The 144,179-nt window shown below is 39.4% G+C and overlaps 3 protein-coding genes, 2 non-coding genes and 1 pseudogene across 9 annotated transcripts; 3 read left to right on the forward strand and 3 right to left on the reverse strand.

The window, feature by feature from the left end:
* Nucleotides 1-32,426: 32,426 nt before the first annotated feature.
* On the forward strand, nucleotides 32,427-32,902 carry LOC705594 (succinate dehydrogenase [ubiquinone] cytochrome b small subunit, mitochondrial pseudogene; annotated as a pseudogene).
* Nucleotides 32,903-41,079: 8,177 nt separating this feature from the next.
* GZMA (granzyme A) lies at nucleotides 41,080-48,337 on the forward strand. Its single transcript, XM_001097639.5, has 5 exons — nucleotides 41,080-41,209; nucleotides 43,919-44,063; nucleotides 45,872-46,013; nucleotides 46,203-46,472; nucleotides 48,108-48,337. Exons 1-5 carry the CDS (start codon nucleotides 41,140-41,142, stop codon nucleotides 48,267-48,269), a joined length of 789 nt encoding a protein of 262 aa, XP_001097639.3. The 5' UTR covers nucleotides 41,080-41,139; the 3' UTR covers nucleotides 48,270-48,337.
* Nucleotides 48,338-49,767: 1,430 nt separating this feature from the next.
* CDC20B (cell division cycle 20B) lies at nucleotides 49,768-110,252 on the reverse strand. 3 transcript variants are annotated; one of them, XM_078004738.1, is made up of 12 exons: nucleotides 110,190-110,252; nucleotides 109,850-109,912; nucleotides 84,168-84,396; nucleotides 81,091-81,221; nucleotides 77,510-77,603; nucleotides 70,372-70,488; nucleotides 65,384-65,580; nucleotides 64,222-64,316; nucleotides 62,027-62,252; nucleotides 57,672-57,797; nucleotides 57,062-57,167; nucleotides 49,768-52,439 (listed from the first exon to the last, which is right to left on the reverse strand). In XM_078004738.1, the coding sequence occupies exons 1-12, from the start codon at nucleotides 110,250-110,252 to the stop codon at nucleotides 52,339-52,341; spliced, it is 1,548 nt and encodes a 515-aa protein (XP_077860864.1). In that variant the 3' UTR covers nucleotides 49,768-52,338. The 3 variants fall into 3 exon arrangements, with proteins under 3 accessions (XP_077860864.1, XP_001097747.3, XP_077860865.1); XM_001097747.4 differs by having other exon boundaries at nucleotides 57,050-57,167; XM_078004739.1 differs by lacking the exon at nucleotides 57,672-57,797 and having other exon boundaries at nucleotides 57,050-57,167.
* Nucleotides 97,401-102,143, forward strand: GPX8 (glutathione peroxidase 8 (putative)). 3 transcript variants are annotated; one of them, XM_001098032.5, is made up of 3 exons: nucleotides 97,401-97,628; nucleotides 98,224-98,485; nucleotides 101,285-101,985. In XM_001098032.5, the coding sequence occupies exons 1-3, from the start codon at nucleotides 97,425-97,427 to the stop codon at nucleotides 101,446-101,448; spliced, it is 630 nt and encodes a 209-aa protein (XP_001098032.2). In that variant the 5' UTR covers nucleotides 97,401-97,424; the 3' UTR covers nucleotides 101,449-101,985. The 3 variants fall into 3 exon arrangements, with proteins under 3 accessions (XP_001098032.2, XP_077860866.1, XP_014995562.1); XM_078004740.1 differs by having other exon boundaries at nucleotides 97,401-97,475; XM_015140076.3 differs by lacking the exon at nucleotides 98,224-98,485 and having other exon boundaries at nucleotides 101,285-102,143.
* On the reverse strand, nucleotides 107,485-107,575 carry MIR449A (microRNA mir-449a). The gene has a single exon (NR_032525.1). It is a non-coding gene; the product is annotated as a microRNA mir-449a (primary transcript).
* On the reverse strand, nucleotides 107,599-107,695 carry MIR449B (microRNA mir-449b). Its single transcript, NR_032526.1, has one exon. It is a non-coding gene; the product is annotated as a microRNA mir-449b (primary transcript).
* Nucleotides 110,253-144,179: the final 33,927 nt, after the last annotated feature.

The following is a 144,179-nucleotide window of genomic DNA, read 5'->3' on the forward strand; positions in this document are numbered from 1 at the left end:
TCTCCTGCCTGATTGCTGGAGCCAGAACTTCCAACACTATGTTGAAAAGGAGTGGTGAGAGAGGGCATCCCTGTCTTGTGCCAGTTTTCAAAGGGAATTTTTCCAGTTTTTGCCCATTCAGTATGATATTGGCTGTGGGTTTGTCATAAATAGCTCTTATTGTTTTGAGGTACGTTCCATCAATACCAAATTTATTGAGAGTTTTTAGCATGAAGGGCTGTTGAATTTTGTCAAAGGCCTTTTCTGCATCTATCGAGATAATCATGTGGTTTTTGTCTTTGATTCTGTTTATATGCTGGATTACGTTTATTGATTTGCATATGTTGAACCAGCCTTGAATCCCAGGGATGAAGCCCACTTGATCATGGTGGATAAGCTTTTTGATGTGCTGCTGGATTCGGTTTGCCAGTATTTTATTGATGATTTTTGCATCGATATTCATCAGGGATATTGGTCTAAAATTGTCTTTTTTTGTTATGTCTCTGCCAGGCTTTGGTATTAGGATGATATTGGCCTCATAAAATGGGTTAGGGAGGATTCTCTCTTTTTCTATTGATTGGAATACTTTCAAAAGGAATGGTACCAGCTCCTCCTTATACCTTGGTAGAATTCGGCTGTCAATCCATCTGGTCCTGGACTTTTTTTGGTTTGTAGACTATTAATTATTGCCTCAATTTCAGAGCCTGCTATATTGGTCAATTCAGGGATTCCACTTCTTCCTGGTTTAGTCTTGGGAGAGTGTAAGTGTCCAGGAAATTATTCATTTCTTCTAGATTTTCTAGTTTATTTGCATAGAGGTATTTATAGTATTCTCTGATGGTAGTTTGTATTTCTGTGAGGTCGGTGGTGATATCCCCTTTATCTTTTTTTATTGCGTCTATTTGATTCTTCTCTCTTTTCCACTTTGTTAGTCTTGCTAGCGGTCTATCATTTTTGTTGACCTATTCAAAAAACCAGCTCCTGGATTCATTGATGTTTTGAGGGATTTTTGTGTCTCTATCTTTCAGTTCTGCTCTGATCTTAGTCATTTCTTGCCTTCTGCTAGCTTTTGAATGTGTTTGCTCTTGCTTCTCTAGTTCTTTTAATTGTGATGCTAGGGTGTTGATTTTAGATCTTTCCAGCTTTCTCTTGTGGGCATTGAATGCTATAAATTTCCCTCTACACACTGCTTTAAATGTGTCCCCGAGATTCTGGTACATTGTATCTTTGTTCTCATTGGTTTCAAAGAACATCTTTATTTCTGCCTTCATTTTGTTATGTACCCAGTAGTCATTCAGGAGCAGGTTGTTCAGTTTCCATGTAGTTGAGCAGTTTTGATTGAGTTTCTTAGTCCTGAGTTCTAGTTTGATTGCACTGTGGTCTGAGAGACAGTTTGTTATAATTTCTGTTCTTTACATTTGCTGAGGAGTGCTTTACTTCCAATTATGTGGTCAATTTTGGAATAAGTGTGATGTGGTGCTGAGAAGAATGTCTATTCTGTTGATTTGGGGTGGAGAGTTCTGTAGATGTCTATTAGGTCTGCTTGGTGCAGAGTTGAGTTCAACTCCTGGATATCCTTGTTAACTTTCTGTCTCGTTGATCTGTCTAATGTTGACAGCGGGGTGTTAAAGTCTCCCATTATTATTGTATGGGAGTCTAAGTCTCTTTGTAAATCTCTAAGGACTTGCTTTATGAATCTGGGTGCTCCTGTATTAGGTGCATATATATTTAGGATAGTTAGCTCTTCCTGATGAATTGATCCCTTTACCATTATGTAATGGCCTTCTTTGTTTCTTTTGATCTTTGATGGTTTAAAGTCTGTTTTATCAGAGACTAGGATTGCAACCCCTGCTTTTTTTTGTTTTCCATTTGTTTGGTAGATCTTCCTCCATCCCTTTATTTTGACCCTATGTGTGTCTCTGCATGTGAGAAGGGTCTCCTGAATACAGCAAACTGATGGGTCTTGACTCTTTATCCAATTTGCCAGTCTGTGTCTTTTAATTGGACCATTTAATCCATTTACATTTAAGGTTAATATTGTTATGTGTGAACTTGATCCTGTCATTATGATATTAGCTGGTTATTTTGCTTGTTAGTTGATGCAGTTTCTTCCCAGCATTGATGGTCTTTACATTTTGGCATGTTTTTGCAATGGCTGGTACCGGTTGTTCCTTTCCATGTTTAGTGCTTCCTTCAGGGCCTCTTGTAGGGGAGGCCTGGTGGTGACAAAATCTCTAAGCATTTACTTGTCTGTAAAGAATTTTATTTCTCTTTCACTTTTGAAACTTAGTTTGCCTGGATATGAAATTTTGGGTTGAAAATTCTTTTCTTTAAGAATGTTGAATATTGGCTCCCACTCTCTTCTGGCTTGTGGAGTTTCTGCCGAGAGATCTTCTGTTAGTCTGATGGGCTTCCCTTTGTGGGTAACCCGACCTTTCTCTCTGGCTGCCCTTAACATTTTTTCTTTCATTTCAACTTTGGTGAATCTGACAATTATGTGTCTTGGAGTTGCTCTTCTCGAGGAGTATCTTTGTGGCATTCTCTGTATTTCCTGAATCTGAATGTTGGCCTACCTTACTAGGTTGGGGAAGTTCTCCTGGATGATATCGTGCAGAGAGTTTTCCAACTTGATTCCATTTTCCCCGTCACTTTCAGGCACACTAATCAGACGTAGATTTGGTCTTTTCACATAATCCCATATTTCTTGGAGGCTTTGTTCATTTCTTTTTACTCTTTTTTCTCTACACTTCTCTTCTCGCTTCATTTCATTCATTTGATCTTCAATCACTCATACTCTTTCTTCCAGTTGATCGAGTCAGTTACTGAAGCTTGTGCATTTGTCACGTAGTTCTCGTGTCACGGTTTTCATGTCTATCGGTTCTTTTATAGTCTTCTCTGCATTGATTATTCTGGTTATCCATTCATCCATTCTTTTTTCAAGGTTTTTAGTTTCTTTGTGCTGGTTATGTAGTTCCTCCTTTAGCTCTGAGAAGTCTGATGGACTGAAGCCTTCTTCTCTCATCTCGTCAAAGTCATTCTCTGTCCAGCTTTGTTCCATTGCTGGCAATGAGCTGTGTTCCTTTGGAGGAGGAGATGCACTCTGATTTTTTGAATTTCCAGCTTTTCTGCACTGCTTTTTCACCATCTTTGTGGTTTTATCTGCCTTTGGTCTTTGGTGATGGTGACATACTGATGGGGTTTGGGTGTGGGTGTCCTTTCTGTTTGTTAGTTTTCCTTCTAACGGTCAGGACCCTCAGTTGCAGGTCTGTTGGAGTTTGCTTGAGGTCCACTCCAGACCCTGTTTGCCTGGGTATCAGCAGTGGAGGCTGCAGAAGATAGAATATTGCTGAACAGCAAGTGTTGCTGTCTGATTCTTGCTCTGGAAGCTTCATCTCAGAGGTGTACCCAGCCATGTGAGTTGTGAGGTGTCAGTCTACACCTAGTGGGGGATGTCTCCCAGTTAGGCAACTCAGGGGTCAGGGACCCACTTGAGCAGGCAGTCTGTCTGTTCTCAGATCTCAGCCTCATGCTGGGAGAACCACTGCTCTCTTCAAAGCTGTCAGACAGGGACATTTACATCTGCAGAGGTTTCTGCTGCTTTTTGTTAACTATGCCTTGTCCCCAGAGGTGGAGTCTACAGAGACAGGCAGGCCTCCTTGAGCTGCGGTGGGCTCCACCCAGTTCGAGCTTCCCTGCGGCTTTGTTTACCTACTTAAGCCTCAGCAATGGTGGGCGCCCCTCCCCCAGCCTCACTGTTGCCTTGCAGTTAGATCTCAGACTGCTGTGCTAGCAATGAGGGAGGCTCCGTGGGTGTGGGACCCTCTGGGCCAGGTGTGGGATATAATCTCCTGGCGTGCCATTTGCTAAGACCCTTGGTAAAGTGCAGTATTAGGGTGGGAGTTACCCAATTTTCCAGGTGTTGTGTGTCTCAGTTTCCCTTGGCTAGGAAAAGGGATTCCCTTCCCCCTTGTGCTTCCCAGGTGAGGCGATGCCTCGCCCTGCTTCAGCTCTCGCTGATCGGGCTGCACCCGCTGACCAGCACCAGCTGTCTGACATGCCCCAGTGAGATGAACCCAGTACCTCAGTTGAAAATGTAGAAATCACCCATCTTCTGTTTTGCTCACACTGGGAGTTGGAGGCTGGAACTGTTCCTTTTCGGCCATCTTGGGTGCCACCCCACCCCGACTGCTGAGTTATTAAAAGGTACAACACAGGTGAACAGTTCTATAGGGAAGTTAGAAGAAAGGCTATGTATACACTCATGCTAGAGAAATGAAAGGGGAAGCATTAGCTGAGGAGTTGGTGGGGGGAGGAAGGAGGGGCATCCAGAGCTATAGACACAGTGGCCTGTGGCTGAGCAGGAAGAGGCAGTCCACATCTAAGTGACTTCAAAGGCTTAGATGCAGTGGGAACTGATGAGGCAACATCTGCCAGACCATTGCCCAGAACAGCTGGGGAGAACCTTGCAAAGAGGGAGGGGGTCTTGCTGTCACTGAGTGGGAACATTTGCATAGCAGCAGATTTTGAGTTTACCTGCTAATGTAATCCCCTTTATAAACTCAAACAAGTGAGAATGTAATCCCCTTTATATACTCAAATAAGTGAGACTTAAGGGCTATTTGCTTCACACCTATTACATAGACAAGTAATATTAGCCCACAGGTGGTAACAGTAATAGCAACCAGTAAATAACAGAGCTGGCATTTGCACCAAGTTGGACTGACCTCAGAATCTATGCTGTGTTTACTAAGGGAGAGGGGAAGTTCTGAAAAACAAATGCATGCAGGACTAGGCAGATTTAATTAAACTCTATGAACAGTATGAGAGGAACCTTTAGAAAGTGGACACTCTAATGATGCTACCTAGGAAAAAGACACTAGAAGCCTGGAGAAGCCTTGGAGACCAAGAAGATTAGAAGAGATAGAAATGTTTCTAGCCAGGGAGTGAATGGCCAACCAATCCAGACAGAGCTAAGTCCTATGATTACAGAATGAAGTCACGTATGTTGCTTCAAAAACAATGATAGTCTATTAGGCATCATCCATTGAACGCAGGCAGAGTTCATGACGTTAGAGGAAAAACATAGAAAATGAAAAGCACACTGTACAGATGTTACCTGTGGAGGGTGTCCAGATTCTTGGCATTTTAAACAAAGAATTGGGAAAAAACTCACAAAGCAAGACAAGAAAAGCAGAATTTATTGAAACGAAAATATACTCCACAGACCGGCACTGGGCTTCAGCAAGTGGCTCATGAACACTGGTTACAGAATTTTCTGCAATTTAAATACCCTCTAGAGATTTCCCATTGGTTACTTGGTGTACACCCTACGTAAATTAAGTAGAGGCCCTCAATCAGTCTGATTGGTTGTGAAAAGCAACCAATCGGAGTCTGAAGTGAAATTACAAAGTTATACTCCTATGCAAATGAAGACTTGGCCCTGACCAGCCTGATTGGTTGCAAGAGGGGACCAATCAGAGGTACTTTCAATTTTTCATCTGCCACCCAGAAAAGGGGCGTGAGTGTTGTAAAGGGAGTAGCCTCTGGTACTTTTGTCACATGGCCATGGAATGCTGGGGTTTTCCTGTTATTTAGTTCTAGGAAGTCAGCATGAATCAGCCTTAGGTTCCCTGCCTCCAGACCCTAGTCTCCTGTCTCACAGAGAGGTCACACAAAGCAGGTAGACCCACAAGAATCACCATGGCCAAGGATCTCAGTCTGACCTACTGGTTATGACTGCAGCCCTTTTGTCATTCCTGACCACATCTTCAATGTGGAGAGGAAACCTCTCTGAGCCAGCCAGTCAGCACCAGACAGACTATGCCAGTGACCCAGAAGCAAAACCTCTGTGTGTCTTGGTGTCCTGAGATCCCAGTATGCTGAGGTTGGCTGCCAGTGTGCTGGGATCCCAGAATGCTGAGGTTTGCTGCTTTGACCTTCACGATGACCCCCAGATCTCAGTGAAGGTGAGATGGAAGTGCAGTGCCCTTGAAAGCACAGCAGTCAGTGGTGGGCTGGTAAAATGGTTAGCAACCAGCTCTTGGAAGAAAAAGCTCTGATTTGTATTGTTTGCTAATTTCCGTTGTGTAAATATTCCCACCATAGTCAGTTTCAGGCTACTAATGTGACATCACTAAATGTGATGCTGGGAAGAGATGCTCAGTAACACACCACTATATAGTGCAGACACAACAGACATAAGTGATGTCAACAGTATAGGTATTAGGAAAATGTGATAAAATAATTAAGAAGTATAACACCAACCCTCTTCAGAGTCAAAAATCTGTGTATAAATTTCAACTCCCTAAAACCTTAACTACTAATAGCCCACTGTTGACGGGAAGCATCACAGATAACACAAACAGCCAATTAACACATATTTTGTATAATACACTTATTATGTACTGTATTCTTACAATAAAGTAAACTTGAGAAGAGAAAATATTACTAAGAAAATCATAAGGGAGGCCGGGCATGGTGGCTCATGCCTGTGATCCTAGCACTTTGGAAGGCCGAGGTGGGTGAATCACTTGAGGTCAGGAGTTCAAAATCAGCCTGGCCAACATGGTACCCCATCTCTACTAAAAGTACAAAAAATTTAGCTGGATGTGGTAGCGGGTACCTGTAATTCCAGCTACTTAGGAGTCTGAGGCAGGAGAATTGCTTGAACCTGGGAGGTAGAGGTTGCAGTGAGCTGAGATCATGCCATCATGTCATTGCACTCCATCCTGGGCGACAGAGTGAGACTCCATCTCAAAAAGAAAAAGAAAGAAAGAAAAAAAGAAAAAGAAAATCATAAGGGAAAAGAAACACAGCCCTGCACTGTATTTCTCAATACTGTAAGTTTATGTTGTCTGCTTATAAGATGAATTATGTAACTGAAATGGTGAGCAAACACAGCTACAGATCTCATCTATGGTACATATTAAGCAATTTAACTTTTTCTTGTAATGAAATGACTTTTCTTTGCTACTTGGGGGCACTTCCATCATCATTGGTGACACTTTCTATGGGTCTCATGGTGTTATTCAAGGTTTGCAGTATGACATTAAACACATTGAAAAATACAAGAGAACAACAAAAGATCACTTCTTACTGCGATTTGTAATTTACTAGAGAGATGAACTGCTCACAAAAAGATGATGAGTGGCATATGCATTTTATTATTTATTTATTTATTTATTTATTTATTTATTTATTTATTTTGAGATGGAGTCTCACTCTGTTGCCCAGCTTGGAGTGCAGTGACACGATCTTGGCTCGCTGCAACCTCTGCCTCCCTGGTTCAAGCAATTCTCCTGCCTCAACCTCCCAAGTAGCTGGGATTACAGGCACCCACTACCACGCCAAGCTAATTTGTGTATTTTTAGTAGAGACAGGGTTTCACCGTGTGGGCCATGGCTGGTCTTGAACTCATGACATCAAGTGATCCGCCCACCTCAGCCTCCCAAAGTGCTGGGATTACGGGCATGAGCCACCACACCCAGCCACCACATGCATTTTAAATGGATACTCACAACAATTGAAATCACTGCAATTGCAACAGGTGGTGACTACGAAATTATTACAGCAGTACACTGTATAATACAGTCAATTTTATGTAGTTATTATTTAATACTGCATCTTTATGTTTGGTGAAATTTCTGTCAACTGCAAATGGCAGCATAAACACTCTGTATTTGCATGCATACATTTTGATAAATTTTAACTTTTTATAATATATTTGTAAAAATATATTTTATAGTAGTGAGTGATAAAATAAAGTAGTGTCTACATATCTTTTATGAATTCCTGACTTTTTAAAAACTTTTCAACATTTCTAGGCTATGCAGTTCATCTTTGGATTTTTTCCAAATTGTTGCAAATCTCCAAAAAATTGTCCAATATATTTATTGACAAAAATATGTGTATAACCGGACCTGCAAAGTTCAAATGCATGTTTTTCAAGGGTCAACTGTTGTTTTTATATGATTTATTTAATTGTAAGTTTATCTAACTTAATTTTCAATATTGGCTAAGTAAACAACTGGCTTTCAAATCCCTAAAAATTTAACAGTTGGCTCTTATGAGCTAGGACAAGCCAGCTCCAGCATACCTCTGAGCCAGTGTTTTACTTTATGAAGAATTATTGACTGAAACGTGAACTAGCAAAGGAATGGGATTTTTACAAAGGGGCAAGTCATCCAAGGAGGTAACACAAAAAAGTAAAGAAGTTTTAAAGCAATCTTAGAGGGCTTTTTCACTTCCACCATATCAGTGTAGGTTTGCAAATTTTTACCAAAACTTGCCATCTATTGGTGTCTTCATTGTTAATAATTTGCTGAATTGCAACTTCTCTTGTATAGTCACCCCTCTATAGAATATATTAAAGGCCTAACTCAGTCTTCTACAAGTTTCCCTGTAATAAAATATAATAGGTATCATTTTTATAGTTGTATCTTCTCAAAAATAAATTTAGTGGGAGACAGAGGGTGGACGGGGAAAGATTGAAGATGAAGAAGATAAATTGGTGATTTAGCACCACTTCACTCTCCACAAACTCATATTACATTTAATACTGCTCCCCAAGATCAAAGAAGCAAATGGATAGGTGAAAATCAGCAGGATGCACTTGAGCATTAAAGATCAAAGATACAGATAATCCCTGCTCTTGAAGATTTTGTTCATCAGGGTGTCCCCAGAGCCCACCATGGTATTTGGTATATGCACAATAGATATCAGGCCCTTATTTATTGACTATTGGTTCCCCCAACCTTCAGAAGCAAGCTAAATGTCCTCGAATGCAGTAAGACCTATCTAAAGAAGGGATTATTAAACAAAATGAATTAACCCTTTCAGAAAATTCAGCTCACCTGCCCAGAGTTCTAAGGAAGAGCCTGTTAGGAATGTTTGTCCTGTTGGAAGATTTACAAGGAGATTTAAGTTGTACACCTCACTTCTAAACAGCCTTGAATTATTAGAGAAGATCAATTTGCTATCATCTATTTTGTAACAACTAAGTGAACAATGACAGCGAGGTCAGTTTCCCTTAGAAAAATAATGGTGTCACCTATGATGGGTTTAGTTTCTCTGAGGAAACTTTCATGTTGGTTTATAGGATTGTTGGCCACCAACTGAGGCTGCCCAGTGCCTGACCCCAAAGTTTTGAGGGAAACTGTATTTTCCCAACAGAAGTTACCTCTTTGGGGTCTAACATTTCTCCCTCAGTAAGATCTCCTTCCCTAAGCTCCTGGCTATACATTTCATCTGATGTAAATATTTGTATTGAATCTTCTGTGAAATGTTTAGACTGCCAACAACACTAAAAACTCAAAAACAACTCTCCTTGCCCACATACTTTTCATATTCCACATAAATCCTCACTTAAGAGATACAGAGTATGCAACATATGGTGAGTCCTGTTCTCACATAACCAGAAGCAACATGAATAGGATCATTAAACTACATTCCTTCCAGACACTAATGAAAGTAACATTTGGTAATAGGAAATTCAAAAGAATGGTCTATCACAAGAAAACTAAAAATATTGCCTGTTACAGTGGCATACATTTGATTGGTGAGATTTCCTGAAATTTTGCAAATGAGATCTATTGGCACAAAAGGAAAAGGAAATAAATATTTGTCTACATTTGTAAAGCTAAGAGAGTAGAACTTCAACCCCTATTTAGCTTTTAAAATTAAGCATAGCTGGAAATAATAATAAACCCAGGAGCGAACAGGAAGCCATCTTTCCACAGTAAGGTACTGTATGAACCAGAAACATGCCATGTAATTTGGGCCATCTGGGAAGAACATGGGTTGTACTCTAAGGATAACAGAGACATAACATTTTCAAATGTATATATGAGGATGATCAAAGCCTTGAAATGCTCAAGGAAACTCATTTCTGTTATAATATGTAAATAACTTCACCAGGAAAACACACATAAAATGCCTCCACTAAAAATAAAACCAGTTTACATAAATGTAGAGTCAGTTCTGAAGCTTATTTTCACATAACCGTACTTTTAATCTAGATGTAGTCTATTTTTTAATTTAGCATTCTTTTATAAACTCCTTACTTTGTAATAAAAAAGTCCACATAGTCATCATCATAACAACTGTCTTGGGTTGGGTCTCTCCAAAAAGCAGGTGCTGAGACATGGATGTGAGTACAAATAGCTCTTTTAGGAGGCAATTCCAAGAAACACTTGCAGAAAATTGGAAAAATGAGGAAACCAGTGAAGGATGCATTATTGAGCAAGTTACCACTGTGAGTCACCAGGGCTCAATCCCCACCGGGGATCCCTGGGATACAGTGTGGAACACACCTTAGAGTTAACCCAACCAAGGGGTGAAGCAGCTGAGGTATTTATTCACTAACTCTCATCGGCGAATGGCTGAGAGTTGCTTCCAGGGGGTGTTAATCCTCAGCACTTTAAGGCTGCCCTGCTAAGGGGCTCAGAGGGCTTCAGCACTCAGTGAAAGCTCACTGGCAAAGATTTGCAGGTGCTTACAGTTGGAAGTGACTGGATAGCAAGCATATGAATGGGAAGTCCTGAGGTTGTGTGGTCATGGCACAAGAGAATCAGGTGAAATAACTGTATAATATTTCATCACATTACTATACTACTGTTTTTCTACTTGCTTTGAGAACAGACTTTAATTGTCCAAGTTTTAGAAAGAAGTCAGTTAGTATAACACTCATGTGAAACTTAGAATAAGTACCTAAGAGATGTGTTAAATTATTTTATAGTCAACATTGTAGAAAGATGAATGCATTGTTTTTGTTCAAAAGGTGTTCATTCACTCTACACCCATTAAGATAGCTATAATGAAAAGAAAGAAAGTGACAAGTATCGGGGAAGATGTAGACAAATCGGAACGCTTTCCCATTGTTGAGTGGGAATATAAATTGTGCAGCCACTGTGGAAAACAGTATGGTAGTTCAGCAAAAAATTTTAAATTGAATTAGCATATGATTCAGCAATTCCACTCCTTGAGTGGAATTGAGTATGTACTCAAGAGAATTAAAAGCAGGGACTTGAACAGATAAATATTCGTATTCCCCTGCTAAGAGTAGCTTCATGCACAGTAAACAAAAGATGGAAGCAACCCAAATGTCCATCAATGCATGAATGGATAAAGTGTGGTATGTACATACAATGGAATATTATTCAGCCATAAAAAGGAAATATGACATATTCTATTACATAGGTGAGCCTTAAGGATATTATGCTAAGTGAAATAAGCCAGTCTCAAAAGAACAAATACTGTCTGTATGATTCTACTTATATGAGATACCTAGAGTAGTCAAATGTATAGAGACAGAAAGAAGAAGGGTAGTTGCCAGGGGCAGAGAGAGTGGGGAATGGAGATTTATTGTTTAATGAGTATAGAGTTTCAATTTTGGAAGATGAAAAAAGCTCTGGAGATGGATGGTAGCAATGGTTACCCAACAATGTAAATGGACTTAATGCCATTAACTGTGCACTTAAAAATGGTTAAAATTGTAAATTCCATGTTGTATATGTCTTACTTTAATATAAAGAATCCTGCAAAAAATTTAAAAATAAAAATAAGCAAATGAACTATTACAGGCCACAACATGAAGTTTTTTAAGTAAAAAAGAAGATATACATTAATTTCCTCAATATCTGCCATGCTATACATACTTCGCTTTTTGAAATAGCATCTAGAGCCTGTGAAAATAGCAATAGCCATTCTGGGGCTCTCTGATGTTCTTGCCGTCCTTACTCTAAATTCATTCACACCCAAAGTCTTCCTCATGCTAGAATAAATCCAGCATTTGATCCAAAAATACAACAGTTTGACCTGAGCTCTTCCTCCAAGATACAGTTCACTTGCAGCTGTATGTTTCTAGTGTTGGTGAAGAGGAGCCAGGAGCCTTCAATGTCCAGAAAGAGTTGGCAACACGGGTTGGCCAGTGGTGTCTATGTTGAGAGCTGGTTCACCTGCCCTCTTCAGAATGGTTGTCAAAGTCTGTTCAGGAAGCCCTCAAGGAAGGCAGTTTTCAGGCTGATCTATTGGTCCCCTCCCCCAGAGTATGTGAGTTCAGCATCTTTCTCATAACAAGAACTCAGTAAATATCTCACAAATGAGTGAATAAATAATTAAACCAATGAATGAATAAATGAAATTCTACAAGAAAAGTCCAGCAAGCCTGGAAAAAGCTGTGCCACCATTAGTTACTCAGGTACCCCTGCAGAAGTCAGTCATGCCCTGCTCCCCCATCACTGAAGGAAATAGATGCTGCACTGGGAGGACATGTCATCTTCATCAAACCCCTGCCTGGTGGAAACAGCAGGCAGGCAATAAGACCCACAGAGCCCTCTCTCTGCACACTCCCATCCCTGTGCCTCACAGTCCCTTCCAACATGGGAGCCTGAGGATAGACCACAAACTTCCCAGCTGTTCCCTGGAGCCCTGTCATCCAAGAAGGAGAAGGAGCTGTGAGGAGTAGGCTGGGGTGGCAAGGCTTGGGACCCCCACACGTATACACACACGCTCAGTCAGAGCATCTCTGACTTTCGTCTATTTTATATTTTAGTTTTCCACAGAAGATTCAATGAGGGGGGCAAGTTTCCCCTCTAAAAAAAAAAAGATATTTGAAAAACACTGGTCTAGCCACATGTTACATGACTGTAATCTCCCAGAGGGCAAGAGACTGGAATTACACCACCATCCCCTAATACCTGGTACAATGCCATGAACTTGATCGGGAAGTGTCTTGGGGCATCAGGCAAGAAGTGCCAATTACCTGGGTCCTAGTCCCAGCTCCAACATAAACCAGCCGGGCAAGCTACATCATAAAAGTTGTTCCATCTTTACTCTTTAAAATAGTGCCACTCTGGAGATTTTTCTACACTAACATTCCCTCATGAACTACCTTATTCATGATTTTATCAGCTTAGTTGAAATGTTGTATTTCAGCTGAAGACATCTGAATCGAGCCTTCGCTTTCACATTGGGTCAGCATCCTGCACACATGCACACGCACATGCTCTTACCCACCCCATTCCCCAACACCGCACCCCACATCCCACCACAGCCCAGGGCACCCTTGGACACCAATGCATCCCTCTCTAGATGCCAATTAAGAAAATAAATAGTTCTTATTATCCACTTACCCTTAAATACCTTCCTTCAGAAGTACTTACATCTTTTTTAATAAAGTGATCTGGTGGACAAAGCAAAAACTATAACCCAAATTGACAAATGCCCCCAGAAGTCCCAATAATTAGTTCTATTCTATTCTCCCACAATGTAAGATATGGTTTTAATCCTCTAAATATTTACTATTTATTGTAGTAATATGTGGTGTATCTAACTCAAATAGCTAGGCAGCTACCACTCTGCCCAACAGCTGTGCTTTCAAGTGGTTCAGTACATAACCACACACACTGTGACTGTATTGCTCTCTGTAAACACTATAAAAAGTCAAATATGCCTATATGTTTCTCAAGTTCACTCAGACCAAAAAAAAAAAAAAAAAATCACCTATCCCATAGACTATCAATAAAATAACCCCAAAAAGTCCAAATAAATACAGAATAAACATTTAAAATACTCTATGCTGGATTTCTTTTTGCATTGTAATTCACCGTAATTAGTCAAATCCTGTGGGAACATTGATATGGGATATTTGCTGAACTGGTCAAGTTTAATCATCTCTCTAAATATGAATGCCAAGAATATATTAATATATTACAAGGTCACTCTCCTGTCAAAGGTACAATTAATATAGACAGCACAGGTAAACCACCAAGGACTCAGTTTTTTAACATCCAAAAGTACAGAGAATAATGTAGAAACCTTTCCGTATCTATCAGCCCCATCACCAGTTAACTATCAAATTTTGCCAATTCAACTACTTTTGAAAGGTCAATTTATAAATGTCTTATACCATAATCTTTTGTATGTGTGTTCACAAAAAAATCCAACAAACATGTGGCTGTCTAGGGGCAGAGAAATTAGAAGAGAGCACTATCCCCTCTGACAGGGCCGGGACTGCCTCGTATGTTGCCTTGGGCTAAAGCCCTGGGTCTCTAGGTGCTGAGAGAAGCTAGAAGGAAGGATGACAAAGTCTTAAGCCCCTGTAATTCCTGGTAAATGAGACAGGCCCCCTGTAATCCCTGGTAAATGAGACAGGCAGCATAGCCCATCCAGGTTCTGACTCACTTGGAGACCTTCTCTCTTCTGACTCCATCCATCCCCCACATCAATCATAACAAAGAGGAAATCAGCTTTGCCCTCGTGGATGCATCTGGCAATGATTAGGATTTGGGGGTGAGTCCAGGTTTAGTTAGGGTATAGGAGGTGCACTGACATTTGCTGAGTGCCAACTATGTGCCATGCAACACTTTACATTAGTACTTCTTTACCCTGACAACCAGTTCATCATCACCTGAAAAATAGGAAGGAAACCTGGGAAGGCCTGGGACCACTCCAAACCAAGTATTTCACAGTAAGAACAATTACTTTACTGTAATCCTCTCAACAGCCTAGTAAACTAGGTACTGCTGTGCTCAGATATGATCTAGACATTAAATGGCAGGGCCAGAATTTAGACCCATGGCTTTCTTCTTTCCAAAGTCCTGCTCTTTTCCCTGACCACAGAACTAGAGACTAGCTACTCTGGTCTCCATTTAGACCATAAAATCAATCCAGAAAGTAACTCCCAGTTCCAGCCCACAGTAGATACTTCATAGGTATTTTAAACGGAATAAATGAATACATCACATTCTAAAACTTGAATTAGAAAGGTAAGTTTGTCCAAGTAGATCAGATTAATGAAACAAAGAATCAGACTGCAAATGTAGGCCCAGGCTGACAAAGAAAAGTGCAAAGCCTTTCATTCCTTCACTAGGGATAGAATGTTCACTCTATTCATCATCTCTTCAAATATTCTTCAGTCTCCTTGCCTGTTTTCTGACTGGGCTTCCAATTATATAACTATTAGTTTGATATTGTCCCACAGCTCTTGGATAGTATGCTCTGAGTTTATTTTTGTTTTGTCTTGGTTTTCACTTTTTTTTCCTTTGTGCTTCAGTTGGGGCAATTTCTACTGACTTGTGTTCAAGAACCCTATTTCCTCAGCACAGTCACATCTACTACTGAGAATAACAAAGTTATTAGTCTTTCATTGTGTTCTTCATCTCCAGTATTTCCTTTTGTTCCCTTTTTATGGTCTCGATCTCTCTGCCAATACCCTTATATCTTCATCCATGCTATCCCCCTTTTCCACTGGATACTTTAATATATTAATCATTACTAGTTAAATTTTCTTTCTGATAATTCTAACATCAGAGTCATATCTGAGTCTGACTCTGTTGGTGCAGGACAGGGGCAAACCTACCCCCTGCATCTGGTAAAGGACATGTAGGAACAGGATTTCCCCGAAGTGGGGTGGGTAGGAGAAAGGTAATTGCAACTTGCTCGATTTTCTGACCTGTGGACTTAGAATGAACTTTGTCATAAGAACAGACTTTTATGGGGTTCCCACCAAATCTTTCCGGTTGCAATTTGGTCCGTTAGATGTGGTCTAGGGCTGGAGGTTTCTATGTGATAGGTTTTCTACATAATGAAGCTGCTAGACCATTCTGCCCACCCCTGCTCCCCAACCCAATGGAAGGTCTGCATCACATGTCACCCCACAAGGCCACTCACTGCCTCTCACTGTTCTGCGCCTCTCATGATCATTTGCACAGTCCCCTCATTTCACTTCTTTTTTATTAACCACTTTATTGAGATATAATTTCCATACCATAGAATTTACCGTTTAAAATGTACAGTTCAATGATTTGGGGTATATTGCATTATTAATTTGAAAAATTGTCGTAAATGTAGGCAGCGAACTTTGCCATTTTAACCATTTTTAATTGTATAATTCAGTGGCATTAATTATATTCACAATGTTGTGCAATCACAACAGAAACTCTATAATCATTAAGCAACAACTCCTCATTCCCCTCTCTCTCTAGCCCCTGGTAACTTCTAATCTACTTTCTGTCTCCATGGATTTGCCTATTCTATGTATATTATGTAACTAAAATCATACGATATTTGTCATTTGATCTGGCTTATTTCACTTAGCACAATGTCTTCAAGGTTTATCACATTGTGGTGTAAGGTTTGTCACACTGTAGTATGGATCCACCCTTTGGTTATTGAGGATAATGCTGTACAAGAGTCTGTTCTAGTCCTGGCTTTCAATATCTTTGGGTATGTTCCTAGGAGTGAAATTGCTGGGTCATATGGTAATTCTATGCTTAGTTTTTTGAGGAACACTCTCATTTCTTGATAATTTAAACCCTAGCTTATTGTTACGTTTCACTATTTTTGTCTTAATAATTGGTGATTTCAATATCCTTGTAGCCTCTCAATTCCTTAAACTCTTCTCCTTCACCTCAATAGTTTGTCCTTCACACTACTTCACTCATCTCCTACTCCCCTCCACCCACCGTGGTCATTCCCTAGACCTGTCATCAGCATTAGGGGCATCTCCTTCATAATCTCCATTTCAGTCGTCTCTCCAGACCCTGTAGTACAAATCCTTCAACTCTGCAGGAACTCCAATTCTTTGACCCTACCACCTTTTCACACTTCCTTGGTCTTTTCATGCCTTAACTTCCCCCCACTCACCAAGCTTGAATTCCATAATCATTTATTTTCTTATTTACTTATTTATTTATTTATTTATTTATTTATTTATTTATTTATTTAGAGATGTCAACCAGGCTGGAGTGCAGTGGCGCAATCTTGGCGCACCGCAACCTCCACCTTCTGGGTTCAAGCAATTCTCCTGCCTCAGTGTCCCAAGTAGCTGGGATTACAGGCGCCTGGCACCACACCCAGCTAATTTTTGTACATAATCACTTATTTTCAATCACTGCTGTGCCTACACTTTCAACTCCAGTGTCCCTTTATCACTTGGTTATGTTTGCTCAGCAAAACTACCACCCTAGTTAAAATAAAGTCTTCACCTGTAACTCATCATAGGCATCTAAGAAAAATCACACAACTCCTTGTCCTTAATTCATGACCATAAACCTCAAATGGGTCTTGAATGCCTCCTGGCAATCAGTATTACATTTCCTTAGTTCTTTCATTTTCCCTGTTCTCCTAAATGACTATTTCATACTTTCTTCTCTTTCCACAAACCTGCAATACCCACTCCACATTCTCACTTTGAGCTGATGACCTGGCTCCCTATGCACTGAGGAAATTGAAGTAATCAGAATGGGACTTTTGCAGACTCCCACCACCACATCCACCCACCTACCACATCTGCACTTGCACACTCCACCTCCCATCTACAACTGTAGACAGACTCTCTGCACTCCCATCCAGGACCCACTCCTCCACTTTGCACAAGACCCATCCCCCTCACTTACTTAAGAACATTATACCACCAATTCTTCCTTTTTGTAAACCTACCTCAGTCAAATTTCCCATTCTACAGAATCAGTCCCTCTAGCATCAAATATGCTGTTATTCCTCTTACCTTAAAAATAGCCTCCCCTTGCACTCCAGCCTGGCCAACAGAGCGAGACTCCATCTCAAAAAAAAAAAAAAAAAAAAAAAACAAAGCCTCCCTTGGCCTCACTTTTCTTTCCAATCACTTCCTGCACCATGAGGCAAGACAAGTAGAGAAGCCCATTGCCAGCCCCACACTCCAATCCAGCCCACTCTTTCCTGGCCCTGCCTCCAAATTCCTCTTGTCTCTTTGTGGAAACTCATTATCACTGAACAAACTAATTTTAACCCCTCTTATCTGTTACTTCCCTTCCATCTCTACAGCCTCTCTTAATTCAGACCTGTTCTATAATTTCCTAACTAATCACCCTGCTCTAGCCTCACTTCCTCCTCCATCACTGGAAGCTTTCAGCCTCCCCCTGCTAATATGAGTTTCTGTCATTCCCTCCCATTAAACACTTCCATCCCTAATAAGCATTCACTATAGGTTAGAATTGGGTATTGCTATGAAAACACTGCTCCAAGATAATTTCCAAATTCCCCCTTCCAACAGATTGCTGCTCCTTAAACCTGCTAGATACAGACATTCCAGAGCTGCCACTGCCTCCACATTGGTGCCGGAGTGGTCTCTCTAATGAAGACAGAATCCTGTACCTGCTTCAAACTCTTCTCTGGATCCCCATTGTCCTGTGAGAGTCTATCTACCTTATTTACCACAGTGCTGAAAGTTCTCCATAATGTTCCTCTCTCTCTAACCTCATCTGTTACTTCTTCCACACATAGGCTCCTCAAACACTGAGCTAGGTATAGTTCCCAGGTCCTATATATAATCCAGGTCCTTAGGCCCAGATTTATCTATTCATCCAGCACCGTACCAGCACATAGGAAGCACCTGAGCAAACACACGCTGAGTGAATACACTTACTGAAATCATATTCTATACAAACTCCATATGTTAGGAAAATTATTCCACATCAACTTCAAGTGCCCAAGATTCATTTTGATAAGGCAACATCTACTTTTCATGCCTTTTGCAGTTTCTGGAACACAATAGACCATCATTAAAGACTGAGTGAGTGGGTGGGTGGGTGGGTGGGTGGATGGATGGATGGATGGATGGATGGAGAACTGTGAGAGAAGATAACTAACATTAAGAGAACTTCCCCTCTCAATGGTGAGTTCTTGAGTACAGAGAACATGTCTTAATTCTTTGCATTTTCAATGCTCAAAACACAGTCTAACACAAAAAGTTATTAACGAATATGAGAAGAATACATGAATGTGCAATTGCATGAATTAAATACATATTATTTCAATTGTAAACCTTGATTTAACAGATATAGCATTCGATTAACTATCTTATGTGAACTCATGTTTCAGATATAAAAAGTCCAAATATAGAAATTTCTACTAACTAGAAAAAAGTTTCCATCATTAAAAGAAGTCTTCACATCTGAAACAACATGTAAAAATTATAACTGCTACTGTCACCTATCTTTAGGGGTCCCAATATTCTTTAAAAAATGGCAAAATAAAGTATATTATAGATCATATGTAGGAAAAAGTTTCATCATTCATATTTCTTAGAAACAAAGTTCTATTATTTTATTAATAATTTTTGTCCTTTAACATTCATTGTAAAATGTTAAAGCTATAGAACTATAATTAAATAAAAGGAAGAAAATAAACAATCACCAGGAATAGCTCCTGTTAACATTTAGTGTTAAAATGTGTTCTAGCATGGACACAGGGAAGGGAAGAAAACACATTGGGGCCTGTCGGCGGGGGCAAGGGGAGGGAGAGCATCAGGATAAAGAGCTAATGCATGCGGGGCTTAGTACCTAGGTGATGGGTTGATAGGTGCAGCAAACCACCATAGCACGCGTTTACCTATGTAACAAACCTGCACATCCTGCACATTGCACATGTATCCCAGAACTTAAAATAAAACAGATTTTTTTAAAAAAGAAAACAAATGTTCTAGTATTCTTCTTCCTGTGTGTTTAAATGTATATGTGCATGTACACAATATAAACAAAATGATAATATTGTATAACCTGCTTTTTTTTAGCAATTGTTTCTGAAAAGCAAAGTCTGCAGAACAAGCTGAGATGCTACTATTTTATTAGGCACTATGATACCAGAGAAGCAGGGGAAAGGAGGAGAGAGGCAGGGAAGAAGTCTCTAAAGGGTGCACTGCCATGATGGCCGCCTCTGGTATGAGGTGCAGTGGATGCCTGAACTCATGGAACCACCCTCTGAACTGTACTGCCATGTCTCAGTCTAGTCCACCCAGGCAGGCAAAGGAGAATGTTTACACTAGCTTCTGTCTCTCGTTGGTCAGCTTTTACCCTGTCCCATCTCCACTTCTGAATTATGTGTGGGCACTAGGAAGACCTTTGGCATCTGACACTCCAGTGGCCATGAGGAAGAGAAGAGGTGGAATATGAGAGATACGTTGTGAGGGTATAAGCTAAGGCGACATTGGGTGGTGTCTATGCGAAGTTGGTTGTAGCCCATGCAGCTCAAGGATTAAGTGGCCTAAGAACAAATGAGGCAGAGATCATCTGAGGTATACTGAAATATATGGGACATAGATTCATTAGTGCTCTCCCATTGCAACTGGCCTCTATAGTAAAATATGATATCTCCATTTTCATGAGAATAGCCCTGTCCTCACATATTCCCCACAGAGCTTAGGTTGGGGGTGGAGTCAGCATCACCTCCAAGTTGGTGGCCAGGCACAATTTCTAAAAAAGCTTAAGGCAAAAGAGTGAACGAAAAAAGGCTACAGTCTCTTCTGCCACAGTTATTCCCACATGGAAATATGTCATCTCCCTTCTCTGCCACTCATTCCAGAATTTTCTCAACTTTGGCCAGGAATTTGACTGCTCTTGGTTTCTCTCCTGGTACAGTCACCCATACTTTCATCCCCAGGGAGCCCAAGTCTCTCACTGCCTTGCCTTTATCAGGTCATGATTGCTGCGACTGCTCACTTACCATTGTCCTTGGGCACAGGAAGTCCAGGCGATACCCAGTGAATCCTCTGGGTTCCATATATACTCCTCCCTGTTCACATTGTATAACAACACCCCAGCTATCCTCTGCTTTCCTTTTGGTAAATAAGGTCAGTTATAATCACCCCATCCCAGTATAATAAGTCTGTTCTTTGCTTTCTGGTCCACTGACATGAGGAATCTAAATTGGCCATATTATTCCCATCTTCCGGTTGGATGGAGCTCTTACTGTCTTACTTTCTCCTGGGAAGAAGCAGTTCCCCACCCTCCCTGATCCTGAACCAAGGCCTCTGTACCCATCAGAACCTAACATTACAGAGATGAAAAGGACATATTGTACAAAAGAGTCACAGGGGATCTTTGTAAGAGGGACCATTCCTGCTCCTTCACCCCTGTAGATTCTCATATTCTGGTTTCGGGAGACACAGTCTCATAATATTGGCCATTGCTTCAACATCTCAAACTACCAGAAGTTTTTTTTCAACTGCCACCTTTCCTAAGCCTCTGTTAGGCTACTCTGCCCTTCCATTAGGTTGGCTATTTTCGGATAATGGACCCAATGGTCATTGCCCCTGGTTTCACTTCCTCTGGGATAAAATATATCCCTTGGTCTGAAGCTATGTTGTGTAAACATCATATCAATGGATCAATCAATGTGTTCCTAGATGCACTGCTAGTAAGGAAGGTAAATCCACATCTGGAGTAGAAATCAATTATAAGAAATGAGGCCTAGTGTGGTGGCTCATGCCTGTAATCCTAGCCCTTTGGGAGGCCGAGGCAGGAGGATCACTTGCAGCCAGGAGTTAGAGACCAGACAGGGCAACATAGTAAGACTCTATCTCTACAAAAAATAAATTTTTAAAAAATTAGCTGGGCACAGTGACACGTGCCTGTAGTACCAGCTACTCAGGAGGCTGAGGTGGGAGGATCGCCAGAGCCCAGGAGTTGGAGGCTGCAGTGAGCTATCATCACACCACTGGAGCTCAGCCTGAGCTACAGAGCAAGACCCCATCTCTAAAATATATATATATTTAATTTTTAATTTTAGAAAAAAATAATTGTTGCCCCTGTCAGGGTGTAATTGAAATGGTGCCATACTAAGAGCTGAGCATGAATCTCTGCTGCTGGTAAGGGGGCACTCAGCAGTGGTGGTAGCTGGATTGCTTTGGTGACAAGGAGCCCCTAATACCAGGCACCTTGGTCTGAGGCCGGATTGTGTAAATACCATTTCAATAGATCAATCCCTCTCTCGAGGCCTCCAGCCCTACTACATGGTCACTTTGGTCATGGGTTCATTGTGTCAGCACCAGAATGCCAAGGAAAGTCTGAATGATACCCACTTTATGAGTTTCTCTGTCCATACATTGGACAGTGGAGTTTTAAGTTGTGTAAATAGAGGAGAGAGTGAGAAAGAGTGAAAGGGAGGTATGAGCAATGGTTTGGGTGTCCTGGTGGGATCAAAGGATCAGTAGTCGAGGCTACTAAAGAGAGTGAACTGGAAATAGGGACAGTAATATAGAAGGATCCATGAAAGTGAGATGAGGGAGGGGTCGCAAATGCTGGAGCTATCAAGGTCTGGGATATGACCACAGGAATGAGTGGCTGAGGGAGGTTGGAGCACCTTGGTCCCCAAGGCTAGCACCCTCACGACACAATTGCACATGTGTTCTCTCAGTTTGGGCTGGTACAAACCCTCCAGTTTCTGTGATTCCTTTGGCATATCAGCTACTTTCTCCCAGAGCAAAAACCATAATTCTCCACTCAGGGTATGCTGAAATTTGACTCCAGTTGTCAGTCTGAGTCAATAGGGGTGGCAAGGGCAGAGCCTTTCAAAAAGAAAACTCCTCCTGCAGATGCATTCACTGCATTGTTTCCAAGCCAAGGAATGTATACAGCCTCTGGGAGCTGGAAAGGGCAAGGAAATGGATTCTCCCCAGAGCCCCTAGGAAGGAACACAGCCTTGCCAAGACCTTCATTTTAGCCCAGTGACACCCATATCAGAGTCCTGACCTACTGAACTGTAAAATAATAAATTTGTGTTGTTTTAAACCACTAAGTTTGTGGTGATTAACAACGGCAGCCATAGGAAACTAATACTCTTAACCAATTCCTTGTTTGGGGGCATTTTGATTATTTTCAACTTTTTTCTCATTATGAACAATAATACAATGAAACTTCTTATAGCTTAATTCTTTCGCATGTCCACAATTTTTCTTAGTTCATAGATATAACTTGTTGGGTCAAAGACTCTCTAAAATTTAATAGCCTTTTATATGTATTTCCTTCCAGAAACACAATAGCAGTCTGAAATACCATCAGCACATAGAATTTCCAACAACAGAAAGTATCCATTTTTGTTTTGTTTTGTTTTTTTCTTAACAATTTGACAGGCAAAAATAGTACCTAAGTGTTTTGAATTGCATTTTCATTACTGGTAAGCTTGTGCTACATGTTTAATCATTCTTCTGTAGAACAGGCACATAGCACCCATTTTAATTTCTTCTTTTATAAATTATTTCAAATCCTCCACTCATCTTCTTTTCAGGTGTTCATCTTTTCTTACTGCTTTGTAAAATTATCCATTTATGTCACACATTGAAAATGGCTGCAATTTGATTTTAATGTTTGATATTTTAAGATACAGAAGTTTTGACTTTTTATAATCGAATCTATCAATCTTTTCCTTTATAATTTCTGCTTTTAATATCACATTTAGAAGTACTTGTCTCATTTTTACATTTGTATAAATACTCATCCGTATCTTCATTTAGTGCTTTTATGGTTGAATGTTGTGAGTTAAGAATCTAATTTCAGGTTTTCCTCAATAATTACCACTCTCAATAAAGAATGCATCAAATGTCTATCCTTTCTCCACTATAATAGATTTGAAGATGATGTTTCAAAACAAATTGATACAGACTTGAATTCTCAGCTTTTAAATAAACTCCTACTTGAAAGTAAAAAAGCTGTCAAGGAAGAGAAATTTTTTTAATGTTTTAGATTATCAGTCTCACAACATCACATTTACGTTTATGTAGCAGACCTCTAACCCCTAAGGAAATGATCTCACTTGTGAAACAAGTAACCACACCATAGACAAAATAGAGTTATATTTTCCAGTAATAAAACACCCAAATCTTCAGCAGCCCAGCAGAGAAAGAAAAATCCCACATCCTTTGTGTTTAATTATACATTACTAATGTCATACCTGACACCGAAAGGTCTCCATATGCGGATCACAGAAGCCAGGAAAATCCTTTTTCCCTTCTCTTTCCCTACTACCATGCTTCTTCTAATTGCTGGAGATAAGATATGTTTTCATAAGCTCTTCAGTATTGCTCATGAGAAAGTAGAATTTTATATTGGCTTAAATAATGTTTCACATCATGTAAAAAGGAAAAAGTAATCATAACTTAATTTCCAATCATTTTTAATGTTACCATTTGTTTTTCTAAAAGGAACATTGGCTTTTTAAGAAGAAAATATGCCCTATGTGTCTACAGCAAAAATATGAAAGCATCAACTGTATCTAGTGGCTCTCATATATTCATGTCAGATCTACAGAGCAAAACCTTTAACTGAAAAACTGACAAAGCCATTAAATCCGGGATGTATAAATTACTCACTAACTAGACCTTCCAGTTATACAAATCCAACTGAATGGTCATAGTCCTCTATAAATCTTTCAACTTTTGGTTTCATGGCTGGGTGTGATGGTTCACACCTGTAATCCCAGTACTTTGGGAGGCCGAGGAAGGTGGATCACTTGAGGCCAGGAGTTCAAGACCAGCGTGGCCAACATGGTGAAACCCCATCTCTACTAAAAATACAAAAGTTAGCCAGGCATGGTAGCACACACCTGTAATCCCAACTGCTCGGGAGGCTGAGGCAGGACAATCGCTTGAACTCAGGAGACAGAGGTTGCGAGTGTGCCGAGATCACACCACTGCACTCCAGCCTGGGTGACAGAGATTCTGTCTATAAAAAAAAAAAAAAAAATTTTGGTTTCAGAATTTGTTTTTGACTATTTCCAGTAGTAAATATGATAAAGAAAATAATATCAATGTAAAATAATCTAATTAACTATATTAACTGTATACCTATATATATTTGCCAACACTTAATAAAACCTTAAAATAGAAGTATTCTAAGTACTTCGTATATATTAATTCATTTAATCTTCTTAAGTATCATTGTTATCAGCCCCGCCCCATTTCACATGTGAGGAAACCAAGACACAGAGAAGTTAAGTAAATGTAATAAGGTTTAATATCCAGTAAGTAGCAGGATTGGGATTTGAGCCCAGAGCTCATATTCTTAACCACACACTATGATATAATTCAATGATACCTTCAGAGCCAGGGCTCTTCACCTGAGATCCACGAGCTAATTCACAGCCATGGGTGGGCATCAGGAAGTCTGTGAATCTCCCAAAACTGTATGTAAATATTTACATGCACATGTATATCTATACTTCATCAGATTCTCAAATGACTCTGTAATTTAAAAAAAATAAAGGTAAAGAGCTACTACTTTAGGAGTCAGTGCTTCATAATGGAAACAGTAGGGGTTTCGCCTGATATGAAACTGGTTAGAACACCACTTTGCCATTTATTAGCTGTGTGAACTTGGACAAGTTAATTGCCTGGTCTAAACTTCATCTTCCTTATCTCTACATGGAAATAATAACACCTACCTTGCATTGTAATAATTATTAGAGCCAGTGTCTGACACTAACAGGTGCCTGGTAAGTCATAAATGCTTTCATCAGTGTTGTTCCTGTAGTTGTTGATTTTTTTCCTTTGATTTTAATATAGCTTACTAAACTATCATCCCACATAGTACTCTTGCCCTGAAATGTTATGAGTTTCTTTGTTTGTTTGTTTGTTTGTTTTGAGACGAAGTCTCACTCTGTCGCCAGGGTGGAGTGTAGTGGCACACTCTCAGCTCACTGCAACCTCCGCCTCCCAGGTTTGAGCTATTCTCCCACCTCAGCCTCCCGAGTAGCTGGGATTACAGGTACACACAACCATGCTCGTCTCTACTAAAAATACAAATATTATAAGATTTTTAAGGCCCATAACATAGTATCCAATTGAGACTGAGACAATCCAGTCTAAAGTAGGAAGTGAATGGCAAGGAGTTAGGAGGAGGGGTCCCTTCCCACTATGCCCTGTGATGGTGGGTCTCTAATCTTTTTCTTTCTTCAGCTTTAAGAAATTTCCTGACATTCCCTAATTCCCAAAGGATAAGAAGGAGATATATATTACCTTAAAGGTGCTTTGAACTCATAGGGAAGAGAAGTACCGTTTAAATTCAAGATACTATTATCCACAGAGATTATGGAAAATTGTAGAAGCTAGAATAAACTTAATCTGAACAATTAAAGAATGACAGCAAGTCAAGTTGGAGCTTAAAAAAAATCACTTTGCTAACAGTTAAACGTTATGAACTGGCTGTAAGTTATATGTGAAGTCTGCACTTTGAAAGCTTTAAACATAATGAATCATTAAGCTCAATTTAATATTCCTCTGTGGGTGATCCGTTTCATTCTCATAACCCTTGACCATGTTGCTTTTACTTATACCTAAACTTGAAATTTCCTCTAGCCTCACCTGTTGAAATCTTACACACCCTTCAATCATTTTCAGGAAAAAAAAGAAATGCCTTCTACATGAGACTTCACGACCTCCCTGCCATCAGCATTTTCTTGTGTCTCTTAATTCCTACTGTTCCTTATTTATACCCTCTCAAGGCGCTTAGCACACTGTTGGCCATTGTCATCATTTATGCATCTGTCCATAGCTTCATTCTATCTTTCTACTACTAAAGCTCTTCAACAGCAAGAACAATGTTTCATTCATCTGTGCATCCATTATAACAGTAGTTATTCAAAACTAGTTGTGGGATACTTGCATGGAAAAAAATTGAATGAATATATGAGTTTTTTAGGAAAGAGATTCTATAGTAATTTCAGCCTGGAATTAGAAGTGTAAGCAGAAGTGCAGTTAATGAATTTGCTAATTCTCCTTCCATGTTGGAGACAGTCATCAACATTTGTTTTTTAGCTACAACATATACTTTATAGTCTCACCTTTTTTTAACATTATACTTTATGTTCTAGGGTACAAGTGCACAATGTGCAGGTTTGTTACATATATATACATGTGCCATGTTGGTGTGCTGTACCCATTAACTCGTCATCTACATTAGGTATATCTCCTAATGCTATTACTCCCCCCTCCCCCCACCAGACAACAGGCCCCAGTGTGTGATGTTCCCCTTCCTGTGTCCAAGTGTTCTCATTGTTCAATTCCCACCTATGAGTGAGAACATGAAGGGTTTGGTTTTATGTTCTTGCGATAGATTGCTGAGAATGACGGTTTCCAGCTGCATCCATGTCCCTGCAAAGGACAGGAACTCATCCTTTTTTATGGCTGCATAGTATTCCGTGGTGTATATGTGCCACATTTTCTTAATCCAGTCTGTGATTGATGGACATTTGGGTTGGTTACAAGTCTTTGATATTGTGAATAGTGCCACAATAAACATACATGTGCATGTGCCTTTAGAGCAGCATGATTTATAATCCTTTGGGTATTTACCCAATAATAGGATTGCTGGGTCAAATGGTATTTCTAGTTCTAGATCCTTGAGGAATCACCACACTGTCTTCCACAATGGTTGAACTAGTTTACAGTCCCACCAACAGTGTAAAAGCATTCCTATTTCTCCACATCCTTTCCAGTACCTGTTATTTCCTGGCTTTTTAATGATTGCCATTCTAACTGGTGTGGGATGGTATCTCATTGTGGTTTTGATTTGCATTTCTCTGTTAGCTAGTGACAATGAGCATTTTTTCATGTGTCTGTTGGCTGTATGAATGTCTTCTTTTGAGAAGTGTCTGTTCATATCCTTTCCCACTTTTTGATGGGGTTGTTTTTTTCTTGTAAATTTGTTTAAGTTCTTTGTAGATTCTGGATATTAGCCCTTTGTCAGATGAGTAGATTGCAAAAATTCTCTCCCATTCTGTAGGTTGCCTGTTCACTCTGATGGTAGTTTCTTTTGCTGTGCAGAAGCTCTTTAGTTTAATTAGATCCCATTTTTCTATTTTGGCTTTTGTTGCCATTGCTTTTGGTGTTTTAGACATGAAGTCCTTGCCCATGCCTATGTCCTGAATGATATTGCCTAGGTTTTCTTCTAGGGTTTTAATGGTTTTAGGTCTAACATTTAAGTCTCTAGTCCATCTTGAATTAATTTTTGTATAGGGTGTAAGGAAGGGATCCAGTTTCAGCTTTCTACTTATGGCCAGCCAGTTATCCCAGCACCATTTATTAAATAGGGAATCCTTTCCCCATTTCTTGTTTTTGTCAGGTTTGTCAAAGATCAGATGGTTATAGATGTGTAGTATTATTTCTGAGGGCTCTGTTCTGTTCCATTGGTCTATATCTCTATTTTGGTACCAGTACCATGCTGTTTTGGTTACTGTAGCCTTGTAGTATAGTTTGAAGTCAGGTGGCGTGATGCCTCCAGCTTTAAACAACCGGTACCAGTCACTGCAAAAACAAGCCAAAATGTAAGGACCATCAATGCTAGGAAGAAACTGCATCAACTAACGAGCAAAATAATCGGCCAACATCATAATGACAGGATCTAGTTCACACATAAAAATATTAACCTTAAATGTAAATGGGCCAAATGCTCCAAGTAAAAGACACAGACTGGCAAATTGGAAAAAGAGTCACCCATCAGTTTACTATATTCAGGAGACCCATCTCACGCACAGAGATGCATATAGGCTCAAAACAAAGGGATGGAGGAAGATCTACCAAGCAAATGGAAAAAAAAAAAAGGCAGGGTTGCAATCCTAGTCTCTGATAAAACAGATTTTAAACCAACAAAGATCAAAAGAAACAAAGAAGTCCATTACATAATGGTAAAGGGATCAATTCATCAGGAAGAGCTAACTATCCTAAATATATATGCACCCAATACAGGAGCACCCAGATTCATAAAGCAAGTCCTTAGAGACTTACAAAGAGACTTAGACCCCCACACAATAATAATGGGATACTTTAACACCCCACTGTCAACATTAGACAGATTAACAAGACAGAAAGTTAACAAGGATATCTAGGAATTGAACTCAACTCTGCACCAAGCAGACCTAATAGACATCTACAGAACTCTCCACCGCAAATCAATAGGATATACATTCTTCTCAGCACTACATCGTACTTATTTCAAAACTGACCACATAGTTGGAAGTAAAGCGCCCCTCAGCAAATGTAAAAGAATAGAAATTATAACAAACTGTCTCTCAGACCACAGTGCAATCAAACTAAAACTCAAGATTAAGAAACTCAATCAAAACCGCTCAACTACATGGAAACTGAACAACCTGCTCCTGAATAACTACTGGGTATATAACGAAATGAAGGCAGAAATAAAGATGTTCTTTGAAACCAATGAGAACAAAGACACAACATACCAGAATCTCGGGGACACATTTAAAGCAGTGTGTAGAGGGAAATTTATAGCATTCAATGCCCACAAGAGAAAGCAGGAAAGATCTAAAATCGACACCCTAACATCACAATTAAAAGAACTAGAGAAGCAAGAGCAAACACATTCAAAAGCTAGCAGAAGGCAAGAAATAACTAAGATCTGAGGAGAACTGAAGGAGATAGAGACACAAAAAACCCTCAAAACATCAATGAATCCAGGAGCTCGTTTTTTGAAAAGATCAACAAAATTGATAGACCGCTAGCAAGACTAATAAAGAAGAAAAGAGAGAAGAATCAAATAGATGCAATAAAAAATGATAAAGGGGATATCACCACCAACCTCACAGAAATACAAACTACCATCAGAGAACACTATAAACACCTCTACACAAATAAACTGGAAAACCTAGAAGAAATGGATAAATTCCTGGACACATACACTCTCCCAAGACTAAATCAGGAAGAAGTTGAATCTCTGAATAGACCAATAACAGGCTCTGAAATCGAGGTATTAATTAATAGCCTACCAACCAAAGAAAGTCCAGGACCAGAAGGATTCACAGTCGAATTCTATCAGAGGCACAAGGAGGAGCTGGTACCATTCCTTCTGAAAGTATTCCAATCAATAGAAAAAAGGAATCCTCCCTAACTCATTTTATGAGGCCAACATCATCCTGATACCAAATCCTGGCAGAGACATAACAAAAAAAGACAATTTTAGACCAATATGCCTGATGAACATCAATGCAAAAATCATCAATAAAATACTGGCAAACCGAATCCAGCAGCACATCAAAAACCTTATCCACCATGATCAAGTGGGCTTCATCCCTGGGATTCAAGGCTGGTTCAACATACGCAAATCAATAAACGTAATCCAGCATATAAACAGAACCAAAAACAAAAACCACATGATTATCTCGATAGATGCAGAAAAGGCCTTTGACAAAATTCAACAGCCCTTCATGCTAAAAACTCTCAATAAATTTGGTATTGATGGAACGTATCTCAAAACAATAAGAGCTATTTATGACAAACCCACTGCCAATATCATACTGAATGGGCAAAAACTGGAAGCATTCCCTTTGAAAACTGGCACAAGACAGGGATGCCCTCTCTCACCACTCCTATTCAACATAGTGTTGGAAGTTCTGGCCAAGGCAATCAGGCAGGAGAAAGAAATAAAGGGTATTCAGTTAGGAAAAGAGGAAGTCAAATTGTCCCTGTTTGCAGATGACATGATTGTATATTTAGAAAACCCCATCATCTCAGCCCCAAATCTCCTTAAGCTGATAAGCAACTTCAGCAAAGTCTCAGGATACAAAATCAATGTGCAAAAATCACAAGCATTCTTATACACCAATAACAAATGGAGAGCCAAATCATGAGTGAACTTCCATTCACAATTACCACAAAGAGAATAAAATACCTAAGAATCCAACTTACAAGGGATTTGAAGGACCTCTTCAAGGAGAACGTCAAACCACTACTCAACGAAATAAAAGAGGACACAAACAAATGGAAGAACATTCCATGCTCATGGATAGGAAAAATCAGTATCGTGAAAATGGCCATGCTGCCCAAGGTAATTTATAGATTCAATGCCATCCCCATCAAGTTACCAATGACTTTCTTCACAGAATTGGAAAAAACTACTTTAAAGTTCATATGGAACCCAAAAAGAGCTCATGTAACCAAGACAATCCTAAGTCAAAAGAACAAAGCTGGAGGCATCACGCTACCTGACTTCAAACTACACTACAAGGCTACAGTACCCAAAACAGCATGGTACTGGTACCAAAACAGAGATATAGACCAATGGAACAGAACAGAGCCCTCAGAAATAACACCACAGATATACAACCATCTGATCTTTGACAAACCTGACAAAAACAAGCAATGGGGAAAAGATTCCCTATTTAATAAATGGTACTGGGAAAACTGGTTAGCCATATGTAGAAAACTGAAATGGGATCTTTTTCTTACACCTTATAGAAAAATTAACTCAAGATGGATTAAAGACTTCAATGTGAGACCTAAAACCATTAAAACCCTAGAAGAAAACCTAGGCAATACCATTCAAGACATAAGCATGGGCGAAGACTTCATGACTAGAACACCAAAAGCAATGGCAACAAAAGCCAAAATAGACAAATGGGATCTAATTAAACTAAAGAGCTTCTGCACAGTAAAAGAAACTATCAACAGAGTGAACAGGCAAACTACAGAATGGGAGAGAATTTTTGCAATCTACTCATCTGACAAAGGGCTAATATCCAGAATCTACAAAGAACTTAAACAAATTTACAAGAAAAAAACAACCCCATCAAAAAGTGGGCAAAGGATATGAACAGACACTTCTCAAAAGGAGACATTAATGCAGCCAACAGACATATGAAAAAATGCTCATCATCACTGGCCATCAGAGAAATGCAAATCAAAACCACAATGAGATACCATCTCATACCATTTAGAATGGCGATCATTAAAAAGTCAGGAAACAACAGATGCTGGAGAGGATTTGGAGAAATAGGAACGCTTTTACACTGTTGGTGGGACTGTAAACTAGTTCAACCATTGTGGAAGACAGTGTGGTGATTCCTCAAGGATCTAGAACTAGAAATACCATTTGACCCAGCAATCCCATTACTGGATTACCAAAAGGATTATATACCAAAAGGGTTATAAATCGTGCTACTATAAAGACGCATGTACACGTATGTTTACTGCGGCACAATTCACAATAGCAAAGACTTGGAACCAACCCAAATGTCCATCTATGATAGACTGGATTAAGAAAATGTGGCACATATACACCATGGAATACTATGCAGCCATTAAGAAAGAATTTCATGTCCTTTGCAGGGACATGGATGAAGCTGGAAACCATCATTCTCAGCAAAATATCATAAGGACAGAAAACCAAACACCACATGTTCTCACTCATAAGTGAGAGTTGAACAATTAGAATACATGGACACAGGGAGGGGATCATCAAACACCGGGGCCTGTCATGGGGTGGGGAGCTAGGGGAGGGATAGCATTAGGAGAAATACCTAATGTAGATGACAAGTTGATGGGTACAGCAAACCAACATGGCCCATGTATACCTATGTAACAAACCTGTACATGGTGCACATGTACCCTAGGTCTTAAAGTATAATTAAAAAGGAAGGAAGGAAGGAAGGAAGGAAGGAAGGAAGGAAGGAAGGAAGGAAGGAAGGAAGGAAGGAAGGAAGGAAGGAAGGAAGGAAGGAAGGAAGGAAAAAAGAGAAAGAAAGAGGAAGGAAGGAAGGAAGGAAAAAAGAGAAAGAAAGGAAGGAAGGAAGGAAGGAAGGAAGGAAGGAAGGAAGGAAGGAAGGAAGGAAGGAAGGAAGGAAGGAAGGAAGGAAGGGAAAGAGTGAAGACAGGGGTTGGTGGGTGTCCTTGAGCCCTCAGGAATAAGATGGCGGTTCTCTGGAGGCTGAGTGCCCTTTGCAGTGCCCAAGGAAGCCGAGCTCTGTTGCTGCAAACCCCAGTGTTCAGACCTGCTCATATCTCAGCATTTCTTCAGGACCGACCTACACCAGACCGGTGTGGAGTGCAGCACATTCACTTGTCACTGAGCCACCATTCTGGTTCCAAGACTGCATGTCTCCACTGGACTAGTGAAAGGGTTGTCAGTGTTTTGCTCCTGGGTCGGCTTCTGGCTGCTTATTTGAATCCTTGCTCTGCGATGGACTACTCCCTGGCTGCAACCCTCACTCTTCATGGTCACTGGGGCTTTGAACAAGTTGTTACTATGTTCATAGGGACGTTTGGCAGAAAGCTGCCAAGGCAGGGCTTTTGGCAATTTCAGTTTTAAACTTGGCTGGGCTTTGCTATTTCAACCATCACGATGTGGACATCTGCAAAACTGTTGCCATGCTGTGGAAGCTCTGACCTTTCTGACTTAATACTTTGAAGAATTGATGTATGCTTCTTTTCCTCTGTGTTGTCATGCCGTTCAACTCACAATCAGGAAGAAATAGCAGATGAGTCCATTGGTGGACAGCCTTCTTCTCTTAATCACAAGATTATTTTCAGAATTTAATCTTTAAGGAAAAGGTTTGAGAGGAATTTTGTCTAAGAAGTTGTGAGACTGAGTTCTGTATTCTGGTGAGTTAATGGGGTTGCCTCCCAGCTTCTCAAAAGACTCATAGTATAACAAAACATGATATATGAGCCTTTTAATTTATCAATCTCTTAAAGAGAATCCAGCTTTATTACTATTAATATATGATCAAACTTCTGTATTTGCCCTGGGAGTAGTGGACAAAGGGAAATACTGTTAATTCATGAATAAAAACTTTGCAGAAACTTAGATAGTGTTTAATTTTTTAAAACTTCCTTCTCTATTCAGTAGATACCACCTACTGATGGTTGCATATACTAGGGAAATTTTAAAATTAGGAAATGCTGATATCTCACATTATCAATTTCTAAATCTTAAGAAAAATAGCTTAGAGTGCTTCTGAATATAGAGAGGTTCCATTTAAGGGCAAGGTTCCCCTTGTAGATGTATCAAACTATTACAAAGTATAAACTGAGACTTAATCCTCAAATTTGTTCTACTTGTTCTAAAACAATCCGTCCACAAATATAAAACCATAAGTAATAAATCCTTATGTTCACACTATGGGAATCTCTAATGTGAAAATGTATTCTATGAAAATAATTTTGAAAACAAATGTATAATTAAAAAATAAAAGATGAAGATAATTCATGGGAAGAAGTAAATTCACATTTTTCTTTCATAATTGAGATTTTATTGGCCGAGGATCAATACAGACATTTCAATTTGTACACAGTTCTTAACATACATACCAGAAATATAAAAGGCCATGTATTGTAAAAGTTATTCCAGTGACTTTCCAGCTTAAAATTTGGAAGCAAATTTTCCTTAAGAGGCTATCAAGTACCAGTGTCTCCACGTTGATAAGCTGTTACATGCGTCCCACCAATTCACAACTGAATAGCATATACACTACATATTCAAATGTGTGGCACCTCCCCCCAACCTCACTCCCGCTCTCACCATGTGATGTGCCTGCTCCCACTTCACCTTCCACCAGGAGTAAAAGCTCCCTGAGGCCTCTCCAGAAGCCTGGCTGATGCTGGTGCCATGCTTGTACAGCCTGCAGAACTGTGAGTCAATGAAGTCTTTTCTTTATAAATTGCCCAGTCTCAGGTATTTCTTTATAGCAATGCAAGAATGGCCTAATGCAGGCTAAAATTGCTTGGTCATATGGAAACCCTATGTTTAACCATTGTGCACTGTTGTCCACGGTGGCTGCACCACTTCACATCCCCACCAGTAGTGGATGAGGGTTTCAGTTTCTCCACATCCTCACCACCACTTGTTATTTTCTGTTTTTTGATGATACCCATCCTAGGAGGTGTGAAGTTGGAGGATGGACAATTCTTGACTTCAAATTCTGAGACCATTTCATTTTACACCCTATGTGTCACTATTCTCAGTTAACAGGTGTGAAAATGGAGGCACAAACTAATTCCCTGCTCAAGATCTTAAATGTTTTAGTGATGGAGCCGGTGTCTGCCTTGCAGACCAGTGATCTTTCTACCAGGCTGTTGTGAAGTCTGTGGCCATTCTAGTCAGAACTCCAGAATGTGTATAAGTTTGTTTAAATATAGGGCTGATCTCAGGGGCTAATTGTGATGGCTGCTGGGAGTATGAAATATTATCTATCTTTTCTCCAATTACTTTCTTAATGTGGTATATTCTTGTTCTGCTCCATGTTATCAGAATCTGAAGCAGGTGTCCTCATTATCTGTGGTGTTCTTCTTGTCTTCTGCTAGACTTCAAATGCTTCAAGGGCAGCAATCATGTCCTTGTTCCCTCGGTATTTACAGTGCTGGGCACACTGCCTGGCACATGGGCCCTCAAGTAATGTTTGATGAATTAAATTGGATAAATCAGTCAGACGTGTTAGAGAGTGAGTTTTTTATAATTCAGCTCTTCCAGAGAAAAAGATGAGACATAAATGGTAGCTGGTAAAAGAAGCCATTTTTCTTTGTTATGTATCACAACTTATTAATAACAACAGAACTAAGTTCAGGGCTTGGATGTATAAATCGGCTAGCTAAGGCAAAATGCACATCAACATGCTGGCTGAACTGAGGCCTGCTGGCATATGATACTTTAGTTCACTTATAATTAATAAATGATGCAATTGTCCTGAACTATTCCTAGCCTCAAACTTCAAATTTTCCAAATATCTAAAATACACACTAGACCTTTCTCATTATGTTTATTATTGAATTTTTTGTAAAAAATTAAAATATATAGAAGTATATGGTGAGAAGTATAAATCCCCCTTCATCTCTCCCCACACTCCTACATGAATAGAACACTGAACTCTAAATTCTAAAGGCCACAGACATTTTGGAACTCTGTTTGGAAGAGTAAAGGATATGCTGGCCTTTCCTGGATTGACTTTCTTTTAACAGGAAACACAAAAGTAACCATCTTCAAGTTCTGAATAAAGCAAATGGTCACTGAATCAAAGAACTTTTTCTCAAGAGACATCTTTTGCCACGGGTAGATAAGAAGTGTTGTGATTCAGTCTCAGCTAATCATGTAGAGTGGAAGCTCTCATTAATGATTTCTTTTCAGACAGGCTACCATTTGTACGCAAGGTACAATCCCACACACTTGTAAATGACAAAACACACAAACATGCATTTTTCTTCTCATCTAAAAAAGAAAAAGATTTCTCTCTCCAGGCATTTCCCCATTTCTCTGCTTTTCTTTACAGCAGAATTCCTCCAATGAGATGTCTTCACTCAAATTTCTCTCCTGTTCTCTTCAACTCTAATATGGTTTTTGCCGCACACTCTAAGAAATGACTCTTGCAAAGACCTCCACCTTGTTACCTTGTTAGCCTTGTGAAATCCGATGGTCCATTCTCGTCCCTTTTCACTTACCTTCTCAGCAGCATGTGGCACCAGTGGACTCTCCTCCTCTTGGTGGCACTGACTTCGCTGGTTTCTAAGACACCACAGTCTCCTGGCCTCACTCCCACCTCACAGGTCTCTCCTCCTCAGTGGTCATTGCTGGTCGCTCCTCTTCTCCTCCACTTTCAAGATAGGGTGACCCTCCGATAGGTCCTGGGAAATTCTTCTCCATCCACACTCACTCCTTTCTCAGTGGGGGCTAGGCTCTCTGACTCTATAGACAGTGCGCCATCTACATGCTGGTAATTCCCAATCCATGTTTGTAGCTCAGGCATCTCCCTAATCCAGCCACCTTACTCTATAGCTCTGTTCACATGTCTAGCAGACGTCTCAGACACAACCCATCCTCTCCATCTTCCCCTCCACACCTGCTTCAGCTCCAGATGTCCCCATTTTATTTCATGGCAACTCCACCTTCCCAGTAGCTCAGATCAAAAATTCTGAAGTCTTCTTTGACTCCTCTCTTGGATACTGCACACCAAATTTGCGAGAGATTTCTACCTGTCTTAATTTCAAAACAGATCAGAATTCACCCACCTCCCACTGCCCCACAGATCCAAGCCACCATCCTCTCCAGCCTGAATCACTGCAATTTCCTCCTAATCTTCCGACTTCCATCCTGGTTCCTGTTCAATCTGTTCCCCACAGTCGCCAAAGTGATCCCATTTAAGCACATCAGATCATGTCACTCCCCCTCTCATGACCTACATGACTCCTTATCTCACTTAAGGTAAGGGGCAGAGTCCATACAGTGACCCACAGGCCCTCACAGTTCTGTCCCCCACTATTTTTCTAAACTCATTTCCTTCTGTGCTTCCCTCACTCACTTCTCTCGAACTACGCTAGTCTTCCAGCCCTTTTCCAGATATCTTCATGGCTAACACCCTCACCCTCCTTCAAGTCTTTGCTAAAGTGCCACCTTCTCGCAATGCATGCATACCCAATTCACACTCCCTACCTCTAACCGTCAACTTTTTTATATCATTTTCTAATATATTATATATCTTATTTATCATATTGATAATTATTACTTAATTCTATCTCCTCCCACTAGAATGTGAGTTCCATAAGGGCAGAGATTTTTGTCCGTTTTGCTCACTGATGTATTCCCAGTATCTAGGTGTTTAATAAATATTTTTACAAAATGAATGAATAAATTATAAACCCCCATAACTCTACCAGCTCTGAAAGTCTATGCCTTAAGCAGGCAGTTCCCCTCCCCCTTGCACACATTTTATTTTTCCATGAATTATCACAGTGAACACACCTCCTTAACTACCGCTATATCAAGAAATAGATGACTACCAGAGTAGCAAAGGATACGCTTTGCTTCTTATCCTTGGCATCTAGCATTACACCAGGCATCTAATAGGCATTCAATAAATGTCTGTGTAATTAATCAATTAATTAATATGATTCCAGCCATTTTTCTCAATAGCTGATTCACTACTCTGGTGCCTTGGAAAGAGCACAGCAAATTCAAAACCAAATGCATGTAACAGCACACATTGCCCTTTCGGAAACTCTCAATTCACTGAATTATGCAGATTTTCCAAATGTTGATACATTTCACTACACAATATTTAAAAGTCACATTTGTTAATACTACCACCATCTCATCAGGAAAATCTTTAAGTGTTGGAAAGAGATCAAGCTTGTGACAACAGACACGTTTCCCCAAAATTATTTCTCTTGAAAGTTCTAATTGTATCATTAGCAACAAAAATTATCAGTTAACTTATTTAAGGTATCGAGTTCATTTCATTCACATTTGAGAAAATGTCCACCAAATGTCCATGTCCAAGTAATCATTCCTCATCAGCATTCTTTCAAGTAAAAACAGTATTCCAAGAAAAGAGACAGATCAGTTCACGACTCAATTGCTCTAGTGCTTTTCCTCAAGACAGCCCTTGTACAGCCAAAGTGCCTTATGCATGCTTTGCATACTTTCCATACCACAGTGAATATTAAAAAGACATTTACAACATGATCAAGATTATTAAATTTAAATTATTTGACTGCTTTTACTGCTTCATCAAGGACATTCTTGCGTAAAACTGGGTTTTGTTCCGGTTTTTTCTTTTGAAAGTGCCTGACAATGAAGAATACAATGACTACTAGCACAGTTTGGTGTTACTGCTCTGATTCCCACTAAGGCACCCAAAGTTTTACCCTTCATTGCCTTTGTACAATCGGTGTAAATGTCGACACATGGTGGGGTTTGGTGGGGGAAAGCAATATCTTGGTGTTGTTATGAAAATAGTTTTGACCTCACGACTTGTCTCAGGACCCCCTAGGAGTCCACAGACCATACTTTGAGAACTGCTGGCTTATGACATTGCAACGGCTCATTCACATTACAATAAATTAAAATTTTTCCCAAGAATGTAAAGAAATCACTGCATGCATAATTGTTAACATTCATATTTCACAGCTAAAACAATCTTGGAAAAAATTATTAGAACAAAGTTGGTGGACTCAAACCGTTCCATTTCAAAAGTTTCTACAAAGCTTCAGTAATCAAGACAGTGTGGTACTGGCATAGACATATGCATATATATTATAGAACTGAGAGGCCAGAAATAAACTCTAACCTTTAATTTTCAACAAAGGGGCCAAGGCAATTCCACAGGGAAAGAATAGTCTTTTCAAAAGATAATGCTGGACAGCTGAATATTCACATGCAAAAGAATGAAGTTGGACCCCACATCAGCCATACACAAAAATTAACTCAAACTATATGAGAAATTTAACTTTAAAAAAAGGCCTAAAGGTAAAAACAAAATAGAACTATAACAATCTTAGAAGAAAATGTAGGAGTAAATCTTTATGATGTTGTATTAGTTAATAATTTATTAGACATCACACCAAAGGCAAAAGGAATTAAAAAGATTAAGTTGTAAGTCATTAAAATTAGAAACTTTTGTGCTTCGAAAGACATCATCAAGAAAAAACAGACAACCCACAGACTTGGAGAAAATATTTGCAAATCATATGTCTGATAACAAATTCGTATCCAGAATGTTTAAAGGACACTTATACCTCAATAATAAAAAGACAAATAACACAATTTTAAAAAGAGCAAATAATTTGAATAGACATTTTGCCAAAGAAGATATATGAGTGGCAAGTAGGCACATGAAAAGAAACTCAACATCATTCATCATTAGGGAAATACAAGTCAAAACCACAATGAGATGCTATTTCACACCCACTAAAATAGTGATTATTTTTTAAAAATATATTGAAATGATGTAGAGAAATTAGAACCTTTGTACATTATTGGTGGAAATATAAATTGATACAGCCACTTTGGAAAACAGTTTAGAAGTTTCTCAAAATGTTAAATATACAGTTACCACATGACCAAGCAATTCCACTCTTAGGTATAGACCCAACAGAAATCAGAACATATGTCCACATAAAGATTTGTACATAAATGTTCACAGAAGCATTATTCATAATAGCTAAAAAGGGGAAACAACCCAAATGTCCATCAACCAATGAATGGACAAATAAAATGTGCTATATCCATATGACGGATTATTTGGTAATAAAAAGGAATGAAGTACTGATACATGTTATGCTGTAGATGAAACTCAAAAGCATTATGCTAAGAGAACACAGTCAGTCACAAAAGACCACATACTGTATGGTTCATTTATAAGAAATGTCCAGAATAGGCAAATTCCATAGAGACATAGATTGCAGGTTGCCTAAAGAGAGTGACTGCTAATGGATACAAGGCTTCTTCGGGGATAATGAAGATGTTCTAGAATTAGATTATGGTGATGGCTGCACGACTCTGCAAATATACTAAAATCCATTGACTCATACGCTCTAATGGGTGACCTTTATGGTGTGTGAATTATGTCTCATAAAGTTGTTAGAAGTCAACATAAATGGAAGAAGAGCAACCATTCACATAAAAATAAACAAAATTGTCAATGTTTTCTTTAAGAATTTTTCAGTAGGTGTAGTTAATTACAATTTGACTTTTTTAGGTCTGCACTAAAATTACTCACCCAGTAGCAGGGTACCTTATTGCTATTACTGAAAATGATGAACCTTTGATACACTTGCAATATCTGAGAAAAAGAAACACAGGGGTCTCAGCAGGGCTCCCTTCTAAAGTCACTTGATTTCTAAAGAAGTAACCACTAGGTTTGAAGTCATCAGAGTGTTAACTATGGGGATGGTTGGTTCAGTACCCAACATCCTGACAGCACATCTGACCATTTGTATTGTATTGGAGACCACATCCTCAGCTCAGAAAGACAGCTGAACTCATTTCTGATAGAAAGTACACTGCATACTGTTCCTCCAGGGACTGAAGTTGACTCTTCTTAGAGCGAGACATTCCCCAACATTGGAACAAAAATGACTCCCACTTCTTTTCTCAGCTAAACCTGTTCAGAAGAAAGAAAGAAAGAAAGAAAGGCAGGAAGGGAGGGTGGGAGGGAAACTCAGAGATACTTTCAGTATCTAAAGTTGTGAAACTAGACAATCAGGAACGCACAGTCAGAGAGCTGGAAAGGGCCAAGAGCCCCTACCCCCTCCAGCCCATGTCCCCACACCTGCCACAGACCAGACAGGAGCACAATAAACACTCACCACAAAGTGGGGAAGGAAAATCCAGGCAGGAGCCTCTATGTAAATAAATCTCCCTCCTGTCCTCCCCTTGCACTTGGCCTGCTAATTCTTATATAACCCAAGGAGATAGCTAGAAAGAAGTTTGATTGGTGACCAATTTTGAGGACTTTTATTAAAACTCTAATTTAAGTCTTCAAGAGTTTCCAGTCATGGATACTGTAGATAATATTGCAGATGATGAAAGCATCTTCAAAATCTTAGCTGAGACACTTTACAGTCTTCCCTGGTGTACTCTGATGGCAACAAGGTCCCTTGCCCCCCTCCCACCTTGTAGAATTCCAGCGCCCCCCTCAACAGTCCTAGCAAAGGAAAACATGCCTGCTGACAGTGAGCCATCATCCACCATTCTCACTTATTTGGATTTGGTTTCCTAATGCTAAACTATGAAATTTGAAAAAAAAAAAAAAAAAGAAAGGAAACCACATCCTTTTTACTCTCAGTATATAGATGGAGGCAGTTAAGAACTGAAAACAGATTTTCAGGTTGATTGATGTGGGACAGCAGTCACAATGAGGAACTCCTACAGATTTCTGGCATCCTCTCTCTCAGTTGTCGTTTTTCTTGTGCTAATTCCTGAAGGTAAGACTGATTCTTCTCATTTCCATTATGACCACGAAGCAAAATGGAGCAGACTTTCAATGAACTTTTGGTAATATTACCTTCCTATACTGAAAGAAGATGTTTTCCCCCAAGCCTTAAAATGTTTAGCCAGGCACAATGGCACATGCCTGTAGTCCCAGCTACTAGGAAGGCTGAGGTGGAAGGATTGCATGAGCGCAGGAGTTTGAGTCCAGGCAGGGCAACATAGTGAGACCCTGTCTCTATTTTTTTTTAAATAGCATTCTTTCTTGGATTTTAAATATTTCTGTATTTTAGAAGAAAAAAACATCTTTTCTTCTCACGATTATTTTGCAAAAGATAGCAGAACCACCAATGCTTATTGCTGCCAATTTGTAACTTGAAAACTGCCAAAAAAGACAATGTAAAAATGAGTGAACAAAATCCTCGTGTTAGTAAAACAAATAGTACCTTCCAGGAAAGGAATAGTGGCAAGTTAGTCAACTCAGCCTTTCCTGCTGCAGAAAATGCATAGATCATTTAAAGAAAACTAAGACAAATCTGATCTAGACACCAAAAGTGAATCAGGAATTATTAGAATTTTTATACTTATTTCTCAGGTCTAGAGACTCTTTGGCAATACATTAAGACATTAGGCCAGTTCCCTCATTAACCCTTTGGGAGTGCTATAATATTTTTTATTAAGCTAATTTTTTGTCTACCAAATGGTAATCAATATTTCTGCTTTTGCATGAGCTGCGCATGCATGGGTTAAAATGCTGTATAATTCATGGTATCACCACTGAAAGGGTGACAGCTCTTGGGGAGCTCCAGATTTCCCTTGAAGAACCTACTAGGAAGTGAGGACTACACTCGAGCTGTAGCAATATGGAGCCAACCATGGTTTTTCCCATGATTCATCAGCTTTTGGAGGCAGGGACTTATGTAATAACCTACCTTGCCAGGAATTCCCAAAGAACTCTGGTTTATCATGCACCTAAATATGAGAAGACTTTGGGAGGCTGAGGCGGGTGGCTCACAAGGTCAAGAGATCGAGACCATCTTGGCCAACATGGTGAAACCTTGTCTCCACTAAAAACACAAAAATTAGTTGGGCATGGTGGTGCGTGCCTGTAATCCCAGCTACTCGGGAGGCTGAGGCAGGAGAATTGCTTGAACCAGAGAGTCAGAGGTTGCAATGAGCTGAGATCGCACCACTGCACTCCAGCCTGGCGACAGAGCAGGACTCTGTCCCCCCCCCCCAAAAAAAAAAAGATAGAGAGGGAAGAAATATAAAAATAACAAGACTGCAGGACATTTGAGACAAAGGTTGGCTATGTTATAAGCAGGGCATAGTATGACTATATTCAGGCATGTTAAATTCTCCATACAGAAAAAAACAGGGCAGATAAATCCAGCCATATCTTTTCTTCAAAGGAAACAACAAAAACAAACTGCTGTGCTCCTCTTTGTTTCCTGTGTTCAGAGAGGGCAGTGTGGGCCCATATAAGGAACAGACACAGCAAAGCAAGGCACGGTTGAAATCTATCTGTACATGAATCATTCTAGGAAAATTGGGATTGGGTGAAGTTCTCTTGCTTCTATAAGCTCTTTACCCTTTTATTTCTAGAGTCTAGAATTTCTTCCTCCCAGTTCCCTTTTTAAAAGCAGAGACCTCTGCTTTTTCAAATCACACTAGGCACATTTCATGTGGTCACTCTCCTCCTTGCTCTCACCCTCATAAAATCTTACGAAAGGCTTCTATAGCTGCCATTAATACTTGCCTGTGAATTTGGCAATGACTTAGTCCTAATTATGGAACAAGAGGCACTGTGCCCTATTCAAGAAACCATGAGTCTCAGCAAAAGTATTTTGGGAGAATCCAAGAACATCTGGTGCGGGAGGTGGAGAGCTCAGAGTGTATCACTAAGACATAAGGTGCTCTATCTATCAGCATGTATGGTTTGCCTTGTGTTTAGCTCTCACTGTTCCCTAACAATGGGTCTCTACTTCTACACTATCATCATCAAGGAAATGTCACTTAGGCAGAATTCTCGGCATATAGTATCTTCTCTCCTCTCTTCCATATCTCAGTGGAAAATACCTTAGATTAAACCACATGGTTTGGTCTAGAGATTGAAAGGGAGGTGTAATCGATGTTATTTTCTTAACTTATGAGTGAGAACAGTGCAATTTAATAACCAAAACTCTCATAATGACCAAAGGACTGAGGGGGAGGGTCACAGCCAAATGATGCTAATATTGGTTCATAAGCTGTGTTTTTGCAATGGCTTGGGGTTAAAAGGGAAGTTATGAGGCTTCTAAAAGTCTTATCTATTTCCCCAAAATTAATACTTAGCCAAAAAGGGTGGAGGCACTTGAGGTTGTCACTACCACTGGCATCTCCTGCAGCAACTGTTGATGGTAAAGACCAAGGCAGAGCTTTCTGCCCTGGGGCCTGAGGTTGCTGGTTTGTGACATCTAGCCTAATGATCCTGGAACAGTCAATGGCCTGGCTTCTATGTGTGGAAGAGCAGGACCCTAAAGTCCAACAGGAATAGGATTTGCATCAGATGTCTGCAGGTCTACATAGAGTAAAAACAAGGAGAAATGCTCTCAACCAGACTTCCTCTCTGAGTGCAAAAAGTATGGCTGGTCTTAGAAACATGACTTTGTGTAGAGCTCTTTGGGGTTGAACACCAATCTGATTTGTCTTTTTCCATTGAACAGATGTCTGTGAAGAAATTATTGGAGGAAATGAAGTAACTCCTCATTCAAGACCCTACATGGTCCTACTTAGTCTTGACAGAAAAACCATCTGTGCTGGGGCTTTGATTGCAGAAGACTGGGTGTTGACTGCAGCTCACTGTAACTTGTAAGTGCCTGGGTTTTTTTAAAAAAGTTTGTAAAGATACTCTAATTTGGGGAAACATTAATAAAAAGAGCAGACCAGGCACAGTGGCTCACACCTGTAATCCCAGCACTTTGGGAGGCCAAGGCAGGTGGATCACATGAGGTCAGGAGTTTGAGACTAGCCTGGCCAACATGGTGAAACCCCATCTCTACTAAAAATACAAAATTAGCCAGGCATGGTGGTGCATGTCTGTAATCCCAGCTACTTTGGAGGCTGAGGCAGGAGAATTGCTTGAACCTAGGAGACGGAGGTTGCAGTGAGCCGAGATCGCGCCATTGCACTCCAGCCTAGGCAACAAGAGTGAGACTCCATCTCAAAATAAAATAAAATAAATAAAATAAAATAAAATAAATAGTAGATCCCACTAAAGCCATGGGAGGTTCACATGTATCTTCGTGTCGCTTAAGTCTTTAGGCACTTGCTTAAGCCTAAAAGGAAGTTAAGCCCAGACTTGCCACAAAGAATCAGGCAATGAGGAAGCAGCATCCACAAGCTCTTTCTGTAGATCTCCACTAAGCCATTGGGTACAGGTGCTGCAGAGCTTTGCTTCTGTCATGACTGCATGCCCAGGTAGAATTAGCCTCAGCATGGAAGGGTGAAACTTTCAGTGCCCCCTCAGAGCCCTGGGTGCAACCATCAAGTACAGAAAGCTTGTGTCCAATGCCTTCTTGTATGCCTCGGTGAATTCCTGTCACATCTTTGGACACCTCTTCACTCCTGTCAACCGCTACATTCAACCTCTTCCCAGGCCTTGTCTTTTCCTACTCTGTAAATCAAGCCTGTAAACCTAGGCCATTCAATATGATAGCCACTAGTTAGAGGTAGCTATGTAAATTTCAATCAATTAAAGTTAAATAAAATATCAAATTAGTTCCTCAATCGCACTAGCCACATTTCAAGTCCTCAGTAGCCACATGTGGCTAGTGCAGATAAATAGAACATTTCATCATAAAAATATGCTCTACTGGAAAGCACTGTTCTAAGGTCTTTTTCTTTTATTTTTTATTATTTACTTTTTATTGACATATAATAGTTGCACATATGTTGGGGGTACATGTGATCGTTTAAGTGAGACTAATCTCAGCTGATGTAATGGAAAAGAGGCAGTGTGCATAATCTGGTTGGTGTAGTTTATACTAGGTTGTGAATGATGATAGCCTTAACCATCAGTTCATCAGAAAGCATTTTGATTTTGATAACCAAAATGAATCTTTAAGAGAAAAAAAAGACTCCTGAACCCCTCCTTCAGACCACCATCCCTTCAACATCAATGCCATGCAAATAGGGTCCTCCATGGGGCAATCTGTTTCTGAAAGTTTTCCCATTTGAGTTTGTTGTTTTCTTAAAAAGACCCCTTTATTACATTACTTTACAACTATTGGCTGCTTTTTGCTTTGTCCCTGGACTACTGAGATCTTTGCTTCCCATCACAGCTAATAAGTAATTCTCCATCACAGCTAAATAAGGCAGGGGTAGAGGGGCAGACGAGCACAAGGCTTGGCTTTGCTGCCATGGAATTCTCTTGTTTTTCAATGAACCTAGTTTACCTTTTTATAAACAAGTTGGTGATGATGATAACGATGAATTCATAAACATTCTTTTATTCATAAATATTATTTTATTTTTTAAAGCACACATTTTCTTTCTGAGCCACAAAGAAGTCTCCCCACCTCCATACTTACAAATGGGACAATGAAACTGATCAGCATATATGCTCAATTGCTAATACAAAGAATAAATCCAGTAAATAATGTTGTATCTGTTCTCAGGGACAAAAGGTCCCAGGTCATTCTTGGGGCTCACTCAATAACCAGGAAAGAGCGAGAAAAACAGATAATGTGTGTTAAGAAAGAGTTTCCCTATCCATGCTATGACCCAGCCACACACGAAGGTGATCTTAAACTTTTGCAGGTACGTGTCTTTGATTGTCTTCTCAAAAGTCATAGAACCTTCTACAATCTGGCCACCAACATGAAAACATTTCCTTGGTGCCCCTGTTGTAAAAACTCACATAAACAGGATCCTGAAAATTTGGACTATAATTTAAGTTAAAATGTAAATATCTTATCCCATTAACACTTTATGTTTCTCTTCCAACAGCTAACAGAAAAAGCAAAAATTAACAAATATGTGACTATCCTTCATCTGCCTAAAAAGGGGGATGACGTGAAACCAGGAACCATGTGCCAAGTTGCAGGGTGGGGGAAGATTCACAATAGTGCATCTCAGTCCGATAGGCTGAGAGAAGTCAATATCACCATCATAGACAGAAAAATCTGCAATGATCCAAATCACTATAATTTTAACCCTGTGATTGGAATGAATATGGTTTGTGCCGGAAGCCTCCGAGGTGGAAAAGACTCGTGCGATGTAAGTAAAATAAGATCCCACATTTAGCTATTGAAGTAAGTCATGCAGACAGAGAAAATGTAACATCATGCTTTGTTTTGTCATGGCACTGGCTTCTACAGGATCCTAGAGTTTCTTGAAATAAGTTTAATAAAACCCCAGTCAAATACATGAATGTGCTCAGCTCAAGTGAGTCATTAATCAAAAATAAGAAGCTCACTGCTAGTGCATGGGGTGCATGCACTACATATTTTTGACTTCTTACAAAAATTACTAAGAAGCAATGTTTGGTCTCATTTTTCATATTAACATACAGAGATCTAAACTTGAAGATATACAACACTTAGAAGAGTTGAAGTTAAGGTTCCTCAAGGCCATTCAGTACGCTTTCCCCATTTCAGTACATTCCCTCTCCTTCTCCACTACGTTCCTCTGCCATTTAACATCGGCGTGTCTGAAATGTCTGTCAAGCCTGGCTGAATATTTCCAGCCAGACCCTATAGCTTCCCAGAGCTTAGTTTAATCCCCAGTAAACATGCTGTTCAATGTTCAAAGCATGACTCATACCAGAAAATGTGTAAGCTTCCATTCTAGAACCCCCTGAGAAGGGGTGGGATAGGGCCATGCTTAAAGACAAGAATAGAAGAAACATTTTACAGATTTTTAAACTGAATACTAGCTTGCATTTCTCATTTGTCCCAAAGACCTTACAGAGTCTTACCTGAAGAAGGGTATGCAGTATGCATGGTTTGGGAGTTACCAGAGATTGAGAAATCCAAAGGTCTCTGTCCTTCCCTAGATCTATGTCTTGACTTCAGAACCAAAGCTAGTCAAATCCCAGGAAAAGAAAACATTTGTCTTTAGTACCTGTCCACTTTCTCTTCTCTGCCCTAGTTCCCCCATTCCCTCCCTCGTCCACCACGCTGGGCTCCCAGGAACCCAGAACCTTCATGCTTTTGGAAACCACAAGCTTTTGGAACCCACATGCAGCATCCTAAGGCCACGGCAGCATACTAAGATGTTAGTTCCCATCCCACCAGCCACCCGCCACCACTGAAGCTTGGCAATCCTTCCCTGTTCTCTCAACACCCCGAAATTGGCTATTGATGAATTAAACCTAAAGGACTAATTCTGCAAATGCCATTACTGTAACAGGCAGGGGAACTATACCTGTCCAGGGAGGATCCCGGGTTCTAACATGGTTCTTTATTTCGTATCTCTATAAGGCCCACTTTTGCCTGAAAGGGACTGATTTGGTTTTGTTTCTTTTGGAAGGCAATTATCTGCTAGAAGAACCAGAAAACATAGTTTTTATTCTTTGCTTCAATGTACCATCTGCATTTGACTATTTTGCCGCTTGAGTTATTAAGCATTTTGAGAAAATGACAAATAAACAGGAGACTTTCCTTTCCAAAAGCAGAGCAACAGTCTCAAAATTAGCTGATAACATGTGCAAGTTTCATTTTGATTTTCACTGGCTCATAAATAAACCAAGCGAACCAATTCAAAAATACTAAAATATTTCCAAATGTTTTAATTTTTAAGCACTATCTTCAATGAGATCAAGGTTGGTCTTAACTCATATTAAATGCTACAGAATTTCTTCCATTTCACTAGTGGTAATGCTGAACACTGACCCCTCTTGTTTTCCTCCAGGGAGATTCTGGAAGCCCTTTGTTGTGTAACGGTGTTTTCCGAGGGGTCACTTCCTTTGGCCGTAAAAATAAATGTGGAGACCCTGGTGGGCCTGGTGTCTATATTCTTCTCTCAAAGAAATACCTCAGCTGGATAATTATGACTATCAAGGGGGCAGTTTAAATAACTGTTTCATTTCATTTTCTGTGGCTTCTTAATGCTTTCACAAATAAAATCAATTTGCATGACTGTACCTGTTTCCTCTCTTGTAAACTTAGTGGGCAGATCTGCTCCAGCAAAGTGAAGCAGAGTTATACGGCAGCCTTGTAGATAATGCAAGGGGGAGGGATTATGTGATCAATGTCACCAGAGTCATTTATGCGTCAAGTGACATGGGAATGCTTCCTGAATTATTCATCTCTCTGTCTCAGTAGAATCCAGCAAGAATGACCCTAAGATCAAGTCTAACAACAAATGCAGTAAAGGGCTCCACAATTCCACAGGAAACAGAAACAGCCAGTCTGGAACAGCCAGTCTGCAGCCAGTCTGGAAAAGGAAATATAGGGCATTGTTCCACATTAACAACTGCTTTTCATGCTATACACAAGAATCTAGGTCTATGGGAGAAAAAGAAACAAGCAATGCCTTACAGTATTTTCCAAATTCTAGGGCATACAAATACAGTACTTGGGCAGCCAAGAAAATTATACAGTAGAAAGTCAGCCTTCTTTCTCAGTGCCTTGCATTTAAGCCTTGGAGTACCTAGGTGATTTCTCAGTTCTCTTTGTTCTTGAGACTGGGTAGATCCAATCAACATGAGAGTTACAGTGGCTGCCATCCCATAGTAGAGAGTGAGTGTTCACTTGTGTCCAGAAAGTTTTCTTTGGAAAAAGCCCTTATCATATTTTTTCAACATAGTGAATTTAGTAGGTAGTCATCAGCCTGCAGTCACTTCAAGATGTTATTATGTGAACAGATTCTTTCAATTTCTATAGTCCCTTTAGTAATATAAATTTTATATATGTATATTATATATTATGTAATACAAATTTCAATATATACATATATGTGTTTATCTACATATGTATATACATACACATACACACATATATATACACATATACACACACATATACATGCATAATACATATTCAAACCAATAACATACAGCAACACTAAGAGACAGGCTCTTAAAACAAAGGAAGGTGCAAAAATAAAACACCAACAACAAAGGAAGGAGCATAGCTTAAAGACTGGCTAAAATAATAGTACATTGGTTTTCAACCATGGTCGTTCATTAGACTCACTAAGCTCTTTAAAACTACCAATGCCCAGGTCCTACCTCTACACATTTTGATTTAATTGGTATTTGGTGGGACCCGGGATGTAGTATGCTTTATGTGAGCTCCCCAGTGATTGTAATATGCAACCAGGGATGAATCTTTATACTAGAAAAGGAGGCCTGGTGCTACTATATAAAAGAGACGCTCTGAGAGAGTAACTACGATGATATTTTAAATACTTGCTACAATTCCCTCATTGCTAGTTAGGACTTTAACTGCAAAAAGAGAATGGAATATTCCCTACTGTCAATACGTACTACAGATTTTGAACTCTGTTTAAAAAGTGGTTGTATGGAACCCTTGTTAACTGCTGGTAGAAGTATAAATTAGTACAACGTCATAGGAAAATTGGCAGTGTCTACTAAAACTCAACATATATATAAACCTATGACCTAGCAATTCCACTCCTGGGTAGATCCCAAACAGACATGAGTGCTTTTATCCACCAAAGATGTGTTCTGGAATGTACATAGCAGCTTTATTCTTGGAAGTCAAAACTAGAAATAACTCAAATATCCACACACAATAAAATGGATAAACAACTGTTATACAGTCATACAATAAAATATTACACAGCAATGAAAAGAACAAACTTCAGTTTTATGCAACACAAATTTAATGTTGAGGAAAAGTGAGATAAAAAAGAATACACATGATGAGATTCCATTTATCTAAAAGTTGGCATAAGGGAAAACTAATCCATGGGGATAGGAGTCAGAAAAATGTGGAGGTGCTAACTAGGAGTGGACACGAGGGATCCCTTTAGGGTACTAGAGATGTTCATATCTTGATCTAGATGGTGGTTGCACAGTTGTTTATTCACAAATTTAAAACTCATCAAGCTATAAACTTAAGACTTATGTGCTTTACTATATGTGAATTATTACTCCATGAAAAATTTTTAATTTCAAAATTTAAAAATAAGTTGTAGCCCAGGCTTTTGTGTGCTATATGAAAGCTTACCTTTTTCTTTATGAAAATCATATTCCAAACTTCCCAACAAAACTAATCATAGTAACAGATATATTAATATTTTTCTTAAATGAGAGCCTGTTGTTCACGTGCCAGTATTAATTGAGAGAAGTGGCCTTTGGTCATGACATAGTGTCGTCAGAGTATTAAAACAGAAGTATCCACAACAGAATAGCAGGGGACACTGGAAATGGTCTAATCATTTTGCTCATTTTCTTCTAAACATTTTCTTACAGTTTATACCTGGCTTATTAGGAAGATCAAATTAAAACCATTAAAGAAGAGTGTGCATTGCAGAAAACGATCACACCTGTGGCTTTCAGTGGCCTAAAATTTTCTAAGGCAAGAATTACTAACATTACCAAACAGATTTAAATTTTAAAAACAGGGAAAATAAATATATATATTGACAAATTAACACTAATTTAACAGAAGAGTCCTAAACTCCCCTGGTATATACCATTCTACTTTTGAATTCTCAAAGTTTTTGTTATGTTGTATCGATTTTGGGGGCATAGGGAATGGGTATGTATTAGTAAAAACAAGTCATGTCGAAGCAAAAAAAAAATAATCAGCCAATATTTGTTATCTGTCATATGTAGAACATACTAAGGAGCACCAAAAAATATAATGCATGCTCTCTCAAGCCTTCAATTTAAACTCCTCAGGATGTTAAAACCAAAATAACCAATGATTCAGACAGTAATAAGATTTTTTTAAACAGCTGTAATAGTATAGTAATACCAGGTAGATGATACAGGCTAATGCCAAGAACTCAAACCCAGGTAACATCATTTCAAAACACTTCCTGGAGAGGTTAGGACTTGTGTGGGTGTGTAAAGGAAAAGGAGAGAGAAGCAAGAATTCAGATTAGAAGAAAAGCTCCAACAAGGCAGGAAATCACAAGACTTAACCAAAGTCTTAATATAGGAGATGAATGGGAATCAACATTCAAAAGACAGAACAGTGAACTGATCAAGTTTGAAGGAACCTTAGCAGTGATCAAATCCAAATTCCTATCCTTGCAGATGTTGCAACACATCCAAGGTTACAGGGTGTATTTATGGCAGAGCCAAGGCAAGAACAGATCTAACTTCAAGTCCTGGGCTCAGGACTCCAGAGGCCGAGGTCAAAGGTGCTTGGTAATAGGGTGTCCTCGAGAGTTTACGAGCAGGAGACTGAGAGGATCAGCACGGGACTTTTAGATGCTTAACCTAGCAGTGGTGTGGAGTCAAGAGAAACAGTTATAAGGCAACTACAGCAGACTAGCTGTCAGGCACGCAGGATGTGACTAAGTGAAACAAAAGAAAAGAGAGCAAAGGGTGAACCAAGGAAGCACAGAGAAGAACCAGGAGGTTCCCTGAGTAGGGGACCAGGATAAGGATAAGACCATCAGGAGGAGAAGAGATTCCTACAGAACTGATTTTTAGAGAAAGTAATATGCATGCTTAACATACTGCCTAGCATATAGTGAGATTTTAATAAATGTTTTTCAAGTGAATGGGTCGTGTTTTCAATGTGTTGAGATTGAGCTAAAGACAGGAAAGAATCTCGAAAGGGAACTATCCCGAGGCAATCAGAAATATGAGGTTTGGAGCTAGGGAGAAAAGTCAGATGGGAAAGAAGTAGAAATCTTTGCTGTAGATGTTATTCTGAATAAAGTAGTGAAAATGAATCTCTAGAAAGGGGTAAGAAGGGGAGGAAGAAGAAAAGGGGGAGGAAGAGGGGCAGAAAGAGGAAAGCAGAGAAGGAAAGAAGTCGATCTCTGGGAGGCAGAGCAAATAAAGCAATCTGAGAAAGAACAGGAAAACAGGCATTCACATCAAGAAGAGTATTTCAACTTGTTTGATACTCATAAAAACTCCATGGAGAAGACATAGCCAACATCATCATCTTCACTTAGAAATAAGGAAACTGAAACCTAGAGGGGCTGGGTGCTAGTAGCAATTCCATACAGAGGCCGTCCCATCAGCTGCAGCAGAAAACACCCGGGTCTGGTCTGGACTCAAAGCCAGGTGCAGCACTCTGCCCCTGTGGCCTGGGGGAAAAGGGAAAGACAGTTCATAATCCTCCACGTTACATGGGCTGCTGCTCAGGACTATAGGCAATGTGAGGTGGGGTCATGAGTCCCATCCCAGGATAAAGGGCTTTCCCACACCCACCAGGTTCAGAGCTGCCACCAACTGAGCCATGCTGGGAGACAGCAGCCAGGGCTGACTGGGACAGTTTTCTCCCTCAGTGCTCTTGCCCCTGTATCAGTGTCCTGTGGCTGCCATAACAGATCACCACTCACTGGGTGGCTTAAAACAACAGAAATTGATTCTCACAGTTCTGGAGATGGGAAGTCTGAAATCATGGGGTCACAGGGGCGGTGCTCCCTAGGGATGCTCTCGAGGTGATTCTGTGCCTTGCGGCTATTGGCAATCATTGCTCTGTGGCCACATCACTCCAGGCTCTGCCTCTGTGGCCACATCACCTCTTCTTCTGTGTGTCTGTTCTCCTCTGTGTGTCTCTCACAAGGATACTTGTCATTGGATTTAGGGCCACCTGGATAATCCAGGATGATTTTATGTCAAGATCCTTAATGACATCTCCAAATGCAATATTTCTAAATAGGTCCCATTCTGAGGTTCCAGAGATTTAGCATGGATATCCTTTAGGAGACTATTTATCAGCCTACCACACCCTTCATGCCCTATACTGTTGTTAGTTCTGTCGTCTCTAATCCACCCATTCCTACGAATGCCAGTGCGATGCTCCTGCCACATACCCCAGGCCTCCCCAAGAAGTATCCCACTGGGCCCCAGCTTTCAATAAACTAATCAGATAAACTGAAGCAGCAAGTTTACATTTATAAAGACAATGCAGGCCCCTTTTATAGGTGAGGGAAAAGATTTGGGGATACCAAATGTGTTGCCAAAGGTCACACAGCTAATTAATGGCAGAGCCAGAACTAGGATCCAATTCAACGCTCTGACTATTCAGACCACACACCAAACCCTGACCAAAGAATGTCTTTTTTTATGGAAGACCACTGTCTATTATTTAAAAAATAATAAAACCATATAAATGAAAAGCAACTTGATTTAGTTGTTTTAAAAGGATAAATATAGGAGATGGACACAGTGGCACACGCCTGCAGTCCCAGCTACTCAGGAGGGTCACTTGAAGCAAGGTGTTTGAGGCTACAGTGCACTATGATCAAGCCTGTGAATAGCCACTGCACTCCAGCCTGGGCAACATAGCAAGATCCAGCCTCTTAAAAAGAAGAGGATAAATATATAATAAAACATTACTCTAATGCTTTTATTTATTTATTTATTTATTTTGAGACAGGGTCTCACTCTGTCACCCAGACTGGAGTGTAGTGGTGCAAACACAGTTCACTGCAGCCTCAACCTCCTGGACTCAAGTGATCCTCCCACCTCAGCCTCTCAAATAGCTGGGACTATAGGGAGTGTGCCACCACGTCCGGCTAATTTTTGTAATTTTTCTAGAAATGGAGTCTGTGTTGCCCAGGCTGCACTAATGCTTTTAAATTAATAAGAAAGAAAAGTCTATTCAATAAATATAATAGGTAATAAATATGTCTTCACTCTTCTGTGTTGTGATGAAGAAGAGAAAAAGGGAAAAGGAGTAACGGTGGGGGGAAATCCCAATCTTTTCCAAAGCATGTACTGAAAACTATCTTGACTTAAAAATTGGAAAGGTACTTCTAGAATTTGTTAGAAAAATGGCATTTGGATTGGATGCAAAGGCATTCTTGAAGTTTTTCTCGCATATCAGTGACAATCTTAATTTACCAGATAGTGGGAAATGTCTTCTTTATGTCAGACAAAGGTCCTTTTTAGGGTTTATTTTCCCAGGTTCTAAGAATACAGACACTGAAAGCATGAAAATGTTGTCTATTTCTGCAACTATAGTCATAAATGAGACCACATATTGACACACGGAATGGTGAAACCAAGCCAAAGGCCAGATCTCACCCTACAAGCTAAAGAGCTACCTACTCCGATTTTAAAGCTTAAAAATTACAACTCTTTAATAGGTGGGAATAATCATAAGTTACCTTTCTTCTGTGGTCAGGTGGATGAGGTCTCTTTAACTGAAATTTTCCCTCCCAAAAAAAGTCATGACTATGGTTAACAGGGTAAAACTTAGTAAAGGTGTGACCAGAATCTAGAATAGTTTTGTTCCAAACTTTGTGACCACAACCCACAGCCAAAACTACGTTTTATGTAGCAACCCCATATATAGACACATAAATGTACTACATAACCATAACAAAAGTTTCACAAAATACTACCTAATTTTCCATTTTCCCATCTATACTATTCTATTTCACTTTTTATTGCTGATCTTGACTCACTACATTCATAATCCAATGATCATAACCCCTAGTTTGAAGACACTGATCCAGATCCCAATCATCAGGTGTATGTCGAGGGCTCTGTTCTTGACCCACAATGGAAACACAGCCTCACAACAAAAGCCATAAAAATTAAATACCTAGGCAGTATCAGGGGACACAGCAGTGCTCCCTCAGTGTGTTCATGGAACAAGTACTTCAAGATGCCCCCCACTACAGATTTCCCAAGTGTGTTTGGGGAAACAACGAATGCTATCACCTTCTCTTGGTGATGCACAATACACATAATCTATCCAAGCCTTTGGAAGGTCCTTAAGAAAGAAAACACAGGCCAGGCACAGTGGCTCACATCTGTAATCCCAGCACTTTGAGAGGCCGACGTGGGTGGATCACCTAAGGTCAGGAGTTCGAGACCAGCCTGGCCAACATGGTGAAACCCCATCTCTACTAAAAATACACAGAAATAAGCCAGGAGTGGTAGTTGGCACCTGTAGTCCCAGCTACTAGGGAGGCTGAGGCAGAAGAATCACTTCAACTTGAGAGGTGGAGGTTGCAGTGAGCTGAGATGGTGCCACTGAACTTCAGCCGGGGTGACGGAGTGAAACTCTGCCTCAAAAAAAATTAAATAAAAAGAAAATAAAGAGAAAAAACTGTTCTAGCTTAACCCCAAATTTGCAAACTTACTGACCACATGGCATGTTTTTGTATTAACAACTTTGTATACATGTTTTGTATAACTGCTAAACACTTTTGAGAAATACTGTATGTAGAAGGAACTAATGGGTTAGAGATGAAAATGAGTGTCTAAGAGCTCAAAAGTAACCTCGTCTCCAACTATAAGCATTTTAAGAGAAAAGGTTAAAATGCACTCTTGGAAATTCTGTCTAATATTAGTGAAAAAATTCACAAGGAGTTAAAACTAAAGTACTTATCACTTGTAAGGGCCAGAGAAACAAGGAAATACACCTGATAAGTACATTCTTTATTCCAAGCATCAGAAAATTGATTTGAATATCCTATCACATGCCCCCACCTAGATGAAGGCCCTGCCTAGCTGCTGGAATTAGTTTTGTAAAGAACCAGGTTTTAAGGCTTGATTTACAATACTTCTCTAATCTGAAAAGGTCCAGGGAATTGCATGTCTTTTGATTTAAAATATGCAAAAAAATATGACTCATGCTCTTCCTACACTTGCACCTGATCACCAAAATGGCTCTGCTAAGAGTTGCCTGTATTCTGATACAGGCCACAGAGTGTGACAGCTGAAGAATACAAAGGTCATTCTGAGGCTGAGGTCCAGTCGGGCTCATCAACAGAGGCAGGAAGTCTACCCAATAAGGCTGTTTCGTTGTTGCCCGTTAACATTTTCAGAATCTCCAAAGAAAGTTATGGTATTATCACCACCTAACATTGTATATATTTGTTTTCTGCATGTCTCCTCTCACAAAAGTGTGGGCTCCCTGAGGGCAAGGACATTGTCTCTCTTGTTCACCTGTGTATCCCCAGCACCCTAGAAAGTACCTGCCACATAATAGATGCTTCATAAATAAATAATGAGTAAGTAAATCTCAGGGATTGGCCAGGAAGCCGGGTGAGTGGAGAGAGGAAAAAGATGGGATATATAATCAGAGTTCTACAGGATGCCCCGTTCTTGTACCGACCACCAGTTTTGTCTTCATGTTTCCCTGGGCTGGGTAGAGGAGATATTCTACTCACCCTTGAGCCCCCTTTAACATTCTAGATTGCACAAAAGATTTAAGGCCCAGAGGACAGGGCCTGGGTCTTGCTCCCCATCATGGGGTCTTTCTCTCGAGAAGTACCCAGTAAAAGTTGGTAGAACTAAGCTGAGAAGAATAGTGGTCTACCTTGAAAGGGCAGATGTTCACAGAGGAAGCCTCATGGTCATCAGTGGCCTCCTGACACATAATAATGTCTTGCCCTTTCAGATTGCCTTATCTTCCACCCATTCTACACCATTAGTTTTTCTTCAAAATAAAATGATTTGTGATGCTAACTCAAGTTCAAAAACTGCCCAAGATCACCACTCCATCATTCATATACATATGCAAGGAGAAGATGACTTAATTTAAAGTGATGAACCATCTTAGTCAAATTCAGAAACATTCAACTATACACTCTCTGAGGTAGGGTGGATGTAGGACTTTTACCTCTGATGAAATATGTACTGAGAAAAACCGGAAGGAGAAAATCTTTCATTCCCCTCAACAACAGCTCACTTTGCTATAGATGCATGGCATTTTACTCACCCATTTGCTTACCAAAAAACCCACCAGACCTGGACACAGTGGGACAAGTCCACACAGTCACATCATTCTTGGGAGTACCTAGGCCAGTTGCAATCTCCTTTGTCTTAGGTAGCCAGATTAAGGAACAAATCTGAAATAATGATCAAAAATACAGAATTATTACAATTTCTGATTCCTTATGAATATACTTAAACTGGTTATAGACAGTATGCACTGTCCATGACCCAACCTCCAGTACAGCTGGAGTAGGATGTTAAAGAAATTACATCCATTCTAGGAAAGTTTATCCAAGGCAACAAAGGATCAAGTATACAAATAGGCTTAGGTGTAGTAAATGGAAGAATTTAAGTGAACTGTGACCATTGGCCAGGAAGAGCCAGACTACCCTCAAAGTTCATGGTCAAAGCAGTGATGGGAAAGAAAGGAAATATGAAAAATAGAAAATACAAATTATATTAACTTTGAACTCACAAATGAAGAGGTTTTTACAATAAAAAGAAACTCTTGAGAACTCAAATTCCTTATGGACTCAATAGAGAAAGAGAGCTTGTTGTGGGCATAGGCTCTGTCATAAACTATTTTCACAAGAATGCAGAAGATTGAAATGAAGATGAAGCCCAGAGGAGATATTAACCTGTGAGTTTGTGCTTGGGGTCTGTATGCTCTTCCCAGCATTTATATCCAAGATGTGTAAGCATCCATCCTTCATTCCTCCTCCAATGGCAAGGACCCCAGACTGCCAGGGACACCAATCCATAGCCTTTAAAGTTTCACATAATAGCACAGACAGGTCAGCTTCAAAGAAGGTGCACTCATGAATGTGATGCACTTAAGTAAGCAGCAAGTCCCCAGGTCTGCACCTGTCACAGCTCTCCTGGGCCTGCTATCCAAAGGCAGGAGCAACTGCACCCTCTAGAGATTACTCCTCAGGGACTAGCAGTCACTTCTGGAAGGGAAGATACCTAACATGACTCAAATTATGATAACAATTGTGGATTTTTTTAACATAGACTATGCAATAACAGTTGGAAAGCTACATGCAATACATACTATGGGGCAAAAATCTGCTGCTGGAGTAGTTCACACGTGCCCTTGCAAATTGGCTCTGAAAATGCAGGCTTTCTCTGATTTGTCTACCTGTGTCCTTATGTTCCAGGTAGTGGTCAGATAAAAGAGAACTATATGTGATTGCTCACAACTCAAAAGTCTCAAGCACTTCAAATCTTAAGGCAGTTCAGAAAATAAAATTGCCTTCTATTTATTTATAATTACAGTTAATTTAAAAAATAGGATTTAGTATCACACATTTACATTGGTAATTAAAATGACTAATAACAATCACTTTAAAGGACATTTTAATAAATACTACAATTGTATGTATCTATGTATCCTTATCACTCATCTTGGTAACCACCCTCATTTTTGCATCTTCTCTTCTACATGTAAAAATATTTTATAAAGTAGCAAACATAGTGTTTATACTATTTGATTATTTTCTGTTGTTTTCATCTATCATATAAACACTTTTCCACATTTTAATATACTTTTCACAATTATAATTTTTAACAATCCCATAATATTCCATCATGCTGTTGTATCCTGATTAATTTTTGTTCTGCTAATGCCGGACCTGTTTTGGTTTTTGTTGTATTGTGGTTTTATTTGTATTGGGTTGGGTTGCTTTTTTTTGGAAAGGAGTATTTTTTTTTTGTTTTTCTGCATGTGTTTTATTTGTTGTCTGTTCTCATAAAGTACACTGTAATGAATATATTCTACATGTCTTTTTTTTCTGACAAATTTTTTAAGTAAATTCCAAGGTTCAAAAGAGTTGACATAAAATTTTCCAAACAGTTATCACTTTTTACAGCACCAGCATCCAATGGGTATACTAATTTCACCCTGGCTAAAAGTTACATGAAGTTAAAAATGTTATTTTACATCTAGTGAAATTATAATAATTATAAAACAGATTATAAGGGTAATTTATTTTCTTCTTAGCAAGAATGAACTTTTTTCTGTGTATTTATGTTCCTCCAGCATTTCCCACCATGTGAATTTTTTTACCATTTAAGCACCTACATCTTAATGCTTTTCTTACAAAAGTTTGAGTCCATTTTTTAAAAACACACATCTGAATATACAATAGTTCCTCTCATTCTTCATTTAACCAACTTGCTAAATTTACCAAAGTTCTCCTCTCCTTCTGTAAAATATATTTATTTCTACCCATAGCATACTAATCTTCTGTTCTCTAGAATGCTCCACACTTCTGCTCCCACTAATTAAGCTGTAGGTTTATAGAACCCACTGTGTTTTGCCAAACCTGTTTATAACAGGTGAACTTGTTATTATAACTGTGATTTCATCAAATCACATGTAAATGTTTAATTAAATCACCTACTTTATTTGGACTAAAGATGATTGTTACTTCTATGAACTCAATTAAACAATTTGGAAGCTTTTTTTTTTTTTTTTAAGACACAGTCTCACTCTGTTGCCCAGGATGGAGTGCAGTGTTACCACAAGGGGTCACTGAAGCCTCGATCTCCCTGGGGCTCAAGCCATCCACCCTCCTTAGCCTCCCAAAGTGCTGGGATTACAGGCATGAGCCACTGTACCTGGCCTCACTCTACTTTAAAGATTCTGCAGCAGATTGTATTTTCCAAAGATAGCTACAACACTGTCTTTCATCCAACAAGACCTTCTAAGCCTTGCCCATTCCCTCCATCAATAGGTACAATCTAATTCCTCTACCTTTGAATCTGGGGGGACTTGTGACTAACCTGGAACCAATAAATGTGACAAGTGACACTGCATGACTTGCAAAATTGGTTATATTAATAAAAGGTATTACCACTTTCACCTTGCTCTCTGAAGCACTGGACCTATTTCCCTGAAGCACAAATTCCAACTGGCTTGAGGCAACCACGTTGTAAGGAAACCCAAATCAGCTCACACAACATGAAGATGCAAATTGCAAGAAGGAGCATGCCCAGCCAGCTGGCAAACAACTGGTGCAGCCCCCAGCACGTTTAGCTTCTGATGCTGTCTGACTGCAACCTCATGAGTGATCCTGAGCCAGAACTGCTCCGATGACATTTTCCCAGAATCCTTACCCAGGAAACCATAAAAGATAATGAAATTATTATTGTTTTAAGCCTCTAAGTTTTTGAGTAATTTGTTGCACAGCAATAGATAATCAGACAGATACTATAAATAGAAACCTTGAACAATGAAATATGGTTGTAGTTCATACAAGAAAGACAATGAGGAATTCTAATCAGCCTACCTACACTCAAAGTAAAGGCCTTCGTCTCATATGGTGAATGAATGTACAGTTTAATAAATCTGGTGAATGTAATGTTCTCAGTCAAAATAAAATATCTACAATATATATCATAAGTTAAAGTTCCCTGCTTTATCTTTTTCAAATAACAATTCTCCACCTCTGATTAGGCTGGAGAAGTGGGCTATTTCACAGAAAACATAATTTTGCAATTTCAAGAGGCTCAGAAATTCCCCTGAACCCACGGACCCCAGTTTTACCATATGATGGATAATATTTTTTATATTTATTAATAATCATTTTCTTAAATACCCTACTGTTCTAGATAGCTTTTATAATAAATATTTTGGCAAAATTAGAAGCTACACCATGAGAGGAATCACAAAGATGTCAACCTGCAAAGTCTACTCCTGCTTCACCAGTTGGTTAGCTGGTGACTGAAGAGACATGACTGGTGACTGTTCAGTGATTCCCCAGGTGCTGACTGCCAGGAGGCTTGGCTTGCTCTGGTTTCCAGAAACTCTTTCTTAGTGAAGAGGACTCCCATTTAGTAGTTCAATGCATTAGATTTTTGACAACAAGACATTTAAAAAGGTAACTTGTCTTGCTTGGCTTGGGTTTTCAACTATTTTTTTGTCTTGTTTTTGTATGTTGTTTTCAGACAGAATATTTTACATACATTTTGCCTACTTTTTTTCAAGTAATGAATAGTGGGAATTTGGACTGATCATCATTCTCAATATCCTGTAGACATGAAAAACCACAAGCCAGGAATTTCGGGGTAGCACAATGTAGTGGCAGTAGTCACTACATACATCATCCTATATTAGGAAACCCTGTAATAACTTTTAAATCATCTTGTAATCAATTTGCTTATTGTTAATAAGGTAGAACCATTTCTTTGCTCTGCGAGTGACATATATTCTGGGACTATGTTGAGGTCAAGACATACATCTGTGTCACCAACTCCTCAAGAAGGAAAGTATGGATTTTTTTACTAGAAATAAGAATTTAACAGTCAGAGAAATAAATAATTATGCAGAACATGGTGGAGCATTGATCTAACTTCACAGCACCCTGCCATTTTCTGACAATGGGTCTCTTTCCTTACATGTGAGCTTGTGACCCAGGCCCGTCAGTGTGCCCATCTCTCTAGCCACAATTATTAACTGAGAGATGAGAATGTGACCAAAGGCAGACTAGGGTCCTCCCTGGCACATTTCCACCAGAGTTATAAGGAAAGATGGCTTCTTATCCAGCACCCATCTGGAAGAATCTGAAGCTGAAGCTGCCAAGAGCCATCTTGCCCAGAAAATGAAGTCTGAAGGAAGAATGAAACCAGAGATAAGCAGAGCCAAGAGCTAAAAAGATGGGCCCAAATGACACTACTCAAAGCCTTAGATCCAGCTGATATTTAAAACCAGCCGTATGTACCCAGGACTCCACAGTTACATGAAAAAATAGATTTACTTTTTTGCTTAAGCATAAGTTTGACTTTGGTTTCAGTCACCTACAACTAAAAAATCTGACCAGTGGGAAGCATAAATAGGGTTGTCTTTCAGGAGAGTGATGACAAACTCCAAAGCAAATTCTAGAGAAAGAAAAATCTCAAAATATTGGCTTAATGATTTTCTTTTTATATGTGAAGGATACCCAGTGGTCTCTGAGTAACAGGAAACCTAGAAAGCTACTGAGTTTCTTACCTTGACTGCTGTAGACCGGGGTATGACTTTCAGCGGTTGGCCCTGTGCACTGGCACCTGGGTCGTGGGGCCATATTGTCAGCAGTCCATCACTGCAGCCGTTGGAAAGCAGCCTGCCATCCGGTGACCACTTCAGAGCACACACAGCTTGCTTGTGGCGAAGTGTTCCAACATGATGCTGGGCTACCCGAACATCATGATGATAAACACGCCCCAATCTTGACCCACTGTGAGTTTATATAACAAAAAAATTAAGCCCTGTTGCTACATAAACATTTGAAAACATGGAGGAAAGCATAGTTCAAAGTAAAACTTCTGAAAGACCCCTAGGACAGATTGAAAACACAGGTGGAGATTCCTTGGGTTAATAAGGATGGAGTGTTCTGCCTGGAGGATTCTTTTCACAAGTGAAATTGATTTGTCTGGCAGAGTTTGAAGTCTGGATTTAAAAATATCCTTTAATAGATGTTTCTAATGACTTTAATCTGATGTAGGCAGCCATGGAAAATTAAGCTGAGATTACCAGATTTTCCCAAATGGTAGTTTATATACTGGACCTAGGAAATATTAATACTTTTCTGCAACTTTGAATATTTCAGCGTGTCTCAATGAAATGGTTTCAGTATATATTTATAGTAAAATGTTAAACATAAAAAAAGGAAATAATTTTCTAACAGGTAGATTCCTATTAACCTATAGATCCACTCTTAGTTTTGCTAAAGGCACTAATATGTAAAAGAAGTTTAAAACCAATTGAATGTCACAGCAAACTGCAATATGATTCCTAATCAGTGGATAATGTCTCTATTCATGCTCACTGATGTGAAACTAAACAACTAAAGATCACATCACTTTTTCAAAGATAATGAACTCTTTCTAGATTAATTTAATTTTCTCTAAGGAGTAAGTAAATGATGTTCCACAATTATTTCAGACATTTCTCAAAGTCCAGTGTCACATTGTTTAAAACTATGCAATGCTGAACAGCATTCTGATAAATAATATGGGCTCTGGAGCCAGACCAGCTGGGTTACCCCAACTCTGTCACTTACTAACCATGTGACTTCAGGCTAGTGTCTTAGTTTACTCATTTGAAAAAACAAAATTGAGGATAAGAGACCACCTTATCACGTTACTGCAGTGATTAAAATGAAATTACACACATTAAAAAGTACAGCACAGTGCCTGGCACAGAGTAGTCTGAAAATGTTAGCTGCTATTATTATAAGAAAAGATCTGTTCATTTTCCTCGTGGATAATGAAACTAAACTTTAACAATGCAGATTAGAAAAGGAGCTTGAGTACATAGGAAGGAGTTTGAGTACACACAAAGGAGACTGCAATAACTAAGTTGTTTTAAGTATGGCCAAAATCACAAGATATTCAAATCTCAAGTTTACATCAAATTATTTAAATACATTTTAAAAGTCTTTGGGATTTATCTAACTTAAGTCTACCTTAATCTTAAGAACTACAATATGAAAATGAATGGCTATGATTAAAAGCAGTATATATTTAGACCAGTTATGTAGGGTCACAGGAAGAAGTCACTTAATTTTTCTGGTTAAAAAAGAAGCAGTTAAACTAAATCATTAGTTCTCAAAGGGATACATCATCAGCGTCACTTGGGAAATGAGAAATGGCAATTACCAGCCCCTCAAGACCTAATGGATCTGAAGCCCCCCAAGTGAAGCCAGCAATCTGCGTTTTGAGGAGCCCTCCAGGTGATTGTGATGCATGCTTAAGTTTGAGAACTACTGAACAGGATAATCTACGAGGTTCCTTCCGCCATAATTTCTGTGGGTCTGTGAATTGGAAATGTGCCCCAAAGAGCTCAACATATTCCATAGTATAGATACTGATAGCAATAAATACTTGATTTCAGCACAATATCCCTTTAGTACCTATTACTTAGCACAGAGAAACCTTTTGCTTGAAGGGAGTTTCACATTTTATCTGAACAATTTAGTGAATCCCATGCAGAAGGCACACATGGTACATGTGGGCACCAAGACACTTATATCGCCAGCAGATCAGAATACCTGAGAGGGTGGGATCATACCTGATATTAAGTCCAATGGCCTATTTTGTTGTATTTTTTTGTCAGTTTAGGTTTTGAATATTATAATTGTTTACTCAGGCCCCATAATCAATTGTTAATACAAACACAACTGTCTCCAATAAGACACGTCTTACCTGCTGAGGATAAAGTGATTCCAGCTCAGAGCCCCAACTACTGACAAATGACCAAGCATATTTCTCAGCCGCTTTTTAGTTACCACATCCCATAACTGAAAAAATGAACAAGGAGAGTTATGTAGCATTGGAGTTTTCACAGCCCACTGTCTTCTCAAAGGCCTGAGAGCCAATTACTGTTGATATTGTTAGTTTTTGTACTAAGTGAAAACCCAGCACCTCTAGCCAGCAGTTCTCAATTCTGACTGTGTATTAGAATCAGCTGGGGAGTCTGTACCACTATGGATGCAGATTTAGTTGGCGGAGTAGAACCTGGGGATATGGCAATTGTTTTAAATCTCCCCAGGTGAATTCAATGTGTAGCCAAGGGTTGAGAATCATTACCACATTTCTAGCTCCTTCTGAATTGTGAGAATTACAAATCTGGAAATCTACCTACAGTTACCAACAAATGTATTAATAAGATGTGGGTACCCGGACACTTCCTAGAATCAGAAATTCCACTTATTGCTAAGAGACTCCTTTCCTTCCAGCTACAGATAATATTCTGATCACCATGGGGAATGACAATTTTGGTGTAAGAAGAAATTATGACATAGACTTCACAGCATTCATTATCATTGCAGAGATGAGAAAGCAGTGAGAGAGCCATCTGTGGCCCTCCTGAATCATTTGCACATGAATGGTGTTGTTTATTCTGTTAGTAACAAAAAATAATAATAATGATACATGAGAAATTAGATAGACTGATGGAAGCTCAATAAATCCCCATTTCAAAGAGCCTGTCAGGAAAAAAAAAAAAAAAAAAAAATTAGTACAGACTCCTAATCATGGCTTCAGGTGAAAAGGAGAACTGAAAGTATCTTCCTCTCTCCAAAGCTCCAGAACTGGAGATTCTACAAGCCCAACTTTAGTTTCAGAGAAAATATATTTTTAAACATGACAGAAAGATTGTGGTGGAAACTAACCAGAGTACCCTTAAGTCTTCGTTAAAAACCATTCAGTAAAAAAAAAAAAAAAAAAAGTAGAATGTCATCTCCTTTTATTCCCCATACTTTAAGAGCCACACTAGTTTCTCTACTTTACATTAACTTATTATTAAAAGTCAATTATAGTGTAGTAATACACAGAGAACATAATGAGAAAAAAAACTGGCCAGTACTTGCACTTCTCCCTCGCTGGTGCCAACTGCCAGGCAAGTTCCCTCTTTTATCCAGGACACAGAAGAGATATAGTTACAAGTGAGACTTAAGTCTATGGTTTCAATCCCATTGCAGTTCTCCCCATTCCAGATGTATACAGCAGAGCCCAGGGCTATGGCAACAAGATTCTGAAAACTCCAGTCTAGGATATTCAGATCTATAAGAAAAGCACTTCAAATTAGGGTAATTACACAGCCAAATGAAAACATGTTCAAATAAACAACTTTATTTATAGGGAAAAGACTAATACCATCCCATGGTTAGTTGGAAAACAGAAACATGGAACCAAGAAAATCCTTAAAAGTTCAAAAATGAAAACTATAATAGAATCTGGTGTCAACACTCACAGTCTAATAAGCAATAATGCTTATTATTTACACGGATATATACTTATTTAGAGGCATTTAAAGAATTTGGCAGATTCATCTACCATTATTAGTATATGCAGACTTCATTTAACAGATCACTAAAAATTAAAATCATATAATGCTTATGGAGACACCCTTGGACCTAGGATATCTATAAGGGAGATGCCACCATCATTTCTAACCAAAAATACCACCCAGCTAGAAGAGGCGATGGTTCATGTATGATACCTACATGTTCTCAACAGTATTCTATAGCTTACACTAATAAGAAACCTTTGACTGCTAAGAGAAAACATATTTGTATGACAATTTATTAAAATATACCCTATCTTATTTCTTGTCAGTCAGAAACTCCTGACTGACACGTATCAGTATAAAACTAAGTAGCACACCAGTTTCCCTACAGTAGTTTAAACCTCTACAATACATTCCCTCCCCGTGATAAATCTAAACTCTGAATGAAGTATAAAAAACAAATACCTGGAGACCCTGGAAAGTAAGAAAAAGCAGTAAACTAAGTAAGGGAGTCAAACTTTGGAGAAGCAACCTGGCCGGGGGTGAGTTTCCCACTTTTGTCTTTCACACATTTGCCCCGAGGACAGGCCCCAGTCATAGAGTGCCAGCGAAGACTCTGATAAAAAGGACACCATCTTTCTGGTCAGAGAAACCATGGAAATAGAGCCTGAGGCATAGAACTGATACCAGTTTGAGGGGAAAGTCCTAGACATGAGAAAGCCAAAAGAAAGAGATCCTCTGAGTGTGAGTATATTAATTCACACACATCTCAGCCTTACCCCTAAATCATTTACATGCAGAAGAGACTCAAATTAGCTTAGCAAAGGCTTTAAGAAACGAACTGAGATTTGAAACCTCCATACAAGTCTCAGTCTAGGCTCTGATCCACATGTATGAGATACAGACCCAAACCAGCATGGTCAAAGTTAAAGAAACTGATCTAAGATTTGAAACACCACCCACAAATGGCAAGACAAAACTTAAAATATGAACCTAACTAGAACAAAAACATCAACCAGAAGAAAACATCAACATTCTCCACAGGATCCAGTGACTATAACATAACATCTACAATATCCAGACAAAATTCAAAATTACTGGATAAATGTAAAGGCAAAACAACCAATAAATGAAAACTCCAAGGTGACCTAGGTATAGAAATTATGAAACAAAGACTTTAAAGCAGCCATTATATTCTCCATGAAGTGAAGAAAACCACACATGAAATGAATGAAAAGTCACATGAAGCTTTAGCAGATAAACAGAAAACCCAAAAGTATTTTCTAAGTAAAGAAAATAGAAATCATAAAACAAAGCTCTAAAATGGAAATCAAATATACAAAAACCATAAAATACAAACTTTAAAATGGAAAAATAAAATATCTGAAAAATTCCTTGGATATGCTGAATAGCAGGATAGAGGTGATAAAGAGTAAACTTGAATATAGATAACAGAAAGTATTCAACCTAAAGAATGGGGAGAAAAAAATTTGTTAAAGAATGAAGCCTCAGGGAATTGTAGAATAATATCCAAAAATCTAACATGTGTAAGTAGAGTCAGGTCTTAGAAGCAAGATAACAAGATTTCAGATGACCATGGGGTTCTCACCAGACACCATGGAGGCCACAGTCAATGGAACAACATCTTTTAAATGCTGGGGGTAGGGAGTGGTGATGAATCTTTCAACTCAGAATTCTATATCCAGCAAAAACCTCATAAACTGGAAGATGGAAAATCTAACAGAAGTCTGTGCCAACAGACCTAATCTGCAAGAACCGCTAAAGGAAGCTCTTCAGGCGAAAGGGGCATTATATGAAAGAGAAACTTGAATCTTCAGAAATGAAAGAGAACACTGAAATTGGTAAATATTTGGGTAAACATAGGAGCCATTTTTTCCTCTTAAGCTATTTAAATATTTTTTCAATTTTAAAATGCTTACAATTGGACGGTTTTCAGTGTATGTAAATACAAAATGCATGACAGGCCAGACACAGTGGCTCACACCTGTAATCCCAGCACTTCGAGAGGCCAAGGTGGAAGGATCACTTGAGCCCAAGGAGTTCAAGACCAGCCTGGGCAACAAAGTAAGACCCCATCTCTACAAAAAATCAAAAAATTACCTGGACAAGGTGGTATGTGCCAGTGGTCCCAGCTACTTGGGAGGCTAAGGCAGGAGGATCACTTGAGCCCAGGAGGTAGAGGCTACAGTAAGCCTCTACAGTCTCCAGCCTGAGCCACTGCACTCCAGCTTGGGTGACAGAGTGAGATCCTCCCTCAAAAAACAATAACAAACAAACAAACACACATGACAACTACAGTAACCTAAAAAGCATTGGGGAGTTTGAGAGACCTACATGATTGCAAGATGTTTATATATTGTGTGAAGTGTACAATAGTAACTCTATGTAGACTGAGAAAGTTTAAATCACATTGTAATCCCTAGAACAATGACGACAAAATACAATACAAAGAGATAGAGCCAAAAAGCTAAGATCAATTAAATAGAACCGAAGTAAAAGAAGAAAAGATGTCCAAGGAATAGGCCTTGGGTACTCCAACATTTAGAGGCCAGGGAAGTGGAAGAGAAACACAAATCAGTAAAAAAGGATGAGAAAGAGTGAACAAAAAGACACTCTTGGACAAAACCCAAAAGAGTGGGATATCAAGAAGGAGGGATTGATCGCCTGTCTCAAATATAGTTGTTAGGGTTCAGTATGAAGTCTAAGAAGTAACTTTTGGATTTAACAACGAGGAGTTCTTTGGTAATGTTTGGAAGAGTAGTTTCGATTGAATGATGAGACTTAAAACTTGACTAGAGCGGATTTGAGACAATATGGGGAGAGAAATAGAAAATTGTAAGTATAAAGATGTTTTGAAAGTTTTACTGTCAAAGGGAGGAAAGAAAGAGGGCTGTGCAGCTGGGTATGGTGGCTCACGTCTGTAATCCCAGCACTTTGGGAGGCCAAGGCAGGTGGATCACTTGAGGTCAGGAGTTCGAGACCAGCCTGGCCAATATGGTGAAACCCCGTTTCTCCTAAAAATACAAAAATTAGCCGGGCATGGTGGCAAATGCCTGTAGCTACACGCCCAGCTACTCAAGAGGCTGAGGCATGAGAATCACTTAAACCCAGGAGGCGGAGGCTGCAGTGAGCCGCTGCAGTGAGCCACTGCACTCCAGCCTGTGTGACACAGCAAGACTCTGTTTCAAAAAAAAAGGAAAAGAAAGAAAGAAAAAGGGCTGTGGCTTAAAGGAAAAATGGGAACAAAAGTCATTTCTTTTTAATATGAGTGTAACTGTTTTTTAACATTTTTTGAAAAGGCATCCTTCTTAGTTGGTCATGACAATAAATTCTTTTGGAGAAGGAGCTGAAAGAATAGGAAGATACAAAACTGTTCCCTTTAGGGATTTTGCTTTTTCCAGCTCATGCCTCTTTGTAGATATTCCATGGAGCCCAGGCCCCTTCCCTCTGCTCCTCTCTCCCTCACCTAGGGAGCTTACACTGGCTCCTGGCTTCAATCATAATCATCTGACCTATAGACTAGTCCATCCTCTTTCAACTACCAGCATTCGTTTCAAATAATCTGCCAAGCTTCTTCTATGTCTCATTGTCTCCTTTAATATAATATTCAAGCATAGTCTTTCCTCTCCAAATCACCTCCTCTGCCAATCTGTCTTCTCAGTGACACCACCCTTCTCCTGCTTCAAAAACTTGGAATAATCATGAATTCATTTCTCATCCCATTTCTTTTCTTCATGGAGGAAAAATAAGCCTTCACTCTTTGGCAGCTCTTTCCTACTAAGTGCATTCTGCATACTCTGCCATGAATTTTCCTTTGATGTTTCTCTTAGTCAACAACTCCCAAAACAAATCTAAATTTCTAAACTTTTCTCCATAATCTGTACCCACCTATTCACCAGTCCCCAATGTATCTTCTTCATTGCCATTATATATCATTAATTACCAACATCCTGCCTTCTTCATGCTGTTAACAATACCAAAAATGGTCCTTCTCCTCTATACCTTTCCAAGTTCTAACAATCTTTCAAGATCCAACTTAAGTATAAATATCTCTACAACGTCTTTCTAGACAACACCGAAGCTCACTAAGCTCTTTCTAGTCTTTATAACTCCTCATATCCCATGATTTATTATTTATAATCTACCTTGGCATATGGTATCAGTTCCATGTCAGTTAGTCCTGTCCTCCAAACTAGATTACAAGCTGGGCATATAACAAGTAGACCCAATGCAGTTGTTTGACTGATTCAATTTACCCATATTTAAAATACATACATAAGAATAGACCATCATTAGTACAATTCTTTCTAATACAGTAACATAAAATGTATATTTCCCACACCATGCCAACATTAACAATACCCATCCCTGAATATGAAAGTTGCACCAGGAAAAGTCAAGTATATTAGCCATATTTGGATGTTACACTATTTGGATATGAGGCATAAAGGCCATCTGGTTTAATCAAATTTCATGTTTATACCAAGCACAGGATGCGTTTTGTCATTTCAAGTTTTCAATTCCCAATCTAAATGATAACTTACAGTAGTCATTTCGAAGACCAGTAAGATGAATCTTCACCTCTGGCTGGAGTATGGAATCGTTTATATCACTGGACCTTTTAAGATGGAAGGATTCATCTCTGACTCCATCTTTGCAGCCTGCAAGAAACAAACACTTCTACACAGCTCTATGATCCTGAAAATATAATATTTGTTATTGTGGGTGTTAAGAAATAACATTAAGTGGAAAAGCTTAATTAAGTAGAAAATAAGTAGTCATCATGATAAAACTACAGTACAAAGAGCCAGGGAAGGAAGGAAATGAAGAGTACTTCAGTATTAATTTAAACAAGAATATTAAAAATTTTTTCAACAACACTTTCTAATAAAAAGCACATGCATACAGCACATTCTAATAAAAAGCCTCATATCCAAATAGTGTAACATCCAAATATGGCTAATATACTTGACTTTTCCTGGTGCAACTTTCATATTCAGGGATGGGTATTGTTAATGTTGGCATGGTGTGGGAAATATACATTTTATGTTACTGTATTAGAAAGAATTGCACTAATGATGGTCTATTCTTATGTATGTATACACTGAATGAAGAAGACAGATCTTGTGGGGAGTACACAGAGATACTACATCATGCTTTGAATATTTCTTCTGTTATTTGGGATTTTAAAACCAGAGTGAATTTTGCTTTTCCACATCAAGACTTACCTGGTACACCCATGCCCTACTCTGAGACTTCATCAATAAATATTTACTGATTCATTGATTTTAGCTCTTTCTCTCAATATTTCAGTATCAGAGCACACAGACTTACTGCTTTTGGTTAATTTTACCCATGACTATCTAAGGTCAGTATTCTATCTTTTGTTCAGTTCTCATCAAAAGACCATACTAAGTTCAAACCACAAGCCACTGTCTTTTCATCTCCAACCACTCAGCTTGTGATCAAACTGAGAATTATAAAATCAAAAGAAAACAAGACCACCTACCTAGGTGACTTGTGGTGTCTATGACCAGATGGCTTCTGATAAAAGCATGAGAGCTTCACAATGCTACACCAAGAAACCAAATTGTTACTCATAAATTCCTGCTTCCGTGTTAGCTATGAAAACCTGTAGTTGAGGGCAAAACTGCAAGATTACTAAAAATACTTAGGCTTGCTGATAAAGTATCACCAATGTTTTTTAAAAAAAAATCAATACCCAAAGAATGAACAAAAAAACTCCTGGGGCTGGGCACGGTGGCTCACGCCTGCAATCCCAGCACTTTAGGAGCTGAGGCAGGCAGATTGCCTGAGCCCAGGAGTTTGAGACCTACCTGGGCAACATGGCGAAACCCAGTCTCTACAAAAAATACAGAAATTAGCCGGGCTTGCTGGCCCATACCTGTAGTCCCAGCTACTTGGGAGGCTTAAGGGGGAGGATCGCTTGAGCCAGGAGGCCAGTGCTACCATGGCTGCACCACTGCACATCGGCCTGGGTGACAGAGTGAGGCTCTGTCTCTAAAAAAAATAAAAAATAAGACATGAAGAAACCTTAAATACACATTACTAAGTGAAAGAAGACAATCTGAAAAAACTATATATTGTATGATTCCAACTATATGACATTCTGGAAAACGAAAAACTATAGATACAGCAAAAAGGTTTCTATGGGAAGGGGCGAGACGGGTGAATAGACAAAGTAGTGAGCATTTTTAGGAAAATGAAACTATTCTGTATATTGTAACAGTGATACATGTCATTATACATCGGTCAAACCCATAGAATACATAACATCAAGAATTAACTCTAATGTAAACTATGGACTTTGGGTGACAATGATGTGTCAATGTAGGTTCATTGATTGTAACAAATGTACCACTCTGGTGGGAGATGTTGATGATGGGGGAGGCTGTGCATGTGTGCATGTGTGGTAACAAGAAGGGAACCTGCACCTTCTGCCTAATTTTGCTGTGAACCTAAAACAAATCTAAATAATACAGTTTGTGTGTGTGTGTGTGTGTGTGTATATATATATATATATAGAGAGAGAGAGAGAGAGAGAGAGACTCCTAAAATATCAGAATAATATAGGTACATTATCTCTGGCTTCATAGAACATATATTTTTTATTCTAAGTCAAATATTCAGCACCTTACAAAAACAAAAACTTGTTGCTGTTTAGGACAAAAGAAGATGAGAGAGCTGAGGAACGACATGTCCCCATACATTTTATTTTGCTTTTAAGAAAATATCATTCTAAGGAAAAGACAAGGTTCACACTCCCATCCCAACCATACTTTCCCAAACCCCCAAAAGAACATTTAGAAGGCCTGAAATTTTGTCCCTGTTTTTACGCATCTAACTCAATTTTTTCCCCTTTTTACTGCTGGGAAACAGACACTTGAAGAATAAATATGCAAAAGTTCTAGATAGAAGCTTGTCCAATCTGCAGCCCGCAAGGCACATGCAGCCCAGGAGGGCTTTGAATGCAGCCCAACACAAATTTGTAAACTTTTTTAAAACATTACGAGATTTTTTGTGATTTTTTTTTTTTTAGCTCACCAGCTATCTTTACTGTTAGTGTATTTTATGTGTGGCCCAAGACAATCCTCCTTCTTCTAATGTGGCCAGGGAAGCCAAAAGACTGGACACCCCTGTATTTAGAAGTTGAAAGTGTCTATTTATGTGTTATCTACATAATTTTTAAAAGAAAATTTCCAAAAAAAAAATTTTTTTTTTGAGAAGGAGTTTCACTTTATCACCCATGCTGGAGTGCAGTGGCTCAATCTCGGCTCACTGCAACCTCCACCTCCTGGGTTCAAGCAATTCTCCTGCCTCAGCCTCCCGAGTAGCTGGGACTACAGGCGCCCGCCACCATGCCCGGCTAATTTTTGTGTGTATTTTCAGTAGAGACGGGGGTTTCACTATGTTGGCCAGGCTGGTCTCGAACTCCTGACCTTGTGATCCACCCACCTTGGCCTCCCAAAGTGCCGGGATTATAGGCGTGAGCCACCGCGCCCAGCCCCAAAACATATTTTTAATAAAAAATTGGGACACGCCAGGTGCTGTGGTTCACACCGGTAATCCCAGCACTTTGGGAGGCCAAGGGTGGACAGATCACTTGTGGCTGGAGTTCAAGACTAGCCTGGGCAACAGGCAACAGGTGAAACCCCGTCTCTACTAAAAGTACAAAAATTAGCCAGGTGTGGTAGCACAGGCCTGTAATCCCCACTATTCGGGAGGCTGAGGCAGGAGAATTGCTCCAATCCAGGAGGTGGAGGTTGCCATGAGCCAAGATCACACTACTGCACTCTAGCCTGGGCGATACAGCAAGACTTCGTCTCAAAAAAAAAAAAAAAAAAATTAGGACAAGCCATAAAAACAGACATCTACTTTAGCATTGAGGATTTCTGTCTCTTTGTTCACATTTATATTTGAGACCTTGCCAAAGCACCCCATGGATATGCTTACCAGAACTTATTCCAGAGGGAAATGTAGCAGGCAAGTTTCCTCAGCATTTATGAAATGAACCACACTAGTTCTCTCAAGAGGGTTCTCACACAGAATTCTGGCTCCCAAACAATTATTTTCCAACCATGACAGTAATCTCATGAATAACACAAAAACTTCCATGATGGCAACAGAAAGTAGGAATGAAAACACATGGGACTCAGGGTCAAAAGACTTTGGGAGGCCAAGCACAGTGGCTCATGCCTATAATCTCAGCACTTTGGAAAGCTGAGGCGGGTGAAGCATTTGAGGTCAGGAGTTGGAGACCAGTCTGGCCAATATGGTGAAACCCCTTCTCTACTAAAAATAAAAAATTAGCTGGGCATGGTGGTATGTGCCTGTAATCCCAAGCTAAGACAGGAGAATCGCTTGAACCCAGGAGACAGAGGGCTGCAGTGAACTGAGATCGCGCCACTGCACTCCAGCTTGGGCAATAGAGCAAGACTCTGTCTCAAAAAAAAAAAAAAAAAAGAAAGAAAGAAAGAAATAACTGAGAGCTCCAAATGTAGCATGGAACAAGGACCTTCTAGAAATTGCCACAGGCAATCATCTCCCCACTGCATGGCTACAGAGCTTCCCTGTTACACTCACAACACCACCATCTGAAGTTTCCTACCAGCTTTGGGCAAAGAGGTACACCTGAAAGTTTACAGGGGCTGCCTGCTGTAAGGTTTCAGAGTCATCAGATATGGACAAGGCATAAAGAATTGCTTTATATACACAGCACCTGGATAACATTTGCCCCATGATCCACTGATGAGCAATTACTTGGCTTACGTGGGATCTATTTCATAGTTTAAATTTCCTTAAAAGAATCAATAACAGAGTCTTGCATAGAACATTCAGAGGGCCTCTCAGTTAGTCTTTGCCTCCAACATCCTCCTGTTCAAATCATTTCTTCATGCTGCCACTAAAGTGATCTATGGGAAGGGGAGAGACAGATGTAAGTCAAGTCAAGTCGGTGGAAGGGCCATATAAGCTTATTTCCTCCGCCTCCTATTTTCAGCGTAAGTACAGCAAATGACTTTTTAAAGGGGTGAAAACACAAGAACAAACAGTATGAGAGTGAATATAGCAGTGGGCAAGAGAGTGCAATAATTTTCTAGAAAGTGAATAAAGGATTAATAACTGACCAAGAAGAGCATAAGAAACTACCCCTCAAGTGCCTGCAAAGGGAGACAGTGAAGAGGGAGACAGTGAAGAGAAACAAGCTGATTTGCCTTGCAAAATCCCACAAGGGCTCAGAGGCACAGAGAAGACTGAGAGGTGGGTTAGTTGAAAGACTGTCAAGTTCCCACACATAGACACACACCCTGCCCAACCAAGTAAATACATACACACATATATGCATATACCAGAAGAAACCAGATGTTTATTCTCTGGATAAATAAAAATGACAATTTTTTTAATTCAATAGCACCAGGCACCATGGAGATGTATGAAACAAAAAAAACAGATTTTGAGTTAAAAAAAAAAAAAAAGACAGTCTCACTTTGTCGCCCAGGCTGGAGTGCAGTGGTGTGATTTCAGCTTACTACAACCTCCGCCTCCCAGGTTCAAGTGATTCTCCTGCCTCAACCTCCCAAGTAGCTAGGATTACAGGTGTGAGCCACTATGCTCAGCTAATTTTTGTGGTTTTAGTAGAGATGGGGTCTCACCATGTTGGCCAGGCTGGTCTCAAACTCCTGGCTTCAAGTGATCCACCGCCTCGGCCTCTGAAAGTGCTAGGATTGCAGGCTTGACCCACCGTGCCTGTACTAAAATCTTTATGCTGAATTTACCCTGGTGCTCTTTAACCTAGGATAGAAGAACTAAGCTCTTTACCCTAGTACTATTTTTTAAATGCACAGCTTTTGGGAAAGTTTTTACTCTGAAAGAGAGAAACCAAAGTAAATGAGGGGTTGGAGGGAGAGAAAACCAAAGCAAAGGAAAACAACGCAGAGAGCACAGAAGTATTTCCAAAACTCTACAAAATAATATTGTCAGAGATATAGGAGAAGGTGGTATATCCATGAAGCACCAACAGGATGCTGTAAAGAAAAAAAAAAAAAAGGAACAGAGTACAGAAATTGCTTTTAAAAAATTAAAAGTAGGAGAGCCAAAATAAAAAGTTTCATAGGAAGGCTGGTGAATAGAGTTGAGGAAATCACCCAAAAGGTTAAAAAAAAAAAAAAAAAGTGAGATGAAAAATAGAAGATAAAAGATAAGAGAATTGGAGAGTCAATCCAGAATATTTCATAAAGAAAGAAAAAATAAACAATAGTGAAAAAAAATTAAAAAATAATTGAAGCAACTTTCCAAGAACTATAGGATATGGATCTCCAAGAATGAAAATATCCACCAATGGGCTTTTGATTTACAATGAGTTGGGTTTTTTTTCAGTGCCAAGCTTTATCATCATGAAATCTTAGAACACTTGGTGATAAAAGGCTTTTCTAAGAGCATCAAAAGAGAAAAAGCAAAGTTGAAGTCAAATTAACACAGGACTTCTCAACAGCAACAGTGGATGCTAGAAAATAATAAAGCAATATTGTCAAAATTCTGAGTGAAACTAGAATTTATAGCCAGCCAAACCATGAATCAAGCATAAAAGAAGAATAAGGACATTTTCAGACCAGCAAACCCAGAAAGAGCATAACATAGCTGCCCAAAAATAGTGGATCTAATATTGATGAAAAGTCCTGGAAGACAACCGTGCAACTGGCCAAGAAAGCAGCCTGTTCAGCAGGCTCTCAGCGGGAGGTCATCAAGGAAAAGAAGAAACTGGAATGAGTGAGCACATGGAAATTGTTATTGACAGCTACGGAACAAAACATTGGAGCATTTAGAGGAAATATTAATAGTGTCATAGATATCTAGTAAATGAAAAATAAGGCAACTTTTAATACTCAGCAAAAGTTATACTAGAAAAGAAGCACAATTATACTATTTGACTTGATAGTGAATAATAGTTGTGTAGTAATATGTAAACATTAACTTCTAATTTTACTTTTTTAAAGTGTGATATAAGCATGTCAAGAAACTGATGAAACTGAATGAGGCAGAAAGATAACTAAATTCTTACCTACTATGCCTGTAATCCCAGCACTTTGGGAGGCTGAGGCAAGAGGATCACTTGTGGCCAGGAGTTCGAGACCAGCCATAGCCAACATGGTGAACCCCAACTCTACTAAAAATACAAAAAAAAATTAACCAGGCATGGTGGTGCATGCCTATAATCCCAGCTACTCAGGAAGCTGAGGCATGAGAATCCTCTGAACCTGGGAGGCAAAGGTTGCAGTGAGCCGAGATCGCACCACTGCACTCCAGCCTGAGCAACACCAAAAACAAAAAAGTCATGATCAAGTCTAAAATCGCAAGAAATAGCAGTTTACCCATATTATTTAGAAAGTAGATGTAAATACCAGGAGTACAGCTGGAAGAGCTAAAGGTGGTCACCTATAGAGAATGGGACTTAGAGGTAGGGGTAGTTAGAACAGAGGTTTATGAGAATTATTCAAATGTTACAATTAGGTTGATTTAGTCTGTTATTATTTATTATTATATATTTATATCATATATCTTTAATATTATAAAATATATTTAAAATAATATATTTTAAGATTAGGAAGACATGAAGGAGGCAGAGAGAGGAGGGCAGGAAGGAAGGACAATGTCTTGACCCTGTACCTTTCCAAACACATTGGGATTGCTCACAGAGCTGCATTTTTCCATTAGCCTGCTGAACCACCTTCTGGGTTACAAAGAGTTGTTTTAGGCATTTCTGAAAATAAGCACACATAAGGAGAATACTTCTTTAGAAACATATATGTACAACTAAAATGTGATGTATAATATAGAATTACAACTGGTAATTCACTAAGGAGTTCAAAGATTCCACATTGTAAAAGCCAACACCACAATAATCACTATTATTTATTAACTAAACACTGTGTAACGAACAGTGCTGAGCATTTTACATATATTATTTCTCCTGCTCTATGGAGTTCAACAACTCCATAATTAAAAGTAGGAGAGCCAAAATAAAAAGTTTTATAGGAAGGTTGGTGAACAGAGTTGAGGAAATCACCCAAAAGGTTAAAAAAAAAAAAAAGTGAGATGAAAAATAGAAGATAAAAGATAAGAGAATTGGAGAGACAATCCAAATATTTCATAAAGAAAAAATAAATGATAGTCAAAAAATTATTAAAAATAATTCAAGCAACTTTCCAAGAACTATAGGATATGGATCTCCAAGAATGAAAATATCCACCAATGGGCTTTTGATTTATAATGAGTCTTTTTTTTAATGCCAAGCTTTATCATCATGAAATCATAGAACACTGGTGATAAAAGACTATGGAGTTCAACAACTCCATAGAGCAGGTATTTTTTGGCTAGAATAAAATCTTTTTTTATTCTTCTAGCCTAAAAATCCGTTTAGCCTATACACCATAGGCTGGTGACATCTCCAAAGCCTGCCACAACTGAACTGCCATCTTAAGGTCCCTTTTTGTTAACACCTTCACAGAGTTCTTAAGTAAGTTTACTAAAATTCCATGTGCACAAAAATCTGGGTCCTATCCCTTTGGGCCAATATACAAAGAGCACTTCTGACATTCTTACATCCAACTTCAATCAAAAACCCCTGGGAAAATTAGTAATAAGTGGAAAGAAAAATAACTGATGAAATTTCCTAAAAACATACTGATAAATGGTTAAAACAGAGAAGATTCTGTTTTGCTTCTTCACAACAAGATATTTCCTCTCCCAAATATGACAAATACTGTGTCAGGTTCACAACTGCGCCAAAGGTCATGTTGAGGTCCTGAGTGAGAGGGTGGGTGAATGAGCAGAAAGAACACTCGGGGGGGTGGCCATAGGCAGGTGAATGATTTTATTCAGCAGCAGCTCTCATCAACAGCTTTCTTAACTAGCTCTCTACGCTGTTCACCTTTATCTCAGCTGCTTAATTCCGTGACCCCCACACACAGCTGCATGGCTGGCTCTCCCTTGCCTTCAGGGTCAGCAGCTTAACACTTTCTTTCTCTGGGCACGAGCAAGCCAAGCTGTGTTCTGGCTCCCCTCATCCATCTGCAAAGACGGACAGCTCTGGCTTTCTCTTTCTCCAGGTGCCAGCTCCTGCACAGTGTCAACAGGGCAATTATACCTTTTACAGACAACAGTCGCTTAGAGCCAAGTGATGGCTTTGCAGGTGTTACAGCTATAGTGGTGAGCTTCTCCATGTTGTGTCTACATGGCTGACAACAAGTGGAGTTATACACCTGTGCTCTAGACTCACTGAGTCATGAAGAATGTGAACATCCTACCTCAGCCTATCCTTGACCAAAGCACAGCCATGTTCCTTACACTCTGGGTCCCCACAGTTCAGAAAGAAGTCTCTCTGACAGGCAACGTTTTGGTATTTTGTTTTTCTTCCTTGATGTTATGTCACATAATTGGCATTGCTGTCAATGAATCATGGTTTTTAGTTACTCAAGGTAGAACAACTAACTGGAAAGCAGGGTTTCCCAATCTTGGCACTATGGGCATTTGGCAGCCGATAATTCATTGTTGTGGGAGCTGTTCTGTGCATTGTAGGATGTTTAGCAGTAACCCAGGCCTTCACCCACGAGATGCTCTCCCCCTGAGTTGTAACAATCAAATGTCTTTAGATATTGCCAAATGACCCTTGATGAGTAAAATCACCCCAAATTGAGAACCATTAGTATAAAATAATATTCCTAAAATGGCCTGCTCATCAGTAGTTCAATGACCTCTTCACAGACTCACTTCTTCAGAACCCCACAGTTACCACAAAGCTGATCACAGCAAGGTTTAGCAGGCACTTCTGTTCCATGGGTGCAGGGGTGCTCTTTCCTAGATTAGATCTACTTACCACTTTAATCAGCAACTTAATATGGAGCTCCTAGAGGATGAATTCTGAAAGTCTCCACGGCTATGCAGGCCCTTGTTGTGGAACACCCTCCAGATGATCAGTGAGGACCACATGAAGACACACGTTTACTCTACAGGGGAAAGACCTCACTTCGTGTCTTCACCACTCTCTAAGCTATTTGACTTCTAACTAATCATGGCAAAAAATGCTCTCCTTAAAATCGTAGATCAGCTTCCATTATCCCCTGTCCAGGTTCTTCAGTGATGCTGGGGTGACGTTCCAGCTGGTATAACAATTGCTAAGGAGTATCTTGCCAACACCATCATGAGCCCACAGATGGAGCCACGAACCTTGCTGCCACCAGTTACCAGAAAGGATAAGAGGAAGGAAAAGGGAAATCCTAAAGGGTGGGACAGCAAAAACTCCAATCAGCAGTAGGGGGTGAAAAAGAAAGGAGTGTTAATAACCTGGTCCAGGTTTGAGGCCACCAGTGCCCCCTAATTATCTCAGTGGGACTCCCCGGCCATTCCCTATCCTCCAAACCCATATCCAACAATAAAGCACGCATCAAAACACCTGCTCTAAAACATTGACTTCCAACTGCATATGAGTTCAGATAACTAAAATTTATATTTATAATATTTTATTATTCTTCTAGCAAAATAGCCAAGCACAGAAAAAAGGCATACACTGAATAAGTAATTTTGCCTACATTGAGAATTTATGACTTTTCTAGTTCGAAGTTTTTGAACTGAAACATTGATTCCTTCAAAGATTCTTCACTGGATTTGATAAATTCAAAAACATGTTATTGATATTTAATGTGCCCAAAAGATTTATGTCAGACTCCTAAGATCTTAAAACTATGATAAATAAGAGATACCTAAATGTAATAAATGTACTTAACCAAGAAAAAAACAACAAGAAAGGCTTAAGGTAAATATTTAAAAGACCATCATATAGAGGTATAATTCAACTTTTCCTAAGAGACCCCAAAGGACAGATCACATCATCACACAGATGGAAATGATGACAGCAAGAGATCCTTAGGCTAAGAGGAAACATACCATAATAAGTATAATTTCATTATATTTTTAACTTTTACCTGTTTGTAAAGATAAAATGGTTATTCTCATTTTCACTTTTTTAATTAATCCCAATTCAACAGTTTCTCATATATTTGGGGGGTATCTTCTTTCTTTTACAAAGTGGCTCTATTCATATCCTTTAATTATTCATTTTTTTTTACCAGGAATGCATCATCTTCTCATTGATGGGTAAGAGCAGCTAAGCAACTTTTTCCTTACATTTGCGACTAAGTTGTCTCAGCTTCTCTAGACGAGGGATCTTCAGTTTTTTTCTCTTTACCTACCTGCCCTTTTGAGGCAACATTTTCTTTCCAGTCTCTGTCCATTGTATGAGGTGCCTTGCAAAAATGGAGAGCAGAGTTACTTGTTTCAGAAATTCCTTTGCTGGGGGTTTTCGGTGGTTCTTTGCAGGATCCTACAAGAAAGACACTTATCTTTGAATTTGGTTTTTAAAACAAGATAATCAATTTGATTGTAGGACTGGCCATGGCATCTTTCACAGTAGGACAGAGTGAGAAAGTCCAAGCTCTCATCGCTCCAAAGTCCATTGCAGAGAGCAGAACGGAATTTTATCCAGACTGCTGACTTCATAAGGTTGTCACTCAATGAGAAAGCTGCCTCAGTGGTCTCTAGAGCAGGGAAGAGGTGCCAAGATTAAAGACCTGACTTCATCTGCAGCGGCAGCAGTGTAAATGCTTTATCTCTGTATGGAAAAAAAAAAAACAGATTTGCACATTTGAAGAATGGATAGAAACAGTTCCACAGTTTTAAATGATAGTGGAAAGAGTATCCGGTTTGCCTGAGCTGTGGTCATCCTGCAAGGAAAGCATTATGGGATGCTTGCTTTGCCAGCATTGACATTCACTGCATAATCATGAGCAAATCACTCTGCCTCTCTCCCCCTTTCTATTGCAGAAAGATGTTTTAAAGATAGTTTAAGATGGCATCAGTGAAATACTTTCTAAGTTAAAGTAATAGAAGAGTTAGTGTTTCTTGCATCAGTATTATTCCTACCTATTCTCTTCTCAAGATTGAGAAAGCCCTTTACCAGACTTTCAACTGCACTGGAAACCTGTCAAGTCATTCTCTAAAACTAAATATCTGCCATATCACTTGTTCATCACAGGAGCCAAGGGACCATTGGAAAATCTTGGCCTTTTGCTATGTGACAATCTCTTCTTCATTTGGACAACCATGGGCTTGATAAACTCTCACTAATGTTCCTAGAGCCTAGTACCTCAAGTACTGAGACATTCAAAATTTAAGCAATATAGATTACATTTAGGGAGAAGAAGGATAAAAATACGAAATGTTGGTCAAAGTTTTAGATCTTGCTCTTTGTCCTGAGAAATTATGCATGCTTGCTTTCTCGTGGTATTTGTAAAAGAGTACAGGGAAGAAAAAGCCAGCTCTGAGAACTTCAAATGAGAAAGAAAAAGTTGCAGTCAGAGGCTAGTACTGACAATCACCCCAGTTATAAACAAAGAAGTCAGGTCCACCAGCCTAAGAAAGAAGGGACCTCTCAGGTTCTGTCCACAGAGCATGACTGAAAATAAACCTCTCTGTAAATGTCCCTTTGGAATGGGAGGATCTTCAGTATCTGCTCTTCTAAAACAAAAAGAAAGAAACCCCACTAGCAAAGCACTGAGAAACCAATAGATCTGATTAATCCCTAGTATTAACTTAAGTAGAAAAATAAAATGGCCTTTCTTGTAAAATCCTTTTGGTTAATATCTGATTTCTGAATTTCTCACACAATGCCATACTTTTTTAAAAAAATCAATAAATTAATTTAGAGCCTCGAAAGAAAAAGGGAGCCCCTAATTTTAGCCAGAAATTCTTCCAAAAACAATCAGCATCAAAACTGTCCCTCAATTGCACTGAGATACAAAAGATTTCTTTTAGAAGATAGTCATAACAATGACCTTTTTCACAACCTCTTATCTCCTACTGCTTCCCTCCTTGGTTATTAAATATTTTCAATTATTAAATACTTTCAGTATTAATGCCTGTCGTCACATGGGAACTTCATTGGTTTGAAAAAAATCTGGGCTCCCTTTCAATCAGCAGACTGCAATGCATCATCGTGTCTGATGTCATTGAAAAGAGCTGGCACTTCTATTAACATTTGTCTTAATAAATACGCTGATAGTCAAAAGAATTATGTTGCCTATGATTCTCAAAAGAGAATGGGCATTACATCAGCTAATGATAGGTGACAAATTTTGCTTCTGAAGGATGGGAATGAAAATGGCTGTGCCCAAATGAGAATTACATATTTCAGAGAGAGAGTTTGTGTTTCGGGGCTCTGGCAGGTTGATCATGGATCCTGCCCATCACACTGGTGGTTTGGAGCCCACTCCCCCATCTCTGCCGCATCATAGACTGTCTCTCACTCTCCTTTCCTTCCCTTTTCTTCACTTTCCCTACTACTTTTGGAGGCTCTTCTTTCTTCTTTCTTTCTCCTCTTCCTCCTCCTCCTCCTCTGTCTCCTTCTCCTCTCTTCTCTCTTTTTGTCTCTCTCCCCTCATCCATCCCCTCATCCCTCTCTCTTGCTTCCTTCCTCTTACTTTCTCTTCCTCTCATTCTCTCCTGCTTGTGTCTTTTCCTTCTATTTCACATCTGATTATTCCATTACTAACGCATAATTTTTTCTTAATCTGTATACCAGGAACCTTACCAGTCATTAAAATTCTATACTTTGCAAAACAAAAGCACATATATATGTGTGTGTATACATATACATATATACATACACATTCATACATACAGTCTTTTCAAAAGTTATCAACTAACCAATGCAAGTCTCGAAAACATATTAAAATTAAGCTAAATTTGGCCTGAGGATGTAGGATGAGTCCCTACATCTTAAATTGCAACCTAACTTGGGATGTAAACTAACTGAAAGCTTAACTTAGCTGAGTCTCCGCCAATCACAGAAGCTGAGCTTCAGTCAATCACAGGTGGCCAACTAATCAGACCACGTGCAAATAAGGCAAACTGAGCTGTAGCCAATCAGGCCGGCTTCTACTCACTCCCAATTCCTGTCCATAAATGCTGCTCGCCCCCACATGGCGGAGTGGTTCTCTGGTTGCCCATTGGCCAATGGTTCTTTGCACAACTAACTTTGTTAAATTTAATTTGTCTAAAGTTTTGGGTTTTTTTTTTTAACACATACAGTACCTTTCCTTTGTTTTTGTGTCACTTCTCCCCACCTTGGAAATTTCTTATTCAAAGGGAGAAAAAGAGAAAAGAGTTGACTCAATGTGGCACTCCTTAGTTCTACAAGACAAAGAATCTCTCAGGAACGTATCTTTTATTCACGTTGTGTAACTGGGCTGTGGCATTTGGGGCTCCTCACCTGGAGTCCAGGTTTCTTTCTCAGGCGTTGTCTTCAGCACTGATCCGGAAGCTTCTGGGAGGTAGGTGGTTGACTGCTCTTCCCCAAAGGAATCAGAGGACAAAGCCCTAGTTTGACTTTGCCTCCACCTTGTGGTAATGGGGCTACTCGCAACAGGAACTTCCGCGGACAACCTCTTCGCAAAGTGACTCTTAAAGTCAGAATACGTAGCATTAACTGAATCAAATACCTGTTTAACAACAAAAACAGCTCTAACTCCACTGGCCTCAGTGATGCAAAAGTAAAAATTCCCTAGAAGAGACTTCAGATGACTCATCTAGTACAACACCAATAAAATATATATAATGAGATTTTTTAATTTTTGTAACCTGGATGTTATTTTATATATTTATATATATTTTTGTATATAGTTATACATTAAATGTTATATTTTACAGTTATATATTATATAAACATAAATCTGTTATCTTGTATATATTTATATTTATATATGAAATATGTTATATTTTATATATTTTTATATTGATATTTATATATAAAAGTTATATTTTATATTTATATTTATAAAACATGTTATTTTTACATGTATTTATATATAAACATGTTACATTTTTATATACTTATGTGTAAACTGTTACATTTTATATATATTTATGTGTAAAATACATCATATTTTTATGTTTATATGTGAAATCTATTATTTTATATGTAAAATAGATATACATTTTTTCTATCTAAAAAACAACAAAATGCTACTACTTACTTAGAGCCTCTGCTGAAGGGTCTGTAGGTATACCAAAGTAGTTTAGGGAGTAATTACATTTATAAATATTACCATCACATATCAGTGTAAAATATGACATATGATACAACACTATGTACTGAACATGCAAGATGTTTGTATGAAATAATAAAATTTCAAATCTGGATATAAACGGCAATTTTCTAGTCCAAACCCTTCATTTCACAGATGGGGAAGCTGAGGCCTAGAGAAAGTAAGTGATTTGCTCGTCTGTCCATCCCCTCTAAGAAACACTAGGAGTTTGATATTTATAGAGCCTGTAGTAGTGAACCATCCCATGTAGCCATGTGAAATTAAAATGTAAGTGACAAACTAGAAATGAATTATCGTTTAACAAAATGACAGACAACTTATATTAAAATCCTAGTCATAAAGAGCTCTTATAGAAATTGACAAGTTTACCAACTCAATAGAAAAACTGGGGCATAGTACATTAAAAAGGCAATTCATAAAAGAGATATATAAATGCCCAAAAGATATTTAATCTCACTAGCAATCAAAGAAATGCAAATTTAAAACAGCAATGAGATGTTAGCAATAATTTTTTTGTGACAATCCCTGGTGTTGAAGGTGCCAAAAACAAACACTGGCATGCACTGCTGGTGGGGGTTAAATTAGTATCTGGAAAGGACTTTTGGACAATGTCCTTTCAAAAGCCCTTAAATATGTGCATAACTTCTACTGACCCAGCAATATCACCTCTAAGAATTTAAAAAAGAAATCAGCTGGCCATGGCGGCTCATGCCTGTAATCCTAGCTCTTTGTGAGGCTGAGGCAGGCAGATTGCTTGAGCCCAGGTGTTCGGGACCAGCCTGGGCAACAAGGCAAAACCCTGTCTCTACAAAAAGTACAAGAATGAGTCAAGCATGGTGGCGTGCACTTGAATTGCCAGCTACTTGACGGGGCTGAGGTAGGAGGATTGCTCGCTGCAGTGAGCCACATTGGCGCCACTGCACTCCAGCCTGGGTGACAAAGTGAGACCCTCTCTCAAAGTAAAAAAAAAAAAAAAAACAAAAGAAAGAAAAAAAAGTCTAAGATACGAACCAAGATGGAGAAAACATCCAGCATTTACTGACTGCTTACTATGTATGAACCCATATGTAAAGGGTTTTACACATGTTTGTATTTAATCCTAAGAAACATCTGTGAAGCAGATGTTATTTATGCCCATTATATCAGTGAAGAAACTGAGGCTTAGAGGTCAAGTGAATTGCCCAAGACTACACAGTAAGTGGAGATACCACACCCGAGGCTCACCTGTCTGACCCCAGAGTCCAGGCTCTCAACTGAGAACATGAGGGTGTGTACTGCATTTTACATGTTTGTAAGTACAAAAAGATGTGAGACAGACTAAATATTTACCAATGGAGAACTGACTAGGCAAACTAACAAGACATCTCTAAGAGGGACTGCTCTGCTGCCATCAGAAATGGCATACATTAGGAAAACGTAAACTAAACCACACCAAAGCACCACTTCACACCCAAGAGGATGGTTAGAATTTTTTTAATGGAAACTAATAAGCATTGGTAAGGATGCAAAGAAACTGGAAGCTTTTTACATTGCAAGTGTACAGAATGTGAAAGGATGCAGTCACTGTGGAAGATTAGTTTGGTGATCCCTCAAAAAGATAAACCTAGAATTACCACATGACCCAGCAAGTCCACTCGTAGGTATATGTACTCAAATTCATGTGCACATATGTTCATAGTAGCGCTAATCACACTAAGAAGGTGCAGACAGCCCAAATGCTCATCAACAGATGAACGTGTAGACAAATCATAGGACGTATCTACATATGCAAGTGATCTACACATCACTCCCAAGAGGAATGAGTTGCTGATACATGTCATAATGTGCATAAGCCTTGAAAGCATTATGCTAAGTGAAAGAAGCCAGACAGGAAAGGTCACATATCGTATGATTCCATCTATAGGAAACAGTCAGCATAAGAAAATCCACAGGGAGAGAACACAGATTGGTCATTGTCAGAGATTAGGGGAGGAGGAAATGGGGAGCAACTGCTTAATGGGTATGGAGTTTTCTTTTGAGGTGATGAAAACGTTTTGGAACAAGAGAGAAGTGGTGGTTCCAGAACATTGGGAATACACTAAAACCACTGAATTGGTGTCTTAAAAGGTTATTTTTGGCCGGGTACAGTGGCTCACACCTGTAATCCCAACACTTTGGGAGACTGAGGCGGGTAAATCACCTGAGCTCAGGAGTTCGAGACCAGCCTAACCAATATGATGAAACCCAATCTCTGCTAAAAACACAAAAATTAGCCAGGCATGGTGGCATGCACCTGTAATCCCAGCTACTTGGGAGGCTGAGACAAGAGAATCACTTGAACCCAGGAGGCAGAGGTTGCAGTGAGCCGAGATGGCACCATTGCACTCCAGCCTGGGCAACAAGAGCAAAACTCCGTCTCAAAAAAAAAAAAAAAAAAAAAAAAAAGTTATTTTTAATATGAGAATTTCACTTCAATAAAAGAAATCTTTTTTTAAATGGTAACACAGGATAATAGTGAATGAAACATGCAGATGCTCACAATATATTGCTAGCTGTAAAACAGGGACTATAAAACAGAATTCCAATGCAGTCCCACTTCCTAGATCTAAATGAAAGATAGGAAAGGAATATGCTAGAATGTTGAAGCAGTAAGTTTTGATTCAGTTTGAGTTTTTTACTAAGCATATGTGAGGGCACTGGCCCATCCTGCCTGCAGCCCCCAGGGGGCAAGGCCAGCTCTCTCTCCACTGCTGCTCTGTGCTCTCCCCACCAACTGACCGAAGAGAATGTCTTTCGCAAGAGACAGGCCGTTGTAAAGAGTGTTGTTGGGGGTCAGTTTTTCTGTCTTACAGCTGTTTGTTTTTGAGTAGGAATGGGAAAGATGAAAAGAGGCTGCACGTGTCAATCAGGCATCTCAATCTCAGAAGCCCAGACTAGGGGGCAGCAGGTAAGGTGATGAGTAACGCCAGCTTGGATGAGAAGCGTGACCCTCTCTGGCCTTCTTTTTTGTTTTGCTTTGTTATTTTGAGGCAGTCTCACTCTGTCACCCAGGCTGGAGTGTAGCAGCACGATCATGGCTCACCGCAGCCTCGATGTCCCAGAGCTCAAGTGATCCTCCTGCCTCAGGCTCACCAGTAGCTGGGACTACAGGTGTGCACCACCATGCCTGGCTAATTTTTGTATTTTTTGGAGAAACGGGGTTTCACCATGTTGCCCAGGCTGTCTTTAACTCCTGGGCTCAAGCAATCCTCCTACCTAAGCCCCCCAAGGTGCTAGGATTACAAGCATGAGCCCTTTCACAGGGCCACTTGGACTTTCATTTCCCCACTGTTTTTATTTCTCTCCACTAAGAAAAAAACCACAGTACCAGCTCAGAGGCTATGGGGTCTTGGCCCCAGAAACTGAGGGAATTTCTCAAACTTTAATGTTCGTGTTTTAGCCGCAGCAAGAACACATTGAGACATATTGTCTCATTTCATAGAAGATGTTAGAAATTTAGACTTTTCATATGAATTTTCCCACTTTTTAAAGTGTTCAACTGATTCTAATTTTTAGAAAAGACTGGAGGACTGAACAGAGCATGTCTGTGGGCCACATTCAGTAGGCTATGTTTGCAATGGCTCCACTATGTCCAGGTAGCCCTTACCCTCACAGGTACCAAGAAAGGGAGGAGACACCATATTGGAAGATAGACTTAGTTTGCAGAAAACATGGCAGAGGACAGAGACACCTGCTCAAAGGTTTCCTTGGAGCAAAATTCCAAGGAAATTCCAAACTTTAAATGTACATTTAAAAAATTCTGGGTTTAAAAGAGGAAATTAAAGAATAAAAATTTGATGCTATGTCAGCTATGTCCGTGAAAACTATTGAGAAATTGCATATTGACAATATCCTACTGCCTTAGCAGGTCTGAGTTTCTGTGACTCATCTACCATCACTCTGTCCACGCTGAATGTTTCCCACGTGGGATGTTCATCCCCAGTTCTCTGCCAGGGAACTCCCAGCCACCTTCACACCTGGGTTCAGCCACCAACTCCTTCAGGAAGGTGTCTCTGACTTTCCCTTCCTCCCTATTCCAAACTAGGTTAGGCAGCCAATGGTAGCTAAATAATGGTCCCCAGAGATATCCAGATCCTAATCCCTGGAACTTGCAAATGTTACTTCATATGCCAAAGGGGCTATGCAGACTTAAGTTCAGGATGAAGTTAAGTTGAGGTAAGGAGACTGTCGTGAATTTTCAGGACGAGTCCTAAATGCAATCACATGTATCCTTGTAAGAGGAAGGCAGAGGGAGATGTGACTGCACACAGAAGAGGAGAAGCAATGTGACCACAAAGGCAGAGACCAGAGTGATAGGGCCACAGGCCAAGAAATGCTGGCAGGTACCAGAAACTGGAAGAGGAAAGGAATGGATTCTCCCCTAGAGCCTCTGGAGGAGGCCAGGCCCTGCTGACCCCCCAGCTTCTGCCCAGTGAAACTGAGTTTGGACTTCTGGCCTCCGTAACTAGAAGAGAATACGTGTGTTTAAGCCACCAAGTTTGTAGTAATTTGCTGCAGCAGCCCTAGGAACAAATACTAAGCCCTCCCTGTGCTTCCACACCCACAGTGCATGCTCCAGCATGACCACCCTGTGTTAATAACATTTATCAAACACTTAATCCGTGCCAAGCACTGGGATATATGATTTAGAGGGAGTGTTTATTTTAGTTTCATCACAACCCTGTGAAATAGGTACTAGTATTATTTCCCCCATTCTACAGAGTTGGAGGAAATATCTTAATGGTATTAAGTAATTTGAGCAAGGATATAGAGCTAATAGGCAGCTGTATACTGCATACAGCTGTATAGATCATTTTCTCTATGAATGGCACCCTCTAGAATATGCAGTGCACAACCTTCACAACCAACCAGAGCAACCCTGCCATGGTTTGAACTCTGACAAATCAATCTAATCCCTATGCTAAAAAGCAGGTCTGCTCATATTCCACTTTTTTACTTTCTCTCCTGCTATATCATATACTCCTTAAGACCAGGGACTTTGTCTTTTATCTTACTATCCTTGGGACATTGGTATCTAGGAACCCCGTAATGAATAAATAGATGAATCTCTTCCCCTAGAGGCAATTAGTACTAAAAAGGGACAAGGGATTTGAGAAAGAATCCAGAGGCAAGGAAATAAGACGTTTTTATCCTTTCCCACTAAGGAGAACAATTCTCAGGCCAGGCACAGTGGCTCACGCCTATAATCCCAGCACTTGGGGAGGCCAAGGCAGGCAGATTGCTTGAGGTCAGGAGTTCGATACTAGCCTCGACAATGTGGTGAAACCCCATCTGAACAAAAATACAAAAATTAGCCGAGCATGGTGGTGTGTGCCTATAGTCCCAGCTGCTCAGGAGGCTGAGGTGGGAGGATGGCTTGAGCCCAGGAGGCAGTGGTTGCAGTGAGCCAAGATCATGCCACAGCACTCCAGCCTGGGCAATAGAGCTAGACCTTGTCTCATTAAAAAAAAAAAAAAAAAAGAACAATTCTCAAATTGTACAGAGTAAAACAAACATTTCTGCAGAAATTAGAGAATGAGATAAATGAAACAACAAAAGTGCATCTGGGTTTTTAAAACAAGTTCAAGTCTGTAGGGCCAGATAAATAAAACCCAGAGGAATGACAGCACTTTCAAAACTGATACGTGTTAGTGATCTATGAGCAAAACATGACAAATACGAAAAATACATGCCCCCCTGATAGATAAATGTATTATTTTTCATGGTTTTCCAATAGGAGGAGCAAGTAACTAGTAATAAATTTGCTGCCAGTGTCCTAGATAGCACAAGTGAGCAGATCCACGTTAGCCTGAATAAATCACCCTGTGGTGGACTAAAGGGTTTAGTCTCTGGCCTTCTGCTATTCAACTCGTTATCAGCAGCTTAAATGGAGATCTATTTATCAAAATTGTTGATTACTCTAAGTTGAAAATATAATTAAAATACTAAAGGACAGAATAGAATTCAGAATAAAGTCTGGGACAAGGGCCAAATTAGCAAAATTTAATTCAATCAAGTTGCATGAACAATATTCTTATTTAGATTTTTTTTCTTCATTGCACAGGCATAAGATGGAAGAGAACTGACATGCAGTGAAAAAGATTGACAGTGTTAGGCAGCCCCCACTAGAATATGGGTGAACAGCACAGTGAAATGATTATAAAAATCAGTACAATTTTAGGTCCCATTGACAGAAAAATAGTGTCCAGAACAGGAGCAATCAAAACCCTGTGTCTCTGCACCGCTCAGATAGCATCTGGAGAACCACGTCCAGTCCCAGAACTGTTCTTCAAGAAGGGAGATGGACGAGTCAGGATTCAAACCCTGAGTTCATTTGGAGGAAAGAGACCACAGTGACAGGGGTCAGGGTAAACACAGTAATGGGGCAACACCCCAGCACATCCAATGGTGGAAACCTGGGGTGCTTAGTCTAGAAGAAAGAAGACTCAAAAGGGTCTGGTGCAGTGGCTCACACCTGTAATCCAAGCACTTTGGGGGGCCAATGCAGAGGGGAAATCACTTGAGGCCAGGAGTTCCAGACCAGCCTGGGCAAGTGAGACCCCATCTCTAAAAAAAAAAAATCAAAAAACTAGCTGTGCATGGTGGCACGCACCTGTGGTCCCAGCTACTTGGGAGGCTAAGGTGGGAGCATCGCTTGATCCCCGGAGGTCGAGGATGCAGTGAGCCATGATCATGCCACCGATGACGGAGTGAGACCCTGTCTCAAATTACAAAAAGAAAAAGAAAAAAGAGAAAACCCAAAATGAACTGTCTTCAAATATTTAAAGGGATGCAATCTATGAATAAAAGAAAAACATACTTTATATTGCTCCTTATGATACAACCAGGACCCATGAAGGGGTAGATTCAATTCAGAGAACTTTGAAAGAGAGCACAGTTTGAATATAAAGTAAAATTCTGTCAGTCCCTGAACTAGGGACATATGGTTCATAGTGGTATAGATGAACATTAATAATTATGTATTTAATGTCATTTTATAATTTTTTAGTTTTGATGTAAAGTTTTCCTTATAAAAAATTAATTTTAGAAAAATAAATTGTATTTAAATACTCATTTGTTAGTATGAATATTAAAATGTTAAGCAAATAAATGATATACAGATATGGCAAATCACACAGTGGTATTCCTTCAATGACTGCAGTGAAGGAAACACTGCTGCAGATTGTGCTATTTCATCTTCAGTATTTTTAAACTTCTGTTTCAGGATCTATCTCCTGCTGAGGAAATGCCTGTCGCATAGTTTTGAATGACTCAAGTATTTATTAATAGAAAGGAAGAGGAAGATAAGAAAAGTAAGACAAAGAAGGGAAAAGGGATGAATGACTTGGTACTCCAAGCACATCAATTCAGCTTGTTTACCTGTAGAGTTCACATCACAGTGACATTAAACCAGGAGGAATTCAGAGCGCCAGAGCCAAAAATAATTAGAAAAGAACCCAGAGGGGTTAAAAATAAAGTCAGGAAGTAGCAGAATGAAACAACTGAGAAAATAGAAACAAATATGTCTACTGACAAATAATTTGACACACAAATATCCAGTGGGTGGGAAAAACCTAGACATGCCAGAAAAGACCTGCTGGTGATGCCAGTCTTGCTAGAACCTCAAGACAAAGATAAAAGTAGCAAAGACAGCCCAGGTAGCTCTGAAGCATACCCTAACCTCGTTCCTTAACCTCTGAGTGTGTGCCCCTCCCACCCACCACCAGCCCAACGCAGCAACATTCTGTCCACGAGACGTTTCAAATGTAGGGTCTCAATGCTATTTCAAATTAGTCATGAAGACCAAAATGTTCATCTTCTCATGTTTGAACCTTCAATGCCTTCCCATCCTAGTGGGCAATATGACCCACACACTGTCAAGGTCATTTTCAGGTAAACGTCATCCTTTATCTCCATTGCCAGCGTGGTCTACAAAGCATCTTTAGCACCCACCCCTTCCTTCCATCGTGCTGGCCAAGGCTACCCTCACTAAGACTCTTTATCTATCATCTGGACCTGCTGTTCTGCAGACTTCCTGTGGCCCCTTCCAGATAACTTCAGTACACACAGACAAGCCTTTTGGTGGTGTTCTCCATGCCCTCTCCTTTTTGGGCGCTTATACAGTGATTTCTTATAAAACAAAATGCCTCCTGATGAATGAAATCCCTTGTATTAGTCTGTTCTCACACTGCTAATAAAGACATACCTGAGGCTGGGTAATTTACAAAGGAAAGAGATTTAATGGACTCACAGTTCCACATGGCTAAGGAGTCCTCACAATCATGGTGGAAGGTGAATGAGGAGCAAAGTCATGTCTTACGTGGCAGCAGGCAAAAGCTTGTGCAGGAGAACTCCCATTTACAAAACCATCAGATCTTGTGAGACTTATTCACTACCACGAGAACAGTATAGGGGAAACCACCCCCATGATTTAGTCATCTCCATCCGGCCCCACCCTTCACATGTGGGGATTATTACAATTCAAGGTGAGATTTGGGTGGGGACACAGCCAAACTCTATGACCTCTCCGCCAGAGTACTACAGCCATCTCCTCACCTACCATGTTTCCTTCTAAATAAACTTATTTACCTATTACACAGAAACAGTTTCATGAAATTGAAATAACTTTGGTTATGAAGTCAAAAGTTCAAAACTCTATTCTTCATTGTTCCGTTCACTAATTCTGTGATCTTGGCTGAGTTAACTGCTCCCTATTTCAAAGAATTACTGTGAAGAAAATAATGTGTATACTAAAGAAGATTGTGTGCAGTATAAAGCTCTCTAAAAACATAAGTCATTGGCCAGGTGTGGTGGCTCGCACCTGTAATCCCAGCACTTTTGGAGGCCGAGGCAGGCAGCTAACGAGGTCAGGAGTTCATGACCAGCCTGACTAATATGGTGAAACCCCATCACTACTAAAAATACAAAAATTAGCTGGGCGTTTTGGCGCATGCCTGTAGTCCCAGCTACTAAGGAGACTGAGGCCGGAGAATCACTAGAACCCAGGAGGTGAGGGTTGCAGTGAGCCGAGGTTGCACCACTGCACTCCAGCCTAGCTGACAGAGCAAGACTCTGTCTCAAAAAAAAAAAAAAAAAAAAAAAAAAAAAAAGTCACTTATTTAGCACTCAGTTATTTGCTGCCTTGTAATCCTTCCCTGTTTCATGTGTGTTCTCATATTTCCAAAATTGATTTTACATTTGCGTGAGGCTGGCTCCTTCCCTTGCACCTTATTTGTATCCTTTCCAGTGCCTGAGTTGGTTGATAACTGAGTCAACTGCTTTATCCCATTCTTGACCAGGTAGCTTCCTCCTGCCTTCACCATGAACTCATCAATCTCTTCCCCTCCTGTAAGAAGCCTTCCTTCATTTACTGAAAGAGTGCTGGTGGTTTTTCTAACATATTACCCCTTACGCAGAGAAATGTGCCATTTTGATATATCTATAGTCTGAGAATAGAGTTAGTATAGACAGAACATGAAAACAATGATGGCAGATCCCCAGAAGGCTGAGAGATGATGACATCAAAATGTATGCAAAGAAAGACTGCCAAAACAACAAAGAAGAGGTGTGCCAGGGTCAAAATCTGTGTTCATCCAATGCTGTCCAGCACATGAGTTCTCCAAAGTGCTGTCTGAATGTTTGGTTAATGGGCCAATGTGAAAATTTATATATCATGCCTTCATTATTTGAAGCTCTTAAGCCTTAGGAACATTAAGTTAACAAACTGGCTCTGATTTCATCCTTAACAGGAGACATACACATAAGTTTTCAAAGTTGTATTCATGTAATATGGAATTCTGTGGTCAAACCAACTTCAACATTAGGCCTGCATAATGTTTTATTTCTGGTTGTAAAAACCGGCTTATTCAGCAATCACATGCAAGTTTGTAACAGCATAATTTTGGCCTTTTCAAATCCATTCATCTCTGGATCACTTGATAAGAGTTTCTGTACTTATAAAACAACGGACTACAAAATATCACAGTTATTTTATCAAAATAATATCACCCTGTGGGGCCCTGCTGAAGCAGCGGTCAGTCAACATCCCTGCCAGAGATAAATCACTCTCTTCCCACCTCAAAACACAGTTATAATGAGTTGGGTTTACATGGCTCAAATTATAGCAGGTATTCTATGAATTAATTTTAAAATGCATGCTCCTGAGCCATTTGCTTGTACAGCCTGAGGAGTTAAAATATCTCGTGTATTCATAGAGATGTGAAACACATCCACTATGGAAAACAGAGAAATCAAAGACTGACTCTTGTTGCTCTGAAACCAAAAAAAGGCTGAGGTCTAAAGGTTCTCAAACTTAAACGTGTGTATGTGTCATGAGGAGATCCTGTAAAAGTACAGATTCTGACTCCAGAAGTCTGGGGTGGGGCCCAAGATGCTGTGTTTCTACCAAATGCCCAGGTGATGGTACTGTGGAAGGTCCCAGATCCCACTTAGAGAGCAAGGCCAGAGAGCTTAAGTAACATGGCAGTGTTCATGTCATACAAACACAGGGACTTTGACTTTTTAAACAATTCAGCCAGAGAACACCAAAGTAAAATTATCAGGAAGTGATACACTTTTGTTCTTTACTAGAAATTATGTTTAAAAGGGAATACTTTCTGCATAGTCATTTCCTTTTCTACTGTATCCATTCTTACTGGGCCATGAGAGTAGGAGTAGAGTGGTTTCTCTCACAGGTTTTACACAGTAGGCTATGGGTTTTGCTCAGCCACCCAAAAACACACATGCTACAGAGCGGGCACCTGAAGAGCAGGCAGCGCCCTGAGCACCCTCTCTGAAGATCCGCAAGCTAACAGTGATAGGAAGGGCACTCCACAAGCATCTCAGCTCATTCCCTGCACTTTCTGGAAACAAATCGTGATCAAATTCAATAATGCCCCTTCATCCAGATCTTGCTGTGAGTCTTAAACAGAGCAGAATTGAAAGTGAATGGCTTTTAAGATATGCAGCCTTCAATTGCCTCCCCATACCCACCCCTAAAATTCATGACTGTTAGCAACAGCAAAGTTAGGCTGCCTGTGCCAGGCAACAACCAGTGGGGGGAAATAAAGAGAAAAAAAATGAAGCAATTAGCTGATGTACCCAAGTAGAGATGGGTTTTGCAGGATTTGTTTGTTTTCAGGGTTTTCGTGGTAGAATTGCCTTACTTAACTGCTAAATTACTACTTTATTATGGAGTTCAATTTTTTCTTTTTTCCCTCTTCTTCTTTTGTTTTGATCTTAAGACAGTCTCACTCTGTCACCCGGGCTGCAATGCAGTGCTACAAACATGACTCAATGCAGCCTCAGCCCCCTGGGATCAAGCGATCCTCCCACCTTAGCCACCTGTATAACTGGGACCACAGGCATGCCCCACCACAACAAGCTAATTTAAAAAAAAAAAAAATTTTTAGAGACAGTGGTCTCGCTTTCTTGCCCAAGTTGGTCTTGAACTCCTGGGCTCAAGTGATCCTCCCATCTAGGCCTCCCAAAATGCTGAGATTACAGGCACAAGCCACCATGCCCGGCCTCAGTTTTTTCTATCTATAGGTTGCAGTGCATTGGTGAATGATGAAATCATTTTGATAGGTCAGAACTGAGTTGTTTAAAAATGCAACAGGTGGGGGTGCATCACAGTTCAAAGAAGAAGTGTTGTTTCTCAGTTGTGTATGTTTGTACCCAGTTACGTTGTAAAGTGCACTACTGACTGGGGGTCATGATCAGAAATTTGAAAAACACTGGACTATAGTTTGCTTTATGATAAAGAAGGGCTTTTTTAACACCTTCTCTGTTTTTAACATATTTATTTTGACTGTATTCACCTGGTATTTGATTGCCTTAGCTAGATGAGTCAGGGTAAATAGCCTTTTCAGATATTTCACTGCTCTTTCCACTACAAATTTCCTGAACTCATATAGCATATTTAATCCATACATGTAATAGTAACGTCCTTCAGGCTATACGTCATATGAGTATATGGTCATTTAATCTACATTCTAAACTGTTGCTGAGCATTGTACTGTATCCTCTGCATCCAAACAGTTGTTAAATAAATACACAGGACGCTTAGCATGGGGATGAGCCCTCCATAGCTTTCAAGTTACAAGAGCACCATCTGCTGGCGAAATATTTTCTTTGTAGGGAGAATGTCAAAGACCTACCAAAAATGTACTGATTTTTCTAGCAAAAATTATAATTACATCACAAATACTTTAAAATTCTGCAGAGCTCCTTGCTTCATTCAGGAGTTTCGCTTCATTCCCCCTCTGAGAAGGAGTTTTTCTGTTCCTTAGCAGTGAAGGCAGGCAGTCTGTCCTTCCTGGTTTTCCGTTAAACTAAGCCGGTTTCAAGTTTCAGCTCCTCCTTGAATTCCAGGCTGCTGAGACTTCCCTCTAGAATCCTCCAACATGGAGCCTCTTGCAGCTTACCCGCTAAAATGTTCCGGGCCCAGAGCAAAGGTATTTGCAGTTTTGCTGTCTATGGTTCTATGCACAGTAACGCTATTTCTTCTACAACTAAAATTCCTCAAACCTAAAATCAACAGCTTTTATGCCTTTGAAGTGAAGGATGCAAAAGGAAGAACTGTTTCTCTGGAAAAGTATAAAGGCAAAGTAAGTTGCATCATCTGATTTTTATTGTTACCGTTTCTCCTTGTCTCTGTTTATTCCTCTTAATAAAATCATTTTTTGCTGTTACATGGTCATAAGTTGGAATTTAGTCTTCAGAGTAATTGTATTAGTACATCACTTTCATTATTAGAGTTCTGATAGTTTGCTTCTAAATAATAAATTCCGATTATCTCGTTTTCTTTAAAATGCTTTAATTTTGTGCTGAATTGATATGTAAAGTTGTTTGGAAAATACTTATAGTTAGTAATGTGAACATGATGACATTTATTAATAAAAGTATTGGTTCTATAATCTAATAACTTTAAAAAGCACTTATCAAGGATCATAGTTTTATCTTTAATTTAAAAATAAACTTTCATGAGTACCTAATGCTTGTTTAATGGCAGTACTATTTCAGGGCCTTAACCCAGGCATCTAGGTTACAGTTTTCAATAGAACGTTGTGTGTCCAAAAATATGAAAAAAACATCAATCAGAGGTTATAGTCCCCCCAAATTGTTTAGGATTTTAACTACTTGCAGAATTTTTTAAAATCTTTTGCTTCACTTTCCGGTTGGATTTTTTTCTTTTTCCGGGAGGTTTCACTAGTTGTAAACGTGGCTAGTGACTGCCAACTCACAGACAGAAATTACTTAGCACTGAAGGAACTGCACAAAGAGTTTGGACCATCCCACTTCAGCGTGTTGGCTTTTCCCTGCAATCAGTTTGGAGAATCGGAGCCCCGCCCGAGCAAGGAGGTAGAATCTTTTGCAAGAAAAAACTACGGAGTAACATTCCCCATCTTCCACAAGATTAAGATTCTAGGATCAGAAGGAGAACCTGCATTTAGATTTCTTGTTGGTAAATATCTGCCTTGCCTCACCAGTATAATGTTTTAAATTGCTTTTCATTTTTAAACAATTATATCAGGACAATACTCTCCTATCTCATTTGAAACTTTGGATCAGGAAAGCTTCATAAAACTATCAAAGAGCCAGAATCTCATCCTTTGTAACTTCTAGGAGTTATGCTCCCCTGAAACCAATGTTTTAGCGTCTCAGATGGTAAAATAATTCTATTCCAATGTATTTTATTCCTTACGACCATCTTCCTGAAGAATTTATTTAAAGTGTGCCCATGGCCATTTTCACAAAATATCTTAATTCTCCTCTCATGTAACTAGCATCTGGGGAAATGTCCCTTCCCATCATTAAAGCCACCCAGCTCTCATGAATAGTGCTGGGCAATATTAGTTAACATATGTTTGTGGCTAATTTTATGTTGCCTTTCTTATCTGAAACAATATTCTCAAGGATGAATATGTCAGCTTACCAGATTTTTGCTAAAATCCAAAAACATAAAACTTGATTTTCTTTAGAGGGCAGTAGTGTTAGGCTATCTCTCCAATTAAGCTAGCTACAGAAATCTGTTTAAAGACTTGCCAAGGTCACTTAGCACAAAGGTCATAAGGCGTAGTGACAGCATATAGGCTTTGGCCTCAGGCTACCTGAGTTCAAATCCCTGCTCTCTTGTTTTTGCTGTGTGGCTTCTTAACTTCTCTGTGCCTGTTTCTCATTTGTTAAATGGGCTATCAATAGTACTGACTTCTTAAGATTGTTTGGAATTAAGTGTGTTAATAGTAAAAATAAAGTACTTATACACCGCTTGATCTGTGCCAGACACTGTTCTAAATGACATTAGTCAAAAAAAAAAAAAAGGCCGGACGTGGTGGCTCACGCCTGTAATCACAGCACTTTGGGAGGCCAAGGCAGGCAGATCACTTGAGGTCAGGAGTTAGAGACTAGTCTGGCCAATGTAGTGAAACCCTGTCTCTACTAATAATACAAAAATTAGCCAGGCGTGGTGGTGGGCACCTGTAATCCCAGCTATTCGGGAGGCTAAGGCAGGAGATTCGCTTGAACCCAGAGGCAGAGGTTGCAATGAGCTGAAATCGCGACACTGCACTCCAGCCTGGGCGACAGAGCAAGCCTCCATCTTAAATCAATCAATCAATCAATCAATAAAGGACATTAGCTAACATTCTCTCATCTAACTTATTCTGATGACATCTTCAGTCCTATTTTCACTGTAGATAACTTGGGTTTTGATAAAACTATGACCTCACTCAGGCAATCAAGCTTCTAATCCAACAAACCAAATCGTGATCTATAATATTTCACATAAATGTGAAGTCACAATCTTCTAAAAACATTATATTTAATTTCTAGGGAAAGTTGATATAATGCCTAACACCATAAATGGCAACCACAGCGAGGTCTTTATTCCTTTTATTTTGAGGGTGCACTGAGGAAAGAAAAGCCCAAGCACATGCCATTGAACTAATCATTCTTCAGTTATAGCAGCCAGATACGTGGGTGCAATAGCTCATAGGTTATTTCTCTTTATCACTACAAACCTTCTGAAACCCCTCTTAGCCTGTGTAATCAAAAAGGTAACAGTGATTTAAGGTTTCATTCCACTTACATAGGATCATAGGGCCCAAAGGTTAAGAGCATGAGCTCTGGAGTAAAAAGGCCTGTATAGCAATCCTGGCTCGACCACTCACTAGCCACGTGACCTTGTGTCTAGGCCTCCATTTATCTCATCTGCAAAACGGGGATGATAATAATACCCACCTCATAGGGTCCCTGTAAGATTAAATGAGAGGATCAATTTGAAGCATGCAGCATCCATTACTAGGCACATAGTAAGCACTTCATAAATTTTAGTTATAATTATTGTATTTTTTCTCACGTTAGTCAATAAAATGAACATAAATCTTGAGTGGTATAAATAGAAAAAACATCTACATTTCTTACATAAATTAAGGTTTATCAAAAGGATATCATGGCTGGGCATGGTGGCTCATGCCTGTAATCCCAGCACTTTGGGAAGCCAAGACAGGAGGATCACTTGAGTGCCCAGGAGTTCAAGGGCAGCCTGGGCAATACAGCGAGACCCTGCCAAAAAAAAAGTTATTGCTTTTCAAAATAAGGTGATTATTCACTTTGGGAGGCCAAAACCCCGTCTCCACTCAAAATACAAAAATTCACCTAGTGTGGTGGCACACACCTGTAATCCCAGCAATTTGGGATAATTTTTTTTTTTTTTTTGCTTTTATTTTACTTGACACAGAGTTTCGCTCTTGTCCCCCAGGCTGGAGGACAATGGCGTGATCTCAGCTCACTGCAACCTCCACCTCCTGGGTTCAAGTGATCCTACTGTCTCAGCCTCCCAAGTAGCGGGGATTACAGGCACATGCCAACACACCCAGCTAATTTTTTGTATTTTTAGTAGAGACAGGATTTCACCATGTTGGGCAGGCTGGTCTCAAACTCCTGACCTTAGGTGATCCACCCACCTCAGCCTCCCAAAGTGCTGGGATTACAGGCATAAGCTACCACTCCCGGCCTACTTTGCTTTATTTCATGATACTAAGATCACATCCTAGATGAGTAGACTCATAGGTGAAGTCATCAAGTATATTGAAATCTGGTTACTCTAACCTTGAGTTTCACTTTGTTTGGGTGTTTTGTTTTTGATATTATGACAATCCTAGAACTTGATACTAAAGTTGTCATTTATGCAGATACTAATAGAAGTGAAAATCTTGACAAAGAATAAAATTATGCTCATGAAAATATGTTCTGGATATTTTAGATTCTTCAAAGAAGGAACCAAGGTGGAATTTTTGGAAGTATCTTGTCAACCCTGAGGGTCAAGTTGTGAAGTTCTGGAGGCCAGAGGAGCCCATTGATGTCATCAGGCCTGACATAGCAGCTCTGGTTAGACAACTGATCATAAAAAAGAAAGAGGATCTATGAGAATGCCATTGCATTTCTAATAGAACAGAGAAATGTCTCCATGAGGGTTTGGTCTCATTTTAAACACTTTTTTTTGGAGACAATGTCTCACTCTGTCACCCAGGCTGGAGTGCAGTGGTGCAACCTCAGCTCATTGCAACCTCTGCCTCTTTAAACATGCTATTAAATGTGGCAAAGAAGGATTTTTTTTTTAATGTTATCTTGCTATTAAGTGGTAATGAATGTTCCCAGGATGAAGATGTTACCCAAAGCAAAATCAAGAGTAGCCAAAGAATCAACATGAAATATATTAACTACTTCCTCTGACTGTGCTAAAGAATTCAGAATTCAGTGACCAGTGTGCCTCAATATCTTATTGTTCAACTTGACATTTTCTAGGACTGTACTTGATGAAAATACTAACACACTAGACCATTCTTTGGATTCAAGAGCCCTGTGTATGACTGAAATTTCTGGAATAACTGTAAATGGTTATGTTAACGTAATAAAACACAAATGTTGAAAAGTATAAAATATATATACATAGATTCAAATCCTTATATATGTGTGCTTATTTTATGTACAGGATTCTGTTTGCTTTTTCTCTTTAAGTGTAGGTTCCTAGTGTTTTACTATAACTGTCACTATGTATGCAACTGACATATATAAATAGTCATTTATAAATGGCCATATTATAACATTTGAAAAAGTCTTCATTTTCAGTATTTCTCTCTGCATTATTTTTTAGAAGCAACTCAAATTCTGTAATCATAATATTACCAAATAAGTCAGTCTTTATTCTTGCGTGAAAATCCCAAGTGTAGAAAAAAGGACATGAGTACAAGATCATTTAGCTTGATTCCTTATAGGTTGATTTGGGTTGCTAATGTATTCATTCTAGATTAGCCACTTGGAAGGAATTCAATGCTGCATCATTCTGATGGCTGAAATAGTAAAAACCAACTCCAAACAGCCTAAACTCTAGTGTAAAAATGGGGTGATCATATAAGTCCTAAAGTGTAGATCAGCAGTCACTGAACCTCTTAGTAGAGTCACAAGGCACTTCTTCTCCCAAAGTCATGGCCTTTATATTTTGTTAGCCTTATAATTGGCTAACAAAGCAAACTGCCAAGTTGGTGAAGGTTGATTATTGCCTCATGAAATACACATTCACTGCATAAAATAAATAGGAAGATGTCCAAAAATGTAAAAATAGTCATATAAAGTTTTCTAAGAAGAAAAAGACCCGATTTAAGTAGTCTGTGACTTGACTCCCAAATCCTGACCTAATGGATGAAAGTGAAGATGTTTCTTATGGCGAATTCAGTAATGCTACCTCAGTAAATAGTTCTGTATATGTATTTGGACCAAAGTTCTTAGATAAACCAAAAATACTTCATGAAGCATCTTCTGCTTCAAAGTACATATCCAGCCACCCAGCTATGAAGGTATTTAGAAAGATATTTGGTGGAGGTGGAGGTGGAGTTTCTACCAGAAGTCAAGAGGATTTGTAGGGATAGCCTCACGAATGCCAGATGAGTGTGTCAGCAAGCCTGCTCCTACCGCTCGCCAGCTGCGTGACTTTAGGCAAGTCACTTAAGTACCTTATTTCAGTTTCCTCACCTGTAAATTGAACAGGGGTTGAATGGAATAAAAAAGCCCTTTGCAACTTTAAAAGTCAATTAACACACTTAGCAAGGTGTTTTAAGTGACCAGGAAGGAAATCAGAATTAACCTGGATTGCTGGAACAAAAACAGAAGCCACCCAACAAGTCTATCTGTCCTTTGCAATTTTGCCCCAAGAGCCTATTAGCAATTTGAATTATGAGCCTCTAAGAAAACTTTTGTTCAGGCGGCCCCTCCAAGTGTTGCTGCCAGAGAACTCTTGCCTTGTATCCCCACATACGCCTTCCATGAGCTCATAGCAGTGCTGTGGCACTGCAGGGGTGTTTTATGCGTTCACGTTAGGGGCCTGAGCAGAACTGCGTATGCCAGCACCACATGGGCAGCAGAGACTCCCCACTGCCAGATGGATGATAATGGAGCTGCACTGGGAACAACCAGGACTGTCCCAGTCAACATGATACAGATGAACGTCCTGCCGTAAGTCACTAGTTCTCTTCAAAGCCAGATAAAGTGAGTTTCTTCACTTACATCTCTAATCTTGGTTGCCTTATTCAACCTACAGATTCTATGTCAGTGCTGGATTTTTTCCCCTTGCCCTTTAGGTAAGCAGAGTAGGCAGGCGGAGATTTGAAAGCATGTCATACGTATTGCCTTGAAAGAAAGGACATTCAGGTGTCCCTTCGGGGTTCCGTAACAATTAGGTTATGTGTGCTGAGAGAGGGATTGGAGTCATTTGCTAAGGTGCTGCTACCTGTAACTCGAATGCCTCATAGGAATACCAGTGGACAAACACACAGAGGAAAAGTTGAATCTTTCCTATATTGGACAATCTTCCTTCAGTCTTGTTTCTGCATCAAAAAGTCTGGGACATGGAGTGCTACAGGATGCCTGGGCTAAGGACTGTAACAGAAAAATATCAACATCAGAGCCAGGCGCAGTGACTCACGCCTGTAATCCCAGCACTTAGGGAGGCCGAGGCAGGCGGATCACTTGAGGTCAGGAGTTCGAGACCATCCTGGCCAACATGGTGACCATCTTTGTATTTGTATTTTTTGTAAAAGATACAAAAATTAGCTGGGCATGGTGGCATGTGCCTGTAATCCCAGCTACTTGGGAGGCTGAGGCAGAAGAATCACTTGAAAACAGGAGGCTGAGGTTGCAATGAGCCAAGATCACACCACTGCACTCCAACCTGGGTGACAGAGCAAGACCCCATCTCAAAGACTCTGCCTCAAAAAAAAAAAAAAAAGAGAAAAAAAATATCATGCATCACATAAAAGAGTATTCAGCTGTTGTCCTTGTGAAAAAGGAAAAGGACAAAATCAAATGCATTTTAACTGTGGTAACTAATTCACTGACTTGAAGTTTGCTTTGTTTGTTTTCTTTGGTGCGTAGAGAAGAATACTTCATACTAACTCCTGATCATCTTACAGCAGACGGAACAACAGAGTGTTAGAGACTGGAATAAATATGAATTTGCCTGAAATGTGCCCTGAAAGTTGTATTTCATTTTTTTAAATGTTTAACAATTACACTGTATCAACAGTATGTATACATGTACATATGTATAATTCTTAATAACTGCAGTGTATGTAGCATATATATAATGGTGGCTGGTACATGTTTTAATAGCAGACTCTGGAGGAGGAATCCTGACATACAGCGTTTGCCAGTTCAGTGTAAATGCTCATGCTCCCTCATGGCCAATTTCAATCTACCAATGGTTTAGTAACTAGGATGCAAAATTTCTAAAAATATGACAATTGGGGATGGGCATAATGGCACAGGCCTGTAATACCAGCACTTTAAGCAGCTGAGGAGGGAGGATCACTTGAACCCAGGAGTTAGAGACAAGCCTGGGGCAACATGGCAAAACCCCGTCTCCACAAAAAAATCAAAAAATTAGCTGGGTGTGGTGGCACATGCCTCAGGTCCCAGCTACATAGGAGGCTGAGGTGGAAGGATTGCTTGAGCCCAAAGAGATCAAGGCTGCAGTGAGCCGAGATGGCTCCACTAAACTCCAGCCTGGGCAACAGAGCGACCCTGTCTCTGCAAAAAAAAAAAAAAAAAAATTTTAATTAGCCAGATATGGTAGCACATACCTGTGGTTCCATCTCCTCAGGAGGCTGAGGTGAGAGGATTGCTTAAGCCCAGGAGGTAGAGGCTGCAGTGAGCCATGATTGCACCACATTGATTTGTGGTGTTCCTTTGAAAGAAAAATGACATGTTTGGGTGGAGCTGATATGAGGACACTCTGTCTATATTTAGTCCTCTGCTTGATTTTACCTTTCCCATAGAATAAAATTCTAATAATTGTTATGCCTAGAAACTAATCCATCACACTCCTTCCCACTCTTCCCTTCCCCTCCTCCAGCTGAACTGTTAAGTATGTCTCTTGCAGAGCAGCATAGTGTCTTTGCAGGGAAATAAAACGCAGCAGAGAGAGAGAAAGGAGGAGGCTATCACTATAATAGTGAGAGGTTCAGAGGGCAGCGATGGGAGGTAGTGACATTCCCAGTACCAGTGAACAGCCAAGAGACTGCCCCAAGAGAAAACACCTGGGAGAAAATACTTGGCCATCAGCAGAGCCTCCCTCCTCTTTTTCCAATCCCTTTTCCCTCTGTTTGACCCTTGATATCCCAGTGTGTATCCCTTTCTTTCCCTCTCCCACCTATGGAAACATTTTCTCTTTTAATTTGTATCTTCACTTGCCTCCTAACCCATTCATCTCTTTAACGTATTTTTTATTTCTTTAACATATTTTTCTTTCATTCCATTCCTTCCCTCTTTTCTCATCATCTCAATAATATGAGACTAAACCACAACTTTAAATGTCTTCTGTTTATTGAACATAAAGTTGGTTTCCCTACAGAATCAACAGTTCTAAAAAAGAAAATTTTTTTTTAAATTTAAGTTGTCATTTTCAGAAACAGAAAATCAATTATGGCATATTCTCACTTCTAAGTGGGAGCTAAACAATGGGTACACATGGACATGAAGATGGAAACAGTAGACACTGGGGACTCCAGAAGGGGTAGGAAGAAAGGAAAACAAGGACCGAAAAACTACCTATTGGGTACAATGATCATTATTTGGGAGACAGGTTCACTAGAAGCCCAAACCCCAGCATCACCCAATATATTCACGTAACAAACCTGCACATGTACCCCTTGATCTAAAATAAAATAAAGTTGGCATTTTATGTCTTGCTGTTTAATTTTAAAAAACTAAAACACAAAAGCCAAGACTTCTAAATTTAGTAGGTTTTATTTTTATCACCAGGTCAGTGACTCTGTATAGAAAATAACATGTTGAAATTTAACCTTAAAAAGAGACAAGATGAAAACAATTTTTACATGGAAGATATACTTAAACATAAATCTCCTGAAAGTGAATAACACTGGGCAACAACAAAAAGAGAATGTGATTTGAAAGTAGTAAAATGCATAAGAATCAAACTAGAGATATCTATTTAACCCATGTTCTAGAAATATGTTTATATTTAAATAAGGAAAGCATAAAAATCATTTTACCAATAACTTACAATCCAGTACAGTAGAGAATGTGAAATATTTCTTATATCTCATCTATGGCTTAACTAACTGATGGCACCACCAAAGTCAGTTCCACTAACTGGCTACAAATGTCCACACAAGAATACTGCATGTCTGGAAGCCAGCACATATCTGTACTGCTTCATGGGCCAAAATGCCTCTCAGGGAATGAGAAAATATTTAAAGTCATAATGTATGATCAGTTCTTCCCACTTCACAAGTTAAATCTCTTGCTCCCTTCCAAATATTTCATGAACCTGTGTTTTTACAGAAAATGAAGTGAAAGGATTGAGGTAAATCTTCCAAAAAAAATTAAACCATTCCCCATCCAAAAAAAATTCCCAATATTCTTGATATTTCAAGTGAAAAATGTTTTAGTTGACTGACTCATCTGGAAAATTACCTCAACTTTCCCTCCAGCTGGTACACACAGTCACGGTTTTGGAAACCGATTCTAATGCTGTATTCAGAAACTAATGATGCAGAAAGAATCCCAAAGACTTCACTGAAAATCTGGGGACACATTGTAGGTCCATTCCACATTGTTATTACATTCTAAACCTTACATGTAAAAATATATAATTTCACAAATACTTAAACACTGTCTACTCCGAAAGACTCCAAAGACTCCAAAAATATTTCTTAAAAACTTTTAGTTATGGAAAAGCAGGCATAAGTAAATTTTTCTTAAAAGGAAAAAAATTTAAGTAATTGTAGTACTTTCCTTACCATTATAAAACTGTCCATTGTATTATAAGTATTACTGTATTGTAAGTTAATGGCAATAATATATTATGGTAAATAGTGCCTTGCTTCATAGCAGAAAGTACACGTAAACACACACTAATTACAGATTCAGTTACACTCTGATTTTCATTGTATATGCAATAAGACAGCAGTTGCATGTTAGCTGATGCCATTCACATATTCAACCAGCTAACAATACACTGCCAGCTCATCACACACAGGTAGCCAGAGCACTTCATTGACAAGAAGAATTTATCCAGAAGCAAGTGGCAGGGTAGTTGTGGCTGCTGACTTGACTCAAGCAGCCAGCTAACAATACACTGCCTACCTGATTCAGGTCACTGCTGATTCTCGTGGCCCAGAAAGTCACCGAGGCTAAATTTGTAACATGAACACAGTGGCAGAACTCTAATCTTAATAGTCACATTAAAGAAAACTTATAGACAAAATGTATTACTTCAGGACTATAAGAAATAAAATCAATATTTGCTTGAATCTAGTCAAGAACATAAAAGGTAAACAAAAACTTTAAAATGTTCAGAATACTCACACTTAGGTTTTCCAAATTAAATGCTTGGATAATGAAGATATGTTACTGCAGTACAAATGAATTTTAAAAGTTCCTTAACTGTAGACAGCTTACGCTTGTAATCCCAGCACTTTGGGAGGCCAAGGTTGGCTAACCCCCTGAGGTCACAAGTTCGAGACCAGCCTGGCCAACATGGTGAAACCCTGTCTCTACTAAAAATACAAAAATTACCCCGGCATGATGGTGCTGCCTGTAATCCCAGCTACTCAGGAGTCTGAGGCATGAGAATCACTTGAGCCCGGAAGCCGGAGTTTGCAGTGAGCCGAGATTGCACCACTGCACTCCAACCTGGGCAACAAAGCAAGACTCTGTCTCAAAAAAATAAATAAAAAGTTACTTAACTATAGCTTTTCAAATCACTTCTATTTACTGATCAAAAGATTAGTTGCCTGTATTAGAAGGTAAAATATCTAGGAGTCGTGATAATACATAAGCTGGGCATGACACAAAACTGCAGCAGTGTTTGGGGGGAAGAAATCAACATTAAAGTATTTAAGAAATGTAAGGACTTAAATGTGATTAGTTTCCTCCTACTAGAAATGACATTAGTAATCGAGTTCTGCAAATGCAATTATGTATTCAATTTAGGATGTTACCACTTGAATACAGAAATTTTTTTTTAAGAGGCAGGGTCTGGCTCTGTCCTCCAGGCTGGAGTGCAGTAGTGCAATCATAGCTCACTGCAGCCTTGAACTCCTAGGCTCAAGCGATCTTCCTGCCTCAGGCTCCCAAGTAGCTGGGACTACAAGCACAAGTCATCATGCCCAGCTAATTTTTGCAGTTTTTTTGTAAAGACAAGGTCTCCCTGTGTTGTCCAGGCTCGTCTTGAAGTCCTGGCCTCAAATGATCCTCCTGCCTCAGCCTCCCAAAGTGCTGGGATTATAGGCATGAGCCACGGTGCCTAGTTGAAACATTTACATAAGATCTAGAAAAATATATTAAAATGGTGATGGATTTGGAACTAGAATCTATGAGTACAGGTCAAAGGAAGATGAACTATTGAGCCTAGAGAGAAGCATGGTAAATGGTGACCGACATCTGAAGCAGATGAAGGCTGTTTATGAAACATGTTTCTAAAACCGTTTAAATTTGTTTCCTTTTACACTGATTACAAGAGACACTAAAGACCTTTGGGTTTGGTCTTTCAAAGAGAACAGGTAATACTTTGGATCAACTTTAAACAGCTCACGTTAAAAACCGTGGTTTATGCCACTTCTCCACATTGTCCACAAGATGGCACCATTTCCATTTCTTTGGGGGCCGTGCTTCTGAATGCAACAGAGAGGAGTACAACAAACAACTGTTAAAATTATTAACAGGGGCCGGGCCCCGTGGCTCAAGCCTGTAATCTCAGCACTTTGGGAGGCCGAGACGGGTGGATCACGAGGTCAGGAGATCGAGACCATCTTGGCTAACACGGTGAAACCCCGTCTCTACTAAAAAATACAAAAAAAACTAGCCGGGGGAGGTGGCGGAGTCCCAGCTACTCGGGAGGCTGAGGTGGGAGAATGGCGTGGACCCGGGAGGCGGAGCTTGCAGTGAGCTGAGATCCGGCCACTGCACTCCAGCCTGGGCTACAGAGCGAGACTCCGTCTCAAAAAAAAAAAAAAAAAAAAAAAAAGTATTAACAGCCGCTAGCAATACACTGCCTACCTGACATCCCAGCTTTATCCTTTGCTGTGGAGGCAAAAACTAGAAAGAACGATTCAGATGCAAATGATTGCATTATTTTTCTGGGATCTTCAGTTTCGTAAAGAAATTTTTTTAGTATGTAATAAGATACTGTACTTAAATTCTCATATTTTCAGACCAGCTCATACTTCCTACAAATACATTCTTTACCAAGAATTCGTTTGTTCAAGATCAGAATTAAAACAGAGAACAAGAACAAGCCCTGGACACTCACCTTGGTGGAGCTTTGACTTTTCTTCTGCTTCAGTTCTTTGGAGAGCACCCGCATGATACTTTCCTTTGAAAACACAGATAATATATTGAGAGAGAAACTATTTAGCAAAATCATAATTTCAGGTGTGGAATTTTTCTAGATCCTGTGCTTGTCAGATTACACTTTTTTTTTTTTTTAAGGCAACTAGGCACCTTCAGAATATAACTAAATTACTTCATTCAAATGTACGACCCGGGCTTAGAGTTTGGTACCACCTCTTGGTCCTAAACAGGTATTACGAACGGGGCCTTTGACCCCGCATTAGAGACTTGGGGAGAATGCAAAACAGGGCATTACTCACCCACAGCATCTCCTCTTCGGTGCGGACCCTCCGAGGCGCGGTGCGCTCCAGTTTCCACTCCATCTCCGGCTGACTTCGCCCTGCCTGGCGTTTGGCCTCTCTCCTCGACCGCCTCTGGTTTTCTTTCCAGGTCTAAGTCAGTCTTGACGCCTAATCGTCAAACCCCTGGAGTCCCGTCCCCCAAGACCATTCTATTTCACCACCTCCCTCCAGGTCCCCCACTCCTCCCACCGCCGCTGCAAGGTGTTCCCCTGGGTACCATTTAAAAACCAGGCGGCGCGGCAGTTGGCGCGGGAATCCCCCTCGCCGCCTTCTTATTGGCCTGCGCCGCGGTGACGTCAGAGCCCAGGAGGGATTCCCCGGCGCGCGCCGCGGCCCCGCCCCTGCCGGCCCTCTCTGCGCCCCGCCCAGTCACCGCCTCCGAACTAGGCGCGCACCCGGGCGCCAAGCTTTGCCGGGAGCCGTGGCGGGTCTGCGGCTGGGCCTGGCACCGGGGGCTGCCACCGCAGTGGGAGGCAGAGGGGTTGGCGGGCTAAGAAGCGGGTTCTGGGAGTTCACAATCTTTCCATTTTCAGAACAAGAATGTTTCCTTATAACGGCCCTAATCCCTGTTTCTCGGCTCTCACTTCTCTTTGTCCAACCACATCCTGCCTTTGCAGGATCGGAGGGTGTACAGCTCTCTGGCCTCTGTCCGTTGGTAATCGCTGTGTCAGCTATTGATGTGAGGCGTGTTCGTCAGCTCTGCGTTTTCAGAGAGGCAAGAAAACGTGGCAAGATTTCTATGCCGATCAAAACGGAGAGCGTTGACATATTTATGCAATAAATTATTCTCCCTGCTCTATACATTGGGAAGTGGTCAGGTCCTCTCACTCGGGCTTCTGAGCCCCGTTCCTAAGTAGGAGGTCGGTGAGAGAGGTGAAAAGGTAGTGAAAGAACCAGGACAGGCAGGACCTCATAAGGCGTGAAGGGGTCAGAAAGCTGAGCACACTGGGAACTCCGTGATAAAGGGGGAGAGGAAGATATTGAGGGTTGAGGAAGAGGTCTGCCGGGAAATGACAAGCAGCCAGATGGGCTGTGCAGCCTTAGCTACCCATCTGAGCTGCCAAGAGAGTTGTGCCATATGGCAAGAGGAGACACTGCGTCTGGGAAGCCTCTGAAAGCCTGGCAGCCTGTTTGTTCCTCCCTTGCTAACCCCCCAACCATTTTTGACATTGGATTGTATTTTGCTTTAAGTCAATGTGAGTTTGTGTGTTTTTCTGGTGAAACAGTTCATAGATACCAGATACTGACATGGGCCAGTGACCGCCCCCCAAAAAAAAAGCTAAAACTCACTCCCCTGCTTTCCTTCATACTGAAAGCAAGAAAAAGTGGCATTAGAACTAAGACCCAATCTTAGACCAGTTTTCTATGTACAAGAATAATGCTGCATAGGGTAACTTAATCTTCAAATGACATATCAAAATGTTTGATAGTCAAATAACTAGTGGATTAAAAGATCTCTAAGTTTCACCCACAAGAAGTCTATTTTCCTTGCAGTGGAGTACTCATTCCAAATTCCGGTAAATCCTTTCTGCAAACATTAAGACTAAATAGAAGTAACCTATTATTGGATGAGAGTCAGATGCATTGTTAATTTAAATGATCAGTTTTGCAAATGTCAACAAAAACTCAAAGTATATTGGAAATAATATGAAGGACATTTTATCTTTGTTCTATTTTTAAATATAGTTCACATTTAACCATTTTGTATAAACACAGAATAAAAGCAATTCAATTAATAAGCTTATAAATGCATGTAAATTGGGATTTTTAGAATCCAGTTTCTTACAAGTACTAAGAATGGTGAATTATTCATTTAGAATGCAATTGTCTGTAAAAAAAAAAAAAATACATTTATAAATTCCGTTCTAGCCATTAATTCCACAGCATACATATACACAGCCTCCAAATGCCTTTTTTTCCCTTAGTGTAAACTAGAAAAGTATTAGTCAAGTATCTTTAGGAAGTTATTATGCAGTTGAATATTCAGATTAAATTTAAAATCAGAATGATGCAAATAGAAACTCGCCACTTGACAAATACTACAGTAATAACTGTCAAGAATACTAAAATTACCTTGCGTATGATGAGAATACTTCCCCCTATAATTAAACACAAAAATTAAAATCACAACTTTTCATTGGCCAAAACTGGCAGGGACCACCTTAACCAAGTGATCAAAGTTAACATCACCATTAATGAGACATGATGACATATTGTGCCTCATGAGAAGGACACATCACTTCTGTGATATCCTTGTCCCACAAAATGCATAAGCTTAATAGTGAGAAAATACTAGACAAACCCAAATTAAAAGACATTCCACTAAATTGGCCAGTACTCTTCAAAAGTATCATAGTCATGAATAAAGAAAGACTAAGAAACTGTCACAGATTAAAAGAAACAAGACATGCCAACTGAATGCATTGCAAGGTTCTGAATTGAATCCTGGACTAGAAAAAAGAAGACATTGGTTAGATAACTGTAGAAATTTGAATTAATCCATATCTGCACTTTAGTTAATAGAGTAGTAATGTTGATTTCCTAGTTATGATTACTGTACTAGGGTTATGAAAAATGTTGAGATTTGTGAATGCTCAGTGAAGGATATAATGGAATTATTTGTACTATTTTTGAAACTTTTTTCTAAGCCTGAAATTATTTCAAAATGAAAAAAAAATTAACATCGTGTGGTCATTCTAATAAAAAGCACTTTGGTAAAACTGTGTAGGGGAAAACAGAAATATCCTGTAAACATATTATCTTAATTGTTATCAAGTATGGTTTAGGAACAATGTCTAATTCAAATATTTATGTGCCTGAGAGTAGCTTTACTATCTTTAAAATGTTTCCTCTTTGAGAATGGGTTTTGCAGGAATGATGTGACAATGAGAAAGGCTGTGAGGAAGACTCCTTGACAAAGGCCAATTCGAAGGATTTTGAGGAAAGAAAGGCGACGGGAGCGAGCAGAGGTGGAGCAGTGGAGGAAGGGAGAGAAAGTATTTGGAAAAGCTTCCCTTAACTCTCAAAGTCGCGGGTGCTGTTAGAATCTGAGTAGGTCCCTAACAATGGGAAGCAAGAGGATATTCAAGCTTCCCAAATGCGATCTCTTTTTTTTTTTTTTCAATTACACTTTCATTCTAAACATCAAGAATGTTAAAAATCTCAGAAATATGCCATATACATGGGCCCGCTTCAGCGGCATATGCACTGAATGTGCAATATAGCAGGTACACTCCCTTCAGTCCGCTCTCCCAACCTCCTCCTTCCCCTAGCTTCGTCAGACCCTTTTCAATCTATTTGCACGTGCACACAGAGAGTCTGGCCCTATGGATCTTCCCCCACAAATGAGATCTCATTATACTTATCATTTTTCAACTTGTTTTCTCTAATTCACTGTATTCAACTAATTTCCGAGCAATGCAAACAGGAGAGCTCCCCAACCCCAACGCCAACGGCAGGTTTGCGCGCCGCTCCGGCCCGCGGTTCCTCCCGCCGGGGTCCTGGCTGGTCCCGCGCCTTCCGCCCGCTGGCTCCGGGCTACGCCCGCGCCCGCTCCCGCCCTTAGCTTCTGCGCGCCGCCCGGCAGCCCCTGCGCGCCTACTGGGCCAAAGGGACGGTTAGGAGTTTGCTCCAACGGTCCCTGGGGCACGCGTTTCCCGCCCAGCAGGGGTTGGGGAGCGCGAGCTGGGAGTGTGAGGTAAAGCGCCACGCCGGTAGGGGCTGTTACAGCTCCAGCCTGTGCGGGACAGGCGTTAGACTGCAGAAGGGGAGAGCTTAGGATAACCGCACTCTGGTGGCGCAAGGAAGTCAGCCACGGAGAAAAAGAAAGGGAAGGAAAAACATCGTCCAAGACTGATAAACTCTCTGCTCCCCGGTGTAACGTGGCTCAGTATAGCGCATGGATGGACGAATGAAGCCCTTATAATGCAGACTATCAGCAGGGCTCCAAAAATTTAAATTGCAAAGGTTCCAGCAGTGTAAACGCCTCAATCAGAAGAGTGGTCAATAAAGTAGCACATCACCTCTGGTTACATGGCTTATTATTTTTTCAATTACAAGTAGTTCGTGTATATGCATATTTTTCTATTACTGCCTGATTTCTAAGTACAGTACAGGGTCTGTCCTTTAAAATTACTTCTCCATTCATACCCCAATGAACAAGGATAGAGGAAAAGGTTTGCCCAGCTTCACTGCATGAAAATCTTAGGATCACCTCCAACCACTTATTTGCTTTAAGGCGTTTTTCCTTTCACTTCCTCCTTAGAGTCGTTCTTGCACAGGGTAACTGCCCAAATAAGGTAGTTCCCCACCATTTTAAGGCAATGCAAGGAAAATTTTAAAATTAAATTAATTCAAAGTATAAAACAATGGATGAAATCAGGCATATGAAAATGATCCCCTCTCAAAGAAAAGCTGGTTCATGAATGCTCTAGACCCGAAAATCAGTTTTCACTAGATATTCTTCCAGAACTTCAAATGCAACATAATCCCAAACAGAATTGAGAATCTTTCCTTATTCTCATTCTGCCAGACCATCTATCTATTCCTCCCTCTGTGTGTCCTGTTGCCAGCATCACCATCTTCCTGGTGGAGCAGAGGTAAAGTCAGCTTTCCTTAACTCTTCCCCTTCTCCATATGTCCAAATCCAGCTATCAAAGACAGTCATTTTCCCCTCTGCTGTGTTGATTACACCTGCCCTCTTCTTAAACAATAACGATAACCTGATAACCCCCATCTATTCCTTCTCCAGTTGGTTCATTTAACATATATCTTTGCACCCAGCAAGTGTCATGCACTATGCAAAGAAGTAGAGATCCAATAATTAAAGCCAATAAGCATTATCTTAAGCTGATCATATTTCTCCCCTGCCCCAAGTTCCTTGAAAGACCTTCTTAACACATAGAATTAAGTTCTAAGTTCTCTAATTCACATAAAACCCCTTTAGGACTTCTCTTTGCCTTTCTCTCATAATCTCCCACAACACCACCAACACCTCCTATCTTCAGATGTACTTGATACTAGTACTCTCTTGCCTTCAGGTCTTTGTTGAAGGTACCTTACTTTTGGATTGTCTTTTTTCTTTTCTCTTCCTGGCAAATTCTTACTCTCAAATTTCAGCTACCTTTTCCAAAGAGCCTTCTCAAATCAAATCATGCTAGTTGGAATTTCTTTATCTTCCCTCTGTTCCCATACCATATTGTTTGTACTTCTAGTCTGCTTACTTCCAGATTGTGTGTGTGTGTGTGTGTGTGTTATATACATTCTCCACTATATTGTAAGTTCCAAGAATACAAGGATCTTGTGTTTTTCATCTTGGTTTCCTCTTCAGAGATTGACTCAGTGCTTTGCACATAATAAGCTTTGCACTTGGTTGGTGATCAATAATTTGTTCACTGAACCAATTTGTAGATGAGATTAGAACCTTTTCCAAATCATGGAAGTGGCAATATAGAATTACAAAAGAAAGACTTTCACATGCCACATTTGGAATGTAATAAACTCAGTTTTAAGAAATATGTGAGTTGGCCGGGCGCGGTGGCTCAAGCCTGTAATCCCAACACTTTGGGAGGCCGAGACGGGCGGATCACGAGGTCAGGAGATCGTGACCATCCTGGCTAACATGGTGAAACCCCGCCTCTACTAAAACATACAAAAAACTAGACGGGCAAGGTGGCGGGCGCCTGTAGTCCCAGCCAGTGGGGAGGCTGAGGCAGGAGAATGGCGTAAACCCGGGAGGCGGAGCTTGCAGTGAGCTGAGATCCGGCCACTGCACTCCAGCCTGGGCGACAGAGCCAGACTCCGTCTCAGGAAAAAAAAAAAAAAAAAGCAATATGTGAGTTAAAAAGTATACAGGTCCTAGGCCTGATACCTGCTAATTGTGTAACTTGAAACATGTTTTTCTACCCCTTTAAGTCTCAGGTTCCTCAACTGTAAAATAGGATAGTTATTATCTACTGTACAGATTTATGATGAGGATCAAGAGGGAAAATATAAACCTTTGAAAAGTATACATTTCTTGCTTTGAGAATGAAGTGGTGGTACGTAGATGACTAAGTAAAATGAGTATTGGGATAATAAATATATCTTTATAAAGCAGTTGTCCAGAAGACACTATCCGTAGGTCCAGAGCCATATACTAGGTACGTGGCACATAGTAGGTGGTCAATAAATATAATATGAGTGAATTCTAAACCTCCAACTCAGTTCCTTAACTAGTAATATACTAAATCAAGAGAAATCCATATAGCTAATCTAGTTATATGGTTATGTCGCCAGAGAATAGACATTTGCATTTAAATGTATTCCAATTCTGTGCCCACCAAGCAACCACTTGATTTATGACTTAAGGTTAAGTCTGGGAAGACTTGCTTCTGAAAGGGAAGGGTCCTGATTCTAGATAGCTACATACCGCCAATTGTAACTGAATTGGATTCTGGCTTACCTACCAAACTTGAGCTTGGTTAATATAAGTCAGTATCCCATGATTGCTATGTCTTGTTCAGAAGAAGTAGATTTGAACCAAAGTGGTGAATTAAACAATGGGATTCGCTCCGAACCAGATATTCTTGCCCTGCCATTAACTTGCAGTATAATTTTGGTCGAGTTACTCTTCCCCAGAAGTCTGGTTACTTATAAAATGAAGACATTAAACAGAGGAAGCTCTAATATTCTTTCCACCTCTGTATCATTATAGTCCATGAATTACCAACCAGAGTGACCTCAGCACGAAACTTCCCGACTGGGAAGCTGTCTGGAATCACAGCCAATCAGCCTCTCAAGATGTCTGATCATGGCAACACTAAAGCCCACAGAAACAGTACCCACCAACACATGAGAAGTTAGTTTTCTAGAGCTTAACATGCAGTGAAGCAGAGCAACAGCAAGGGGCAATTTGGAGTTTTAAGCCCTAAAACCAGGGCTCCTTTCCAGAGGGTGAAATGTTGAAGAAACAGTTTAGATCACAAAAATGTTGACTAATTTAAAGACCAGTATTTGTCCTTTTTTAACTTATTTTATGATTGCTCTTACGCCTTCTTTTTCCAAGTTTTCCAGAGACTACTGATACTTTAGATATAAACTTTTGGATCTGGGATTTCATTTTATTCTATCCACAATCTAATCAGTTAGCCTATTACTGTTTTGTGGATGCTATTAATAGCAGAAGACCCAAGACTCCTGGATCAGACAAAGGACTTCATCACAACACAGCAACCTGAATAGGCATATTTACATCAATTCGCCTTGCCCCCAAATCTCGTGGGGTGACATAGAGAGCCCAAAGCGATCCCTGCACCTGTAATGGGTTGCGTTAGAGGAGAGAAAGGCCTAGCTTGAAGAATCTTCTGCTTTTATAGTAAGCAAAAGCAAGGTTGCTCTTTGTCCCAGATTACCTCAACCTGTAAAATGGCATGCTGCAAACCAATTCCAAGCCCAGATAAAGAGTCATCAAGATCTCACATTCTTAGCATGTCCAGCAAGACATGTAGGAGCATGAGAGACCATGGAGGAGTGGCTTCCAAAACAAATGTTAGGGCTGCTGCCCCTAGTGAATTTTACTTTTAGTGACTTTTATCTCCTCTAAACTCAGAATGACATAAAATATGCACCCTCTTGCCCCTTTGCTTCTTTGTAGCATAGAGCTGTGGGAAGAACACAGGCTTTATAGTCACAGAACCTGTTGGAATCCTAGCTTTTCCATGTACTAGCTGTGTGAAATTGGCCAAGTCATTAACACTCCCTTCCAGAGCCTCAGCTTCCTCATCTGCAAAATAGTAATAATATCTATTTCACATGTTGCTGTGAAGACTAGATGAAAAAAACTTGAGGCCAGGAGCGGTGGCTCACACCTATAATCCCAGTACTTTGGGAGGCCAAAGCCGGTGGATCACCTGAGGTCAGGAATTCGAAACCAGCGTGGCCAACATGGCAAAATCCCTTCTCTGCTGAAAATACAAAAATTAGCCAGGCATGGTGGTGCGCACTATAATCCCAGCTACTCAGGAGGCTGAGGCACAAGAATCATTTGAACCCAGGAGGCGGAGGTTGCAGTGAGATGAGATTGCACTACTGCACTCCATCCTAGGTGAGAGCAAGGCTCCATCTTAAAAAAAAAAAAAGAAAAAGAAAAAGAAATTGAGAGAAAACTTTGTAAAAGGCAAGAAGCAATCATTAAAAACTGGAAACAACCCAAATTCACCAAAATGCCTTTCATCTGGTGAATGAATAAGCAAACTATAGTAAATCCACACAATGGATTCAACAATACAAAAAAATAAACTATTCAAACAAACAACATCATGGATGTACTGGGAATGCAATATGCTCATTGAAAGAACCAGACTCAAAAGGCTACATATTATATGGCTCAATTTATAGGACAATCTGGAATAGACAAAACTATGGGAACAGGAAATAGATAAGTGATTGCCAGGGAGGAGCTAACTACAAAGGAGCACAGGGAATTTTTCTAAATGATGGAACTGTTCTATATCTTGATTGTGGGGTGGGTATAGGACTGTAGGCATTACTCTACACTCACAAAACTATTCACTAAGAACGAGTAAATTTTACTCTATGTAAATTATACCATTATTCTTAAATGGTTTTTTAAAAGGAAGAACCATACCAAAATTTCTTGTATTTCTGCAACTTCTTACACTCTACACACATGTTCTGTATTCTGATTTTTATTTCAGTATTCAAGACCAATGAATGAAATATTTGAGTCAAGATAGAAGAAAACAACAGCTGAATTGCTGTAAGAATGCCCATGCTAACTTTGCCTTATACACTGCTTACTGGTGCCATATTCCAGAACTATGTTGTAAAGTCCAAAGACACACAGACTATCCATAGAACTCTATATGCAATCACAGAGGGCCATTGCCCCCAGTGAGTACATTGGTGGATGATGTTCCCTCCATGTTTCAAGAGACTATGCTCTATGTAATTCTCTCCTTTTACCACATCAACACCCAAATTACACATTGTAGGGAGAATATTCAATTCAACATACCATGATATAATCAGTTCCCACTTATCTGCTAATAGAGGAAAATTCCTTCAGATATTATATAGAAACAATCCTGAAATCTCATTTAAGCAATAGTTTCAGCCATGTCATCATTCTACCATCATTTGCCAGAATTCCAAATGCAGTTGATATCTTTTCTCTAATTTTGCCTTTACCTCCTCCCTTGTTCATCTTGTTCATGATTTATTTGGACGCACCAAGGAACAACAAAACACTAGACAGGAGGCATCAAAAGAGAAGCAGATCTGTATATAGCCCACAATAGATAAACCCACAGGTACTTAAAAATTTACACTAGTAAGTAGACTTACGAGCTTCAGCACTGCCCTGGACAGATGCCTTCATTTCCTCATGATTCTACAATTTCCCCTTAAGTCGAAAAAGTCAGTGCGTGATGTTCTTTTAGCTATTTTTAAATGGGACACTGTTTAAAGAAAAACATACTCAAGAGATTCTCACAAGCCTGTGATTTTTAAATTTAGCAACAAAGGATGAATTTTCTCTCTTTAACTCTTCATATTGTCTTCTTAATTATTGAATATTTGCTAAATGACCACAATGTACATAGTAATGTGCCAAACATAAAAGCTTTATAATCTAACTTCTGACTTATCGACTCAGTGCAGTTTATTATTGACTTTTTTATTTTTATTTTTTACCTTTTATATTTATTTTCGTTTAGACCCATCAGCAGGAAGCAGCTCAGTGCAATTTAATGGAGCAAGTACAGGCCAGCTAAAGCCCTAACTTTTCCTGTACGACTTTAGGCAAGTTTCCTCATCTGGAGGGATTAAATGGCCGATATAGTTATGAAGTTCTGAGACTAACTCTGTCATATGAGAGGTTCATGAAAGAGGAATAACCAAGGATCCCAACATGAATCTTAAGAGTTGAAATAAGTCAGGATTGAATAGTGGTGTTCAGATTTTCTAAGGCACAGAAGAGGCTACTATTACTTCATTATATTTTAGTCCTTTTATTTTATTTAGTCCCTTCTCAATCCTCTTCAAATTGAATCTTTAAAGAAAAGATGCTAGACCTTTTGGGGTTCCCATAGACCAGTACACAATAGCAGTGGCAGCTTCTATACAAGAAAGTGGTGTCATTTCTTGCAAATAGTGTAGAAAGTATTTGTGTCAGTACACCACTAATACGAAGAAATAAGGTTTTATAGGTAAATTGGAAATACTGTATTGTTCATATCTATAGGGAAAATATTTTGCTTTTTTGGTTGATTCCAGGTTTTCAACTCTGCTAAAAAATGCTATAAGTAAATATGTACAGAGGCATATATGACATATATATACAAACACACATATGTATAAACATCTGTTGCTGGTGTTAATATTACAATGAAAAGGGTGACTTTCAAAATAGCTTAGGAATTAGCTCTGATTTTAAGAGATGACAGATAATTTATTATTTAAATAAATTGGGCAATGCCTATACATATAAATTTAAACTTAAACTCTGCTTCTTTTGGTACTTATTAATCACTTCTGCATCCATAACTAAAATACCAAAACAAAAGTAAAGAGATGCATAGGGGTCAAAATGGCTCATTGCAGTTTAATATTAACATTTATTTTGCTCTCAAAGAATCTTTTCCTAATTAGTCTGTTTATGCTGCTATAACAAAATACCATAAACGGGGTAGTTTATGAACAACAGAAATATCTTTCTAACAGTCTGGAGGCCAGAAAGCCCAAGATCAAGGTGCCAGCAGATTCAGTGTCTGGTGAGGGCATTTCTTGGTCTTAGATGGTGCCTTCTTGCTGTATCCTCACATGGTGGAAGTGACAAGAGGCCTCTTTTATAAGGGCACTAATCCCATTCATGAGGGCTCCACCCTCATGACCTAATCATCTCTCAGTGGTCCCACCTCCTAATACCATCACCTTGGGGGTTAGGATTTCAACATGTGAATTTTGGGAGAATCTAAACATTCAGAACATGGCACTAATGTAACTTATTTCAATGCTGCTAGAAATATAGTACAATTAAGAATTTTTGACTTATGTGAATGATTCTCTTCCCACACTCCAGTTTGTTAAAAAGAAAACTGAGACACAATGAAATTTTAAAGAGTTTATTTGAACAAATAACAATTATTGATTGGGATAATCAATATCCCAAACTTCACCTTTGAAAAAGTAAAGGCAGTATTATCATAGAATCCACTTATTGAAGACTTTCTTCACTAGCCCATTAGCTATTATAGGCTTATCATTTGTATTTTGTAGTTGTATTAGTTGCTTTTAAGATATCTTTCCATCATCTAAAATACTCAAAAGATTTGCAAAAGAGTCAACATGTCTGTAAGCATTAATTCCATGGTATCAAAATCCAAAATTACCTCTACAGACTATAACAATGCATCAATTACCAAAATAATACTTCATTAGACTACATGTAAAATCTGTACATACTCTAAAAGCAAAAACTCACAAACTAACAAAAATCATATCTTCCAAATAAAGGATGGTTATGGTGGAGGGGGAGAAGTGATGATTAGAAAGGACAACCAGCTGGGCGCAGTGGCTCATGTCTGTAATCCCAGCACTTTGGGAGGCTGAGGCAGGTGGATCACGAGGTCAAGAGATCGAGACCACTCTGGCCAATAGGGTGAAACCCCATCTCTACTAAAAATACAAAAATTAGCTGGGCATGGTGGCACGTGCCTGTAGTCCCAGCTACTCAGGAGATAAGGCAAGAGAATCGCTTGAATCTGGGAGGTGGAGGTTGCAGTGAACCGAGATTGTACCACTGCACTTCAATATGGCAACAGAGCTAGACTCCGTCAAAAAAAAAAAATCATAAAATAAAGAATTGGGGATTTTAATTTACTGCAAGCTAGTATGAGTCAATAGGAGGATGTTGATAAAGCTACCATAAAACTTTTAGACTTTATTAATAGCAATGTAATGTCCCCAAAAGAGAAATGATTTATCTTCCTTTGTACTGGACAGACCCTAACGGTAGATATTATACTTGAGTATCATACTTTATAATGGATATTGAGAATCTCATCCAGAGAAATATCGTAAGTATATTAAAGTATCTAAAGGTCATGTCAGAAAAAAATTACATTAACCAGGAAAAACATCATATTAACTAGAAAGTAAATCTCCCATCCAAGTACTAACCAGGTCCAACCCTGCTTAGCTTCTGAGATCAGATGAGATCGGGCACATTCAGGGTGGTATGGCTATAGACTAGAAAGCAAATCTGAAGAAAATAAACCCAAGTCTGATTTCTGGGCAGCCAAACCTGTAACACCATCCTTCTGCACTTCCTCCTCTGCAATAGAGAAGATACCCCACCTCCTAAGGTTAATTTCTTCAAGAACTTTACCATCTTTTCATGGTCCATGCTATAGTAGTACCCTCCATCTCTCCTCATCTGCAAGCTCTCCCTCTTTATTGGATTCTTCCAATAAGTATTTAAATGCGTTCAAATCTCCAACTATTATTCCAGGCTATCCTTTCCACAGCTAAGATTCTCAAAAGATTTGTCTACATGCACAATCTCAATTTCCTAACTTTAGCTCACTCCTCAGTCTACTTACCATCACTTCCCCATTGTTAACTCCAAAAGGTCTCATTTTTCATCTTACTTGATGAAAAAGGAATATTGCTCAGGAGAGAAATGATTTTTCTTCCTTTGTACTAGACCGACCGTATCTGTACATATCACACTTCAGTGTCATACTTCATAATGGATATCAAGAATCTCGTCCAGAGAAACATCACAGGTATATTAAAGGAATTCATCATCTTCCTTGATGAAAAGGAATATTGCTTCCTCCAAAGGAGGAATTCACCGCTTCTTCCTGCTTAAAGTTTTTTCTATTTTTTAAATCAACACTACACATTCCTGGTTTTCCTCCTTCTCAGTAATCATTACTGGTTTATCCTTCTTGCTAGGCTTTGGAAATGTTTTAAGTTTTAAGTGGTATGCTGGTAAAACAGCTTTGGGGCACCAGGTTAGGCAGGAGGAGGAAGACCTGATTTGAAGCAACTGACAATTTGTGGTGTAAATACTCCTACCGTAGCTGATTTCAAGCTCCCAACATGATATCACTGAACAGAGTTGGGAAAAGAGCCAAATTGGCTAATGGAACGTTACAAACCAGCTCCAGCTCACCACTAGAGGGCTTCTTCTAACACTGTACTCCATAAGCAGTCTCAACCTGGTGCATAGTGTTTGTGATCCATACCTAATCCAGACCGGTAGGCTTCCCAGGCACCTCAAACTTCTATCCACACTGAACCTTCCTCCCAAATCTTGGCCTCTAGTGCCATCCAAGCTGGAGTACAGTGGTGTAATCATAACTAACTACAGCCTCCACCTCTTAGGCTCAAGCAATTCTCCAGCCTCTACCTCCCAAAGTGCTGGGATTACAAGCTTGAGCCACTGCATCTAGCCACAAAGCTTTCTTATGAGCACGTAGTACAATACCGGACACTTGGTATGTGCTTAGTAAATCTATCATTATCATGGGGGCCGCTTCTACTATAATTTGTATGCCCTAGAGCATACTTCCCAATAGAAGTATAATGCAAGCCACATAAATAACCTTTTAAACTTTCTAGTAGCCACAGTAAGAAAATTAAAAATAAATAGGTAAAAGTGATTTAAATAATATATTTAATTTAATGTAACATATATGAAATATAATTTCCACATATAACCAATATAAAAATATTGAGATATTCTATGATTTTTTGGCATTAGGTCTTTAAAATCCTATATGTGTTCTACATTTGTAGCAAATCCTGATTTGTACTATCTGCATCTCAAGTGCTCAATAGCCACATGCAATTAGTGGCTACCTAAGACAATGTAGTCCTAGAGAGTTCTAGGAGCTCTTTCCCTCCTCTTCCCCAGGTTGTTTAATCTGACCCATGCTGACTTCCCATACCAATTGTTCATCCATTGGGTACTATTCAAGTACTAGAATTTATTGTTTAGTCCCATTTTTAATTCAATATAGTGGATAATTTTCTTATAAGATTGGTTAACAGAATCAATTATCAAGGGAGATTGTTAAACCTCTTGGAGATATATAAAAATTCCATGATCTACATATAAAGATCTAAGTATGGTGTTCCAAAGAAGAATAAATAGGAAATTATGTGTATTTCATTTCTAATCAAATTTTAATGCCCCATTTCGAAATTTAAAGGGTAGCAGTTTGTCTTCTGCTTTGAACACAACCAGGCAGAAATGAGACTAAACATGTTCATGACAATCAATTAAACTTAAACATCGTCATTATCACACCTGATATTTAGGTACTTGGCCTAACCGTCTCCAATAAAGAGAAATACCAATTGACCCAGTCATCCCATTACTGGGTATATACCCAAAGGATTATAAATCTTGCTGCTATAAAGACACATGCACACATATGTTTATTGCAGCACTATTCACAATAGCAAAGACTTGGAATCAACCCAAATGTCCATCAGTGACAGACTGGATTAAGAAAATGTGGCACATATACACCATGGAATACTATGCAGCCATAAAAAAAGGATGAGTTCGTGTCCTTTGTAGGGACATGGATGCAGCTGGAAACCATCATTCTCAGCAAACTATCGCATGAACAGAAAACCAAACACCGCATGTTCTCACTCATAGGTGGGAATTGAACAATGAGATCACCTGGACACAGGAAGGGGAACATCACACACCAGGGCCTGTTGTGGGGAGCGGGGAGTGGGGAGGGATAGCATTAGGAGATATACCTAATGTAAATGACGAGTTAATGGGTGCAGCAACCAACATGGCACATGTATACATATGTAACAAACCTGCACATTGTGCACATGTACCCTAGAACTTAAAGTATAATAATAATAATGAATAATAATTTAAAAAGATGCATTTGCACTAAATTAAAATGAACACTTTCTTTCCTGAAGGTGGCACTATGAACGTGGAAAGTAATTAGCTCTCTTCACTTAGTTTATCCAGGATTTTGGGACTATTTTATCAGATTGAAAAAAAAAAATGCAAAATAGGCCAAGCACAGTGGCTCACATCTATAATCCCAGCACTTTGAAAGGCCAAGGCAGGAGGATGGTTTGAGGCCAGGAGTTCAAGACAAGCCTGGGCAACAGAGTGGGACATCATGTCTACCAAAAATTAAAATGAAAAAATTAGCCAGGTGCAGTGGCACATGCCTGTAGTCCCAGCTACTTGGGAGGCTGAGGTGAGAGGATCACCACCCTGTCTCAAAAGAAGAAAAAAACCACATTATATACATCTCAGTTATTCCGATGCCCTTGACAGTTTAAACTGCTATTTTCCTTTCATTTTGATTCTTCTCCATTCCTTTTTGAGATCAAATTTATTGTCTATACTAACTGTGCCCATTGACTTTTTGAGTGAGTTTTTATATTAAGATATTGTTTTCTATTTAAAAAAAAACCTAACAGCTAAAATTTATTGAATGCTGTTTTCAACCACAATACTAAGCACTTTAAATACTTTATAGCATTTTTGTACTTCAGTGGCAAAATGAAGACAGGAGCTATTTTAAAAGAGTAGTTAATTCCCACAACTCCAACTGGCATGATTTTGCTAGGAAATTTTAGAGTTTATAAACTTGTTTCTCTGCTTTTTTTCTGGGACAGCATATAGGGAGACAAGACATGATGTTTGTCTTTATTAACTAGAGACTTGACTAAGAGCTTTTATTTTGTTACCTGCTAGAAGAAGAAGAAGAAGAAGAAGAAGAAGAAGAAGAAGAAGAAGAAGAAGAAGAAGAAGAAGAAGAAGAAGAAGAGGAGGAGGAGGAGGAAGAAGAGAAAGAAAGAAATGAAGATGTAATTGGGACATTTTCTGTTTGTTTTGTGTGTGTATGTGTGTGTGTGTGTGTTTGTGTTTTTTTTCTTAACAAACACATACCACCAACCCTCACCAAAATCAGACCAGAATAGTATAGGAAGGCACAAGCCAACTAAAATATTTTGACATCAACTGTGGGAAGTTATGATTCAAACAACCCAAAAAACTTTGCAGTGACCTTACTGCTCAATAGGCTAAAATCTTACAACATCCCTCAAAGGTTGAGACCGCATAATTTGAATACATGAATTTCTGAATACATTAATTTGGTGTGTGCCAAAACTGTGCTATCATTTTCAACTTTCCTATGGAGATTCTACAACTTTATCGCCTAAATGTTGAGTAAAAAGCAAAACAAAACAAAACAGAATACTTGAATCACATCACGATTATGGAAAACTTACTCATCAGGTGCACCGCCAAATTGTCAGTTCATCATATTTAAATGAAACACTTCCAACTGTGCTTACCCAGTAAGCAAACATACCTGTGTAAATACAGAAGCATTTAGCTAACATTTCATACAGTTCAACTTAGCCAGTGGGACATAATTTCAACACAATTATGTTTACATTTTAGTAATAGGATACACAAGGACCTGATTTACTAGAGTAAGACAGTGAGGAAACGCCCTTAAATTCTTCTTTATAAGAAGAAGAAGCAAACAGTAGCATACTAGTAAAATGGATAGAGTCACGTGGCTGATAATTCCTTTAGAAGTTTGTAAAAATGAGCATAGTGACTATAGGCAGAACTAAACGATCCCAGTCTGCTCTCTCCTCCTTTGAAATGTTGTGATTATATTCAACTTTAGTTCAGAAAACATTTATTCTTTAAACAGCACACATGACTGGAGAAATAGATCAATTAGATAACTTCCTCTGGGAGCTCTCAGGCTAGATGGGAAGAGGAGACATATACAATAATGACTCTAATACTGACAGACTGTGAGAGTGATACCATGAAAACACAAGGTCCTATAGGATATTCTTTCTATGTAAATAAACATAAATGTAGCCATGTTTAAGCTTTTTCTTCTTCTTCTTAAGGTTAAATAATTTCAATTCCTATTTCCCAATGCTTTGTTTATTGTTCTCCTCTGAATCCTCAGTTTTCAATATTTATCTTAGTTTATAGAACTCAAAACTATACCACCATTATAAAGGCCCAAAAGCTGAATGTGGGAAGCAATGCCTTACTTCCTTAGTTTCCTAGCATCTTCTTCACTTTTTAAATAATTGTAGGGAAAGTTAATGATCCAGTGCATATTTGTTAAATATCTAACCACGAGGTATTGGTTAAATAAATTATTCCATGTCTATATAATGAAATCAAGTCATTAAAATGTTTCAGAAATAAAAATCGTAAAAGAATCATAAATACTATTAATTAGAAGAAAAATGAGGCACATATCAGGTTATAATTCTTATTTTAAGTATATATTTGTCTGAATATATATATATACATATATACACAAAAGAACCTGGATGTTCCCATCAAAGTGGGAGAAATATGGGTGTTTTATGTATACTTTTGCTTGCAGTTAACTGATTTTGTAGCAAGAAAAAAATTCACTTTGTAATATAATTATCAAAATAAAAGCAAATTTTAGAATCTCAGTTTATTAGCATAAGAGATTTCATCTAATAAATGAAGTATAAATTGTATATATGAGAATATTTTTATATTCTTAGGACTTTTTTTTTCTTTTGAGATGGAGTTTCACTCTTGTTGCCTAGGCTGGAGTGCAATGGCGCAATCTTGGCTCACTGCAACTTCTGCCTCAGCCTCCTGAGTAGCTGGGACTACAGGTGCATGCCACCATGCCCAGCTAATTTTTGTATTTTTAGTAGAGATGGGGTTTCACTATGTTGGCCAGGCTGGTCTCGAACTCCTGACCCCATGATCTGCCTGCCTTGGCCTCCCAAAATGCTGGGATTACAGGCGTGAGCCCCTGCACCGGGCCCATTTTTAGTACTATTAAGCTGATTTTAGAAAAAACAAAATGTACATGCTGAATCATAGGCTAATCATCACAAAAATCAGAACCTAGTCTATGGAGTAAGAAGGACGGGCTGTCTCCTGAATGGTGTGATTGGAGATTTGCCAGTCCTCTGGATTCTACAGACCCTTTTGGTTTTTAAGATTTCTCTTTTAACATGGAAATTTTCTTGACTGGGTCCCATTTTTAAGTGTTATTTATTGGCATCTTAGTAGAAATTAGGTAAAAGCAAGAATCAAATAGTGATAAACCCTGGGTATTATGGAGTGGAGGAGAGGTAGAGAGGGTAATAAATATGAGAGGGTTTCAAGGGCCAAAAACAAGCTGCTCAAAACTTTACAGAGGCAGAAGGAATGAAAATTTCCAAAGTACTTGTGTTATCAACTGAGAAAATGTGTGTAAGAGTACTTTAAAAATGTTAGAGCGCTCTACAAATAATAGCTAACATTTATTAAACTCTACCCATGAATGCTGTACATGGGCTCATTCACTAATGCAGTTATGCATAAAGCCTATGTACATGTGCCTATGAATGAAGTAGGTTCTGCCAGTATCTTCATTTTCCAAAGAGGAAACTGAGGCACAGAGAGGCTTAATAACATACCCACATTCCACAGCTAATAGATGGTGGACCTGGCATGAACACCCAGTGGTCCGCACCAGAGCACCTCTTAACCACTCAGATACTTTTTATTGAATGCTGCTGTTAACTAGGTTTTCTTGTCGCTTTCTTCAAAGGCACTAGGTTTTTTAAACAGCTTTATTGAGATGTAATTCACAAAGCATAAAATTCACACATTTAAAGTGTACATTTCAATTATTTGTAGTACATTCATAGTTATCCAACCACCACCACAATTAATTTTAGAGTATTTTGATCACCCTAAAAGAAAACCTTTTACCCTTTAGCAGTCACTCTCCATTCTCCCCTCTCCCTATCCCTAGGCAACCACTAATTTATTTTCTGTCTCTATAAATTTTGTCTATTCTGCAACAGTTCACATAAATAGAAAAATGCAATATGTGGTCTTCTGTGACTGACTCATTCAGCATAATGTTTCCAAAGTTCATTCATGCTGCACCCACTACTTCATTCCTTTTTATTGCTGAGTAATATTCTAGTGTATGGACACACTACATTTTATTTATCCATCAGTTGATGAAGATTTTAGTTGTTTCCACCTTTTGGCTAGTATGAATAATCTTCCTATGAATATTGTGCAAAAGCTTTTTTGTGGACATATGTTTTCATTTCTCTCCGCTAGATACCTAGGAGTAAAATTGCTGGGTCATGTGGTGATTCTGCTCAACCTGTTATGGAACTGCCAAGCTGTTTTCCCAAGTAGCGGCACCTTTTTGTCTTCCCACCAGCAGTATGTGAGGATTCTAATTTCCCCGTATCTTGTCAGCACTTGTAATTATCTCTTTATTGTAGCCATTCCAGTGGGTATGAAGTGGTATCTTGCTGTGGCTTTGATTTGCATTTTCCTGATAGCTAATGATGTTGAGCATCTGCTATGGTTTAAGTGTGTCCCCAAAATTCATGTGCTAGAAACTTAATCCTCAATCAACGTTATTGGCAGACTGGGCCTTTTGGGAGGTGTTTAGGGCATGAGGGCTCCACCCTTATGAACGGATTAATGTTGCTTTAAAAGGGGGTTATGGGGGCGGTATGAGCTCTCTCTCTCTCTCTCTGTCTCTCTCTCTTCTCTTCTGCCATGTGAGGACACAATGCTCTTCTTCTCTGAAAGACAGAGAACCAAAGTAGCAACTGTGAGCCAGAGACCGAACCTGTTAGCACCTTGATCTTGAACTTCCCCAGCCTCAGAACTGTGAGAGAATAAATTTCTGCTCTTTATAAATTACCCAGTTTGTGGTATTCTGTTAACGCAGCTTAAAATGAATGAAAACAACATCTTTTTCAAAGACACTATGTTTTGGTTATTTCCAAAACATGGCAAACAATGCTTGAACTGATAATAATATGGGAAAGACCTTAACCTAGGAAAGATCAGGTTCCTGACACTAGGATCCTGGTCTCATTCATCTTGGAGACAGTCTCAGCACAAAGCACCATTTGTACACAGTAGAGTTAGTTATTCCATGTTTGTTGAATTACACTCCTGATGTTCTTTTGTAAGTCAATTGCACTTTCCCACACAGTTCTTTTTAAGTAGTATTTCTGAAATTCATTCACAAAAGCCTTTTTAACCTATAATGTAGCAGAGCCATGGTATTAGTAGCACAAGTCTGAGTCCTAGATCCTATTAACAGAGCCATGCAGTATAAGAGAGTGTAGGAGAAGCAGAACTTTTTCAAACCTCTCCTACCTTGGGCAAAGGGCCAACCCTAGGGGGAAATACTTTGACTTTTTTACTGATGCATAAAATACATAAAGTGAACTAATCTTAAGTGTATAGCCTGGTGAATTTTTCATATGAATACACCTGTGTAATCATCATCCAAATAAAGACATAGAACATTTCCACCACCCCAGAGGGTTTCCTCATTCTCTTTCCCCAGTCACTACCTCTCACCATGTCACGCTACTCTGACCTCAACAACCCAGGGAAAACTTTTTATATATCATTTATTTTTGCCACCCTCCCACCTCTGCTTCTGGACCCCTTTCTGTGGTTATCTTGGAGGATGGAATTGCCATGTTTTTCACAGCTCTGTCCCGACTTGTCCTGTCTCCCAAAGTACTTCAGGGGCCAAGTGCCCCATCTCCCTTCCCTTTAGTCAAAACTCTGTTTTGGTGATACAGTTTTTCCCAAGCAGACTGTGAGCTCCTCAGGGCCAGGGACTCTACTTTCCCTGACTTTAGGCACAAAGTTGTTTAATGTGCCTATCAAATAAATAAACAAATGCATATGACCTTGGGTAGGTAGAGGCGGGAAAGCAACCCAGCATATCAAAACTGCACTGAATCCTGAATGCTACACTGTCCTATATTAATCCCAGAAATCATCGAAGAAGCTGCTTATTCATGGGGAGGGAGTTCATGTTGAATAAGTGGAATAAAGGAGTCAAATGCTGTGGACTGGATAATTATAACTATGAGAAAAATTAAACCAATGGTTATAAAAAAACAGAATAAATCCACCAAAATATGAACAATGGAATATTTGGAAGGTAAAACTACAAGTAATTTCTCATTTTCTAAAACTGTATTAGTTAATGAACACTTACAACTGGTATAATAGGAAAAAAACATATTGCAAATGAAGCTACTTATTAACCCAAATTATTCTCTAATCAAAGGAAGGTCAGACCGTGTATCTAAGTGAAATGAGAAAATTGAGGGAAAGACATAGGAGTAGGGCAGGAGACTTCCCTGGCTTGCATCAGCTCTTCTAATCTAATCCTGTTTTTTACAGTTCTTTGCCCAATTCCATTTCTGAATCTGAAAATGACCAAAATGCCCATCTGTTTCTGCACATGAATTCAGTTTACAAGTTGAAGATGCTCTGGGCTATAGTAATAATAGAGATATCCTATACTTTTATTTAAAAGAAAAAATTAGGGCTGGGCGTGGTGGCTCACGCCTTTAATCCCTACACTTTGGGAGGTTGAGCGGGGCAGATCACGTGAGGTCAAGAGTTCAAGACCAGCCAGGCCTACATGGGGAAACCAGGTCTCTACTAAAAATACAAAAATTAGCCGGGCACGGTGGTGCACGCCTGTAATCCCAGCTACTAGGAAGGCTAAGGCAGGAGAATTGCTTGAAGCCGGGAGGCAGAGGTTGTAGTGAACCGAGATCATCCCACTGCACTCTAGCCTGGGTGACAGCAAGACTCTGTCTAAAAAAGGAGAGAGAGAGAGAGAGAGAGATAAAATTAGAATAAATACGTTAAAATCCATTTTAAAATACTTTAGACGTTCTCTTTGTATAGAAAGTTAGAGGGATCACTAAAGCAGTTTTCAGAATTTTGGACATCAAAAATTGCTTTAACTGAAAACATCCAGAAAACACATTGCCTCGATTCTCAATTTCACTTTGCATGCAAATAAATAGCCCTAGTCTGTCCAATTTTACATTTAATTTTTTTTCTTCGACAGGGTCTTGCTCTGTCACCCAGGTTAGAGTGCAGTGGTGCGATCTCAGCTCACTAAACCCTCGACCTCCCAGACTCAGATGATCCTCCTGCCTCACTTGCTTCCATCAGTTGTTCTAGCGCACAAAAATAAAATTGCTTATTTTGAAAATAATAATAAAATCTTAAAATAAAACCAAGATAACAACGTATTTCCAAATGTCTTTCTACTTACTTACTTACAGCGATCGTTAGTTTGCTTTGAAAGAAAAAGAAAATGTTTTCTGCTTTCCAATGACCCTACCCTCTTTTAGATTCATAAGGATTTTCTATGAATTTGTCTATGATCATGGAAGATGTCAGCCCAGAAGGGCCCAGCCTCTCTTTGTCCTTTCAGAGGGAACAAACCCAAAGAAGGAGTTTACTAAAGTACATGATCTCCTAAATAATAAAAAAGAATGTTTCAGGTAATGTTGAGCCTGAAAGATTTTGTTTTTCTGAACTAAAGCCAGGACAATTTATAAAACTTCTTGTCATGCAGCAGTGATAATATACTAAGGACTGTGTTATAGAACATATACATAAATATTAATAGTACTTCCGGGTAGAATACAATTAAAGGATTGGAACGCTGAGGTGGGAGGATTGCCTAAGCCCAGTAGTTCAAGGCTGCAGTGAGTTATGGTGGCACCACGGCACTACAGCCTGGGTGACGGAGCAAGACTCTGTCTCTGAAAAAAAATTGATTAATTAATTAAAGGAGAATCACATCATCTAAATGTCCTGCATCATACCAATTTACATAATAGAAAGTGAGAACAGGAACAGCCCACACCAAGATTATAACTAATGGAGTCTCCCTAGTTGAGGTGGAAAGTCTGTATTTGAAAGACTGAACCATAGAGCAACTGTCCACAGACCAAAAATCCAGCAATTGGCATATCAATTCAGACACAAATAAGTAGTCAATTTCAAACGGTCTATCAGAGAATATAGAAATGGGTCAGGGAGTGATATTAACTAGAGAAATGTTTTAAAGAAGAGGATGGATCAAGAGCAGGTGATATTCAGCAGTTCTGGTCCAGGACTTCGTCATCACCCTCATGGGAAATAACTGGTTAAATAACTGCAAACACACACTGAGGCTATCGGTCCTTCATCTGCTATATTCATGCATCGACTTGTTTTTAAATTATACATGATTTATTTTATAGGGTGTTGTTTTCCATTCAATCAGCCTTCTTTATAATCTGTCAAGGTAAAATAATCTCTCCAGGTATTTTTAAGGAGACGCATTTGAAATGAGTTGACTCAACAAATATTCGTAGATACTATCCTAGGCAAGACCTTATGTTCAGTCAAAATCTTCCCACTGTAACTGTACCTCCAAAAATCAATCAACCTACGCTGAGAGACTGTTAGACCTCTTAATAAACCACTAGTCACCCAATCAATTTAAAAATCACCTGTCAGCAATACAGTAGATTTCATAAACTGCTCTGATAAAAATGTGACACCAGTAAATATAATACATTTTGTTTGTTTTTTGAGACAGGATCTCCCTCTGTTGCCAAGGCTGGAGTGCAGTGGGGTGATCATGGCTCACTGCAGCTTCAACCTCTCAGGCTCAAGCAATCCTCCCATCTCAGACTCCTAGTAGCTGGGGCCACAGGTGCGTGCCACTACACCCCACTAATTTTTGTATTTTTTTGTAGAGACAGGGCCTCACTATGTTGCCCAGGCTGGTCTCAAACTCCTAGGTTCAAGCGATCCTGCCACCTTGGCCTCCCAAAGTGCTGGGATTATAGGCATGGGCCACTGCACCCAACAAATATAATACATTTACTAGGATAAGGACATTATTGTTTATATAATAAAAACTAGTTCACATTTTTACATTTTGACACTGTGATACTGATGTTTTAATTTGTCATTCTTCTTTGATCTAGTTCCATTTAGTTGATGGTTTTTCAATCTAGCTGTAAAATTTTTCCCTATTAAATCTTTCTGGGCTGGGCATGGTGCCTCATGCCTGTAATTCCAGCACTTTGGGAGGCCAACGCAGGGGAATCACGAGGTCAGGAGTTCGAGACCAGCCTGACCAACATGGTGAAACCCTGTCTCTACTAAAAATACAAAAATTAGCCTGGCATGGTGCACGGGCCTGTAATCTCAGTTACTCGGTAGGCAGAGGCAGGAGAATTGCTTGAACCCAGGAGAGGAGGTTGCAGTGAGCCAAGATAGTGCCACTGCACTCCAGCCTGGGCAACAGAGCAAGACTCCATCTCAAAAAAAAAAAAAAAAAAAACACTGTGCCTTCACAGATCTAGCTTTAGGGTACTTTAAATTATTTGTTCAAAAGATAAAATGCTTATTGGGTAAATAATTTTCTACACTAACCTCAGATACAAATGTCATTCAAATGTCATTCTCCTGTTATACATGTGGCTTTAGATGTTCAAATTTCTTCATATCACAGTTATATAAAACAATTTTTAAAAATGTAGGCCAGGCACGGTGGCTTACGCCTGTAATTCCAACACCTTGGGAGGCCAAGGCAGGCGGATCACTTGAGGTCAGAAGTTCAAGACCAGCCTGGCCAACATGGTGAAACCCCATCTCTACTAAAAATACAAAAATTGGCCAGGTGTGGTGGCACGGACCTGTAATCCCAGCTCCTCCGGGGGCGGAGGCCAGAGAATCACTTGAACCTGGGAGTTGGAGGTTGCAGTGAGCTGAGATCAAGATCGGGCCATTGCACTCCAGCCTAGGCAACTGAGCAAGACTCCATCTCAGGAAAAAAAGAAAAAAAAAGGTATTTTCATTATTAATTTAACAACTTTGAATTAATTCATTTAAAAATTCCCACAGTAGTAAGTTTAACACATAGCTCCTTTTCTTCAACCTTCCTTTTTACCCCCAGCTCCTCTGCGACTTGCACTTTTCTCTCCCTCCTCTCCACGTAGCAGAGTAGATACTCCATTCCTGATGTACACCCATCATGGTTAAGCCACTTAATGTGGAGTGTTTACTTTTAAGACTAGGTATCAGCAAAACTTTCCAAATTTAATTGCAAACATGTCTTGTTTTCAATCCAGAGAGAACTTAAAGCTAAAGTTCCTCTAAGTAGTAACAGCTGTACGTTCTTTCTTTATCGTCAGATTTGAAGTTTCCATTTGCTTTGTGCAATACTGGTGTTCATCCTACTTTCCAAGTAACATTCTAATTTTACTTTGTAGTTTTTGCTCTTTGGTGGTTTCCTAAGCATTGCAGAAAACCCTAGCTGTTATTTCTCCCCTTCAGTCTAAAGTATGTAAAATGTTCATTATTCAAAGACAGGGGAAAGTTTAAGCTAGAGATCAAAAACAAGAAATAACTAGGGGGAATATTTTTTCTTAAAAGTCTTACAATTTACAAAGAGATAATTAAATGTAACAAGGCCCAGTGAAGTGGGATCAAAGCTAAGAATCAATCGTAGAGGCAGCTCATCCACTGATCTGCTATAAGAACTTAGTAAGGGCTCTTAACTACCTTGTTCCTTCATCTGTAAAACAAGGCTAATGGCATTAGCCTACAGGCTAAACTACTTCTTTATAACTAATAAAGAAGTATAGAGAATTTTGAAATTTAAGTAAAAGCCAAATATTAGTCAAAATGAAAGCAAACAAAATGAACATAATTCTGCTTACTTAATTGTGGTATAAAGAAAAAATATATCACTTTAGATTTAGAAATAATATTGAACCTTACAGAGCAAGATAACTTTTACTGCTTTATTTAACCTAAAAAGAAAAGAGCAGATATAGAAAGATGACAGGTACATAGATAGACAGCATTAAAATATAAATGTTATGGGGTATAAGACACAAATTTCCCTTGCAGAATTCCAAACCATTTATGTGGACATTCTGCTCCCCACAAATGCAGGGTGCACATAGTGACCTCCTTCCAAAGAGTACAGTATGGAGCATAGGGAGGAGTATTTTTACAGTGGAAAATCTGACAAATATTACATCAGCCAGGTGATCAAGGTCAGCATCAATAGCCATAAATCATGTTGATATAACCTTGATATAATATGATTGCTCTCCAAAAAATACATAATCTCACTCTAATTATGAGAAAACACATCAGACAAATTTTAACAGAGGGGAAGCCTACAATATACCTGAACAGTACTTTTCAAACTCTCAAGGACCACAAAAACAAAAAAAAGTGTTAGAAACTGTCACAACCAAGAGGGTCCAAGGAGACGTAACAACTGAATGTAATTGGATCTTGGGTGAAAACCCAGAATACAAAAGAACATTAGGTAAAAACTGAGGAAATCTGAATAAAGTATGGGCTTCTGTTAATAATAATGTATAAGTATTGTTTCATTAATTATACCACACTAATGTAAGATATGTAGTTATACTAGTACATTACTAATACAATGTAATAATATGGGAAACTGTGTGCAGGGGTGTATGTGGGAATTCTCTGTACTTTTTGTCAATTTTTCCATTATTCTAAAACTGCTCTGAAAAATAAAATCTGTTTAAAGTATATATAAATTTTATATGTGTCAAACCAAACTAAATTATGTCAAAATGTCATAGTCCAAATTCTACAGATAATGTCCATCTCTTCAGCTCATTTATGTCTGTATTTAGTTGATACCAAAGTAAAGTAAAAGAATATTAAGTAAAGCAAAAGATTATTAAGTTAACCATCTCAGTCACAGATGCAGGATGTGCACTAAATATCTATATGACTGGCTCCTTTTAAAAGTTTTCAAAAGATTTAACCAGGCACAGTGACTTGTTCCTGTAATCCCAGCCACTCAGAAGGCTGAGGTGAGAGGTCCGCTTGAGGCCACAATATTGAGACTAGCCGGGACAACATAGCAAGGCAACTGTCTCTTAAAAAACAACAAACAAAAAAAGGTTTCAAAAGATTTAATATTGTGTTTGGAGAAATTAGCTCAGCTCAGTTGCAATAAGAATAAAACCACATTCACTGGTTTGCTTTCTTCTTCCTTTCTGATCTTTATGACTTTTATTTATTTTCCTTGCCTTATTAAACTGGCTAGAATTCCAGTACACTGTTGGCTAGAAATGGTGACAGTGGGTATCCTTTCACCATTAGCTACCGTGTTAGCTGTAGTTTTCTTTATAAATGCTCTTCATCAAAGTGAGGAAGTTCCCTTCTATAAATAGTTTTCTGAGAATTTGTATAGGGGAGATACACTGGATTGTCGGGTTTATAACTTACAATAATGAAATATATGTGACAACAGTAGCAGAAAGATGATGGGATGATCAATAGAATTATAGTGTTAAAAGTTTTGTAGATTTTGCCTGAAGTCATTCAATATCAACTCTAAGTAGATTGTGAGAAATTGAAGATGCAGATTTTAATCCCTACATCAGGAACCACTAAAAAAGTGATGTAAAGAGACATAGCTAAAAGATATGCATATGCAATAGAGAAATTAAAATGGAATACTAAGAAAACATTTTATTAAAACAAAAAAAGGGCAGACAAAAAGAAACAAACTAATTGAAAGCAAATGGCAAAATGGCAGACCTAAATCTATCTGTAACAAGTTATATTAAATGTAAATAAATTAAACACTACAATTAAAAGTCTGAGATTGTCAGACTGGATTTAAAAAGCAAGAACCACACCTGTAATCCCAGCACTTTGGGAAGCCAAGCCAGTAGGATAGCTTGGGCCCAGGAGTTTGAGACTAGCCTGGGCAACACAGGCGGACACCCCATCTCCACAACAAAATTAGCCAGGTGTGGTGGAACGCACCTGTACTACTACTCCAGAGGCAAAGGCAGGAGGATCACTTGGAGGCTTAGGCCACAGTGAGCTGTGACTGTACCACTGCACTTCAGCAACAAAATGAGATCCTGTCTCAAAAAAAAAAAGAACTCAGTATGTGTTCTCTATAGAAGTACTTTAAATACAAAGATAAATTGAAAGTAAAACAAGAGAAAAGATATACCTCACATACAATATGTTAAGAAAGCAGAGATAACTATATTAATACCAGGCAAAATAAACTTCAAGGTAAAGGTATTGCTATAGACTTCATAATAAAAGGGTCAATGTCTTAAAATATATATAACACTTATAAATAAATGTGTGTCTAATAATAGACTTTATTACAACACACGAAGTAAACATTTATAGAACAAAAGAAACAGACAATTCCACAGTTATGGTTGGGGATCTTAATAGTATTTGATAAGACCAAAAAAGTAGTAAGAATGTAGAAAATTTGGACAATAGTATCAACCAGCTTAATCTAATGGACATTTAAAGATGACTATACCTTGGGCCCAGATGTGGTGGCTCACCCATGTAATCCCAACACTTTGGGAGGCCAAGGTGGAAGAATTGCTTGAAGCTAGAAATTCAAGACCAGCCTGGACAATAAAGTGAAACCCTGATTCTATGAAAAAGTTTAAAAATAAAAAAATTAGTTGGATATGGTGGTGGTGGTGGTGGTGGTGGTGGTGGTGTAGCCTATGATCCCAGCTACTCAAGAGGCTGAGGTGGAGGCTCACTTGAGCCCAGAGGTTTGAGGTTACGGTGAGCTATGATCACACCACTGCACTCCAGCCTGGGTGACAGAGTGATACCCTGTCTCTAAAAAACAAAACAAAACACAAAAGGCAGGAAAAGAGCAGAAGACTTAAGTGGAAACAAAGAAGAAGGGCAACAAATAGAAAACAGTAATAATTACAGTAGCTATTAATCCAACCACATTGATAATCATTTTAAATATCAGTGGTCTAAATACACTATTTAAAATATAGATTATCAGAGTGGATCAAAAAACAAGACCTAACTATATGTTGTCTACATAAACCTACTTTAAATATAAAGACATGATGGAGAAAGATATACCATGCTACCACAATCAAAAGGGAGAGTATAGTCACCCAATATTTGACAAGGATGCCAAAAATACACAGTGGAAAAGAATAGCCTCTTCAATAACTAGTGCTGGGAAAACTGGATACCCATATGCAAAAGAATGAAATCGGAGCCTTACCTTATAACACTCATAAAAATTAACTCAAAATGGATAAACAGTTAAATGTAAGTCCTGAAAGTCTAAAGCTCCTTTAAAAAATATTGGAAAATCTCCTCGATATTGGTCTTGGCAATCACTTTTTGGATATAACACCAAAAGCACAGGCAACAAAAGCAAAAATAAATAAGCAGTGACTAAAATCTTGGGCACAGCAAAGGAAGCAATCAACAAAATGAAAAAGCAACCTATGGAAATGGGAGAAAATCTTTGCAAACCATATATCTGATAAGGGATTAATATCCAAAATATGTAAAGAACTCATACGACTTAATAACAAAAACACAAATAATCTGATTTTAAAGTGGGCAAGGGATCTAAAAAGACATTTCTCCTTTTCCTGGCCAACAGGCACAGGAAAAGATGCTCAACATCACTAATCACCAAATCAAAACCACAGGGAGATATCACCTAATACTAGTTAGCTTGATAATTATCAAAAAGAGAAAAGATAACAAATGTTGGTAAGGATGTGAAGAAAAGGGAACCCGTGTGCACTGCCAGTGGCAATGTAAATTGGTACAGTGATTATGGAAAACAGTGTGGAGGGGTCCTCAAAAAATTAAAAATAGGCCAGGCATGGTGGCTCACGCCTGTAATCCCAGCACTTTGGGAGGCCGAGGTGGGCGGATCACGAGGTCAGGAGATCGAGACCATCCTAGCTAACACGGTGAAACCCCGTCTCTACTAAAAATACAAAAAATTATCTGGGCGTTGTGGCGGGCGCCTGTAGTCCCAACTACTCAGGAGGCTGAGGCAGGAGAATGGCATGAACCCGGGAGGCAGAGGTTGCAGTGAGCCAAGATTGCGCCACTGCACTCCAGCCTGGGCAACAGTGAGACTCCGTCTCAAAAATTAAATAAATAAATAAAAACTAGAACTACATGTAATTCAGCAACCCCTTTTCTGGATATATAATCTAAAGGAAAAGAAATCAGTAGCTTGGGCCAGGCGTGGTGGCTCACACTTGTAATCCCAGCACTTTGAGAGGCTGAGTGGGTGGGGGTAGATCACAAGGTCAGGAGTTTGAGACCAGCCTGGCCAACACAGCGAAACTCTAACTCTACTAAAAATACAAAAATTAGTTGGATGTGGTGGCGGGAACCTGTAATCCCAGCTACTCAGGAGGCTGAGGCAGAATTGCTGGAACCCGGGAGGCAGAGGTCGCAGTGAGCCAAGATTGCACCACTGCACTCCAGCCTGGATGACAGAGCTAGACTCTGTCTCAAAAAAAGAAGGAAGGAAGGAAGGGGAGAAAGAAAGAGAAAGAAAGAAAAAAAGAAGAAACCAGTAGCTCGAGAGGGTATCTGCACTCCCATGTTCATTGCAACATTATTCACAATACCCAAGGCATGGAAACTACCTAAGTGTTCATGGACAAATGAATGGATAAAGAAATTGTGATGCATATATACAGTGGAATATTATTCAGCCATAAAAAAGAAGAACATCCTGCCATTTGTGCCAACATGGATAAATCTGGAGGACATTATGCTAAGAAATAAGCCAGACACAGAAAGACAAATAAATACTTCATGATCTCACTTACATGTGGAATCTTTGAAAGTTGAACAGATTAGGGAAGAGGAAACAAAATTGTCTTTGTTTGCAGGTGATATGATTATCTGTGTAGAAAATGTGAAAGAACTGACAAAAAAAAAACCCTCTTGCAACTAATAAACAATTGTAGTAAGGTTGCAGGATACAAGGTTAATATTCAAAAGTTAATTGCTTTCTAATATACTAGCAATTAACAAGATGCAATAAACAAGTGGAATTTGAAATTAATAACACAATATCATTACTTTAGCATCCAAAAATAAAATACTTAGGTATAACTCTAACAAAAATGTACAAGATCTTCAAGAGGAAGACTACAATACTCAGATGAAAGAAATCAATAAAGAACTAAATAAAAAGAGAGATATCCTATGTTTAAGGTTAGGAAGACTCAATATTGCCAAGATGTCAGTTCTTCCCAAGTACTGAGAAGATTCAACTATTAATCTATAGATTCAATGCAATTTCAATCAAAATGTCAACAGTTATTTTGTAGATATCAACAAACTAATTATAAAGTTTATAAGGATACAACAGATGCACAACAGGCAACACAATATTGAAGAAGATAAAGTCGGAGGACCAACACTACCCATATTCAAGACTTACTATAATATTACAGTAATCAACACAATGTGGGCTGGGTGCAATGGCTCACACCAGTAATCCTAACACTCTGTGAGGCGAGGCTGGAGGATTGCCTTAGCCTAGGAGTTCAAGACAAGCCTGGGCAACAAAGCAAGAACTGTCTCTACAAAAAATTTAGCTGGGCGCAGTGGCCTGCACTTGTAGTCCCAGCTATTCAGGAGGTTGAAGTAAGAGGATCCTTTGAGCTCAGGAGTTTGAGGTTACAGTGAGCTCTGGTTCCACCACTGCACTCCAACCTGGGTGGCAGGGAGACTCTGTCTCAAAAAAAAAAAAAAAAGGCCCAACATGGTGGCTCATGCCCATAACCCCAGCACTTTGGGACGCAGAGGTGGTGGATAGCTGAGCCCAGGAGTTCAAGACCAGCTTGGGCAACATGGTGAAACCCCATCTTTACTAAAAATGCAAAAGTTAACCGGGCGTGGTGGCATGCATGCCTGTAATCCCAGCTACTTGAGAGGCTGACATGGGAGAATCGCTTGAACCCAGGAGGTGGAGGTTGCAGTGAGCCAAGATCATGCCCCTGCACTCCAGCCTGGGTGATAGAGTGAGGCTCCATCTAAAAAAAAAAAAAAAGACATTGGAGGTAATGATTAAAAAATAGATGAATAGATCAATGGAACAGAATAGAAAACCTAAAAATAGATCCACAGAAATATAGTCAACTGATCTTTGACAAAGGAGCAAAGGCAACACAATGGAGAAAAGATAGTCTTTTCAACGAATGGTGCTAGCACAACTAGACATCTATTTAAAAAAAAAAAGTAATCTAGACACAGACTGTATATGCTTTACAAAATCAATTCAAAATGGTTCATAATTTTAAAGTAAAATACAAAACTATGAAATTCCTGGAAGATAGCGTGGGAGAAAATCTAAATGATATTGAGTTTGGCAGTGATGTCTTAGATACAATACCAAAGGCATGGTCCATGAAAGAAAGAATTGGTAGGCTAAACTTCATTAAAATTAAAATTTCTGCCAGGTGCAGTGGCTCACGCCTGTAATCCCAACACTTTGGGAGGCTGAGGCAGGTGGATCACTGAAGTCAGGAGTTTGAGACCGGCCTGGCCAAAATGGTGAAACCCTGTCTCTACTAAAAATACAAAAATTAGGTAAGCACCTGTAATCGCAGCTATTCTGAAGGCTGAAGCAGGAGAATCACTTGAACCTGGGAGGCAGAGGTTTCAGTGAGCCGAGACCACGCCATTGCATTCCAGCCTGGGCAACAGAGTGATACTCTGTTCAAAAAAAAAAAAAAAAAAAAAAAACATTAAAGTTAAAATTTCTGCTCTGTTAAAGACACTGTCTGCAGAATAAAAATACAAGTCACAGATTTGGAGAAAATGTTTACAAAGGACATATCTGATAAAGAATTGTTGTCCAAAGTATAGGAAGAACTCTTAAAACTGAACAAAAAGAAAACTCAATTTAAAAATTAGCAGAAGACTTTAACAGACATCTCAGCAAAAAGAACGTAGATGACAAATAAGCATATAAAAAGATGTTCCACCTCATATGTCATCAGGGAAACACAAATTGAAACAATAATGTGATACAACTACACACCTAGTAGATTGGCTAAAATCCAGAACACTGACAATACCAAATGCCGGAGAGGATTTGGAGCAACAGGAACAACAGAAACACTCATCTTTTGCTAGTACGAATGCAAAATTGTAGAGTCATTGTGGAAGACAGCTCGGCATTTTCTTAGGAAACTGAGTATACTCTTAAACACTCCAGCAATCACATTCCTTAGTTTTATTCAAAAGAATTGAACACTTATGTCCACACAGAAACATGCACACATATGTTTATATCAGCTTTATTCGAAATCAAATTGCCACACTCAGAAGCAACCAAGATATCCTTCAGTTGGTGAATCGATAAGCAAACTGTGGTACATCTTAATGGGATAATGGGATATTATTCAGCACTAAGGAAATGAGCTATCAAGTCATGAAAAGACATGGAAGAAACATAAATGCATATGACTAAATGAAAGAAGTAGACCGAGCACGGTGGCTCATGCCTGTAATCCCAGCATTTTGGGAGGCCGGAGCGGACAGATCATGAGGTCAAGAGATCAAGACCATCCTGGCCAACACGGTGAAACCCCGTGTCTACTAAAAATACAAATTAGCCGGGGGTGATGGCAGGCGCCTGTAATCCCAGTTACTTGGGAGGCTGAGGCAGAAGAATCACTTGAACCCGGGAGGCAGAAGTTGCAGTGAGCCAAGATCACGCCATTGCACTCCAGCCTGGGGAACAAGAGTGAGACTTCATCTCAAAAATAATAATAAGAAGTAGTAGTCTGAAAAGGCTATATACACTGTATGATTTCAACTACCTGACATTCTGGAAAGGGCAGAATTACGGAGAGAGTAGAAAGATCAGTGGTTACGAGCGGTTAGGGGAGAAAGAAGGCTGGATAAGTGGAGTACAGAAAATTTTGGGGACAGTGAGAATATTCTGTATGATACTATAATGGTGGGTACATGTCATGACACCTTTGTCCAAACCAATCAAATGTTCACTACCAAGAGTAAACTCTAATGTAAACTAAGGACTTCAGATGATAATGATATGTCAATAGGTTCATCAGCTGTAATAAATGTACCACTCTGGTGAGGAATGTTGATAATGGGGGAGGCTATACATGTGTAGGGTCAGGGAATATATGAGAAACCTTTATACCTTCCACTCAATTTTACTG

The sequence above is a fragment of the Macaca mulatta genome, chromosome 6, assembly GCF_049350105.2.
Source record: "Macaca mulatta isolate MMU2019108-1 chromosome 6, T2T-MMU8v2.0, whole genome shotgun sequence".
Taxonomy (NCBI): Eukaryota; Metazoa; Chordata; class Mammalia; order Primates; family Cercopithecidae; genus Macaca; species Macaca mulatta.

Bases quoted from the DNA above. Each gene is read 5' to 3' on its own strand.
- GZMA (XM_001097639.5), top strand. From the start codon at position 41,140: ATGAGGAACTCCTACAGATTTCTGGCATCCTCTCTCTCAGTTGTCGTT. The intron at 44,064-45,871 runs GTAAGTGCCTGG...ATCTGTTCTCAG, and splicing joins ACTGCAGCTCACTGTAACTT to GGACAAAAGGTCCCAGGTCA. The intron at 46,473-48,107 runs GTAAGTAAAATA...GTTTTCCTCCAG, and splicing joins GTGGAAAAGACTCGTGCGAT to GGAGATTCTGGAAGCCCTTT.
- GPX8 (XM_001098032.5), top strand. From the start codon at position 97,425: ATGGAGCCTCTTGCAGCTTACCCGCTAAAATGTTCCGGGCCCAGAGCA. The intron at 97,629-98,223 runs GTAAGTTGCATC...TTTTTCCGGGAG, and splicing joins TGGAAAAGTATAAAGGCAAA to GTTTCACTAGTTGTAAACGT. The intron at 98,486-101,284 runs GTAAATATCTGC...TGGATATTTTAG, and splicing joins TGCATTTAGATTTCTTGTTG to ATTCTTCAAAGAAGGAACCA.
- CDC20B (XM_001097747.4), bottom strand. From the start codon at position 110,252: ATGGAGTGGAAACTGGAGCGCACCGCGCCTCGGAGGGTCCGCACCGAA. The intron at 62,253-64,221 runs GTAAGACGTGTC...ATAAACTCACAG, and splicing joins AATCACTTTATCCTCAGCAG to TGGGTCAAGATTGGGGCGTG. The intron at 52,440-57,049 runs GTAAGCAAATGG...CTTTTCCCCCAG, and splicing joins CAGGTCTGGTGGGTTTTTTG to GCCACAGGGGCAGAGTGCTG.